Genomic DNA, 108,359 nt, shown 5'->3' with positions numbered 1-108,359 from the left:
AATGCGAGTCAGTCATTCACAGCTGCTGTGCAGACATACCCAAAGAGGCAGGTTCTTAGTGTGACACTCAGTCCTAATACATATAGGCAGAAAGGGATTTCATTCAAAAGTGTGAATTGTTGGCTTATATTTTTAAAGCTACACATTTTCAAACATGTCCATCAGGAATGGAAGTCAGTGGAAGAAAACAGCAAGATCTTCTTTTAAAATGAACTTTATGTCACTTCAGCAAGTAGATTTTGTCGCCATCCTCACTTACAGAAAAGTGACTGGTTTAACAAAGTAACAAAAACAAAAGGGAAAGTTCAATAGATTTTAATTTCAACAAAGCAGGCATTATGTAGTCCCATAGCTACATCAACTGAATTAGTTACTAAAATGCTCTGTGAAAATTTCGTTTCTGACCTCCGTTTTTGAATCTGTTATTTTTGTTAAAGCCACCGCCTCCTTGCCTCCCGTTCCTGAAGTTAGAGAAACCTCGGCCTGCTTCACGCGGAGTTTCTTCTAGCTCAGGTAACTCCGTTGCTATGGACAGCTGCCAGCGTCTTGAATCTTGCCATTGCTCCTGATCAAACAAGTTGAATGCATTTAAAGAAATCATGAAAACGTAAGAACTGAATTTGCATGCCTGCATATTCATAGAAGTTATTTCAAAACCAACCTAATCCTCACCAAACTAGTTCATCAGATCCATCTTATGGACAAGGGTCAACATTCGTCTTTAAAACCCTTACAATTCACAGTCATGGGACGAAGGAGAGAACCACCCCAGGGGAAGTTGGTTACTATTAATGCCCTCAGTTAGCGGAGCGGGCAGCAGCCAAAAGGCCAAGACACTATGTAGACAACAATGCAGGATTTTGTAAAGAGGAGGAAGGGAATGGACAGACAAGCAAAAAGTCAGAAGCAGCAAAATAAGTTTAGTTAATGAGAGCAGCAGGAAAGAGTATATTTTGTAATGAATGTGCAACCCTCTTTATGCACAAAAGTTTCAGACTCTCTGCAAAAAACTGCAAGCCTTATACTACCATAGTATAAGCATATAACTAGCAGCTACAGTATTTGGCTTAAATGTCCTCAAAAGGATTCTAAAGGCCCTCCAGCAAGAAGAACATACCTGTATTTGACTTTGCTCAGCTGTACGGACATCGAAGCACACACCCTAAACACAACAGAGATAATATTCATTTACTCTCCAAGCTGGCATCCAAAGAGAGAGACATTGGAACACTAACTTCCGATAACAGACTACAACTATAGCAGAGTGCCTGCTCTATTTTGAGAGTGCCTTTTTATATTCTAAAATTTTTATTTCCGACAGATTTGCCAAGAAATGAGGAATCAAATGCTTGGTACTGACAGCAGCCCCACTTCCTGAAAGTAATGTATCTGTTCAAAGGTAGGACATGAACTTCCTGCAATGCAACTTCTTTGTCAATGCTCTTCACAAAGGAGTAAAGTGACCCAACTGAGCCAAATCGCTGAGTGGCTGATTTCAAAGTATGTACAGACCAGTGTAGGCATTGAGAAGAACAACTTGTCTATTTTATTGATGAAAGAGAAGCAATTTCAACCCATTAGTGTAACACGATGGGTTCCCATCTGAAGTGAATTTCCTAACTTCTCTGTCATTGGATCACAACAGAGGCAAAATGTAGAAAAATCCACCCTCCTCTCATAGACACAACTTTGAGTGGTCATGGTAGAAGCCAACACCTGCATTAAAAGGAGAAGATGCCCTTAAATTCCCAAAATAAACCAAGCATACAAAACAATTGGATAAACCATCTCACCATCTTTCCCTTGAGAAAACGCATTCTGGTAATTTTATTGTCTATTTCATCACCAAGCTGTTCTTTTAGTCCTCGCCAGGCATAGCCAATGCTGTGCATCTCTACCGAACATTGTAACGTCATCGTCACATAGCCCTTTAAAAACAAACAAACAGTGAAATGTGTTTACAATGAAGGAGTAAACCAGATTGTGGCAGACAGCGTCCAATCTGTCGAATATGAATTCCAATATAAATCTTTGTGGCTACTGTAATATTTAAGGCTCTACTGTTCTGCTAACAAGTAGGCTGTTTGGAATAAAGGCACCCTCCATTTGCATGCTAATGAAAGCCTTCAAGAGAAAATGAAGTCGAGCTAGAAATACACATTGGTATCAGTCTTTAGACTGAATATATTTGTTGGAAGTGGGGGAACAGTTATTAGGTGCACATCAATATCCATTTATAAAATTACAAAAGGAAGAGACATGAGAACTTAGTACAGGCCAATATAAGGAAAGGAAATCCAGATGGCTATGTAATAAGATGAAATCTACTGTACTGACTTCAAAACAGTTACCCTACAAAGATGAACTGGAGTTGGGTAGCCCCTGCCCACGTCAAAGAAAGACAGAGCTTTTCTACAGGGTCTTCCCTGTAACAATATACTCCCAGAGACTACCTGCTGGACTCTTTTTCCTTGAAATATGGTGGGACTTGAAACATTTTCCAGAAAGACAGACTAAGCCAGCAGCAAAAACCATCCTATTGGCTCAAGAAACTTTACTAAAGTTTTCCATGATAATATCACACTTTTCTGTAATTGAGATCGGAGACAATTTATGCATCCTTTTCTTAGTGCTGGTTAAAGGAAAATATACTCACTAGTTTCAAGTTCCTCTGTTTTCTGAACTATGCCACTACGATTTGATTTTAGTTAAGAAAACTGGAATTTGATGTAAGGTCGACAATAGCTGCAGCTCAGGCACCTAGTTGGGAAAGCAACCAAGGAAGCTCTGTTTGGACTGGGCTAACAACCTGAGAGTACCTCGTTAAAGGAGAATGGAGGCAGCAATCTCTATAACTAAACAGTGCCAGAAAGTGATGGTGAGGGCCAGTTTCAGACACAGGGAGCTAAAGGGTATCAGGTCTTGTTACACTTACTCAGTACATTTGCTGACAACACTGCTTACCATTCAATACACAATCTCTCTCTCTAAAATGGATAGAATATTTACCCCTCTCACAGAGGTGTTAGGAGGATTAGTTCATACAGTGCTTTGAGCACAGTAGTGACATGCAACATTATTATTTACCGCATCTGAGTTGAGCAAGGAACGCTGTTCAATGGAAGTAGCCCCAGAAATATGGGCTAATGCTGCAGCCAGAGCTTCCACTGCCCCCTTTTCCTCTATCAGCCGCTGAGCTGACTGTTTGAAATAGTCGATGGCAGAAGGAGGAACGGAATCCAAAAACCTACGTATTTACAACAAAGATTTGATAGGTCAATATACAGAAAGCCAACATTACAAAATTCAATTGTGTGTGAGAAATTTTATTAACTTGTTAAGACTAATGCAAAGGTTAAGGCCAAGAATTTCAGAAGTGACTAGTTATTGTTGGTGCTTCAATTTTTGTGCACCTGTCTTGGGTACTGTCAAAGGGGCCTGATACTCTGGAAGTGGCAAGTCCTCATCTTCTGACAATCTAGCCTCTTTAAGGCGTCTCCCAGTTTGGCACCCAGTCACTTGGAAAATCTTGAGCTAACCACCCAAGAGAAGGCTGTAACACATGCAGAGAGTGCCCTTTGCCCCAAGAATACTCTGTATCACCAGTGAAGCCGATTCCTGATTTATGCTCCACACAGAAGGTCCTGTAGTGATCATCCTTTCATCAAGAGCAATAAACAGATCTCTGTTTAGCATCTACCAATGCCCTTCTGTAGCACGCCATAGTGTCACTGATGAGCTGAGCAAAGCGCTTTCTACTCTCAGAGCAGGCTGCTTCAACACACTGACACTTACCACTGACACAGGGAGCAAAGCTGGGGGAGGCAAGGTGCGGGGGTTAAACCTGCCATCTCCAACACGGCAGTGCATACCAATAGCTCACTAGACAACTGGTTCTCAACCTCTTCCATGCTGGAACTCCCAGTCCCATTTAGCAACATGAGAAGAGCAGGGTGGTCACAACCCCAGATCCACCCCCTCAAGTTATATTATTAAACCTCTGCCAATCTCAGATTGAACAAATATTTCTAAACCATACTATACTGGCAAAGTTTATTCTTGATATACAGCAAATACGAACTATTAGATTGTAGTCAAGGAAATTCTTAGAAATATAAAATGTTATACCTATTCATCTTAATTAAGAATCATAGATATTACATTTAGAAAGGGCCTATTTGGCTGGCTAGTTGATCCTACCGCTGCAGTTATTGATGGATACAGGAGACCCTACATAGGTGCAGCAATCACTGACTTCAGTGGCTGTTGTAGATGCACAACTGAAGGCTGATTTGGGTCCAAACTTACAAGTATCAGATATGTATGTTCAAGTAAGTCAAATTTGACACTGACTAGTAAACCACCTTTCTCTTGTATGAAAATGACATATGGAAAGCATCAATACATCACTCACAATATGAAGGGGAAAAAGCTTTCAAGACAGCGAAGCAGGGGTGTGAATGAGGGGGGATAGGGGGGGATGACAACAAGCACAGGCACGGACCCCACTAATCATTATCTGGCTTTGGAAAACTCCTCTGGCCCCAGGGGAAGAGAAAGTTCCTCCAGCCCCCAGGGCTGTCAGGAGCTGACAGCTCCTCTGGCCCTGGGGCAGGGGCACCATTTACGGAGGGTATCTTCCCCCGCGTTTCGTACCATATGTCTGCTCGCAGTGCACACCCAAGCAGAGCTCTCAGCTGCAGCCCTGAGCCAGATTCCCTCCTCCAGGAACCCGTGTTCTCCAGAGCTCATCCACCCGATCCTCTTCTCTGCCTCCCCCAGTCAGCAGCTGAGATGATATGGTGCGACAATCCTCCAGGACAGGAACGGGCCAGTCGAGGGGGGAGCACAGCGTCCCCGGTGGTGGGAGCACAGGATATCCTGTGGTGGGGGTGGGTAGGAGAGGGGAGCACAGGGTCCCCAGAGCAACAGCAAGTGCCTCTGGTCCTGGCAGGAGCACAGAATGTGTCCTCCCAAAAGGGGTCAAATTTTTACTCTTGTGCAAGTCCCTGCAGGGAAGCATGAGGAAAATGCCACCTGGAAGCAATTTCCACCAACTAGGTGTTAGATGTGTACAAAGCTAGGACTCACACTGAACAGACTAAAAACAGCAACACTAATAATGAATCTGATATAGAATGCAGGGTGTGAGTTGCAACAAATACATTAACTAAAAGGGTATTCTAGTTATACTAAATATAGTAACAATTCTTAAAAATCAACAACAACTGATAGGAATAAGTCAGTTTCCCTATATGTAAGCAATTTTTTGTTCTATTACTTGCAGTTAGGTTTGGTAGGTTATAATTTAAAGTTACTTTTAACCACATATATTTTTAAACAGGACATTTTGCTGTGTGAGGGGCTGAAATACACAGGGGCATACTGCTAATATCTTACTAAAATCAGCCAGCGTGCACATGTAAGGCAACTGATTTTATGAGAGAGAGAGATGTATGACTGTATATGTAACAGAATTGAGTCCAACATCTCCATATATTTTTCTTCTACAAGTTCAAGACATCTCGTAACTGTGGACAGATAATGAACATACCTGATAGCATCTTTACTAGAAGCTTTAATTATATCTGTGGCTGTAGGCACACCCACATGCTTAAATGTAATGCCCTGAAATTGAGAAAAGAAAATGAATTAGAGCTCAAGGTCTTTTCCCTACAATACGCAACAGAACCAAACTCTCGTCAAGTCCTGTTTCCAAGGCCACCATTCCCTTACTAGTCCTAAGCAGCAAATCCTTTGTTCAATCTTTATTTAACCATGACAATTTAAAAACTATAAAAAGCCTCTCTTGTATAAAATAGAACACATTAAAATTATTCCTATTTTTGTTAATGTGTGAGTACCTGTGTCTTGATCACATATTTGAATCAAAGACGTTAGAAATGGAAAAGACTCATTAGATCAGAGTCCAACCCCACAACACAAGACATATCAGATTTAGACATAAGAATGATCTTAGCCAAAAGCCAGTATAATAGTTTGTGCAATGTCAATGGATTGACACTGAAAACAATTTAATCATACAGTGCAAATGTATTTAATCCTCAAAGGAAACTGAAAGCATGAGGGACAGAATTAGGCCAGAGAACTGAGACAATACTTGGTTCAAGGCTCTGCTTTTACTATATAATTTTTACCTCTTTCCATTAAACACTCCTAAAGTAAGTCAAGTTCTTAGATGAATGTTTAATACATGCCAAAAAGAAAGAACCTAGGATTCAAAATTCTCTGTTTAGCTTTCAGCAGCTAATGACACCCTGAAACAGAACAGGAAATGCAAAAAGTGGGATTTCTACCTCTAATCTTTGTAGGGATTATACAACTCTAAATGCAAGCCTCGGCAAATAAGTGAAATAGGAGAGGATTTTCAAGAATTTCATTTTAATTTGTAAATTTAAAAGCCTGCACGTTACTGATTCAGTACCTTCAATGCTTTGACATTGTTTTCAGAACAGCCTTTCAAGTTCTCCTTTAAAAATAGATTTTTGTAGTACACAGAAAGAACATGTAATCGTTCCACAATCTATCAGACACCAACTACTAGTTTTAAAAGTATATACACAAAGTTTCACATGAACAAGCCTTGGCAAAGTTATATTTGGAGAATAGGAAAACCTGCAGAAGACAACACAGCACAGTACGTAAAAACTTTTCAAAGACTAGTATTACCATTTTAGGCCCTGCCTATTGCTGGGTTGGAACTGTGTGGCCTTACACAGCACTTGACTATGAGGTTCCCCAAGAATATATGCGCACAGTGAATTTTTAGATATTCAATGACTGATTAAACAAAAACAAACCCCAAAGAAAGCTAGACGGTTACCGCTTTTTGTTCTACGTGTCTTAATTGATCTTCTTCCTTTCGCTGATAAAAACAGATACAAATTCCAGTCCGTCCAGCTCTTCCTGTGCGTCCAGACCGATGGATATATGAATCCACATCCTTTAAAAATAAAAAATTAACATGAACACATTTAAGTTTTTTAAAATTAAAAGGCCTAGAAGGTTTCACAAAACATCTAGAAATTTTAAAAGCATTCTAGAGTTTTTTTTTTAATAAAACCCAGGGCTCCCTTATTCCTGCTGTATAAGGAGATTTTGTAGGAGGGTTAATGATAACAGGTTTAACTATCCAAAAAGATAGTAAACATTAAAAAGAGAAAGCAAGGTTCAAATAAAGAGGGAAGTGTCTAGCCAAAAAAGGAACAACAAAACCCAAAGCAACTAATCTTGCAAAATCGGAAAACAAATCTGATTCGCGCAATGCAGCAGTCTGTGTGAAATAAAAGGTTTCCAAGAGGGATGCTATACTGTGCTCTTGGAAATCTGTTTGGAAATGAAGTGACCCTCCTGACCTTGGAGGGAAAGAGTAACACCAGATTCAGGTAAAAGACTGGAAGTATCATAAACTTAAATGACTAAAGGCTTTATACAATCTGAAATTTCAGTGGAAAAATAGATGGAATTCAAAATAGATTTAGAAATATTGAAAAAGGGCTTCAGAAGATATATTAAAAAAAAAAAGAGGGCAAACACCTACATTTAATTTAATCAAAAAATAAATGCTCAACAGGAAAATTTTACACCTGCAGTTAAAGAAAAAAAAAACTCACTGCAGCACTAATCTTAAATTCATACCATCAGTAAATCAACATTTTTTAAAAAATTTGATGCAGATAAAGTAATCATCTGCTGTTGTTGTTTTGTCATATAAAAAATGGCTGACTCATTTTTTCTAAAAAAAAAAAAAAAGGGCATACCCATTTCTTACCTTTGGGGGTGAACTCTGTATGACCAGGTCAACTTCAGGGATATCTAAACCACGGGCAGCTACGTTGGTTGCAACCAGAACTTCAAATGTTCCATTTCTGAAACCCTTTAATGTGATCTCTCTCTGTTTCTGTGGAATGTCACCATGCAATGACTGGGCATCCTGTCAAAAGAACAGATCATTAAGACTTCATCCAACAGAGGTATCTAGGCAGCAGCAACCCACTGACAATAGTGGCACAATTTGCTGTTCCTTACCACCCCAAAACACTGTTCACAGCAGTAGATAGCATCAACCGTGGCGCTACATGCTTTACAGGCCGATATGAAGACAAGAGACCTGATCCTAATTCACTTTAACTGGTGTAACTCAGGAATAACTCAGTTGAAAACACAAAAACTTGAAATATAAAACTACTATGAGATGAGAATCAAGACCAAGGTCCCTGCCCTGAAGAGCTCCCCACAGGCAAGAGAGAACATGGCACAAAATTTTCAGCGACATGGCCAAGCCCAACTGACCAGTCTGAACTGCCTCTGGTATTTGCAAGAAAAGAGGTGGTGCCTAAATTTGTCTAATGGGGAAGAGATCAGGATCCAGAAGTGGGAATTCTCAATGCAATATGGAAAAGCAGAATTTATTAAATACAACACAACTTCACACTCACCTAGCCTCAAAGGGTTAATATTAGCATAAAAATCTCAAGTGTTTGTGTGTGTCACTCTACAACCTTGTTGAAGTTATTAGCATATTTAGCTGGTTTACTGTGAATGAACTACACAGAATTTCTACATGCACAAGTAGGAGAGAAAAAAGCAAGCCCACAGAACTAAGCATGTCTAGCCTGTACAGTAAACCCCATTTAACTAAATACTAAATATATCTGCACTTCCCCATTCCCTCTTTTCCTTGATTTTAACATTCAACATCAAAACAATATCTGCTCTGTAAGAATCCAGGATTATTATTCATTATGGGTAAAATTCATCTACGTGCAGAAGGCCTGCTCAATATACTCTACAAGGCCTGAATTAATGGTTCAAGAGGATTTTTTAGAGGGTGAGTAGGCCTTTCAGTCTTAGGATAAATGCCATACTGTGTTTATAGGACACCCTGTATCCCAAATACCCATTATTCAGATGACGCATGGTTGTAAGAACCAGGAATCCAAACAGCATGTTAATATAAGCTGTGATGTCTATTCCTTTATTATTTCTTATTATATAGCGTCAGCAATGTGTTTTGCACCATACAGTAGACACAAAATAAAATTCCTGTCTCCAAGGATCTTGCAGCCAAAAAGAAGTTATCATTGTTATGGTTGAGGAGAAACTTGCAGCTTTCTGAAATGTCAAAAAAACCCGGCCTTGTTGACAAAACATGAAGCCTACAACAATAAATTCTATTTGTATGGCTGAGCTCCCATCTTCATTTCAGGAATTTCTAGCCTTGATATTTACAACCATGACTACCTCTTCAGACATCAATACCTGTTTAATAGAAGCATTCAGGGCCAGTTCACTTGCATCCTTTTTAGTCTCACAAAATATGATGGTCCGTCCATGACTGCCACTGTAAACCTGAATGACATCCCCAATAACTGCTGCTCTCTGAGACCAGTGACACTCTATAGCCAAATGCTGTTAGGGAAAGAAAATATGCCAATGTTATATCTGCTGTCATTCAGCAGGATATCAGCTAAACTTCTTTACACAAAGACAACATTTTGATTAAAAAATCCTCTAAAATATTTAGGATTTTATTTAAAATAAATGAAAAAACCAAGAAAACAAAAATTTTGTTTTCCCACATAAAATTATTTACAAAAAGCTTTATGTTAATTTTAATCACTGCCAAAAGAAAATTAAGCTTTAGTTACTGTAATATCATAGCTTTTGAAGATCAGAACCATAACCCATATTATTCATCCTATGTATCCCTAGCACCTATACCACGCAGTAACAAAACTACTTACCTCTACAGTCATAGCCGTCTTTTGAGTCTTCTTTCCAATAAGGTCAAACTGTTCATATCTAGATTTCATGTATTTTTTAGCTACATCATACACCCAGTGTGGACAAGTTGCAGAAAACAGCAGTGTTTGGGGGTTGTCTTCAGAATCTTTGAAACAACACATCACTATCAATAATCCAAGTAGTATTACAACGTAAGAACTGATGTTTCATTACAGATTCCATGTTATAAGGACTAGTTACAAAGCAAAAAGCATAAATTTCAAAATTTTGAGAAGGCTAATAAATGTATACAGGAGATGGAGAAGTATGTAATTTTAATATTGATCAGCTACAATAATCAAAGTATAATGAAGAGTTACATTATACTTTGTAACTGTGAAGAGTTACAAAGGGGTTTCACAAAACTAGGTGACTGGGCAACAAAATGGCAGATGAAATTCAGTGATGATAAATGCAAAGTAATGCACATTGGAAAACATAATCTCAACTATACATACAAAATGCTGGGGTCTAAATTAGCTGTTACCACTCAAGAAAGATATTGGAGTCATTGTGGATAGTTCCCTGAAAACATCTGCTGAATATGCAGCAGCAGTCAAAAAAATTAACAATGTTGGAAACCATTAGTACAGGCATAGATAACAAGTCAGAAAATATGATGCACTATATCAATCCCTGGTACACCCACACCTCAAATACTGCATGCAATTCTGGTAGCCTCATTTAAAAAATATATATATTAGAAGTGGAACATGTACAGCGAAGTGCAATAAAAACAAGTACAGGTATGGAACAGTTTCCACATGAGGAGGGATTAAAAAGACTGGGACCGTTCAGCTTGAAAAAGAGACGACTAAGGGGGGATACAATGGGGGTCTATAAAATCATGACTGGTGTGGAAAAAGCGAATCAGGAAGTGTTATTTACCCCTTCACATAACACAAGAACCAGGGGTCACTCGAAATTAATAGGGAGCAGGTTCAAAAAAAAAAACAAAGGGAAGCACTTCTTCACACAACACATAGTCAACCTTTGGAACTTGTTGCCAGAGGATATTGTGAAGGCCAAAAGTATAACTGGGCTCAAAAAAGAACTAGATAAGTTCATGGGTCCATCAACGGCTATTAGTCAAGCTGGTTATGGATGCAACCCTGTGCTTAGGGTGTTCCTAGCCTCTGACTGCCAGAGGCTGGAAATGGATGATAGGGGATGGATCTCCCAATAATGGCCTGTTTTATACATGCCCTCCGAACCACCTCGCGTTGGTCACTGTCGGAAGACAGGATACTGTGCTAGACGGGCCTTTGGTTTGATTCAGTGTGGCCACCTGTATGTTCTTATATTTCCTATTGCTTTGACCATGTTAGTTTCAAATGTTTCAATTGATGAGGCTTCCACCATTTCCTTCAAAAAAGTATTCCAGTACATACATACACACACACACACACATATATATATATATCAGAAAAATTTACTTTGCAGACAATGCAATACTCATAAAAATTCAGTATTTACCTTTTTTGTAAGCAAATGCTAGAATTTCCTCCACTTGTTCAGCAAAGCCCATGTCCAACATCTGATCAACTTCATCCAAAACAACATGCTTCACATTGGAAACGTCCAGCTTGCCATTCTGAAGGTGGTCTTTAATTCGTCCTGGAGTCCCAACTAAGATGTCAATGCCGTTTTTAATATGTTCAACTGGAAGAAAGGGCAGCAAAACAGCACATGTGTAAGAATGCTTAAAGATCACAGAATTTCTAGGGCTGGTAAACTACTATCAATTTACAGTAATACTTCTCATTTAAAGACTAGGTTGTTAATGCCCTAAACCTTTCACTTTTGGAGATAGGATTAAATCAGTTTAGGTCACAAGTAAAAGGAGTCTGGCGGTGGTCTGTGGCTTTCTATAAGGACTGCTATCCTAAAACCAAAACTGATAACTTAACGAGAATGCCTTCTGCCAAAATCTTCATTTTCATTCAATTCACATTTAACACCATCAGGACTTCATCATAATTTACAGTCTCTCTACTCCCAACTGAGTTCCCACTTTTTTTCTTTTTTAAATAAAAACGTGACAATCTAGCCAATTGTTTCTTCTGCAGTTCTTGCTGTCATTCTACAGTGCTGACGTCAAGTGGCAAGTTCAAGGCTGAGCTCCTTAACATGCTCTCCAATCACATTTGAGGTATCTGAGCCACAAACTACTGAAGCTGAAAGCAACATTACAATATCCTTCCTTCCTTAGATATTTTTAAGGTTAGGGTTGACAAAGCCCTGGCTGGGATGATTTAGTTGGGGATTGGTCCTGCTTTCAGCAGGGGGTTGGACTAGATGACCTCCTGAGGTCCCTTCCAACTCTGATATTCTATGATAAGATGGCAGGCACAAATGAATAGACAAGAAATGGTTTGATTTGTTCAGTTTCACTACCCTCTAAACTGGAACACCATCACTTGGGGTTTAAAATGAACACTCTGCTTTCCTTGGACAGTCATCTGGCCCCAGCGTTCATCCACTCAGGAACAAGATTATTTCTTTATAAATTTAAAGCAAATGTTATAACTTCTGAAGAAAATAAATTATACATTTGGATAGCGATCCCCTAGGATTCTTTTGGTAGAGATGGACCCAACCTGAACTACCTTTTCTTTTTTAAACAATTTCAGTTTTTTACTGAAGTGAAACCTTAAGGAAAATAGACAGTTTTATTCCCTGAATGATTCTCATGAAACAACAGCAGATATCAAAGCGACTTCTAACATGTACTTACTTTGTCCATTATATGGAGTTCCTCCATAAAAACAAGCCACTGTGAGTTTCTTTGTGACATCCTTAAAGTCCCTGGCTACCTGGATTGCCAGCTCTCTCGTTGGAGCAAGAACTAGCACCTGGACAGAATGACAAAACCATCAGAAATGCAGCCACTTGGTGATTGGTATCAAATTCCCCACCCTATCAGGTAAGCTGTTCTGCAAAGTTGATCTGACGCTGCCCCCTTGAATTTTCTCCTGTTTGTAAACAGCTGTGGTTTTATGCCACGTTCAGCACGATGGTCTCCAAGCTCCTCCTCATCATTCAGATCACACTCTCAACCAGAAGGAGACTGGTACATCATGGCTTTCATAAACAGTACGAACAAGCAGAACTGGCATAGCTTTCTCCAAGCTAGCACTGGTGTTGACTTGGGAGCCACAACGAGCTATCCAGTGCCATGGACCTCAAAGAAAGCTTGGGCCAAAGTTAGCAGAACCCAGATTTATGCACTACTAAAAGCTGGTCTGATCCCTTCCACTAACCTTGGTCACAGTACAAATCAAAGGAGAGCCACCTGCAATTGTATGGGTCACATGTCCCACAGAATGGGTTAGATAAAGTGCCTCACACTTATGTGAACCTTTACCTTTAAATTTACTATTCATTTATTTGCCCATGTTATTAGTTGAATTTTCTTAGTTATCCAGTGTTAATTCTTGCTGTTATAGTTATTTTTCTGTCCATTTTGTTGCTATCACATTTCAAGGACACATAGGTTAGCATAACCAGATTTTAAGCACCAAGAAAACGATTAATAAAAACTGTTACTCTGATATCATTGCTAAATGACAGTGTACAGAAAATATAATTAGAGAGATCTCTCTAGGACAGAGGTGGGCAAACTACAGCCTGTGGGACCGTCCTACCCAGCCCTTGAGCTCCCAGTCGGGGAGGCTAGCCCCTGGCCCCTCCCCTGCTGTTCCCGCTCCGCTGCAGCATCAGCTCACTGAGCCGCCAGCGCTGTGGCCCGCTGCTCCTGCCAGGGAGTGCAGCAGTGTGGCTGTGAGCTCCTGCAGCTCTGAGCAGCATGGTAAGGGGGCAGGGAGGTCGGATAAGGGGCAGGAGGTTCCAGGGGCAGTCAGGGGATGGGGAGCACTGGGGGCTGGATAGAGGGTGCAGTCAGGGGACAAGGTGCAGGGGGTGGTGGATGGGTTGAGGGTTCTGAGGGGGGCAGTCAGGGGGCGGGGGCCAGGGTGTTTGGGGAGGCACAGCCTTCCCTACCCGGCCCTCCAAACAGTTTTGCAACCTCGATGTGGCCCTCAGGCCAAAAAGTTTGCCCACCCTTGCTCTAAGATTTCCAGATTCTTCAGAAGTATGGTGCAGACCATTCTTTTTGCCACACTTTCCTCCCCATCACCAAGGAGGATGAATTAAGGCAGACTAAATGTTTAGCAATAGTTACACCATAATTATGCCTTGAATTATAAAATACACCTAATGAAGCCTTTTAAAAATGTAACTTTCATTGATATTTCTTACATAACAGCAGTGTCTCTGTAATATACTTCACACTTATTTAGCTATTTAGGAGTCTGAAATGCTTTAACACACTAGTAATTAATTCTCAAACATCTCTGAAAGACAGGTAAGTGTCTGACTCATAATACAGATCAAGAAATTGAGGCAAAGAAGTCAAGTGACTTGCCCAAGGCTACACAATAAGTTATCAACAGAAATGGGATTATAAAAATCAGGAATTTCTGACTCCCAATCCTGTATTCATTTGTCTAGATCAGGTTGCCTTGTTGTTCCTGAGTGGCACCCAGATTTAATTGCTGAGGACAGTACAATTAAGATAGTCGTAAAAGAATTGTACACAATAAGATAGCTCTCTAAATCTATAAATTTTCTAAAATTACGATGATGACCAATGCGCAGTTCAGTATTAAAGGACAAAAAGGTGCATAAACCAAAATTTTGGGATAACAAGAGAGCTGCTATTTAATTTATTTTAAATAAAACACTGAAGTTTGAAGCACTCTAGTGAGCGATCACTGTCCCCACCTCCCAAATGAATTGCAATTGTTAGTCCGTAAGAATTAAAAGATAATATCAACCAGTGAATAATATTCTTACAAATCTTTCAGACAATATTTTATAATGTGTACTCTAAAGGCATGGTAGAAGGATGGAAGAGATGTGTTTTTATTCCACAAACCACAACAAAACTGGTTGGACTAACTATAAACAGACCAACCTTGACAATACCCCTTTATAGTGCACTACCAGTTAAATCACGTGCTTAAATAGAAGCATAAAGAACATTTATGCCAGGACTTGAAATCATAACTTAAGCTGTCCCAATGTGGAGGGAAAAAGCAAGTGTCATCCTGTAGTTTATATACAGGGGCAAGAATAATTTGGGATAACACCAGTTTGCCGGTCTGCTTCATTTTTATGAGTAGGAGAGGTATCAAACCATACAAGAAACCTGCTCACTAGGCAGCTAAGAGCAGAATATTTGTATATGCTCATATGAATACAGCAGATATGCCCTCCCTCTTTTCAGCCTATTACACAATGAATTCAACATAATCACAAAGAATCATAAAGCTGTGTATTTTGTCATCATTAGGATACTGTGAAGAAGTATCATTTTGTAAACCCTATTTTGAAGAATGTTTTCCAGGATCAGAAGGAGCATTTAAAAAAGGGAGTAAGTGGGAAGAAAGAAGGGGATATTTTTAATAAGAACCAAAAACTATTATAAAAATCACTTTCAAATATTGCCATAATTTAAGCCATCAGTGAGTCCTTAAGTGGCTAAATTACCTTTGGTATGCGGCCTCTCTTCCTCTCCAGTGTGTCTCCCTGAAGTTTTTCAATCAAAGGAACAGCAAAAGAAAACGTTTTCCCAGTTCCAGTTCGAGCCTGAGCTATCACATCTTTGCCATCATATATGGGCTGAAAGGTCTTCGCTTGCACAGAAAACAGGTACTTTACTCCTCGAGCTACAAGACAGTTCAATATACCTTTATTAAAAGGTGCCGTGAATCCACAATAAGCTGAGATAGACATCTGAAAGCCCTTTTGTATGATAATGAAAAGCAAACCAAATTCATGAGACAGATCATGGCAAGTCCTGCATCTGACAGTGGGTGCAAATAGTAAATACACATTTGTTTTCATTTCTACTATACTTGGCAAAACATTTTTTTAATCTTTTTCTGGGAGCAAGATTTGATATCTGGGGTAAACGACCATTTTTTGCTACATCTGATACAGAACAGCAACAGTACATGCAACTGACTTTGATATCAGTCAAGGTTGTGGGACTTTTTTTTGTTTTTAAACACAGAAGCACATTAAAACTTGCAGAAGTTTGAAAGATGCTGTACAAAGAGGAAAACATTAGGGTGGGTAAAAACTGGCCAGTAGTACATACAAATTATTAATGGTGTGACTTCAGAACAAGGAAAGTTTAAAATGGATTCCTGTGTGTTGCTTTAAACTCTACCAATACTCAACGATCAGAATAATGTGAACTCCGTAGTGATTAAATTCACAGAATATACTAATCTAGGATAGCAGATCAGAGAGAAGAGATCAAAATTGCCAAATGATCTAAAAGTTGAGACAGATGACCAGTTATAAATTAGATTTAATAAAGATAATTTAAAGTACTACCCCTGAAGAAATAATATGCACATATATAGAATGGGATAGTTTTTCAGAAAATAGTACGCAGAAACAGATATAGAAGTTACAATAGACAATATAAGTGACAACCTCACAACATAATGCTAATCAGAGGGAAAAAAAAAAGTAAGGCTGTCAATTAACTCAAAAAATTAACTGCACTGTTAAATAGAATACCGATTGAAATGTATTAAATATTTGTTGATGTTTTTCTACATTTTCAAATACATTGATTTCTATTACAAGACAGAATACAAAATACAGAACAGAAGAATGCTCACTTATTATTTTTATTACAAATATTTGCACTGTAAAAAGGATAAAAGAAATCATATTTTTCAATTCACCTCATACAAGTACTATAGTGCAATCTCTTTATCATGAAACTGTAACTTACAAACGTAGATTGTACTTTTGTTATATAACTGTACTCAAAACCAAAACAATGTAAAACTTTAGAGCCTACAAGTGCACTCAGTCCTACTTCTTGTTCAGCCAATCACTCAGACAAACAAGTTTGTTTACATTTACTGCCTGCTTCTTATTTACGATGTCACCTGAAAGTGAGAACATGCATTCGCATGGCACTTTTGTGGCCGGCGTTGCAAGGTATTTACGTGCCAGATATGCTAAACGTTCATATGCCCCTTCATGCTTCAGCCACCATTCCCGAGGACATGCTTCCATGCTGATGATGCTCGTTAAAAAAAATGTGTTAATTAAATCTGCGACTGAACTCCTTGGGGGAAAATTGTAGGTCTCCTGTTCTGTTTTACCTGCATTCTGCCATATATTTCGTGTTATAGTAGTTTCGGACGATGACACAGAAAATGTTGTTTGTTTTAAGAACACTTCTTTGAGTTTTGTCAAATCTGCTGTGGAAGGTACCAATGTGAGATATCTAAAAATAGGCTCAGCAATGGGCCCCAAGGTTTAAGAATCTGAAGTGCTGTTCAAAATCTGAGAGGCACGAGGTGTGGAGCACGCTTTCAGAAGTCTTAAAAGAGCAACACTCTGATGCGGAAACTACAGAATATCAGGGTTGGAAGGGACCTCAGGAGGTCATCTAGTCCAACCCCCTGCTCAAAGCAGGACCAATCTCCAATTTTTGCCCCAGATCCCAAACGGCCCCCTCAAGGATTGAACTCACAAACCTGGGTTTAGCAGGCCAATGCTCAAACCACTGAGCTATCCCTCCCCCCAAAACAACAAAAAAGAAAATCAACCTTCTGCTGGTGGCATCTGACTCAGATGATGCAAATGAACATGCATCGGTCCACTCTGCTTTAGACTGTTATCGAGCAGAACCCATCATCAGCATGGATGTATGTCCTCTGGAATGGTGGTTGAAGCATGAAGGGACATACGAATCTTTAGCACATCTGGCAAATAAATAACTTCCAACACCAGCTACAACAGTACCATGTGAACACCTGTTCTCACTTTCAGGTGACACTGTAAACAAGAAGCAGGCAGTATTATCTCCTTCAAATTGTAACCAAACTTGTTTGTCTGAGTGATTGGCTGAAGTAAGACTGAGTGGACGTGTAGGCTCTAAAGTTTATCATGAAAGTTGAACTTACAAATGTTGAATTTTTACAAGAAAAAACTGCATTAAAAAATAAATCAATGTAAAAGAGACTGCACTACAGTACTTGTATTTGGTGAACTGAAAAATACTATTTCTTTTGCTTTTTACAGTGCAAATATTTGTAATAAAAAAATATAAAGTGAACATTGTACTCTTTGTATTCTGTGTTATAACTGAAATCAATATCTTTGAAAATGTAAAAAAAATCCAAAAATATTTAAATAAACGGTATTCTATTATTGTTTAGCAGCACAATTAATCTTTTTAATCGCACAATTAATCTTTTTAATCACTTGACAGCCCTAAAAAAAAAGCAACTGTCTTCCCACAGTTTATATCTAGAAGCAACGGTATCACAGAGGAAATGAATCTGCCTTGATGAGACTGCACTTGAAATCGTGTAAATGTGAAACCCCCATTAATGGGAGCAAAGGTGCCTAGTGGTTACAGTGGGATGTGAGAGTCAGGCCTTCTGGTTTCCATCCCTGCTTGTGTCACTAATACAGAATGGCTTTCGGCACATTATTTAAAAAGATACTTGCGATCTATTTGGAACCACCTTTTTGTTAGTAAATTTCTTCTCCACAGAAGTTACCTTTAAGAAGCTCAGCTGTTTCTTTGGAAATAGAGAAATTAGAGAAGGCACCTTCTTTCTCCTCTTCTGTCAATTGCTGTTAAATTAAAATAAAGCGACAGATTAGGCACAAGGAGACAGTCATTTTACTATACTACTGAGTTCCACAATATTTTAACCCAAAAGAAAATAAAAAATAAAAAACTTCTCCAGAACAGTCTCACCCATGATCCCCTGGGTATATGGGGGAAAAGGAGACCCTCAAAGTCATTTTACAACCTTGATAAATGCAGGGCAACCACCATTGGCCCTTGCACCTCAGGCTGCTATTACATTGTGTGTATACACTTGGACTATTTGTGTTCCTCTTGCTAATTAATATTTTTTAACTCACCCCTGGAAAACATTAGAAAATTGTTCTGCCAAATGCAGAAGAAACAAAAACAAACACATATTCACTATTAGCATATATTATCCAGTAAAGAACATTTCTGGATGATGGAACTTTCACAGAGATTTTGCAAATAAATATTTTAATTTAAATTATCCACTAAATGGACTAACTTGAAATTAGCTACCCAACTTCTGGTACAGAAATTGAAAACAAACTACAGGTGATCTACAAAAACACTCTACTATTGACATATACTTCCCTATGTAACATGCAATAAACAGAAGAGCTGCAAGACCCAGCAATATATACAAGAGGTAAACTCAGGGAGCAAGGTCTCTCTGAAACGTCTCAGCAAGACTCTGATCAAACAGGAGAGAGCAACAGAAGGCACTCCATGCTCATTCCCATAAGTGGCATGCTCTCCTTTTGTAATATTCCTTTCTCAGCCTGATACACAAAATCAGATTAATGTCTGATATTTTCTGGCATGAAGGCTATGGACTTGCCTACACAGGAAAATTTACTGTCTTAATTATACCAGTGTAACTCCCTAAGTGCACACTCTTGTTCCAGAATAAGATATAACAACACTGAGTTATACCAGTATAATCATATCAGTAAATTTACCAGTGTAAACAAACCATATATATCCTTCCTTGGCAGGAGATGGATTTACAGATCAATGGTGAGATTTCCCCCTTGCATTTTGACCCCTGTATGCAGGGCAAAGGCTGAACCCAGCATGGGGAGAATTGTTTGAAGAGCAAGAACAGAGGAATACAGCTATAAACAGTTTTATGAGAACCCTTTTGTAAACCCTGGCAGGGATTGGGGGGGTGGGAGTATGTGGACTGTACAGCACTGCAGAGATTCTTGGCAGAGCTGCTGCCCACAGTCAGCTGGGGACAGGCTGTACCATAGGCAGCCCAAATTGTATCAGGGCTGCTCCACCCACCAGACCAGACCAGAAACAAGAGAGGTTAAAGGCTGCTTAAACTTAAAGCTACTTTAGCATCCCCTCCTCCTGGATTGTGAATTCTGTGCTGCACGCACAGAATCTATTATCCTCTGCTAGGACCAGGGATGACAAGCAAGATATTTCCTAGTAGCGCTGAGCACTTCCACCAAGCAAGACCGGTAGATTACATTTTTAAAGCAGGTAAAATTCAGGGTTTCAGTGTGTACCTTTACTGGCTCTTGGTCACTGTCATATTCTGCACTTGATGCTTCACTGGAATTACACTGAGCTTTTGAGTGGACAATGCCATTGTTCATGGACAAGGATTTCACCTTGTCCTCTGGGCTGTTTTCTTCAATCTCTTGATTCACTTTTTCTTTAACTTTTTTCCTCTTTTTAGGTTTAGGAGGCTCAAGGTCATCTTCAGATAGCTCATTTTCCTCTGTTTGGGATTTCAGCTCCTTGGATTTATCACGGAGTTTAGATTTCTTCTCCTTTTTATCCTTCAGAGAGACAACAACATCAAACAGAAAAGGACAAAAAAACAAAGTATATAAAGAAAAGTAAAATGTCTTTAGACTTTTCATCTCTGATGCCTGATCCTCTTCAAGGAGAGCAGGATTCCTTTGTCATCAGAATCTCTCCGGCAGGGCCATACCCCATTTTAATTAAACCACCCCATATTGTAAGAGAATGTTCAGTCACAGTTAGTATTCAGTATCAGTCCTCAAGCAATCGAAGTATTGAATATGAGGAGAACCAGATTCTTCCTGGATGAATTAGTGTCATATGCACCTACCTGTTTACTCGCTCATGATTACCAGATGTAATTATTATTTGCATGACGGGTGCCCCTACAGGCCCCAAATGAGTTTGGAACTCTATTTTACTAGGCCCTGTACAGGCATATCTTTCTTAACCTGAAGCATGTACAATCAAAACAGACACCACAGACAAAGGATGGGAGGGGAAACAGAGGCACCAGGTGATGTGATTTACCCAACCTCATGCAGCAGATTAGTGGCAGCGTCAGGAACAGAACTCTCTACTGAGTCCCAGTCTAATGCCCTATCCTATCCACTGGACCAAGATATTAAACCAAAATCTCAAGCTTCTAGGCACTGACATTTAGAGATCTCCATTTCACAAAAGTCATTTGGGATGGGGTGGGATTAACATGTATAAATGTGCTGACACTATAATCTGAAAGGGTGGGATATTTACACTGCAGCTGAAAGATGTGATTACCGCAGGGGTAGATAGACTCACACTAGCAGTGCTCAAACGAACACTCCGAAAACAGCAGCCTGGAATTGGGGCACAGGTAATGGCTTACACAAGAAGAAAAGGAGGACTTGTGGCACCTTAGAGACTAACCAATTTATTTGAGCATAAACTTTCGTGAGCTACAGCTCACTTCATCGGATGGATACTGTGGAAAGTGTAGAAGATCAAGCTGCCCCAGTCCAAGCCCACCCAACCCCCTGGCTCCGAGCTCAGGTGGCTGGCTAGCCCAAGCCACTGCCCATGCCACAAGGACCACACTGCTATTTATAGAGCCCGACTTAGAGCAGAGCTAGCCCAAGCCCTTCTACTCACGCTGGGAATCACACCTCCCAGTACACATATACCCTAGGGCCAGATACCTTCCGGGGACGGTGACAGGGCGCGCTCGGTGGAGCCCCTCTGGCCAGAGAACACACACGCTCTGTGCCTGACACAGCCCAGGGCTGGCACCTTTCTCGTCCCCGGGGAGACTGACAAGGGGGCAGAAATGCGCCACACCATCGGGATGGCAGGTCGGCGAGCGCCGCTGATTGTTCAGCGGCAAACCAGCGGTGCCGGGCTCTCCGCTCACCCAGCCCAGCGGCGCCCACACCGCGATCCGGACGCGAGGCGCCCACGTGGCGCAGCAATGGAGGCCAAGCGGCGAATAGCACGAGGAGCCTCCGGGCACAGCACGGGTCTGTGCGGGGACCCCCGGGCCCGGTTCTCCCTCCGACCGGCTGCGATCGGGCCCCACCCAGCCGCGCGCGCCCCCACCCCGCCCGGGGGTCCCGGCTCAGGTGGCTTCTCTTCCCCGATGTTTCCGCCTCCATCTCCGGTACCTTGTGCTTCCTCCTCCGGCCCGCCCGGGCAGCGTCGCCTTCCCGGGGGGTCTCGGGCTCGCTGTCGGCTGCAAGGAGGGCGGCTGCGGGCATTTCCTCCGGCTGTTCCCCGCGGAGCTCGGGCAGGGAGCCGCTGCGCTGGTCGGCGGCCGCGGTGAAAGGAACGAGCCCCGCCCCGGGGCCGTCGCACAGGAAGTGAGGCGAGGGGATGAAGGCCGGGGCCCGGGCCCAGGCCCAACCCCAGCGCCGGCCGAGGGAGAAGGGGGCTGCGCCGGGCTGGAGCAGCCGGAGCCCCGCGCGGGGGCCGAGCGGGGGGCGCGCCGAGCCGGGTCCTCGCGCGAGCGGGGCGGGAAGGGCGGGCAGCCCCGCAGCCCCTGCGCCCGGCCGCCCGGCTCCGTACAGCAGCCTGCGGCACGCTGCGCCCATCAAGCGCCCTGGGTGGCCCGGCCGCCGCGCGCACCCGCCCCTTGGCCCAGCGCCCTCCCCCGCCGCCCGCGTCACCCCTCGCGGGGCGCAGCTCAGAAGGAGCCGGCGGCGCCGCCCCGGCCCTGCGCTGTCCCCACACCCCCCGCCGGGGCAGAGCTATGGCTGGTGGATGCTGGGGATGCCCCCCTCCCCGCGAGCCCACACTGGTGGGGGCATTGGACGCCCCCCTGCAGTGTAGATTGTGCCTCAGGCTCTGTGGCTACTCAGCAGCTCGGGTTCTTGGAACTCAAGTCAGCTGACCTGTGTCAGGGAACCCTGGGTTGGAGCGTCTACACTGCATTTTAACCCTAGGTTAAAGCATTTTCTGACTCAGGCTTGAGCCTAGGGATCTGGCAACCACACTGCAGCGCACAGTCCCAAGTCAAAGTCACCCTATCCCGGAGTGCCTGGCACTCCTCCCGCTGCCTATGTCGACACTCTAGCCCTAGACCACGTTGTACTGTGGGAAAACTCGACTGCCCACCATGCTCGTTATAGGAAACGTGAACTGCCCCCCTTCTTCCTCCCCCCACAAGCTGCCTAGCAGTCATTTTGGTCTGTGCACTCCTAGCCATCAGAACCAGCAACATGGAGGAGGCGCCTTTGGATGAACTCCTCCTACTTGCGCTTTCACTTCTGTGTCAGGAAACCGGCAGAGCTTCTGTGAGGCGCTGGTGGACAGTTCAGCGGCGTTTTCTGTGCCACCGAAGGTTCCTGACTAATTTCCTGATGGATCTGCAGGAAGAGGAGGAGGAAGAGGAGGCAGAAGAGGAAGAGTACCCTGTCATCATGGACTCTCAGTGGCAGATGTTGCTCAGTATAATGGCATAACCGCTGATGTCCCCTGTGTAGACCGCCGCTTTTGGTGCAGGGTCACAAGCACAGACTGGTGGGACCACATTGTCATGCAGACTTGGGATGACCAGCACTGGATCCAGTACTTTCACATGAAGAAAGCCACATTTCTGGAGCTTTGTGAGCAGCTTACCTCCATCCTCCAGCGTAAAGAGACACACATGAGGTCACCTTTGCCAGTCCAGAAGCGGGTTGGTATAACTGTGTGGAAGCTGGCTACTCCAGATTGCTACAGGTCTGTTGCCAACCAGTTTGGGATTGGAAAGTCAACTGTGGGTAAAGTGGTGGCAGAGGTAACTGAGGCAATCCGGCGTGTGGTTTACCCCCAGGTGGCGGGCATTAAAGATATTCCTGAGGTAATTGCTGGCTTTGAGAGAATGGGGTTTCCTAACTGCGCCGGGGCCATTGATGGGAGTCATGTACCCATAGCTTGCCCTCCCCAAGGAGCACATGAGTATCTAAATCACAATGGGTACTACTCCATTGTTATGCAGGCACTAGTGGATCACAGAGGCAGATTTATGAATGTCAATGTGGGCTGTACAGGAAAAGTTCACAATGCCAGAGTTTTTCGCCACTCTGGAGTCTATATCCGTGGACAGGCTAGGACACTATTCCCACCCAATGACATTGATATAAATGGTGTTGCAGTCCCCAGTGTTATTCTGGGTGGCCCTGCATATCCTCTTTTGCCTTGGCTAATGAAACCATACCCTGATATCAAAGACCCTGGCAAAAAAAGGTTTAATTACATTCTAAGCAGGTGTAGAATGCTTGTTGAATGCGCTTTTGGCAGATTAAAATCACGTTGGAGGTGTTTACAGACCCGCTTGGATGTCAGTGTCATCAATGCTGTCCGCATTACTGTGGCTTGCTGTGCTCTTCACAACCTTTGTGAAGCCAGAGGCGAGCCATTTTCCCCTGAATGGACCTCTGACAGCAAGGGAACACAGGATCGGTACCCTCAGCCAGAAAGTGCAGCTATCACGGCAGGAGCTGATTGCACCCGGGCAGCAAACGTAAGGGATGCTTTGTGTGCTTACATTATGGACTTGCATGGCCCAATGGAAGAGGGGAAATAGCACCTGCACAAATGTGCTGGGTGGGAAAACTGGCTCATTCTTGCGGGGGGGGGGAATAGTCTTGATAGTCATGCTTGATCAACATGATGAAAAATAAATATGTTGGGGGGGGGCAGCAAATAGAAGAATACTGTTTGTTTTATCATGCTTAATTGCTCCATAACATGTTTTTACCTTCATCTCAAATCCTGATTGTATGATGTGTTGCACTGATAGCAATAAACTTTCTTGAAAACATAAAACATATTCTTTATTTGTTAACAGGTATGTAAACAGTAAACCACTCACACTGTCTTGGGCAAGCCAACTGCCATAACAAAATCAGCCCCGTCCCACGCCCCCCAAAAAGGGCAGGAAATAGTTAATACTCAACACAATCCCCCTATCACTGCATGTCTCCTGGCCCCCAAGTTCTCCTTTCCTTTCCTTACAGTTTTAGCCCTCACTTTGTGGTGGGGGAGAGGGAGGTTTCCACCAGAGAGAAAACTGCACAGGGGTTAGTTGCCTTACCCAGTCCTGAATGCATCCCTCTCCCGCACCGCTGCATGGAGTTGTGCAAACTACTGCTTGGCTAAGTGTATGTTGCTGGGGCATCATGCCATGGTGAGAGGCAGCAGGAGCCAGTGCTCTTGCAGCCATTACAGACAGGAGTTGCGGGAACAGTTCTCTCTGTTGGGCTCTATATTCCTCCCTTATCTTACTGCAGTGCATGTGCCAGCTCCCTCACTGAAACACGCACCTCCAGCTGGGCTTCAGCCTCTCTGCCTGCCTGTGACCATTCTATTTTTCCAGTCTTTCATCCCTCTTCTTCTGGTCCTTGAACAGCTGCTCTGCCCTGCAAGAACATCAGCCATGAGTTCTTCATGGAAACATGTGCTTTTGGAATGGTCTATGAGGGTGTGTTGGCCCAGGGATGGAGTTTCTGAAGAACCCAGGCAGTATAGGTTGAGGGTCCTGAAATAGGACAGGAAACAGAGTTATTGTTTAAAGTAGCTCTGTGGAGGAGCACAGAATTAATAACTGTAGAATGTCAAGTAAATAAAATAGTTCTAAAGTGAACCTGCACATATTCTGAAGGGGATGCTTCAGTCCTCACACTTTCTCTGGTGGACACAGCCTTATTAATAGTAGTTACAGAAGTGCAGAGGCAATGGTAAATTTAAAATTAAAACCTTTACTCTGCTTCATAAAAATATCCTAATTGGCATGTGAGTGGGTAGGGGTTTGTATAGGACCCATGCAGCAAAATGTTTTCTGTCATTTCAGTCCTTTCATATTTTGGAAGACATGACAGGTCTTGTGGTGCCCAAGTAGCCCAGAGAGATGTTATTTCAAGCTGCTGGAGGGAAACTTGCAATGTATGCAGCAGAAGTATTCAAATGAATAGTGACCGAACAGCACATTCGTGAGTGGAGTGAACTAATCAGCTATACATTGGGGGGCCTAGAAAATACACTCTTCTCCACAATGTAACAAACCATCTGGAGTTCCTGCTTCAGGGAAAATTTGCAGCTATCAGCAATCAGGATTGGGTCCTAATCCATGATGGAATAACATGATGCTCTATGAGAGCACACATGGCTTACCCTGATATTGCTGCATGGAAAACTCTCGGAAAGCTGCAGCTTTAATCCACCCCTGCATGGATTACCTCTAACTGAAATGGACTAAATTTGGAAACAGAATACTGTTTCCCAAACACACACTCTTAGTTCACTGTTCTACAGGCAGCTGTATAGACCCAGGAAGAGTGATTGCGGAGTGGCACATTTCCAAATACTCAAAGGAAAACAAGAATGACCATAGCAAACCTCTGTGACTTAACAGTTAAAATAGCCTTTACAGCTGTGTATGGAAGTTTGAAATTCCAGTTCACCATTTTGAACTCCACATGGTGGGAGGCAGGGGAGGGGGTATGCCTGGATGCTGTGATACAATCTGCCATTACTGGCCAACCACTGATAGCTGGGGCTTAGTGTTTTTTTCTTGACTTCTTAAAAGTAGAATTCCCTCCTGTTACTGTAATAATCTGTTAATTTGAATCATACACTTTACTGGGCTCTGGGGCAGCTTCTGTCTCCAGCAGGTTCACAGCAGGCTTTGCAGCAGGTTCTTCCTGGGGGGTGGAAAAATCCAACAGCTTTTCCAAGTTGGAACTGAGATTCTGTTGCTGCTCTGGGACTGGTTTCATTAAGAAAATCACTTCATGATCCTGGTTGGGAGCCTGCTGCTGGCTGCAATCAATCCTCAAGCTGGATTCAGTGGCCAGCAGGACATTATCCTGGCTCACCAGGTCATCATGCAGCACAGATTCACCAATATGTGCTGTGCTCATATGACCAGGAAGCAGCTAATTTTTTAAAAAGCTTTATCAAATCAGTCTCCATTGAAAACCCTACAGGCTCTCTGATATTGTGCTTCCAAATCAGAGTTCAGAAGACAATGAGTTGCCATCAGGAAGTTTAGACTTGAAATTAGATGAAGGTTTCTAACCATCAGAGGAGTGAAGTTCTGGAACAGCCTTCCAAAGGAAGCAGTGGGGGCAAAAGACCTATCTGGCTTCAAGATTAAACTCGGTAAGTTTATGGAGGAGATGGTATGATGGGATAAAGATCAATTAATTGCCAAAATCATGTTAACTATTCATGGTAAATAGGCCCAATGGCCTGTGATAGAATGTTAGATGGGGTGGGATCTGAGTTACTACAGAGAATTCTTTCCTAGGTATCTGGCTGGTGAATCTTGCCCACATGCTCAGGGTTCAGCTGATCGCCATATTTGGGGTTGGGAAAGAATTTTCCTCCAGGGCAGATTGGAAGAGGCCCCAGGGGGTTTTCGCCTTCCTCTGCAGCATGGGGCACGGGTCACTTGCTGGAGGATTCTCTGCACCTTGAAGTCTTTAAACCATGATTTGAGGACTTCAATAGCTCAGACATAGGTGAGAGGTTTATTGCAGGAGTGGGTGGTTGAGATTCAGTGGCCTGCATTGTGCAGGAGGTCAGACTAGATGATCTTCTGACCTTAATATCTATGAGTCTATGAGTCTATGAGTTAATGCAGACCTCAAAAGGGAGGTGTGGCTTCCATCCACAATAGAGTTCATTGCAGATTGTCAACATAGAAGACTAAGAAAGTTGCCCCAAGGAACTGTGGGATACATCCAGAAGACTTCCAGGACCTGTGTCAAGCTGTGGCTGTATGTACGCAGGAAAGCAATAGGGCTTGGACCCTAAGTGCCAGCTTAACATGGGCTGAGACCAGTGGTGAGCTGGAGCCAGTTCGCTAGAACCAGTTGTTAAACTTAGAAGCCCTTTTAGAACCAGTTGTTCCGCGAGGGACAACCGGTTCTAAAAGGGCTTCTAAATTTAACCAGTCCAAAGTGGCGCCTTAGGCGCCGACTCCACGGGTGCTCCAGCCCTGGAGCACCCAAGGGGAAAATTCGGTGGGTGCAGAGCACCCACCGGCAGCTCCCTGCCCCAAGCTCACCTCATCCCCGCTCTGCCTCCTCCCCTGAATGCACCACCCCACTCAGGCCCAGGGAGGCAGAGCGGAGGTGACTGGGGCAGGGGAGCATGAGGAGGGCCGCCCGCGTCACAGCAGGTAACCCAGGCGGGGGGGGGGGGTGCGCAGGGGAACCACTCCACACCCAGCTCACCTCCACCACCCTCGGCCTGAGCTGGAAGCCGCAGCCTGCTTCTCAGCCCTCCCAGGCTTCCCACTGAACAGCTGATTCGCCGGAAGCTGAGGGGGGGCTTGGAGAAGTAGAGCAGGGCGGTGTGTTCAGGGGAGGAGGCGGAGCGGAGGCGAGGTGACCTAGGACCGGGCGTGGCACTGGGTGGGGAGCTGCCGCTGGGTGGTCTGCACCCACCAATTTTCCCTGTGGGTGCTCCAGCCCCGGAGTACCCCAGGAGTTGGCGCCCAAGGTGCCAATTTTGATGTGATCAGTGGGGGAGCAGCCGCTCCCCCCCAACTATGCTCCCCCCCCCCCAGGAGCCAGAGGGAGCTGCCGGATGCTTCCTGGGAGCTGCCACAGGTAAGCACCGCCGGGACTCCCCACCTCACCCCCCGGCAGGTGCCTCTGGCTCTTAGGGGTGGGGTGGGCACCCACTACGGTGGCCCACGAGACCCTCCTGGTTCTGGGGGCAGTCAGGGGACAGGGGAGGATAGGGAAGAGGTCCGGGGGGGGCGGAGTCAAGGAACACGGGGGGGTTGGATGGGGCAGAAGTCCCAGGGGGCAGGGGTGGGCAACGACCCCCTTGTGGGGTGAGGAGGGAACCCGTTGTTAAGATTTTGGCAGCTCATCACTGGCTCAGACCCTGAGTCCAAGCCCTAAATAAGCACAGTTGCAATGAGAACATGGGGCGGGGGTCGGGAGAGTTTGGCTTGAGCCTGGGCTCAGACCTGTGTTTACATTGCTATGTAGATATACCCTTACTGGCCAGAAAAAGGCTTACTCCCCCTCTCTAGTTAGGATCCCACCTCCTTCACACTCTTCAGTGTTGCTCTATGCTAGAATCCAGGGAAGGGTTGAGGGAAGCAGAATGCTACGGTGTGAAGCCTAGATCCACAAAGGCATTAGGGCTCCTTACTTTCATTGATTTCAGTGGTCATTAGGAGCCTAAATACCTTTGTAGCACTGAGCCTTTGTCAAATGCTATGCTAAACAAAACCATCTCTCTTTTCATTATGGTTAGTGCAGCTGCACTCTATCAAGAAAAGTGGAGCTGTACTGTGCTAGGCATGGTGCATGTATGAAATCAATCCCTTTGCCAGACACCAAACTAACACATCTAGTTCTATAAAATTAAATGCTCCAAAACTTCATTAAATTAAGGCTTCCCAGTGGTGCCGGGTGTCATTCTGAAACGCAGAGAGGCACTAAACTAACCTGTTGAGAAACAGGCAATAGTGTTAAGGTACCCTCCCCCACCACCATGACAAACCCTTAACTCTGCCCTCTGAAGAGGACAGTAGCCAGTGGGAGTGGTAAGTCATAATAAGTAGACATGAGTTAGATCTAAGAGAGTGTGCCATTATTTGTGTTTGGTTCCCAACAAGGGTGTGATAATGTCAGATCAGTCAAGAACATTACTCTGGCACCTAAAATCCTTGGTACACCAGCACTTAGCACACAAGGTTGCAACACCACTGAAACTTAGCCCACTTGCCCCACCACAATGCTAGAGAGGCAGCTAGGCTAAATTTCAGTAGCATTGTGACCCTCTGTGCCAGGTCACAACACCAATCAAGTCTGGTCCACTCACCAATACTTGCTTTACACCAAAATGACATGACCACAACCCAGGAACTATGTCACAAGACTGGGACCCAGATCCCACTCTGCCAACTTGGAACCCCTACTGGCACCCACTGCTGCTCCTCTCTGAATCACAGGAAGCCATAAGCCAAGGGCTATGGAGAGGAGCAGTCTGAGGGAGGTATGGGCTCCTGCTGGGAGGGAGCATGGCTAGGCCCTGGTCTGCCTGCCACAACCTGGGGCAGCTCCTCTCAGCACTGGGGACAGGTGGGAAGCCAAATGAGCAAGGGTGAGGAAGGCAGGGACCAGGAATGAGGCTGGCCATTGTGCCATCCTGGAGTGCATAAAGCCAGCTGTGGAGAGGCTGGTCTTTGGCACTGGCAGTAGCATCTAGAGGCTCTGATGCAGAAATGAGCCCTCAGCAGCCTGGCACGGTGCTGTGGCACACTGGGTAGGAAGCCTAAGCCATGGGTGGGGCAGGGGTGCATGGTCCATGCATTCCTGCCCACACCAGGCTGTGATGGCAACTCCCTCCCCTGGACCTAGAGCGTGGGGGTGGGGGAGGAATAGGGCTGGATGTGAGGGACAGAGGAAAGGATGAGAAGTGGTTCAGCTATAGAGTTTCGGTGCTTGATGCCCCCGAGCATTACTCCCTCTTTACTGTATTCCCAAGGCATCAACCTCCATAGCAGGGCTTGATCCAGAGATTAACAATCATTGCTGTAAAGTAGTAGACAAAGTCCCCCCCCCGACTAAAACCCTCTCTCAATGTAAGTATTACTGTAGTACACAAGAAGCACCAATCAGGACTGAGCCATTACTGTCCCAGTTGCTGTACAGATAGTTGGTAAATTCTTCAAGGCTGTCTTATACTCTAAGGCCTTGTCTACACTACAAAATTACTCTGATTTTACAGAAGTCGATTTTTGGGAACAGATTGTATAAAGTCGAGTTCATGTGTCCACACTAAGCACATTAATTTGGCAGTGTGCGTCCACAGTACCGTGGCAAGCGTCAATATCCTGAGCGGTGCACTGTGGGTAGCTATCCCACATTCCTGTAGTCCCTGCTACCCATTGGAATTCTGGGCTGAGCTCCCAATGCCTGATGGGACCAAAAATTTGTCACAGGTGGTTATGGGTAAATGTCATCAGTCAATACTCCCTCCATGAAAGCAACGGCAGACAATCATTTCACGCCCTTTTCCCTGGATTGCCCAAGCAGACGCCATAGCACGGCAAGCATGGAGCCCGTTCAGCTCACTGCAGCAGTTATGACCATTATAAACACCTCACACATTATCGTGCAGTTTATGCAGAACCAGAACCTGAAAAACCAGGCAAGGAGGCGACAGCAGCACAGTGATGAGAGTGATGAGGACATGGACACAGATTTCTCTAAAACAGCAGTCCCCGGCAATTTGGAGATCATGGTATCAATGGGGCAGGCTCATGCCGTGGAATGCTGATTCTGGGCCTGGGGAAACAAGTACAGACTGGTGGGACTGCATAGTGTTGCTGGTCTGGGATGATTCCCAGTAGCTCCAAAACTTTCACATGCATACGGGCACTTTCATGGAACTTTGTGACTCGCTTTCCCCTGCCCTGAAGCGCAAGAATACCAAGATGAGAGCAGCCCTCACAGTTCACAAGCGAGTGACAATAGCTCTGTGGAAGCTTGCAACACCAGACAGCTACTGGTCAGTCGGGAATCAATTTGGAGTGGGCAAATCTACTGTGGGGGTTGCTGTGATGCAAGAAGCCAACGCAATCATTGAGCTGCTGCTATCAAAGGTAGTGACTCTGGGAAATGTGCAGGTCATAGTAGATGGCTTTGCTCTAATGGGATTCCCTAACTGTGGTGGGGCTATAGATGGAACACATATCCCTATCTTGGGACTGGACCACCAGGGCAGCCAGTTCATAAACCCCAAGGGGTACTTTTCAATGGTGCTGCAAGCACTGGTGAATCACAAGGGACGTTTCACCAACATCAATGTGGGATGGCTGGGAAAAGTTCATGACACTCGCGTCTTCAGGAACTCTGGTCACTTTAAACGGCTGCAGGAAGGGATTTACTTCCCAGACCAGAAAATAACTGTTGGGGATGTTGAAATGCCTGTAGTTATCCTTGGAGACCCAGCCTACCTCTTAATGCCCTGACTCATGAAGCCATACACAGGCACCCTGGACAGTAGTAAGAAGCTGTTCAACTATAGGCTGAGCAAGTGCAGAATGGTGGTAGTGCGCATTTGGACGTTTAAAGGGTCGCTGGCGCAGTTTACTGACTAGCTCAGACCTTAGCGAAACCAATATTCCCATTGTTATTGCTGCTTGCTGTGTGTTCCACAATCTCTGTGAGAGTAAGGGGAAGACGTTTATGGTGGAGTGGGAGGTTAAGGCAAATCGCCTGGCTGCTGAATACGCGCAGCCAGACACCAGGGCAATTAGAAGAGCACAGCAGAAAGTGCTGCGCATCAGAGAAGCTTTGAAAACCAGTTTCTTGACTGGCCAGGGTACCGTGTGACACTTCTGTTTGTTTCTCCTTGATGAAAACCCACCCCCTTATTTGACTAATTCCCTGTAAGCCACTCGCCCTCCCCCCTTTGATCACAGCTTGCTTGCAAAGGAAATAAAGTCATTATCGTTTAAAAAACATGTATTCTTTATTATTTGATTATAAAAATAGGGAGATAACTCACAAGGTAGCCCAGGTGGACTGTGGGAGGAAGGAAGGAGAGAAGGAAAAGGCCACTTCAAAACTTCTTGAATGACAGCCTTCTGTTGCTTGGGCTGTCCACTTGGGGTGGAGTGGTTGGGTGCCCGGAGCCTCCCCGCCCGGCATTCTTGGGCATCTGGGGAGGAGGGAGGATGGTTAAACAGGAGCTGCAGCGGCAGTCTGAGATCCTGCTGCCGTTTCTGAACCTCCACCAGACGCCGAAGCATGTCCGTTTAATCCCGCAGTAACCCCAGCGTTGCATCCTGCCTCCTCTGATCTCCCTGCCACCATCTCTCATCTTGATCATCCCTACTGTCCTCATGTTCATTGGCCGCTTTCCTGTACTGTGCTCCTGTGACCCTCCACACATTCTGCTGAGCTCTGTCAGTGCCGGATGACTGCATGAGCTCAGAGAACATTTCATCGTGCGTGCGTTTTTTTCGCTGCCTTATCTGAGATAGCCTTTGGGACGGAGGAGGGAGGCTTGAAACATTTGCAGCTGTGGGAAGGAAAAAAGGGAGTGAAGATACATTTTACAGAACAAATGACTATACTCTTTCACAGTGAACACCACTATTCACATTACATAGCACATGTGATATTGGTACAAGGTGGCATTTTGCATCTTATATATTGAGTGCCTGCAGTTTTGGTGTTAGAGATCACACACGCAGTGCCAGGCAACAGAATTCAGCTTGCAGACAGCCATGGTAAGCCATAGTCTTTCGGCTTCTGCAACCTTCGTAACAGCACCCTCCTTTCCCACACCAAGCAAAGCCTGTTGAGTTGGCCATTTAGTGCTGCGGTTTTCGTGTTAACGTGCAGCAGCAGAAACCAAACTAACCCCCTCCCACCATCGAATTCTCTGGGATGATCGCTTTACTCCTCCCCCCACCGTGTGGCTGGTATCAGGGAAGGTCCCTGCTAGCCAAATGTGAACAGCTCAGCGCCAATGCCCCTCCCTCCCACCACGTGGCTAACTGCGGGGAGGATTTCTTTTCAGGGACAGGCAAATAGCCCAGTAGGAACACCCACCTCTGAATGTCCCCTTAATTAATTCCCCTATTTCAACCAGGTTACCGTGAACGATATCACTCTCCTAAGGATAACAGAGAGATAAAGAATGGATGTTACTTGAATGCCAGGAAACACCGGGACCATACGCTGCCAGGCATAGTCATGCAATGAAATCAGATTACCACGCCATGCTAGTAGCAAGTAAAGTGTCCTACCAGGGAGGACGGAATAAGGCTGCTCTCCCCAGAAACCTTCTGCAAAGGCTTTTAGAGTACCTCCAGGAGAGCTTCATGGAGATGTCCCTGGAGGATTTCCGCTCCATCCCCAGACACGTTAACAGACTTTTCCAGTAGCTGTACTGGCCACGAATGCATCCCAAGTCCTCAGGGCTACTTAATCATTAAAAAACACTTGTTTTTAAAAACATGTATTATATTTAAAAAAGGTACACTCACCAGAGGTCCCTTCTCACGCTTCGTTGGGTTGGGAGGGTATTTCAGTCAGGGTGATGAAAAGATCCTGGCTGTTGGGGAGAATGGTGTGCTGCTGTGTGCTCTCCTCATCTCCCCCATCCACAAAATCCTCAGGCATGGTGGAGAGTGCCCAATCATCGGAGTCCACGGACAGGGGTGGGGTAGTGGTGGCGGCCCCTCCTAGAATTGCATGCAGCTCAGCATAGAAGTGGCATGTCTGGGGCTCTGTCCTGGAGCATCCGTTTGATTCTTTGGTTTTCTGGTGCGCTTGTCTGAGCTCCTTAACTTTCAAGCGGCACTGTGTTGCGTCCCTGCTGTAGCCTCTGTCCCTCATGGCCTTGGAGATCTTTTTGAAAACTTTTGGCATTTTGTCTTTTGGAACATAGTTCTGATAGCACAGACTCCTCTCCTCATACAGTGATCAGATCCAGTACCTCCCGTTCAGTCCATGTTGGAGCTCTTTTTCGATTCTGGGACTGCATGGTTACCTGTGCTGATGAGCTCGCCTGGCCAAACAGGAAATGAGATTCAAAAGTTCCCGTGTCTTTTCCTGTATACCTGGCCAGTGCAAGTTCAGAGTGCTGTCCAGAGCAGTCAAAATGGTGCAATGTGGGATAGATCCCGGAGGCCAATGCCATCAAATTGCGTCCACACTAACGCTAATTTGAAATGGCGATGTCAATTTCAGCACTAATCCCCTTGTCAGGGAGGAGTACAGAAATCAATTTTAAGAGCCCTTTATGTTGACAAAAATGGCTTTGTTGTGTGGACAGGCGCAGGATTAATTTGATTTAATGCTGCTAAATTTGACAAACTAGTAGTGTAGACCAGGCCTCAGATTAGCTACAAATAGCTATAACAAACAATTAGAAGGGACGGAGAGGGAGGAAAACTAACAAGAATGTACATTGATATAAGCCAACTATAGGTGCAGATACCTGGTTCCAAGTTGGTCCATTTACTTTTTTTTATTATAAAAATACACAAAATATAAGGTAGGTAAACATCAGGCAAAACTCATCTACCTAACCATTAGCATTTGGCAGTTTCCCATAAGTATCACCAGAGAACTCGGTCTTGAAGAAGCATTTGAAGAAGAGGGTCTGGGGTTTACTGACAAGTTCAGAAAGGGTGTTCCAAGTAAAAGGAAGTCATTTGGAAGAAGCAGACAAGTAACCATTGGAAAACAGCATTATTGGCAGAGCAGATGGCAAGTAGAAAAGAAGGGCTGGACTGAGTTAGAAAGGGCCTTAAAAGGTACGGACCAGACACTTGTATTTGATGTGACAGAGAAGTGGCAGCTAGTAGAGAGATTTAAGGAAGAGGGTAATATGGTCAGGATGACAGGGCAGAAACTATTCTGTTCAAAACCCTACTCACTAGCTGGGAGGGAAATGAGATGGGGGTCAAGGCGGCTACCACAGAGGAGGCTACCTTAGGGCTCTGACTAGGGATAAAAGTTCTCTACTGTCCATGCACTGGTACATACACACCTACAGTTAACTAGGCATATGCAATAACCCAAAAATTATTCCTTTCTTCATGGGCATTTCTATAGTGCTCATATCATAGTATCAAAGTGCTTCACAAACAATTAATTTGTTCTTCACATATGTGAAAGCAGTTGATGGGTATTTACCACCATTTTACAGATAGGAAACTGAGGTAGAGAATAAAGAAAAGGAGTACTTGTGGCACCTTAGAGACTAACCAATTTATTTGAGCATAAGCTTTCGTGAGCTACAGCTCACTTCATCAGATGCATACTGTGGAAAGTTTAGAAGATCTTATTATATACACACAAAGCATGAAAAAAATACCTCCTCCCACCCCACTCTCCTGCTGGTAATAGCTTATCTAAAGTGACCACTCTCCTTAAAATGTGTATGATAATCACGGTGTGCCATTTCCAGCACAAATCCAGGGTTTAACAAGAACGTCGGGGGGAGGGGGGGAGGAAAAAACAAGGGGAAATAGGCTACCTTGCATAATGACTAAGCCACTCCCAGTCTCTATTCAAGCCTAAATTAATTGTATCCAATTTGCAAATGAATTCCAATTCAGCTGGAGTCTGGATTTGAAGTTTTTTTGTTGACCGTCACCTTCAGCCCCCAACTAAAACCCCTCCAACGCATTATTAAGGATCTATAACCTATCCTGAAGGATGACCCAACACTCTCACAAATCTTGGGAGACAGGCCAGTCCTTGCCTACAGACAGCCCTCCTACTGAAGCAAATACTCACCAGCAACCACATCCCACACAACAGAACCACTAACCCAGGAACCTATCCTTGCAACAAAGCCCGTTGCCAGCTGTGCCCACATATCTATTCAGGGGACACCATCACAGGGCCTAATCACATCAGCCACACTATCAGAGGCTCGTTCGCCTGCACATCCACCAATGTGATATATGCCATCATGTGCCAGCAATGCCCCTCTGCCATGTACATTGGTCAAACTGGACAGTGTCTACGTAAAAGAATAAATGGACACAAATCAGATGTCAAGAATTATAACATTCATAAACCAGTCGGAGAACACTTCAATCTCTCTGGTCACGTGATTACAGACATGAAAGTCGCTATTTTACAACAAAAAAACTTCAAATCCAGACTCCAGCGAGAAACTGCTGAATTGGAATTCATTTGCAAATTGGATACAATTAATTTAGGCTTGAATAGAGACTGGGAGTGGCTTAGTCATTATGCAAGGTAGCCTATTTCCCCTTGATGAAGTGAGCTGTAGCTCACGAAAGCTTATGCTCAAATAAATTGGTTAGTCTCTAAGGTGCCACAAGTACTCCTTTTCTTTTTGCGAATACAGACTAACACGGCTGCTACTCTGAAACCTGAGGTAGAGAATAAGGCCAAAATTATCAAGTGCCCACTAAGTTTGGGTGGCTAACTTAAGATGGCAGGGCCTGATTTTGTCATCGTTCTTAACACTTTTACAACACTAATTGACTTTAGTTACAACTGTGAGCTCTCAGCACTTCTTCAAATCTGGCCCCACACCTCTCATCAAAACCCAGAACACAAGGAACAATTAGTGACCAATTGTGAAAATGTAAATGACCTGCCCATCATAGATGTATTCCATAGCAGAGAGAATAAAATACAGTTAACCGGTGCAGCAGTCAACTGCCTCAATCATCAGACTATCCTCTTTTCCTGCAATCCCTTACTTCATTTACTATGTATATTTTCAAAAAAAGAAAAGGAGTACTTGTGGCACCTTAGAAACTAACCAATTTACAGCTCACGAAAGCTTATGCTCAAATAAATTGGTTAGTCTCTAAGGTGCCACAAGTACTCCTTTTCTTTTTGCGACTACAGACTAACATGGCTGTTACTCTGAAACCTATGTATATTTTGACTTCTGCCATAAATGAGGTAAGAGGCCCACAAACAGCTTCACTCACTACAGAGCCCTGATTCATGTTCAGTGGAGCAATGGATTTGTATACTGAATGAGGCAGGGGCCCTGTGGAAAAAAAACAGTATTTAGTTACATGATTGCATTCTATCATAGTGCAGCGTACAGGAACTGAATCAAGGTTATACCCCACTCACTCTCCAGCTGAAGCAACATACACCATTCATCCAACAATCACTTCACTATGTACAAATGACTATGTAGAAATAGTATTTTAATTATTTTGGAAAATGGACAGGTTTCAGTCACCACTGGAGACCAATTCAAATGGAGATTTTGATATATACTGTGTAGTAAACCCAAGCCAGATTTCTGATTGCAAAAGACACATCCTGGAACAAGGCTCTGTGGAGGAGTTTGATGAATATTCTTTTGACGTAGCTGTGTGGAAGATAAGGCATAATTTTGTATACACTGAACTGTTGTTCTCTGAATTGGTCCTGTATACAGCCATCCCTAGCAATACTGGAAAAACAAATTTTGAATGACAGATTCTGCAAGTGGCACACACATAGAACGAACATGACTTTTTTTAATGTGGATAAAAATATTTTAGTCTCATTTCTGCAAATGTTATTGTTAGAGCTAGCGATCAAATGCTCAGTCAAAACTTCGTTTCTGGCCTCTATTTCTGAATCTGTTTCTATTAAAGCTGCCACCTCGCCTCCCATTCCTGGAGTCGTAGAAGCCTCTGCCTCCTTCTCGCTGGGTTTCTGCTAACTCGGGTAATTGAGTTGCCACAGTCAGATGCCAGTGTTTTGAATCCTGCCATTTTCCCTGGTAAAAACGAAGTTAAATATGTATTTGAACTTTATACATGTAAAAGCCTGACATGCAGACAAAACTTGCAAGAAAGCAAATACAGTACATTTTACAGTTTTATAAAATTGGGCAACTGCAAGAAAAAACTACTTAGTAGCAAATACAACCTAGTATTTAAAAATAACTAAAAAGTTTGGACTGGAATTAAAAATAAAATATGAAGCATAGGAAACATCTGATTCCAGATTTTGTGAAAACAGTTATGAGTTAAACAAATCATGAACCTCTAGGTCTCAATTATAAAAATGAAAGTGTACATAAAGACAGCCACTTAAATGTACACTTGAAATAAATAATACAAGCACATGCCATCAAGGAACCCTTGGGGTCCTGCAAAGCAGAGGTTCCTATTTTGAGGACTCTGGACCACTACTAGTCAGACACCAGAGAAACCAGAGATAGTTCTATTGCTTTGAGTGCAGATCCAGCCAGGAATGGATGCCGCAACATGAAGTGGGAGCTGCCAGTAAGGTATTATAGACCAGCCTCAAAAGTAGAGGTGGCATCTCTTCCCTCTCTCTCCTGAAACAGGAGTGAAGCTAAAAAGGGAGATGGGGGTGTTGGTGGCTCTTCCAAGACCCACCTCTGGACCAGGACCTGCACCCACTTTAGGACTCTAGTCTGAGTCAATGCTGGGGTTGGGAGTAGGAAAGCACTGGGGGCGCAATCCTGAATGAAGGTAGGAAGATTGGGGGACCTCTGCATGGGGCAAGAAATGGCTGGAGTGGGAACCCTGAAAAAATGGAAGACCAGGCCCCCAAAGAAGCAATAATTACAGCAGATTGGATTGTCAGGGATTCGTTTTTGGAGAAGAGCAAGAAAAACTTGAGTTGCAATTCAGAAAAATTGATTAAGAAGCTAATCTGGAAGGACTGAGAGAACTCCATTTTAGTTTGTGAAAAACACTGTGGGGCAATAAGTAGAAGTGGGAAGGAAATTAATATAAGTTGAGGTGATGAGAACCGATTCTGACAAAAGGAAAACTGGATTTAGAAATAATTTGTGGAGGAGATCCATTTTGATTTGGGGCAAAATTAATTTATGACAGGGAATTGCTTTTGATGTAATGGGGAGAACTGGTTCTGGCTATGGAGTTCAGTCTGCCAGCAGTGATGGGGAGGAGAAGGGATCCACAAGATGGTCCACACTATGAAAATGTTGGGAAACCTGTACCATAAATTAAGAATTACTGAAATTAAGAGAATACCTGTATTTGTCTAAGATTCACTGCAGGAATATCAAAACACACCCCCTGAAAAAAAAAAAAAAAGGTTTAAAATGGATTCCAGAAAATCGAGACCTTGTAATCCATAGTTTCGGGTAACACTGAAGTATTTGTTAAAGCACACAACCTTTAGGGAATAGAGACAGTTTAATGAAAGGGATCTGTGAATTTTCACTTTCTGAAGTCAAGTTTAACTTGTTTAATATTTGGGAGCCAAAGCAATTTTACCTTTGGAAAAAGACTGACACGTGGAGCAGCACAATGTTTTACACACCTTTAGTGCCTTTCATCCAAGATATCAAACTATTTCACAGGCACTAAGCAGTTCAGCACACCTGCTTTTTCATCATGTACTTCACCAATTCTTCCCTAGGTATTCTCTTTCCTGCAGAGCCACTTCTTTCCATACATATTTTCTTACTTCTTACCAAAATTATTCTCTTTCCTAAAATGTTGTCCACTGTCTCGTGTGGCTCAAATTGTCAATTCTTTTCGACAAAGAACGTTTGATCTAAGCAGACAGATGTATAAGTTTACTGTGGATTTAAATATTCAAATGTAGAATGTAAACTTCATGAAAATGTTTATTTCAGTCAGGGAAGAAAGGATCCTAATACAGTAGGTCACAAGTTATAGAAGGAAGCTTGTGTATGTTGCCCCACATTGTTGGTCTGTGAATTGACTACAAGTTATGTTATGAACAATGGTATTAAAAGAAAAAGAAAAAATCAGTGAAGGCAACATCACAAAAATTCACACTTTACAAAGACAAAGAACTAGAGCATAGGTCCCCGAATTGTTTATAAAGGTGAAATGGTAAAAATGCCTACTTGCTCTTCAGTGTTGTCAAGCACACAAAGTAAACCTGAAGAGATTAAAAAAAAGTTCCTCTAATCTTTAAATTTTAGGTGTTACTTTTATTAAAAGACTGACAGAAGTGTCTCTTCAATAAAAGCCATCTGTCTGACATTTACTATGAGCACGAAGCACAATGCCAGTGTCCATAGGCACAAACTTCCTCTCTGCCTGGGGGGTTCTCGATCCCACCGTCTGCCCAAGCCCACTCCCACTCCACCCCTTCCCCCAAGCCCCAACCCCTCCCCCCAAGGTCCTGCCCTACCCCACCTCTTCCCCGAGCAGGCCCCATCCCTGCTCCTCCACCTCCCTCCCTGCACCTCCTGCATGCCCTGGAATAGCTACTCCATGGCATACCGAAGGCGCTGGGAGGGAGGCCTTGATCAGCGGGGCCATCAGTGGGCAGGAGGCACTGGGGAGGGAGGGGGAGAGCTTGGCTACTGGTGCATGCTAAGCACCCGCTAATTTTTTTCCATGGGTGCTCCAGCCCTGAAGCACCCATGGACTCGGCACCTGTCCAGTGTCACTACTTTTAGTGGTTTACCTGTTTGGATATTTACATTAAAAATTAAATTAAGCCCCTCCCTCAACATTTCAGTTCAACAGAATATCTTGTGCCATTGTAGTGATCCCACTGATCATAAACTGCTGCACCCTTAGCTCAAAGATTACTATATCCAGCCCCTCCTCAGCCACAAAAAGGGTAACTTGACAAATCAGACCTCGAACTGTAGAAGTGATAATTTTTTCCTGCCTTTTAAGACGACACATCTACAAGCTTAAGAGTATAGTAAGCAAGACTATAAAGATTGATGATTGTATCTTACCATTTTTCCCTTGAGAAAACACATTCTGTTCACTTTCCTATCAATTTCATCACCCAGGTGTTCTCTTAGCCCTCGCCAGGCATAGCTTATGTTGTCTATCTCTTCTGAGCATTGCAATGTCATTGTTACAAATCCCTGAAGGATAAAAGGCAGTACATGCTCACAGTAAAAAGAAATAACATTCCCTGAATACCGATCAGCATACATCTAATGAATGTGCATAGTCAGAATTTATAAAAGGTTATTAGATGGCAAATATGTACATTTTAAGACATTAACAGACAGTGGATAGACATGACATTCTGGCTCATCAATACATATGTAACACTTCCAGCTTCACTATCACTTCTGTAAAGTTTGCATTGCCAGAAGCAATGCAGAGAGGATTCTGAATGCAAGGAAAGTGAACAATTATGCATAAAAAACCTACAATAGTAATATCTTTTGTATATTTTATATTAAAATAAAAATAAACCTCAGTGAGCAACTCTCAAAGCACCCCTGACAGAATTAAATACACAGTCCAATTAAAATAGCAGAAGATGATCCACACCTTAACAGAGTCAATACAACCCCACTAAACATCCCCTTCTCACAAAGCCTTAATTTCCCCAAATAATTCCACACTTGAATCAAGCAAGCCTCAAATGTCCACTCAAGTGAGTTTTGCAGCATGTCCCAAGAGATAAAGTAGTGTGTGCTATTTTGGGCCAAAGAGGGATGTGAACTCCCAAGTCAAGGGACAGTCAGCAGCTACCAGCAGCTGACTCAAATGCCAGGATAGCTCAATCAAGTGATGGCAATTGTGGTAGTACTGCATAGAGAGAGAGATGGTTCCCAAGTAGGCAGACAAGCTATTTAGGGCTTTATGGTCACAACCAATATCTGAAATTCCAACTGGAAACTAAGTCAGCCAATGCAGATTCCAGAGCATTAGAACTGTGCTCACAGCAAGCTAGCCACTTAAGTGTGTGGCTGTGTTTTACCCCAGTTTAAGGCTAGGTTTATACTAGCAGCATTTTATTTGACTGCTATACCAATAAAACACTCCTAATGTGGACACAGCTATACTGGCAAACTTGTGTTCTGTACCATAGCTTTTCTGGTAAAAGTCCTGCTTTGCAAGTATAGCTGCATTTACACTAGGGACTTTGGCTGGCACAGCTATGTCAGTCAGGGATCACACCCATTCACACCCCTGACCAACACAGCTATGCCAGCAGAAGTCTGTAGTATAGACAGCCTTAGTTTGAGTTGTTTAAGGTGTAGCCCTACAAAGCATAGTGCTGCAGTCTCATCAGTAGTAAGATGTGCATCCAAGTAAAAGCATCAACCTCCCGATTAGACCCAGATGGTCCCAGCCACTGCTACTGTAGGCTCATGTAATAGCAGCTGGAAGTGTAAGACGACCCTCATAGTGAACTTGTCTTATTTCCCAGTCACTCAGAGGGGGTCAATATAATCTGCACCATAACCCCTGGTTACTTCCCCCAACCTCTGATTACCTCAGTTTTCTCTGTATTGAGATTCACTTTCATCCAGGCCCTAATCACTACTATATTAAAAAAAACCCACTAACTGCACCCCCTGGGTTAGATGACAGCGACAAAGAGCACAGGTGTGCTCAAAACACTTACATCCAGGCCCCCTTCCATGACCCTTTAACTCCAACAAACAGGAAGGTAGTAAGATGGGACCTCTGCAGCAGAAGTTACAGAAAACTATGCTGGGATCTATGAAGAAAGAATGAAGCCACCTCATGGCAGCCCTGTGTCTGCAATCAAGTCTACACCTCAATTAAAATATCTAATAAGCCAGCAGACATCTGATCTTTATCCATGGCTAGGAGGAACACCGCCACTGACATTTCAATGCTATAACCAAGTTCAAAACCAGGACAATGACAATAATCCAGAAGATCTAAGATCTCTAGATTCAGAGTTCTCAAAGTATTTTCCATAATAAAAGATTAGAAAAGGGATTGTGATTGGGTCAGATAGTTACCACATTCAGATATTTGAAATCCAAGATTTCAAAAAAAAATAAACTAAATATTCTTACCACATCGGAGTTGAGCAAGGAACGCTGTTCAATGGAAGTAGCCCCAGAAATATGGGCTAGTGCTGCAGCCAGAGCTTCAACTGCCCCCTTTTCCTCTATTAGCCACTGAGCTGACTCTTTGAAATAGTCAATGGCAGTTTGAGGAACAGAATCCAAACACCTAAGTATTTAAAAGCAAAAACGTTACTTGGCAAAAGGCAAATTTAGACAGTGGAATCTGGGAGCTATGGGATAGACGAGAAACTGCATGAGACTCAAACTTAACCAATGATATCCATGAACAATTTATTTCATGGTCATCGGAGACAAATCTATGGCAAGAGACAATCCAAAGAATTATTATAAATGAGAATGACGTGATGACAAGCTCAAGGGTCACTGAACATACCTGATGGCATCTTTGCTGGAAGCCTTTATTATATCTGTTGCAGTAGGAACACCTACACGCTTAAATGTAATTCCCTGCAGTTAAGAGAAAATGGAAGAGTAGGAAGTTTACAGACTGTTCAGAACTGTATTATATTCAACTAAGGCTGGTATTCAGTTCAATAAGCATTTATCCTTAAATTTCCTTTGCCGAAAGCGGAAAAAACTATATATTGTGCACATTTCCTATAAAGCACTCTGACACAGAGGTTAGCCTGCCCTTAAGTTTTCTATGTGAATTCCTTGGACTAAACATGCTTAGAACCTCATTAAGGGGACACTGTTGGGTTAAAATTCATATTTACAGAGACAGGATGTCCTACTGTACTAGTAACAATTAAGATTGTCAAAATGAGTATTTTAGTGAAAAATATTTCAACAGCTTTTTTCCCCCATTTTACTCAGCTTACCCATGAAAATTGGCTAGTCTATTTCACCTTTTTTCCAGTCAGTTTAATCTATTTCACTCATTTTCAAGGATGCTGCAATGTTTGGTTAACGTGACTATGGGAAATTATGTTTCTTGAAAAGGAGGAAACTATTTCCACTGGAAGCTTTTGAAAATATGTGTTTCTGTTAAATCTAAACCGAGCAGGTACCCTCTCTTGAACATAATTTCATCAAGTGGCATTGATTCAAAAACTCTCAAGTCCATCACTATTAGGGTGATCAAATGTTCTCTTTACTTAAACACGGTTAAAGGAAAAATAACATTCGAGAGCTGGGTTTTTATTTTTAAAAGGGCAAAAAGAATAATTACCACCATATTCTAGCTTTATTTAAAAAAAGTTTCAGTCTTAGCTACATATCACAGGTTCTGTTAGCCGTTTAAGGAAGGTAGTCACCTCACATTGCCAGCAAGCAAGAACTAAAAGCAATGCCAACTGTTTCTTGCACTGGCACACAAATATAAACTTCTTTACCAGTCAATAATGACTGATTTTGATAACAAAAATCATCTATTTCATCTCTAACTACTCGCTTTGTCTATTTTGAAATCCTCATGAAAAGATTCCTCATGAACAGTTCTAAACAAATCAAACTTAAAATTTACTTTAATGAAGTATATGCTATTACACAGCCTTTATGTCAGGAGTTTCACTCTTAACTCAGTTAGATATGTTTGCACTGAAGAAAAAAAAAGTCAGTTCTTAACTTATATAAGCTAACTCAGGTTAGCCAAACCTGGGTTTAAATTTCAGTGAAGACACAACAGGTTGGCATTTAACTTGGGTTGGCAGCTTGTGTTCAACCCCATGCTCTCATATTGTCTTGAGCCCAAGCTGCTACCTCAATTAAAAGCCAAGTTGCTGTGTTTTCACTGCAATTTAAACTCAAGTTAGCTAATTCAGGCCAGATAACCTGAATTAAGAACACAAGTTTTTTGCAATGTAGACAAACTAAGTGCTCAGAGTCTTGTGAAACTTGAAACTAAAGCATAACATTTAAATGTTTATCATCAAAGAGAAAGATACCATGTGGAACAGCATATACCAATTACACATGCAGGGACAAAGCGATTACCCAGTAAGAGGAAAAAAAGGGAAACCAGCTATACTTCAGTTAGAGAGTAGTGCTCCCAGTATGCTTCATAACAATCTGATCATCAAATAGTGCATGGATTGCAGGATTTTATGAGCTATCCTAACACACTACATACATAAAGTGTACAATGACTAAAGAGATACTGTACTGCTTTTTGTTCCACATGTCTTAGCTGACTTTCTTCCTTTCGCTGATAAAAACAGATACACATCCCAGTCCGTCCAGCTCGGCCTGTGCGCCCAGAACGATGAATATATGACTCCACATCCTTCAAGATAAATACCATTATTACTTTTGTAGTTAGTGTATAAACAAAGGTCCATGGAAGCAATTACAATTTATTACAATACATCCCCTAACACTAATGTATCTGAAAAATAAAAATAAAAAATAAATAAATAAATTTTTAAAGTCAAACTAGGTAAAAAAGATCCCCATAAACCTAGGTTAAATATTGCTCAGAGCTTAAGTTACAAGCCTGGGCCAATTACATGCCATTATGCTTCTATCATCATAGGGAATTCAAGCAAAGGTTTCAATTTGCTCTTGCGCACCTCCACATATAGATAAATACCACACTTACCCCAGCGTACAGGATGAGAAGTCAGCATGTCCCCAGCTAAGTTGAATAAACCTAGGTCTTGTCTGTATTCCCCTAACTTCATTCAGAGTTCTCTCTCTGTCCACTGGGCTCTTCTTCCCACCCAATTATGTTGCTCTTTCTAGCCATTCCATTCTACTGCCCCTCCAAATTCTTTTCAAATTTACCGCTATACACTGCTTTGGAGAGCAGGATTTTAGTCAACTTGGCTCGACGATTAATTCATCAAGCAGAGCTAGAGCCTTGCCAGAGCTCATCAGAAGGCATTTTAAAAAGAAACACCCCTAAAGGTGCCACAGACTGTACAACTGATGCATCATAAGTCGTATTCTGATCAGGAGACTACCTCTGGTTACTATAAGCTTCCTTACAACAAAAACAACAACTGTGTGTGTGGTGAATACCACAATTCAATGCTGCTTTATCACATGAAAACAAATGGAGGACTTCTGTACATATTACAAAAGGGACACAACATACCCATCTCATACCTTCGGTGGTGAACTTTGTACAACCAGGTCAACTTCAGGGATATCTAAACCACGGGCAGCTACATTAGTTGCAACCAGAACTTTAAACACACCATTTCTAAAACCTTTCAATGTTATCTCCCTTTGTTTCTGAGGAATGTCACCATGCAGCGACTGGCAATCCTGTAAAACAAGATTATTATGACAGCGTATAAAAGGTACCATGCTATAGAAAGCATACTGAAAAGCTGAAATATTTTAGTTTACATGGCAAAAAATTATGTCGTCAATACTTAGCTTTTCTACAGTGCTTTTTACACTTATAGCCCAAAGTGCTTTACAAAAAGGTAGGAAAGCATTATTCCCATTTTACAGATTAGGAAATGGAAGCAACAAGTATCTTGCCACAGCGTCAATGTCAGAGCTAGATCTATAACCCTGTCCCACCTTCCAGTCCAGTGCCCTATCCAACACTTTGTTGACGTCCCAAAATAAAACACAAAAGCTACCTCTAATGCAGTGCTATTCACACTATTGTGCCACTATATCAATGTCATTTAGCTGCTTTTTGCTAGAAAGATACACAACATATGCTTCCTTCAAAAGAAGGGCAAAAATAATTCTTAAAGGATAAAAATGATTTTAAAAAGTGACTAAAAAAAAGTTTTAAAATAATAAAAATAACTTTTGGACACCCACGCATCTGCCTGAAAGTTTCTTTACCTATTACAAACACCCAAAATTAACATAACCGAAATTTTAGAGAATATTGTTTCTTTATTTTGTACACTTGACAGCATTCTATGTCCAGTCAGGGCTGGTCTACACCAGAAAGTTACACTGATCCAGCTACATCGCTCAGGGGTATGAAAAAATCCACACTGCTGAGCAACAGTCAACTTAACTAAGTCCCCACACAGACAGCACTAGGTCAATGGAAGAATTCTTCCACCAAACTAGCTACCACCTAGTAGCTAGGGGGACAGATTAACTTCACTGACCGAAGGACCCTCTCATCACTGTAGTAACTATCTACACTGAAGCACTACAGTGACACAGCTGTAATGCTGTGCTGCCTCAGTGTTTAAGTATAGACGTAGCTTCAGTTTTCTTTTGGTCTTTCACACAGGAACAGAAAAGGATTATAAATCACTGTCAGGGTTTCCCCCCCACACACACACACTCAGAACTCTGGGTACAGATGTGGGGACCCACATGAAAGACCCCCTAAGCTTATATTCTACCAGTTTAGGTTAAAAACTTCCCCAAGGCACAAATTCCTTTCCTTGTCCTTGGACAGTATTGCTGCCACCACCAAGGGATTTACACAGAAATTCAGGGGAGGGTCACTTGGAATCCCTATCCCCCCGCTAGCCCCTTCACCCCCTTTCCTGGGGAGGCTTGAGAATAATATACCAACTAATTGCCTTAGCAATGCGAGTACAAACTAGACCCTTTATCTTTAGCACACTAAAATCAATCAGGTTCTTAAAAGACAAGCTTTAGTTTAAAGAAAAAAGTAAAAATCATACCTGCAAAATCAGGATGGAAGGTAACTTTACAGGGTAATAAAAAGATTTAACACACAGAGGACTCCCCTCTGGACTCAGCTTCACAGTTACAAAAACAGGAATAAAACTATCTTTGTAGCATAGGAAAATTCACAACAAAAATAAAAGATAACCTAATGCAGGTCCTTGCCTTAGTTACAATTTCTGTAATTTTAGCTGGATCATTCCAGGTATGTTTTCAGGAGATGCTTGTACCTGTTCTTTTCTCCCTCCATCCAGAGAGAGAACAAACAAAGAGAGCCACAAACAAATTCTCTCCCCCGCCCCTCATTTGAAAGTATCTTCTTTCCTCATTAGTCCCTCTGGTCAGGTGCCAAAAAAGAGATTTGAGCTACTTAACCCCTTACAGGTAAAGCGATTCAGTACAGCTGCCAAGGAGGGATTTTATGCTACCCTTTTCTTTATATTTATGAAACCACAAACTGGATAAGGACTCGGGGCAGCTATAGGACCTAAATTCTTTAAAAATTATTACATTTCAGATTGCAATTGCTGCTTTGTAGAGGGTATGGGTATGTATTCCTCCAGCACTCTGATATACTAAGATACTAAAACAAAAACATCTGAAAATAATTTCTCTTCTTACCTGCCAAGATCAGAGTTCTGCATTTCCCATGCAACAGGTGATATCACTAACACCAACAGTAATGCAGGAAAATTCTCCATGCTCAGGTTTAGCTGTTAGTGAGGTCATCTAATAGTGCAGGAGAAAAACACTCCTGAACACAGGTGGCAGGTAAAAGCTTCTCAGTTCCCCCCAAAAAGTATAATGCCATACTACTTTCTAGTCATGTAGTAATGGATCTGATTGAATCAATTATTAAAATCAATCCCATGCAGATTAGAATTGTGCTAAGATGATATTTATGACCAAGGGATTTACTGCAATACCAGCACTCATCACTAATGTCAGGGCAATTAGCTGATGTATCACTATCTCCCACATCTCAAATGCTAGTATCAGCACTAAAATCAACTATCTTTATTTCTCTGCAGACTTAGCAAGTGCCATGGCATGAGTCTCAGAAATAAGAGCTGAAAACCACTATTCTGTGATGCTAGAAAGTCTGAGAACCCCCCTTTTTCACCCCCCAATACAGATTTAAATTAAGTTTATTTCAAATTCCTCATAAAACAGCTAATAAATAATGAATGTAATAAAACAAATTAACCCCTATAATTAATAACTAATGTAACAAAATAGAAGTAACCCCTAGTACAGAGGTGGGCAAACTACGGCCCAGGGGCCACATCAGACCCTCCAGCTCCCACCAGGAAGTAGGGTCTGGGGCTTCCCCCGCTCTGGAACTCCAGCTGGGGAGTGGGGTCGGAGTCTTGCCTCACTCCGCATGGATTCCAGAAGCGGAGGCACATGCCCCCCTCTGGCTCCTACGCATACAAGCAGCCAGGGGACTCCGCACGCCACCCCCACCTCAAGTGCTGCCCCCGCAGCTCCCATTGGCCGGGAACCTCTGATCGCGCCTCCGTATAGAAGCTGGAGGGAGGACATGGCACTGTTTCTGGGACCTGCTCAAGATAAGCGCCGCCTGGAGCCTGACCCCCTCCCATGCCCCAGCCCCCTTGCCCTGATCCCTTTCTGCCCTCCAAACCCCTCAGTTCCAGCCTCCTTCATCCCCAGCGCCACCCCAGAGCCCACCCCGAGCCCTCCCACCCTCCAACCCCCAAGTTCGTGAGTATTCATTGCCCACCATACAATTTCCATACCCAGATGTGGCCTTTGGGCCAAAAAGTTTGCCCACCCCTGCCCTAGTAACTGACATTTCTTACAAGAGATGCATCCCAGAGAGTCACTAGCACAGAATACTGGTTTCAGTGTCATAGTACGTTAACCACACTATGAACTGCCATCTGAGTAACTCCCATGACTACAAAACACCTTCCAAAAGATGCATCAGAACCTTCATTGTTGTCACAGAAGAGGTTACTCATCTTCTCTGAAATGTGCTGCAGATGAATGTATGTGCATGGCCTGTGCACCAGTGTCAGTTTTCCTTACTGGTATGCATAGTGGCAGCCCCACCCACTGCCAGGCTCCTCATACCCTGGCTTCAGAGCATAACCTGCAGGACTACCCTACTCTTCTTTCAGCTTCTTCAGACTGGAAGCCATTGGTAGACTCCAACACAGGGAAGAAGGGTGGGTTGTATAATGGATACATGTGACATCTTGAACAACAGTTACAAGGTAACGTTTTTTAATTCAAGTACTTGCATATGTCCATTACACTGTAGGTGACTCCCAAGTGTTATCCCAGGCAGTGGAGCTTGGAGTCTCATTGGAAAAGCAACTTGACTGCAGGACCACTCTCCCTACAGTTGCATCTTCTCTCAGTGTGGCAGGCAGCACATAACATCTGGTGAATATATGAACAGAAGACCAATTTGCCACCCTACATATGCCTATAATCAGGACATGTGCCACCATTGCTGCCAAGGCCAAAATGTGCTCTGGTTGGGCATGCCATGAATTCATCAGGAGGCTCCCTCTAACAACATAATACTGAGATGCAGCTGGTTAGAGTCTGAATTGTGACTGACTGAACTTTCATACACTGCATAAGAAACTCAAAAGGGCTTTGTCCTATCCAAATGAAAAGCCAGATCTCGATGAACATCCGGGGGGGTGAAGCCTTCACTAATCCTTGTGAGTATGTGGCTTTGGGAAGAAAACTGGAAGCTACCTAGTCTGATTCAGATGGAAATCAGACACTACTTTCAAGAAAAATTTACATGTGGTCCAAGTTGAACCTTGTCCTTGTAGAAGGTAAAAAGAAAAGGAGTACTTGTGGCACCTTAGAGACTAACCAATTTATTTATTTTTTAAAAATAAATTGGTTAGTCTCTAAGGTGCCACAAGTACTCCTTTTCTTTTTGTGAATACAGACTAATACGGCTGTTACTCAAACTTGTAGAAGGTGTGTATGGCAGATCAGTGACGAATGCACGCAGTTATCCCACTCTCCTAATAGAAATGATGGCTACTAAGAAACCTACCTACCAGGTGTAGAAGCGTGCACAATGCTGAAGGCTCAAAAGGAATGTCCAACAGAGCAGACAATGCTAAACTGAAATCTCAAGGAGTTTGTTTCTACCTGCCAGGAACCTATCTATCTAGACCTTTCAGAAATCTGGTTGTAATAGTAAGATTAATTTCACTCACTCTATACGAGGCTGGATTGCTCAAATAGCCACCAGATGCACCCAGTGACTCAAGGACCTCTTGATGCCAGCTGGTAGAGGGTACAGGGACGCATAAGGGTTAGAAGGACCCCTGGGTCTGGTATTTACATTCTAGTTCACCAAGGACTGTCACGTAAGGTTTGTACTGAAAGTCTCACAAATGCTCACAAAATTGGGGTTGGGGTGCAGGCTCTTGGATGGGGCTGGGGATGAGGAGTTTGGGGTGTAGGAGGGTGCTCTGGGCTGGGACCAAAGGGTTTGGAGGGCGGCAGGGGGATCAGGGCTGGGGAAGGGGTGCAGGTTCCGGCTCTGGGGTGGGGCTTAGAGGTTTGGGGTGCAGGAGGGTGCTCCAGGCTGGGATTGAGGGGTTTGGAGAGCAGGAGGGGGATCAGGGCTGGGGCAAGGTGCTGGGGCATGGGGAGAGGCTCAGGGGTGCAGGCTCTGAGCAGCACTCACCTCAAGCGGCTCCCAGAAGCAGTGGCATATCCTTTCTCCAGCTCCTGTGCGGAGATGTGGCCAGGCAGCTCTGCACGCTGCCCTGTCCGCAGACACCACCCCTGCAGCTCCCATTGGAGTGCCGGAGTGGGGCCGAACACCCCGGCTGGAACAGGGCCCAGCTGCTGGTGCAGCCCCCAACCCAGCACCCCGGCTGGAGCACCATAGCAGGGCCGAGCCGTTGGTGCGGCCGCCGAGCCAGCACCCCAGCCAGAACAGGGCCAACCCGCGTGGTGCAGCTCGAGGGCCGGCTTAAAACGGCTCACAGGCTGGCTCTGGCCTGCAGGCCATAGTTTGCCTACCCCTGCTGTAGGCTCTGGGCTGATCTTGGTAGTTATATCAAAATTCTGAAACCACATGATAGTTCAGCTACCTCCAGCCCAAGTTTGCCTTGTCCCCATAGAAAGAATGTTACACTCTTGCAGATTTAGTTAGTATGGGTCTGATGCCAGCCCCATGTTGATAAACAACAGACTATCTTGCAAAATAACTAAGACAGCATACCTGTTTAATAGAAGCATTCAGGGCCAGTTCATTTGCCTCCTTTTTGGTCTCACAAAAGACTATGGTCCGTCCATGACTGCCACTGTAAACCTGAATGACATCTCCAATAACTGCTGCCCTTTGAGACCAGTGACACTCTATAGCCAAATGCTGTTGAAGAAATATTTTACCATTTATAACTGGCATAAAAAACCTTAAATAAAGTCAGGTTTTAAAAATATTTAGTATATATTTGAAAATGTAGACTTCAATAGAAGTACAAAGATGTTATCCTTCGAGGAACGTGTTTGGATTAGACAGAATTAGATTAGACATACTATTAAAATATGTCAAAGCAATCATATGCATGGATCTTTTTTGCCCACCATGATTAACAGAAAAAGGTGTGGTCGTAGGATGAAAAATTAGATATGTTGCAAACAAGTTTCCCCACATAGAGAGAAACTAACAAAGTTCCACAAAGTAGAGTCAGGTATACAGAATTCCTCCCCCCATTTTTAATTTTTTTTTATATAGATATAGATATTTACTAGAGCTTTATGGAACGTTACATGAAAACAATCCATATTTTGAAGATAATGGTTTAATTAAAGTCAATTCTTTTTGACAATGGATTTTGGCATTTTTCAGTCCTACTGAAGCAACCATATGGTGCCCTACTGACCAGTCAAAAATAAGTTTATCCTAAAACTGTTTAAATGGAAGTGTCTACTTCGTCAGGTAAAGAACATTTTAACTAGTTTGTGTTTTTAAATATTTAAGTGTTTATACTGTGTCCAGCACTGTGGTATTGGAATGCATATCAAAGAGTGTCTTCAATATGGTGGCACACCTTGCAGTGTTTGAAGTGGCACTATGAAAGCAGATACTTCCAGCCAGAAGACTAGGTGATTTCTAAATTAATAAAAAGCCTACTGCTTCTAAGGGTGGGGGGCGGGAGTTAAAAGTAAAGGTACATGCTAAGACCAGAAACAGCCAAAGTAACAACAAAGAGAATGGTGTTCAATAACTAACTTTGCTTTAGTCATGAGTAAGATCATCAGCTATTTCAGGAGGAAAAATATAGACATTCCACATTTATAAAAAACAGTTTGAGTAGCTGTAACAACTTCTGTACCAAAAGAGTATTACATTTCAAAACTATCTTTCCAAGATATACCAAGAAAAAGAGATATATTTGTGATGTATTTTCAAATTAATACCACAATAAAATATACACAACATGGAAAAAAGGGAAATAAAAATATGCCACACTAGCCAAGTTACTTACTTCTACAGTCACAGCAGCTTTTTGAGTCCTCTTCCCGATGAGGTCAACCTGTTCGTATCTGGATTTCATGTATTTCTTAGCCACATCATATACCCAATGTGGGCAAGTTGCAGAAAACAACAATGTCTGGGGATTGTCTTCAGAATCTTAAAAACAGAACAATCTGTTTAGGATTTTAGATACCAAGATCATGAAAGTGACATATTGATTCAGGCCAAATTTGCCTGATGTACTCTTGTGATAGCCTCAGCTATATGAAATATGGACATTATATTTGTGTTGTCTTCATGATAAGAGGTACTCTAAGCTATTGTACTCTTTTCCCAAACATTCTGGAAAAGTGCTCAGTTTTGAGTCAACTTCCAGATGAGTAGAGTTAAAATGTACCTCCCTTGGGTGTTAACACTGATCCATGTCAGTAAAGTAGAAGAGGGTCTTTCTTTTGAGCAACTTAAGGTGTTTTTGCCTCCACCCTCATAGTAAGCGTGCAGCTGTCCTGTTCAAGAAGGGAGGTAAAAACTCCATGTATTTATGCAGACTATAGCTTACCAGGCCACCAGACCAATCCATAAATCATTAGCACCACTTTTTCCTTTAAGTTTAAAAAAAAAAAAACACACACCTTTAGCAATATCCAACTACTAGTACCATTCAGAAAGCTGCTCTGCCACTCACACAAGACAAAAGTAATGTTTGTGACACTGGCAGTCTAGGTGCCTGCTCATGCCAAGACCTCACTGAACACTGACAAATGTGTAACTGGAAATCAGTCTGGCTCACCTGTGTGCTACCACTGTTAAAATAGATGTTAAGTTGATAAGAACGTGTTTGGACTTTATGAAATGCTCGTGAGTTGTTGCATGCATTATCTCACTTATATCTGTTATGATTTTATAAGACGCAGTGGCCAAACTTACTGACCCTCCAAGCTGCATATAACAATCTTCAGAAGTTCAAGAGCCAAGGCACACTTGCCACATACTGCTCCTGCTGAAGCCCCAAGCTACAATAGGTGCACCCCATGGGGCTGAAGCCCCAAGACCCTCCTCCCCACTGGGCAGAAACCCCTACCCCACCACCTCACTGCAAGGCAGAGGTCCCGAGCTCCCCGACCCAGTCTGGCAGATGGAGAACCAGGGAAGAGTGGGAGGCTCCGTGAGCCACACTTTATGGTAAAAGAGTCACATGTGGCTCACGAGCCAGTTTGGCCACCCCTGTTATAAAGGTAATATTTAAAGTGTTTGCTTTGTAACTATAAAAGTGTTTGCTATGAAACTAGAAACCCCCAATCTCCGTCAGTCAGAAGAGAAGCATTACCAAGTGTGAAATACTAGTTTACCACAAGAGGTGTCATCTGCCCAAAAAATGCCTACTACGACTTAGACAAACCATTGTGTAACATCAGTGGACAAAAGATTTTGTTGATTGCTCCCCCACACATCCATGAAGAGGGGATGTGCACAAACCCTCTGTGACCCTACGGCCCATATTCTTCATAGAGATATGCTTATGATATGAATATGGCATAACTAAGATATGTTTCAGAGTAGCAGCTGCGTTAGTCTGTATTCGCAAAAAGAAAAAAAAGAGGACTTGTGGCACCTTAGAGACTAACAAATTTATTTGAGCATAAGCTTTCATGAGCTACAGCTCACTTCATCGGATGCATGCAGTGGAAAATACAGTGGGGAGATTTATATACACAGAACATGAAACAGTGGGTGTTACCATACACACTGTAACCAGAGGGATCAGGTAAGGTGAGCTATTACCAGTAGGAGAGCAGGGGAGAAAACCTTTTGTAGTGATAATCAAGGTGGGCCATTTCCAGCAGTTGACAAGAACGTCTGAGGAACAGCCAGGGTGGGAATAAACATGGGGAAAACAGTTTTACTTCGTGTAATGACCCATCCACTCCCAGTCTTTATTCACGCCTAAGTTAATTGTATCCAGTTTGCAAATTAATTCCAATTAATTCAAAAACCAGTCGGAGAACACTTCAATCTCTTTGGTCACTCGATTACAGACCTAAACGTGGCAATTCTTCAACAAAAAAACTTCAAAAACAGACTCCAATGAGAGACTGCTGAATTGGAATTAATTTGCAAACTGGATACAATTAATTTAGGCTTGAATAAAGACTGGGAGTGGATGGGTCATTACACGAAGTAAAACTGTTTTCCCCATGTTTATTCCCACCCCCGCTGTTCCTCAGACGTTCTTGTTAACTGCTGGAAATGGCCCACCTTGATTATCACTACAAAAGGTTTTCCGCCCCGCTCTCCTGCTGGTAATAGCTCACCTTACCTGACCACTCTCGTTACAGTGTGTATGGTAACACCCATTGTTTCGTGTTCTCTGTCTATATAAATCCCCCCACTTATTTTCCACTGAATGCATCCGATGAAGTGAGCTGTAGCTCACGAAAGCTTATGCTCAAATTTGTTAGTCTCTAAGATGCCACAAGTCCTCCTTTTCTTTTTAAGATATGTTTGTGACACTCTGTGCTTCAAGGGAATACCCTGCACCCCCATATTCATCCTTATAATATGATTGTGTGGTATCCAATGCAAAGTTTGTCATGTCGGGTGTCTTCAGAAGGCTCATGATGCACCGAACACTGTTGTTATAGTAACGTTATAGGTTATAATTTCATGTATATAGTTATGAGGCTGAAAATGTATCCTCATGGCTTAAAGCAAGCCCAGACAAAAACTCTCCAAGAGCAGAGAGGCAGTTCACACCTCATCAGGGCAGGTATGGGAGAAACCCAGCCCAGCCTCATAGGAACAAAGGACGCTGGCCTAGGCAGCAAAAAAAGCATCTGTTGGACTGAGTGAGTCACCTCCTTTCCTTTGGTCAGTTTGGGACTGCGATGAGGTAATGCTCACCACTCTGAAGGGGACACAGGGGCAAAGCCAAGGGGGAAGAAAGGACACGATAAAAGGGAGAGATTTGCCATGCTCGCTCTCTCTCTCTTCCACCTACATCGAGAGACACCATACAAAGCGATTGAAGCACTGATCAAGGGGGAGAGCCTGGCTGAAGAGCAACCAACCAGCCTGTGGTGAGAAGCGTCTAAGTTTGTAAGGACACTGAAAGTGTTAAGATCAGCTTAGAATGCATTTTGCTTTTATTTCATTTGACCACATCTGACTTGTTATGCTTTGACTTATAATCACTTAAAGTTTATCTTTGTAGTTAATAAATCTGTTTGTTTATTCTACCTGAAGCAGTGCATTTGGTCTGAAGTGTGTCAGCGGCTCCCCTTGGGATAAGAAGCCTGGTACGTATCAATTCTTTGTTAAACCAACAAACTCTCATAAGCTTGCAGCATCCAGCGGGCAAAATTGGACGCTGCCAAATAGAGGTTCCTAGGGTTGTGCCTGGGACCGGAGATATTGGCTAGTGTCATTCAGTTGCACAATTCAAGGAGCATCTTACAGGCTAGAGGCTGTGCGTGAACAGCCCAGGCCTGGGGATTCTCACAGCAGAGCAGGGTAAGGCTGGCTCCCAGAGTCAAGGATAGCAGATCACCTGTCCAGATAACACCAGATGGGAACGTCACAATGTTTTATGTAAGATGGGTCATATGAGGCATCATTGGAAAGGTTATGATTTACTGAATATGATTATCCTATTTGTATGCATGTATAATTTCTTTATCTGAAGTTAGGAATATTAACTATGTAACAATTACAACTGTGTTTCCACTTGGAGAATGCCCACAGACAGTATGCAATCAGTCCGATGGGCCATTAGGAAGGACAATAGGACTTTGAAGATGTTAATCTCCCTCCTTCCTGAGAAGTCTCCTGGAATGCTGCTTTGACACTGCAAGGTCATGTGATCATATCCCCTGCTACTGGAAACCATTTTGGACTGCTAGTACTTTTTCACTAGGAGGGGGTGGGAGTCAAACTGGGAAACAAAGGAATCCTGCCATATTCAAATCCTATTTAAGGCTGGGGAGTGAGTTAATCTAGGTTCTTCTCCACTGCCTCCCTACCCAAGAAGGAAGACTACTGAAAAAACCTGAAGAAACAAAGGAACTAAGCTGAATGGGGGTGGGGGAGAAACAGGGGCTGAGCCTAGGCGAGAAAGTCTAGCCTGTGAAAGGAATACCTGGAGATTTAAGCTGCAACCAGTGCAGTTTACCTTCAAGAAACTCTGCAACCTGCATAAAACATTTAGGGTCAGAATTTGCTACTATTAACCAGTTAATTTAGCGTATTAAGTTTAGGTTGCGTGTTTTGTTTTATTTGCTCAGTAATCTGCTTTCATTTGTTTACTATCCCTTATAATCACTTAAAATCTTTTGTAGTTAATAAACTTGTTTTTGTTTATTCTAAAACACATTTTGTGCAATTCATAACTGGGAGGCGGAGGGGACGAGGAAAGCTGTGCATATCTTTCTCCACATTGAGGGAGGGAGCGAATTTCATGAGCTTACGCTGTATAGATCTCTGTACAGTGCAAGACAATATAATTTTGGGTTTATTTTCCAGAGGGGTTGTGCACTTGAGTGCTGGGCAATTCCCTACCCGAAAGACTTCCCATGCAGCACTGATTTCAGTATTGGTGTCATTCTGCAGCTGGGGGTGTCCCTACCTCTGTGTGTGTGTGCGCGCACGCACGCACGCACAACAGGACAAGGTGAGGGAGCCCAAGCTGGTGGAACAGGTGGGTCCACTGAAAACCCAGTACAGTCAGATGACACCCTGAAAGGGGGGCGGGTGCAACCCATCACACCCTCTTCCCATCAGTTTGAACTTTGGGGGTATAGAAATAAAAATCCCTGACCAGAAGGAACTGTATAATTATGCTGCTTGGAATTTGGAGAGGGCAATATTTTAAGTATAATCAAGGGATCCACAAGCTACTTAGCTTGGGTTAGCCCTAAAAGGCATGTAGAGGCAGTACATTACAGCAGCTTCTATTACTTTTTGAAACCTAAGGCTTTAATTAATTTGTGTGTATGTTTACCTACTTTAATCATATAAACAACTAAGAAAAAGTAGTAGGAATTAATAAATCTTTAGTTAGTCTATTACAAGATTGGCTACAAGTGTCATCTTTTTTGATATATCCAGGGTAAAATTGATCTAGGGTAAGTGAGTAACTGGTCCTTTAGGACTGGGAGTAACCTGAAAATTGTTGTGATTTTTGGTGTAAGGGACCATCTATTAAAAGGCAGGCTTACCTGGATGGCAAGATACACCAGAGTGCCCAAGGGAACAGTCTGACTCCATGCTAATGCTGTTATATAGCACTCGAAGAGTTCACATTTGACACTAGGGTGGTGAAATCTAATTATAGAACAAAACCAGTTTATGCCCTGGTTTGTAAGTCTGCCTTGACATTGGCACCCATGTTTGTGAGCCACTCCAGATAGCTTGATAATCCTAATCCCAGATCAATTACAGATACAGGGAGAAAAAAAACGATTCAAAAAGAGGAAGAGTTTATCTTCAAGATTAAATACTAGCCTGATGAGAGGTCCAGACCCCATTAACATGCTGAGAAGGGTTAGAGTAGGGAGCTTCCATTGACACTGCTTAGGAGCTCCAACTTTCTATTTCAGCCTATGGATAAGTGCCAGGGAAAGTTATCTACCTGCCATTGGCAGATGGACTTGGACCACGCCTGGAGTGTGGCATCTTATAGGTTCTGAAGATTCTATGAATGATTTCCAGATCTATAGTACACAACCTAGAGACATCCCAAGTAGGTTTCCATAGAACTCATTTGTTTTCACTGCCTCTAATCTTGTCACAAGATAGTTGATTTACAGGTTTTATAACACCATATGCAACCACCTGGGTTTTAGTGATCTAATTAGTAATGATATTCCTTACTATTCACTTAAATTCTGAATTTACCCTTCTTGTACGCAACTCGTAAAATGTCCTCCACTTGTTCAGCAAAGCCCATGTCCAACATCTGGTCAACTTCATCCAGGACAACATGCTTGAGTTTGGAAAGATCCAGCTTGCCATTCTGAAGGTGGTCTTTGATTCGACCTGGGGTCCCAACCAAGATGTCAATGCCACTTCGAATTAGATCAACTGAAAGAAAAATTAGTAAAGATACATGTAAGAGCAGAAGAGTTTAGAAAATGGCAGCAGCTTACAAGTACAGGATCACTTTCACTATTTTGGCAATACTGCATTGATAAATGTTCTAGTTGAACAAAGATCAGAAAATTTATACAGCTGAGAAATACTGAAGTCTTATGTCAGAGTTCATTTCCCAAATAGAAGAGAAGGGGAATGGAAAAAAACTGACAAAAGGACAGACAGGAAACACAATGGTCTCACCATTGTGAAATATTTTTTCTTCACGCTGCTGTCAATGTCACTTAACCCACCCCCTTTCCTGAAATCCTACAGAAAAACAGGATTCCTCCTCCCTCTCTGCCAAACCCAATAGCTATGCCCATGATGCATAATCCATTAACAATGAAGTGTCTTCTTTCCACCCTAGTTATCCATTCACAACCATCCATAAAAAACTAATATTACCATAATATAGAATTTTTCCTCCATCCTCCTGGATGTAAGGATCCTCTCATAAGAGATCCAGCTACTTGCAAAGATGCCATCTCCACTGACAGCTTTAAGACTTAACATCTTGCACTTTGAGATTTACTTTGCTGATGTTTGTAAGACAAAGGTTATTTACAAGAAACAGGACCAACTACGTTTTCATATACACATAGCAGGAAATGTCCTCCTCTCTCTCAAACACCTAAGTCAATGTGGAAAAGGTCCAAGACCCCTGGAATAAGGAAGGCAGCTATGTGTTTTACTAAGGATCCTCTTGTTTTCCTAGCACATATGGACAGAGTAGGCTACTTAGTGTCTTTAAGAGTCTTCAGTTTCTGATTAAAATTATTTATTTGGAGAGAGAACAGTGTTTCAAATGTTACCAATCAATCCCAGATCAATCATTAAACAGAAGCCTTACTTACTTTGTCCATTGTATGCCGTTCCTCCATAAAAACAAGCCACTGAGAGTGTCTTTGTGATGTCCTTGAAGTCTTTGGCTACCTGGTTTGCCAACTCTCTAGTTGGAGTAAGAACTAACACCTACACAGAAGGAAGAAAGAGTTAAAAATAGATGTTCCTTCACTTGGAGTCTGTCAAGAAGCCACAGAGGTTTTCCATTTAGGTCGGTATATTTACACCTCTATTGTAATTGTTGCAGGTTTAAAGAAATGGCATTTAAGCACAGTTCAAGATTCCTATGGCCTCATCAAATCACAAAGGTCATTTTACATGCTTGTAAAGGACACTGCTACCTCACATAGAAAATTACAGCAATGACAACCTGTGTTAAGACCTAAACTTAATACAATCTATTAAAATATTTTAAATTAAAAAATATTCAAGCAGTACATATTTGCTGCTGAATTTCTGAAGAAAGTCAAACCACTGAACTGGTGGAAGTCACTGCTAAGCACCTGGAATTGCAATTTGTTGAAGCGCTAAACCAACTTTTGACAGCAGTAGTCACTTCTGCAGGTGCAAAGAGAATATTTTCTTCATTTCAGTTCATTCACCCAAAATTAAGACACCAAGTGGGAGTTGGTGGGAAAGCTTGTCTTCCTCTCCTTGGAACTCCTATGATTCTTTCTGTGCACCAGAGAGGATGAGCGGTGCCAGGACTCAACCAACATCGGACGTGCACTTCTCACAGAAGCCCAAGCGCTGAACACTCTTTCCAACCAAGAAGGCTCTGACGGTGGTCTCCATCAAAAGAAACTTTAGCCTGACCTCTCTAACTTTCTTGGTCCTCAGTTTGAAATCATTACAAGTCTCACACCAATCACTAATGCGAGACTCAGCCAGACACCTTTGAACAACTAGAATGTGGATAACGCATGGGCATCAGTTTAGATGAAATACAGGGCTTGAAGCCCTGTCACCAAGGCATTCCTCAGTACCGACAAATGGAACCCCGAAATTGGCGACCTGAGAAACTAACTTTAATAAACGAAATGTTATTACTAACCAAGACTAGGAATTTATATACAACTAGATGCTGAAAGAGCCTGCTGAAGCAAGACAAATTCCAACAACTGCCAATGGCAGTAAGAAGGAACTCAGGACGCCAGATGCAGCTTCGCCCTTTATACCTGCACACAGTGGCAGGGGGCAGCGGAGAGTGCTTGAGCTGCGCAGTTGGTTACTACTAAGGGAAACATTCTGACAACAAGAAAAGGAGTACTTGTGGCACAGTGCTCGAGGTAAAAACACACCTCAAGAGTAGAATGCCCATGTGCAATTGCTTGAATAACTGAAGAATGGTTGCAGCCACTCCACCCTTTACCCCCTCCTACTTGAGCATGAGGTGGCATGTGTGGCCCCAACTGACACTGCTGTTCAAGAGACAGGACCTCAGGCACATGCACACCTACAGCAAAATCTACATGGGCACATACTTTAAGAATACTTTTTCACCGACGACTAAAAACCTGAACCACTCTGACAAAAATACAGTAAGTGTGACATCAGAATTTGTTCACTATTGCATCATTTATTTACCTTTGGCGTGCGGCCTCTTTTCCTCGCCTGCATTTCTCCCTGAAGCTTTTCAATCAAGGGAATGGCAAAAGAGAATGTTTTCCCCGTTCCAGTTCGAGCTTGAGCTACAACATCTTTGCCATCATATATGTGCTTGAAGGTCTTTACTTGCACAGGAAACAGGTACGTTACACCTCGAGCTGTGAGACAGTCGAATAAGACTTTGTTAAAAGGTCCAGTGAGCTGATAAGTACATTATGTTTGGTGCTTGAGGTGTATAAACTTGAACATGGCAGATCACCACAAGCAGACTAGACACCATCCCCAGAAAAAGCAGGACTAGCACACTTTCTCTAGTTTACTTAGTCTCAGAATCCAGTTCAGTAAGGCTCTTGGACTCACTTCACCCAATTTGCTAACACTGCCTTCCCAGAGATACTGATTATTCTGTTCCTACCCAGCAACTTTCCCACCAGAGAAGAATTATGCTGCCTTATGTACGCACTACTCTCCACCCATTTCTTCAATCTCTTGAGTACTGCTTGATTTAAACCAGTAGTTTATGAATTACTTGATCTTGTTATAATATTACATACAAATATTGTGTTATAAATTTGTTCATTAGTATTGAAGTAAGAACTTTTAGTTCAATTTCAGTGGAATTAATTCTTATTCTGTAAATGGAATAAAGTAATTTTAAGCCACAGTATCTTGATATTGGGTTTATGTTAGTTAAAGTTCTAGCATAAAGGCTGGGCTGACTGGGACAACATATGTGGATAACATGCCATTTGGGTACCACCAGAAGTGCGACAACAGCGTTTGCATACATAAGGGTAGGGGACATATCATATTTCCTGGTTATTACTACTTTTTCCTCACAATCAACAAACAGAATTAAAGATGCTTCTGTTCTGTCAGTTTTACTATTAAACTATTATGACAAGAAAGTTACCTCGAAGAAGCTCAATAGTTTCTTTGGAAATACAAAAATTGGAGAAAGCACCTTCCTTCTGCTCTGCAGTCAGTTCCTGTTAGGTAAAAATAATACTTTGCACATAAGTCTTGAGCATTTCAGAGGTAAGAAAATTAAGGCAGAAAGGGTTAAATAACTTGTCCCAAGGTCAGCTTTTCAGTAGCAGGCTCAGGACCACAATGCAAGGTCCTGAAATCCAACCTCTTGTTCTAACTACTGAACACCACTGCCTTGTGTGACCTCCATGTAACGGATTTAAAACTTACATTAGGAAGTCACATCTTCTCTATCTAATGCACGTGAAATAGCAAGGTTGGCGCTCATTAGTCCTCTTGTGGAGGGGGACTGAACCTTCACAGAAAAATAGGCTTGTGAAGTTTTACTTGGTGCCCCTCACAGACCCCTGAAGTCCCCATCCTAGCTTTCTTTCCTCCGAATTCTGTGTTGTAACCACTACAAATTCAATGGATGCAAGTTACACGTAACTAGGGCTTCCAGTACTTGTTCAGTTTAATTCAGGGATGTTTATTTTTAAAAACAAAGAGTTACTGGTGGCCCGGTGCTAGTGATTTGTACCGCAATAAGCAAAAGTCAGGTTTGATTCCACGCCATCTCTTACTCCCTGGATTAGCGTACCACTGGTGCAGTGCTAAGGCATTAGTTTCAAACCTTAAGCGCATGAACCACATTTCACTAATATCAATGCCTTCCACAGATTATGATGCCATTTTAATACAGTTTTGATGATGTAGTGGCTACAACACAGAATTCTGAGGAAAGCTAGCACGGGGGACTTCAGGGCTCTGCAAGGGGTACCAAGTAAAACGTCACAAACCTACTTTTCTGTGAGGGTTCAGTCTCTCTCCACAAGAGGACTAATGAGCACTAACTTTATTGCTACTTCACATCAAATGGGGCTCAAGCAAGGAAAAACAAACTATAAAGAAACAACAGAAAAGAACATGGAAGTTACTGCTTCTCTCCACCCTTCCAAAAGAAGGTTTTCAGCAATAAGCACATTACATTTAGAAGCACAAACTCTTGTTATGGTTGGGTAAATTTGTGGAACTAATCTGCAGTAAAGATTTTTCGTTTTTAAAATCAGTCTAGTTCTTCTCATGGGATTTTGGAGGACTAAGTCAAGCACAAACATTTAGAGCAGAGCATATACATATATACAGTAGTTTTCAGCTAGAATCAACTCAAGGTTACTTTATTGTAAACATTAATTATATTCAAGATAGATCAATTAAAATAGACTCCTGGCAACTGCATCCATATCGAATGACTAATACAGAATCTTAAAGTACTACCTGACTGCAATTATTACCCACAGCACTGAACTGCCTCAGTCAGGAAACTGTGTTAGTGTGTCATTAACTTGAAATGAAGTCCTGCTTCCAAGCAGCATATTTAACGTCTTATTACTATGCAATTTTAAACCAATAGATTTCCTGTGACATATGACACTGCAATACAAAACTTAGCATTCAGACATTTCAAGTTTTGCAGCTGCCCGAGTTGTAATTTAAGTAAAAGCTAAATATCCTTTACATTGGTTACACAAAAACAAATGTTGAAAAATAAATCTATGAGAGAGAATTTCTTCCAAACTCAGCCATGTTGTAATACAGGAGCTAAACCTAACTGTAGCAAAACCCAGTGTCTAGCTGCACCTGCTCTGGTTCGCTGTCGCACTCTCCACTTGATGCTTCACTGAAATTACACTGTGTTTTTGTGGGGGTGACTCCATTACTTAGGGAGGAAGATTTCTTCTTGTGCTCTGGGCTTCTTTCCCCAGTATCTCCATTTGCTCTCTCTCTCTCCTTCATCTTTTTGAGTTTGGGAGGTTCAAGGTCATCTTCAGACAGCCCATTTTCCTCTGTTCGGGATTTCCTCTTCTTGGATTTATCATGGTGTTTAGACTCTCTCTCTTTTTTATCTTTCTATTAAGTAACAAAGAAACCACAATTAAAATAAAACTGCAGATTTTCATACCATCCCAAGGCTTTGTGAAATTGTAAAAACATGTAATTGTTCCAAGAATGAAAGGAATTGGTTACTCTCTATCCATCTGTGAAAACTTGTTTTCATATTAGTTAAAATCAAACGCAGCTTTTGCATACGGGTATGTATGAAAACAGACTCATTCAGGTTATGGGGGGGAATCCCATCATGCATTTTTCTGACTTTACTTGCAAAGAATTTACACTTTCCATTCATTTGGAACTCAAACCATAATACACCTGTGATTTTTTTTTACAAAGTAGTTTGCAACCCATTAAAGAACTTCAGAGAGATCAGTATCATGGTTTAATCCTAAAATTTTACCCTCTTTTTTAGATTACTTGTAACAGATACTATAAAATACTTCATCCCTTTTAAAAAGGTGAGCATATACTTTGTTGTGAAGTACAAACATAGGGTTACCATATCAGACTTGACTTTGGTCTACTGTTTCTGGCAGTAAACAGTACCAAAATATGAGAAGTAAGAAACCCTAGGAGAATCTGTCATGAAACAGACTACAGGATTCATACCTCAGCACAGTTTTGTTTTTTTCAGAGGAGAATACAAAATGAAGGGACAAAATGTGATTTTTACCCCAAATCCGGCTCTACTGTCCTAGTGCTTCTAGGCATCGCTGTGCAATGCAAGTCTCGATTCCTGCACAACAATGCCAGCACACGGAAACACTGCCTGGGTGTAACACCAAAAACTAAAGGTGTTAACACAGCAACACTGCTAAGGGAAAATTACGTGGAAAAGAGCAAGAGAAACAAGGAGAAGAGAGTGAGCATGGGAAAAGCAGCCGGGACCAGCGCCGGAGGGGCCCGGGAGGGACCGGCCACCTGGGGCACGGCCACAGGGTAACAGAAACAAGCGGGCTGTGGAGGGAACGCTGCCCCACCGACGCCCCAGCGATCCCCCCGGGCAAGAGGCGCCGCCACCCCGCCAGGCGGGCGCGAGGCTGGGGACGCCGAGCAGGGACAGCACTGGCCGCCCCGCCCCCGCACAACCTGGCCAGGCTGCGCCCCACGAGTCCGGCCCCACGGCAGGCTGGCAGCCCCGGCGAAGCTGGCCCGAGCCGCGCGCCCGAGCCGAGAGCCGCACAGCACGGGCCGGGGCCGCCTGCCCAGAGAGCCGCCGGGACCCTGTCGCACGCAGCCTGACAACGCAAAAGGCGCCGGTACCTTGCGCCTCCTCCTGCGGCTGCTCTCCGGGGCGGTCCCGCTCTCCATGGGGCTCTCGGCCTCGTCCCCGCTGCTGGCTTCGAGCCGGGTGGCTTCGGGCATTTCCCCCGGCTGCTCCGGGAGCCGGGATGGGCGCGAGGAAAGCGAACTCCGCCCCGGAACCCTCCCGCCGGCCGGCAAGCAGGGAGACGCAGGAAGGGGTCGGCTTAACCGTTCACCACCGGCCTGCACGAGGACCGGCCCTCCAGGGGTTCGCGCCACGCCACGCCACGCCACGCCGCGCCGCGCCCCCTACCCTCGCCGCAGCCAGCAGCGTCACATAGCAGAACGCAGGGCCGTAGGGACTCCGAAGCCCGGCATGCACCTGGGCTCACTAAGACTACAAGGCCCAACATGCACCGGGGCTACAGCGTCCATAAGGTTCCAAACGCAGCGCGCGGTGCGCTGCCGCCGTTACTTTCCCAGAGCGAGGTGGATGCGGCTCCCTCGCGAGCTTCCTGCATCTCTGGGCGCTGCCCGCACCCTACGTTGCAAGCAGGCGTGGCCCACGAGGCCTGCGCGACAAGCCACTGAGCCCCTCCCCGGGCCACCTTCTCCTGCCCAGCGGTGCTGCTCGCTGTGCAGGCTGGGCAGAGGTGCTGGGGTGCGGGAGCCCCCTCCCCCCCGCCCGGGGTTTGAAGTGGTTTCCATCATTTACGGGGCTTATCGTTTTGTTGAATGGCTTTCGGCCCCCTGCCCTGGGCCCCGCGCCAGTCAGAGCAGTGCGCTCAGTGGCTGGGCTTTCCCAGCACGTGCCTGTTGGAGACAGCTGTCCTGGGCTAGCTGTGAGGGTCCCCAGGGCACGCGGCCGGCCGCCTGTCCCAGGATAGTCATAAGGGGGCGCAGTCTGTCCAGGGAGGCCCATAAGGGAACTCACCACGCAGGGGCAGCTGCCCAGTTTGATGGCCTCAGGCTTATCGGTGTTGTCCCATTTCTTTGTACCTTAGTGGTGGGAGCCCTACTCAGTGGATAGGGATCAGTGCCATGTAACAGGCATCTCATCCCTTTATATCCCAGCCAACCTCCATGTCCAGGGAGTAGGACCGGGAAGCAAAAAGCAGGCCTATGCCACTCCAACCAGGTGGGCTTGCTTGGTGGGGTCAAGTTTCTGCATCCTCGCATTGGACAGAAAAAATTCTACAGTAGCATAAAGGTCCCTTACCCGTCCTCTAGAAACAGCACTGTGTCCTAAGTGATTAAAAACCTAGTGTTCACTCTCAGCCACTACTGGTGTGGGTTTTTCCAGTTTTATCCCTACCTAAACAGTTTATAATAGGAGCTAGTACAGACCTCTCATTTAAATACCTGAGGATACAGGATTTATTTAATGAAAATTGTTTGATTTTATTTAAGCATAACCTTTTCGATTACCACCCCGTTATCCCCATATTGTTGCTTTATTAAAGAAGCCATCTGACCACAATAAGTGAGTGTCACTTCACTGGGATGCAACAGCCATGAAAATAGACAAGTGTTCACCACTAGAGGTCATCATTACTTCTCCATGTATGCAATCTGAACAGCTTTAGCTTAAAACCTTGATTTAAATAATCAGTTTTAATCTTGTTTTATGCTTGTATTTTTCAGTTATTTTCCTAAAAAAAAGGTGATTCTCATTGGTTGGTAATCTCTAAAATATGTCAAGGCTGAAACTGGTTGCCTATTGGTGGTATCTGCTCCTTACTTAAAGGGTCAAACTATTTAAAAATATATCAGTGTGTTTCAGCTGGATTTCAAAGTTTGAGAAGAATGGCAGCATCTCATTTCTCTTCCAAATACTTCAGAGCCTTGTCAACAAACACAATCTTGGATCCTTATAGCTAGCAGCTTTCCAGGCACTGGGTTCGGCAAGTTGATTTTACAATATTACACATTTGTGCAGCTATATGATTAAAAATGTGGACATGTAGCTAAAGTAAGTGTCCACTGATGTCAAGAAGTTTTTCTTGTATGCTTGTACACTATTGAAAAATGGGAAAGCAAAGCATGAATGTAGTAAAATGATTAACAGGCTCAGCAAGATTTTTCAGTACAGCACATTTAACCACAGTGCAGGGACTTAATAAGAGAGGTAACACAACCTGTATGGAAACAACAGATATCCTTCACTGAAGACATTCTTGGATTTGACCAGAAAATGGTGACTGAAAATAAACAAAGAGCAATTTGCAGAAATCATCTTTTATTAAACTGATTCCACCACACACATCTGGGAAAAGATGATCTAGAGAATGTAAATTCTCCTCCAGATGTATAATAGTACTGAACTGTGGGAAGTCCTGTTCGAGTATGTCTCACTAGTACTATTATGGAGTGGCATTATGCTACAAGCAATAAAATGGCCATTAACCAGGGACAATATTACCATTGTTGAAAACTTGTTCAGAATTGTGAAAAATGACAAACTCCACTGCAGAGCTTCAGAGTTTGTGGAAATTATGAACTTCACAATTAAAGCTAAACTGTGGGGCAACTGCAGTAAGCATTTTGCATGTCAGTAACAGGAGTCTAAGAATATAGTAGCTAACAAGGTTGTGGATTTAGATATTCCAGAGCCTCTCACTCAAGGTAAGACTTGCAATAAAAATCCACATTCAACACCCAAGAAGCAAGGCAAATATTTTTCAGGATCCTCAAGAGCAGCTCCAAAAACCCAAACCATACTTTCTTTATCTTACTTCCCTTGTGTAACAAGGAAAAGAACGTCACTAACAACAAATGTATTTATTTCTAACACAATTAAAATTTGATAAAGCCTTTTTTCTGTTCAAAAGTTGTCGAAGAACAAGCAAGCATTGTTATAGGCTTCCTAATTTCTAGCTGTCCATACAATTTGTGAAAACATTACAGATGGATTTACAAATATTGCTTTGTGTTGATTTTTACATGCCTTTTGCATGTTTACTAACTGAAATAGACAATATTGAAGAAGAGGTACAATATCGGTTAGCACTCAAAAAAGCCACACCCAAAATTACATGTCGCAGCTCCTTCAGATTTGTCGAATGGTGGCAGATGCTTTTTGTCACAAACAGCCAGATAAAACCAAGTTCCTTATTCAAGCAACATTTACAGTATGGAAGTGGGATAGGGGTATGAGACATGACAGTACATTGCTCAAGAATAAAGCTTCAGGTTGAAGAGTAGCATATCCCAGCACCTTCAATGCAGTCTGATGATTGCAGACGTGTCACCTCGGAGGGACGGGCCGACTCATGACTTATTTTGTCATCATCTACAGTCAGTTAAAACACAACTCCTTATTCAAGTCCTCTGCAGGATATGGAAGAGGGGTAGGAATGTGACCTTTTGTAGCATATTGTTCAGGAGCAAAGCTTGGGGCCGATGAGTGGCATGTGCTAGGTCCTTCAGAACACTGTCAGATGCAGGGACATGTCACTTCAGGTGACCCAAAACACAGTTTGGCATGTAGAGTCAGTCAAATTGCAACTCTCTATTCAAGCCCTAAGTATAATACAGAAGAGGGGTGGGGATGTAACGTGGCAACATGCTGTTCAAGTACGAAGCTTCGGGTTAGGGAGTGGCATGTCCCAGCTCCTTCAAGAGAGTGGAACTGTTATAGAGACATGTCACTTGGGCTCACTTGAGACACATTTTGTCATGTACAGTCTGACAAACCCCAGCACCTTATTCAAACACTATTCACAAAATGGAAGTGGGATGGGAGCATGACACATGACAGCACACTTCCTAGGAATGAAGCTTTGGGGCAGCGAGTGCCATGTCCCAGCTCCTTCAGAACAGTCCCACAGTTGTGGGGACATGCCACTCGGGGACCTGAGGCACATTTTGTCATGTATAGCCAGTCAAAACCCATTGATTATTTAATGTTTAGTAATGTAAATTTTAATCACAATCATATTAATTTGATGAAATTTCTAAACAATGACTCTTACATTGATGTACTTTAAAATAATTCTGGCCTTTGAATAAGGATCAGGGAACCACGAATTAAAACCTGGTGCTGAGAATAAAGATCTGGGAATAAAGAACCAATTTTAGCCTTGCAAAACATGTTGATTTTCAACTAAATATAGCCTTTACACTAAGTTCCATAGTTTTTGCTAATGAGGGGGATATAATGTATCTATATGCATTTATTTAAACACATTATACCCCTTAACATACATTTATTCAGATTCTTAATTTTTCTGACAGAATATAAAAATGTAAAATGGTGAATGATTTATTTCTTATTTAGTGGATTAATTTTTACTTCTGATTTGTATCAAGCTGCATTTGGATGAAAATTAGAATTAAATTAAAAAGTTTAAAAAACCCAATGTTTTAAAATGGTATTTTTATTAGTTAAATAAAACTACCTTAAATGTATTGGACACATAACGGGGTGGGGTGGAGGGAAGAAGAAGCAGAGGCGGGAGGAAGTATCAAAACATGTTTTGCAGTACTGGATTTATTAAACAAAGGAAGTAGTATCTGTAGTTAGTGTATCAAACTGATTGTTTCTTGTCACCATATCCAAGTTTTTAAGAACTAGTCTCTCATCCTCTCACCTCATTTTTATACACAGTGGAAGAAGAAACAAAACTTTCTTACTTTTACAACTCTGAATCAATTTCTCAACTTTGAATAAACTTGTAATTGAACTGACCTAGCTGAATAAACTGAAAAGAAAATATTCTCTCTGCACCTGCAGAAGAGGCTATGGCTGTCAAAAGCTGGCTTAGCACTTCAAGAGACTATGGTTCCAGGGTCTTAGCTAGTGACGTCCACCAGATCAGTGGTCTGAATTCCTTTAAAACTTTGGCAGCAAATATGTACTGCTTGGATTTTTTTATATAAAATTTAGATAATAGATTGTAGTGGCCTTAATATAGGTTGTCAATTTCAAATTTAATTTTAAATAGATTTATTTTACATAAATATGTATTTAAATTTAAAAATCCAATTTTTTAAAAAGTCATTGATTTTTATTCACTTTAGAATTAGGAGATTAAGTCACCACCATTCTAGCACTTAAAGAGAAAAAAGGTCCTCTTCTTTCAGAGAGTCTAATTTGACATTCAATAAGGTGTGGCCTAAGTGAAACTTTTTAGTTAGTAGAACTAATATAGTCTATTTTCTCCTGTGCATCCTGTATCAGTAAAATATTCTCTTCACTTATATTTAGAAACACTAACTCCTGTTTGTCTTATACGAGTAGGTCCACTGGCTTTAATCAGCAGAGTATTATTAGTGTTCTATCTCAAGTGGCTTTTTCAGGGTGAGGCAGGATGTTAAATCTTTTTTCCTACTTAACTCTTTTGTGTATGCTGGTATCTAGTGGGTTCTGTTGGCCCAGTGGTGCACACAGGAAGTACCTTTAGTCACTGCAATTTGTGTCAACTGATTGTAGTTGCATGGTTCCTATTGGAGCTCCACCTACAATCATGTCAGGCTAGTAATTTGACCTGAATGAAGTACACTCTTAGTCCATACTTTTTCTTTACACATTTTTATTACAAACATGGTCACATAGCTATAACAAAAGTAACTAACTGTCTTATTAAAATGTTAATTAAAAGTTAAGAATCGAAAATGAAATGTTCAAACTATGGCTGTCGATTAATCGCAGTTAGCTCACATGATTAACTCAAAAAAATGAATCGCGATTAATTGCATTGTTAAACAAACTACCAATTGAAGTTTATTAAATATTTTTGGATGTTTTTCTACATTTTCAAATATATTGATTTCTATTACAACACAGAATACAAAGTGTACAGTGCTCACTGTATATTTTTTTATTACAAATATTTGCACTGTAAAAATGAAAAAATAGTATTTTTCAATTCACCTCATACAAGTACTATAGTACATTCTCTATCATGAAAGTGTAACTTACAAATGTAGAATTTTTTTGTTTCATAACTGCACTCGAAAACAAAACAAAGTAAAACTTTAGAGCAGACAAGTCCACTTGGTCCTACTTTAGCCAGTCGCTCAGACAAACAAGTTTGGTTATAATTCGCAGGAGATAATGCTGCCCACTTCTTGTTTACAATGTCACCTGAAAGTGAGAACAGGTGTTTGAATGGCACTTTTGTAGCTGACTTCACAAGATATTTACATGCCAGATGTGCTAATGATTCATATATCCCTTCATCTTCAACCACCATTCCATAGGACATGCATCCATGCTGATGATGGGTTCTGCTTGATAACTATCCAAAGCAGAGTGAACTGATGCATGTTCTTTTTCATCATCTTTTTTGGTGGTTCGGGTTCTGTAGTTTCTGCATCACAGCGTTGCTCTTTTAAGACTGCTGAAAGCATGCTCCACACCTCATCCCTCTCAGTTTTTGGGCAACACTTCAGATTCTTAAACCTTGGGTCGAGTGTTTAACTATTTTTAGAAATGTCACAATGGTACCTTCTTCTTTGTGTTTTGTCAAATCTGCAGTGAAAGTGTTCTTAAAATGAACATGTGCTGGGTCATCATCCGAGACAGCTATAACATGAAATACATGGTAGAATATAGGTAAAACAGAACAGGAGACATACAATTCTCCCCCAAGGAGTTCAGTCACAAATCTAATTAACGCATTTTTTTTTTTTTAAATGAGCATCATCAGCATGGAAGCATGAAGGGGCATACAAATGTTTAGTATATCTGGCACATAAATACCTTGCAATGCCGGCTACAAAAGTGCCATGTAAACACCTGTTCTCACTTTCAGGTGACATTGTAAATAAGAAGCAGGCAGCATTATCTCCCGGAAATGTAACCAAACTTGTTTGTCTGAGCAACTGGCTAAAGTAGGACTGAGTGGACTTGTAGGCTCTAAAGTTTTACATTGTTTTATTTTTGAATGCAGGGTTTTTTTGTACATAATTCTCCATTTGTAAGTTCAACTTTCATGATAAAGAGATTGAACTACCGCACTTGTCTGAGATGAACTGAAAAAAAAAACTATTTGTTTTTTACATGGCAAATATTTGTAATCAAAAATAAATATAAAGTGAGAACTGTACACTTTGTATTCTATGTTGTAATTGAGATATATTTGAAAATCTAAAAAAACCCCAAAAATATTTAATTAAATTAATCAAGATTAAATTTTTTAATCGCTTGACAGCCCTAGTTCATACAAGTTGAAAGAACAGACATGGATTTAGATGCATCTTTATGTATTTGATTACTGTAAATTTTTTAAACAATGCTATTTACATTATACAAAGGAAAGAATTCACAAAGCTCTGTAAGAAAAGAAACTTAAACATTCATGACTGGAGTTAACTGCAACAATGTATTTTGTGTAAGCATCCTTCCGCTCCTTGCACTGTTATTTTTGCCTTCAAAGTTCTGTAGGAAACTTCGTCTTCTTTTCAATCCATCCAAAATGGCTGAATTATTAGATGTAAGACTTTGTGTTCTAAAAATAAAACAGTTTATTTAGTTTTTAGTGCCACATAGATATTTCTGGGTTATCAGAGTACCCACTAAGAATTGAAACTATCAATACTCAGCTAATAAGCCAAAAATGTGCCAAAAGAACACAGGGCCAAATGCTATAGTCCCTACTCAGGCAAAAACACATGCTGATTTCATTAGGAAGTTTGCCTAAAGAAGAACTGCAGGATTTGGTCCTTAGTGCATACTAGCTTTTCAAAATGATAGTGGATATGAAGAAGAAGTAGTCTTCTCTACATTCAGTGCCATCATGTCAAGAGTCATGAATCATATGACACCTTGATGTTACTTATAGAGTGGGGCTGAATTTCTCTCTCAAAAATTTAAATGTAGTGTTTTGCCAATTAATTAGTTTCCTCCAATTTCAAACTTCCAAAAATTTCAAATTTTTATTAACATTTGGAAGCCTGATCGTTTTTCACAGGCAAGCATGTGAAACTCAAGCTTGTTTCACACAAGACCTTTTATGGTGAATTTGCAAAAAACTATGAAAAGTGAGGATAGCCTCTTAAAGGTTACAGATGCCTCAATAAAGGAACGAGCACAGGGCCAAGAGCCCAGAACACTTAAAATCCATCTGCAACTCCGACTGGCCTGAATAACATTTTCCAGATTTAATTAGACCTCAAAACACCTATTTTAAGTAACTATTATCCCTAGTTTTCAGCTGGAGTAACTGTGGCACACACAGATTAAGCGACATACCAAACATCACACAGCAAGGTCTATGTCAAAACCCAAGCCTCCAAATTACCAGGCCCGTGTTTAACCACAAAGCCAGTGTCTCCTACCTAAGTGGTTAATCTCTCTGCGTCTTGATTCCCCAATCTGTAAAACAGAATGAATCATATTTTTCTGCCTCAGAGAAACAAAATTGTTAAATACAATATTAGTTAGTGTAGTTTATACCAGAGACGCTTTAGCACTATCTTGTTGGAAGTATTTCTGTAGTGCATTTTAGCAATGGAGTTCTTCATGACAATACAATTGTTATCTATTCCAGCAATTCTTCCTAAATCTGATGATGATTATTATTATAATAGAAGAACATCACTGACATTTGTGTTCTTACCTTGGAGAATCAATTCCGCTGTCTCCTGTAATGCTCTGGTTTTCTGTTCCTTCTAAGTTACTTGGTTCTTTTTGGACATTCAGCCCTGAAACAGTAGTATGTGTACTATTAAAAAGCTGTTGCTTTTTTCCAATTTTTTTTCTCATTTCCATGGTCTGCAGCCCCAGTGTCGAGCACGCTGATTTCTCTCTCATTTCATTGGGAGTGTTTGGCAAAGTTTCAGCATCTGAGTCACCGTCGTTTGCTTTGCAGAAATCAAATATATTGACACCAATATCTGAAGCCTGAACATGTTCAGCAAGTTCAACTTCCTCGTCATGATGTTTGTAAACAAACTGAGATAGCTGATCATGGAAACAATTTTCTCCTGCAAGATCAATTTTCTGGCACTCTTGTGAGCTATCCATTGACCCACTAAGACTATGACATTCATTTCCTTCATGCCCACAAGAATCTAATTGATTTACATTAGTATTGCACTCAGCTGGATGACTATTAAGACCGCAGTTTCTGAGAGACAGTTCAGTGCTTATTTGTTGTATTCCCTTACTGCATTCTCCTGTTTCTGAAATAGTGTGGCTGAGTTGCTGTTGATATGATTCAGGGTAATCCTCCTCCTCAAGATATAACGAGCTGCAAACATCATAATCATCTACTTTTTGATACAAAGTCTGATCATCAATAAATCCTTTTTTTTCTGGGTTAACAGACTCAGGCCATTTAGTAGTAGTATTGCTAAACATTAGTTCATTCTTTTTGTCAGTCCTTAGTCTTTGAGTGGCACCATCTTCAGATTGTTTAAACTGGTTAGCATCAGCAGGATCATTAGAAAGACTGAAATTCTGAAAACGATTTGATGTTTGATCTAGTAGCTCACATATAATGGCAGGTTTGTCACACTGATGGGTATCTTTTGAACTTAGGGGATACTTTATTTCTTCCTTAAACTCAAACATATCTTCAATGTAAGAGAAATGAGTTTTTGGAATATCTCCAATAAGTTTTTTGTTTGCCCCTCTATAGACATAGTCAGAAAGGCTACTCTCTCTGGAGTAATGACATTTATCATCTATTCGTAAAGTACTGCATTGTGGATAATTACAGCATTCACTGAAATGGCCTTTGATGGCTTGGAGGGAAGAATTGTTAACGTGGGATGATTTGTTTTGCTTGGCTTTGTCACTGCATTTTTCAGCATTTGATTGTATGGCTTCATGGTCAAAGGTTCTTGAGGAATCCAAAGACCTTGACCTTTGAAAATTCCTTTCTTGCTTTTGAATCCTGGACTTAAATTGACTGTTTTTCTGACCTTTGTGCCCTTTTGTAGAAAGTTTCTCTCTACATGGTAGACCTTGAAAAGGATTCTTAATTTGCTTTTTATATATAAAATGGGATTTAACAACTGTTCCATCCTCATGTAGCTGTTCATGAGCTACAACTTCATTTGTAACATGTGATGACAGACGCTCTGCATATTTTTCCTGTTTGTCATTTTCTGACGTTACCTGATTGATTTGAGATTTTCTCTGGGTTTTTCTTATTTGCTTTTCTTTACTGGATTGAATTTTCCTGTGATACTTTGCTGTTTTACTTTGCTTTTTAACAACAGACCCTTTTGAAATATGCTTTTGCTGAATTGTCAACATTTCGGTTGAGGTGCCTTTGCTAATATATTTTTTCTGTTCCTCAAATTTCTTCATTAGTACTGTGTGTTTAACTAAGTTATCTACTGTCAGCACAGGGTTAATACGCTTGATGATTTCATGTTCAATGTCACGTGGAATGTTATCTAAATTATCTTCATCCCTGACTGGCCATTCTTCAGGAGGAAATTGGGCAGAAAAAGAAGAATACTTTTTTTTAGGTTTTTCTTTTTTAGATGTGCTACTACGCCAGAAAAGACTAAGGCCAAACTTTTTACATTTTTCTTTTTCTTTCATTGAAGTTAAGGACTTGGTTGTGTCACATGAATGAGTCTCAAGTAATGTAGAGAGAGGCTGATTCTGAACTGAGGGCTTCAACTCACCAGAGCCTTTTTGACCTCTTCCATTAGGTTCATGGTTAATTAATTGCTGATATCTTTGTTCCCTGAATGTAGCCTGAGCAGGGAAACAATGGCAGGATCTGCAATGAGACACCATAGGAACATTTTCTTTTGTTAGATCTGCAGAGCTCTCCATGCTTACAAGGTAAGAAGCGGATGGCAGTAGAGGGCAATTATCCTCTAACAGGAACTTCTTATGGTCTTTCATGACATTATCTGTGATAAAGTAGGTGTGAGGGGTCACTATGAAGTAGCCTTCTCCAGTGTGATATATCTTCCTTTCTCTAATTAGAGTTCCAAGCACACTATATAGAATTTCTTGTGAGGGAGTTGTTATACCTATAATAAAGATACAGTATATAAGTATTTCAATCAGAAATAATTTAATACATAAAATCATGAAAAGTTAGAAGTGAACGGTAATTTACTGAAATGTAACAAATTTGGACGTCACTGAGACGTACAAGGAGCATACTGATTAAGTATGAAGGGTTTACAAAAGAGTCTAAGACCACTCACATACTAAGAATTTGAGTAGTACCAAATCAATCTTAACAATAAAAACTCCCGCAGTTTCGATCATGTGATGCCATTCTTAACTGAATGGTTTAAAGACACATCACTGTGTTCAACTTTAAGAGCCAGAATAAAAAAAAAGTAACAGTTGTCCAACAGCAAAAAATACACTAAACAAAACCCTACAGCAGCATACAGGACAGAGATGTCACAACTGTGAGCTAAACTTCACAGATGCAGAATTATGAATAGAACTCAGTACCTGGTGCTTCATAAATCCAGAGTTTATGCACAGAACTAACGGAAATTCTCTTGCAGCTGTGAAGGACATGAAGGGCTCTTCTAGAGGTAGGACCCTTCACTTTCAGTTTTTATATTATTTATTTTCTCCCATAAATTTATCAGTATTTATTACCACAACTACAAAATCAGTTGAATATCAGTGCAAAAAACTATTAATTTTTCTGGGTAAATATTGGGGTTTATTTTGGTGGATGGAAAGATGGGAGGGAAAGTATTCCGTAGATTAATGCTTTGAATTCCATTCATCAATGTAGTTTGCTGCAGAACTAAAACAGAACTCCAAACACAATGCCACCTCTGAGTTTAAGAACACAATATATCTCTACTCCCCAAATAAAACTTTTCATTTGAATAAACAATTTACTGTTGTAGACTTATAAATATTTATAGGGCTAATAGTTCTATTTAATAATTTGGCCACAACGTTTGCAGCACATATACTCAACTTCATCCTGTTTTTGTTTTTTTCAAACTTTCAAGTACTTCCTTGTGTTCTGAAATGTATTTTGATACAGATTTTCATTTTCTTCCCATTTTAGTGTGTGAAATCTTTAAACCGTTATCTGCTAGCAGCTTGAAATATGTATGTGGTGGGCATGAGATTCATCAGTATGTTCAGATGCTCATATACTTCAGAGCTTGCATGCGTGCCTATTTGTTTATTGTCTGTATCTTGTAGACGAATACGTAGCCTTACTTCAACAGGCAGCTTTGCATGTACACACATACTAATGTATTATCGTAATACATATATCTCATGCAATGTATTGTAGTTCCCTAATAAAACAAGTTATTTTTTATATATTTGAATGATACAAAAGTAGGGTGAAAATCAGACAAAAATAAATAATACTTCTTGTAAAACCTGGGAATTTTTTTGGTAAAAACTGGTTTAAACTGAAAATGAAGGGGCTTATATATAGGCCATCCAGTAAATGACAGCAATTATGAATTCTCTCCAATAGAGGGCAGTGAAAAAGATACACTAGCCAATCTTTCAAATTCACCAACAACAAATGCAAGGGGCAGACAACAGTTCATCTTCATCAACCCCAACTCCTGAGTAGTGAGATAAGCCAACTTTTGAAAAGGAGGCAGGAAAGGGGCAGCCACACCTCGGTTGGATTTGTTCCAGTATTTAGTAGGAACCATGGGGGGGGGGGGGATGATGATATGGAACTTTTGAAGTGTTAGGAACAGCAACATTTGTCCCCTCAAGCTATGGTCATGGAAATCAGTATTGTATTGGGATTCTAGTTCCTACCTACATAATTTAGCACATTTTGTTGTTGTTTTTAAAAGGATTAAACATTTGTATAGGTAACTGAGGATATTCTCATTACATTAAATAGGATAAAATATTTATAAGAGATACAAACTGTGCAGCCACCCCATAACTGACAGCAATTACAAAGAATTCCCTATGGACACGTTATTACACAATGGTCCTTTATAGGACCGTTTCATCTTCCTCTGACGAATGTAGTACTGGCTATTGTTGGAGATAGGATGCCCAACTAAATCCGGTATAGCAATTCTCTTCTTCAATTCATCAAATACGAATAAACCCAAGTTTTCAACTGCCACTAGGATTTACCGATTACCATTTCTATCAATGTTTTTCAATGATGGGTCACAGTCCCTGACAATCTACTGAAAACTGGGGGGCCATCCTAGGTTTTTCATAAATTCCATGCCCCTGCAGTCCTGCTTAGTAAGAATGAAAGCTTCCAGTAAAACGGTACCATCTATGGCAGTCTGCAGAGTGAGATATCCCTTCATTTATTACAAGTATGTAGAGTGTTATTTCCATCTGAGCTAAGATCATATCTGGGACTGTTGTGATGCAATTTAAAATTATTTCAAGTTCTTGGCAGGACTCTAGCCCAATCTATGGTGACACACTAAAAGCCTATCGTTAGAAACCTCTAATTTTTGCATTACAAGCAAACAAGCAAGATGGATTATCAGAGTAGCCTGTACACTAAGTAGGACTAGAGGAGCACTAAGGGTCAGGAGAGATGACAAGTATCAGACCAAGGAACTTTCATGGAGTACCAGATGTAGGCCCTGCTGGACACATGTAATTAAACATGGGGGAGGCCTCCTTTCTTGGGGCTTGTCTACACTTACCAGGGGATCGATGAGCGGCGATTGATACATTGGCGGTCGATTTGGCGCACGGGTTCTCAAATTGGGGGTCGGGACCCCTCAGGGGGTCGCAAAGTTATTACATGAGGGGTCGTGAGCTGTCAAACTCCACCCCAAACCCCGCTTTGCCTCCAGCATTTATAATGGTGTTAAATATATAAAATAGTGTTTTTAATTTATGGGGGGGGGGTGTCGCACTCAGAGGCTTGCTATATGAAAGGGGTCACCAGTACAAAAGTTTGAAAGCCACTGATTTAGCGGGTCTAGTGAAGACCCGCTAAATCGACAACAGATCACTCTCCCGTCGACTCTGTACCCCACCGGATCAAGAAGAGTAGGGGGAGTCAATGGGAGAGCATCTCCCGTCGACATCATGTAGCATGGACCCCATGGTAAGCAGGTCTAAGCTACGTCGATTTGAGTTATGCTATTGAATATACGCTATTTCCCCTGTAGTGTAGACAAGGCCTTGGAAGACAGGATTAGGAAAGTAACTAGATCAGCAGGCTGAAAATGGAATATTTAGGCTAAGTAAACGATAAGATTTAGTAAATAAGATAAAAGACAAAATGTCTGAACTAGCTAATATAAAGGGGGGGGAACATGCAGGGAACCATTTACTGAGAACATGATAACCATGAACAGCAAAAGTCAGGAGTGTAAGGATAAGGTAAAGAATAAAGTCAAACGTGGACAGCAGGTGAACAGAACATGCTGTACAGCGATTAGTTCCCACAAAGTGACTAAGACAATCCCCAAATGGATGATGCAGTGTATAATAAATGCAATGTAATGTGTAAATGTATATAGAGGAAGAGGTTTTCTGTGTAACTTTGTATGTGTGATACACCCTATACCCACTTCCTATGCTTGAGTCTGATCAACTCAGCATAGCTTTGCTGTATGCCAAATTAAGGAATCTGAGTGACAAGACTGGAATCAGACTGAACTCTTGGGGAACTGAGTGGAAAAGGTCTCAGGAGAACCCCAACACCAGAATGGGGCTTTAAAAAAAAAAATTGTAATTAGGTGCTCCTGATCCTGGGAGCTCAGGGGAAATTGCTGCTCTCCTGTCAGACATGCAGGATTAAAGAGTAATGCTCATTTAGAATGAGTGATGAATTTAGAATTTCCTTTTTGGGGCAAAGAAATGTTTGGCCACCAAACCTGAAATTGAGGCCAATCTTATTTGTGGCCACAGACCCTTTACATGGATTCCTCTTAGCCAATCCCACACCCCCTAGGTAAGTCAAATATCACGTTTCCATCCATTAAAGAGGGTGATTAAAAGCTTTAGGATCTCCAGTTAGGAAAACCATACTTTCACACACCTCTACCTTTTGGCCTCTTTTAGTACCTCTTTCAATTTTCATGTGCTCTCCCTCCTTAGCATACAGCCACTGATATATTTTCTTTCTATTTCTCAATATAAAGTGATACTTAGTCGGAAGAATTCTATACAAAAATAAAATACATTTTACCAAACTGTACATAGAGTTACAGAGATAGTGCGGGTGGGTGTATAAATTAATTTGTGATTATCTGTTCATTTATATTCTTCCATTTTGCCAGCTTCAGGCAGATTGTTAATGAATGTTTGCACGCACTGTCAGCAATATAAGAATTACAATTTATTAGCTTCTGAAGGGAAAAAGTAACATATTACCTGGATAATATTTCACCAACTGATCCATTAATGTTTCCTGGGTAACAATAACATGAGCTGCATTCATATCAGATATAGCACAGCAAAGAATTTCTGCCAAAGGAACAAACTGGGATTGAGAAATAGGATTCATGTGAATTGGAGATACATCACCTAAAATGTAAAAAAAGAGAAAGCAAGCTGCTTATTTGGGATATTGTTTAGTTTACTATTATTCATGCTATAGCCACTTAAACATGAACTTAAGCTGCCACTACCTCCCTTTTATACTTCTGCCCCCTTACCCTCCACTCTCCCCTGCTCTTTTAGTAACTAATTATGAAGAATATTTTTCAGGAACAAAAATATGACTCCTGGCAAGCTGATGGTAATGCACTGATATTTGCAACAAGAGAAAAAAAGGTTTTTAAGTAAAATGAGATTACCTTAGGTGTTTTTAATTCAATGTAAAATTGCGTATAAACTGAGTTAAGAAGGGACTTAAAAACAGAAAAAGGATGTTTGACTACTTCTGGTTTGCCTGAATGACAGCTTACATACACTAAAATGTGGAATCTATGTTTCTCTGAAGAGCTACACAAAAAGCAAAACACCCAGCAACTTTTCTGAATAGGTGAGTTGTATATCAAAGTTTTCAAAAAATTGGGATGGAAGAGAAAAGAGACATACCAAAAGATTGTCTACATCGTTGCTCACACAAATTTTAAGACCAGTTCATCTGAACCACTGCTAGAACTGGTAGAAAAATTATTGGTAAATTTCCCATGTGTAGAGAAAGCCTAAGAAACAGGATTATCTAGTTGACTGAGCAAAAAGCAGGGAGCCAGAAAATTTCTCAGCCCTGTTATCATCTCTGCCACTGTTGCAACAATAATTTTGTACTTATACAGCACTGTATAATTTACGCTATTCCTCAAAACACCCCCTATAGTGTAGGTAAATATTATCCCCATTTTACGAACAGAAAACAGAGACTCAGGGAGGTGAAGTAACATATCCAAGGTCATACAGCAAGTCTGGGTCAAGACCCAGGTATCCAGACTCTCAGGCCCATCCTGATCAAGTGGATCACAGTTCCTGTTCAGAAAAGGCACTTAACCTTTCTGTTTTTATTTCTCTCTTTATATATTGTTTATCATCAGCACGACACATATATAAAGCATCATCAAATTACTCAGCCCTCTACAAGATATTCCATGACCCAAAGAGCTTTACAGTCATTATTCCACCTGAAAAGCTTCTGGGCTCTCAAAATTCTGGAAATAAGTCAGAGCATATTACAGCATTCAGTAAAATGGCATTAAAAGCCACAAAAGGGATTTTCTTTTGCCATTTTGTACAGCCCGGCTAAGCACCTACATGGAGTGTAGTACTGCAAATACTTATGTACATGCTTCACACATGAGTAGTCCCAGTTAAACAAACTGCTTTAGGGTTGAATTAAATGGCACTACTTATATGTGCATCAAGCATGTGCATCAGTATTTACAGGATTGCTGCCCAAGGAACGATGATCTTGTAGGCAAGACCTTGGGCTGTGAACCAGGAGATTTGGGTCCTATTCATGGTTCTACATTGGTCAAGTCAAACTAGTTAGCCTCAGTTTCCCCGTCGGTAAACTGGGGATGATAATCCTTTCCCCTTTCCCTGACAGGGATAAGGTAAATACATTAACATTTGCCTGGAGTTCTGATACTATAGTGATAAGTGGGATATAAAAACTTATAAACAACTACCACCACCACAATCAATCCCTAAACAAACAGACTATCCTATACTTACATCACTGTGATAAGTAAAAACAAGACTATACAGCGGGGGTTTGCACACATGGTAAGATTAACAGCATATTATTTCCCTGAATAAAACTATGTTTTTGATTAGATAAATTATTCTCTTTTGTCATCTGTTGGTATTACTGTATATTGCACATACAGCCCATAGTACCATTAACTACCAAGGCATGCATAATGTAACAGCAAATCCCCATTGGGTACTTTATGAGGTAGAGAAATGATTCCAGAGCCAAAGAGGTTGATCTTCTTTTAAAGAGGAAGAAGTGTGACTTTACATGCTAAGTTTGTGTAGATCAGGTTAAGCAATAATTCAGGCTTAATTTAACTAAACCGGACAGATAGTTGGATGACTATGTAATCTGATCCTTATCATACTGTAGCCAGAAAAACACTCAACACCGAATATATCTCTTACATAAATGGAATAAGGAGCAGCACTTCGAAGAACTTTTATTAAATTGCTCTGGACCTTTGTTTTACAATTTATGATTATGTTCAACAAAAAGTGTTTAGAAAAAGCTGAGCATTATTTCCCCAGTGATGTTGCTAAGATACAACTTGCAGGTGCATAAATCATTGCAAGCTTTCTTTGTGCAGGAAAGGAAAATAAACCTTCAATAATAGCCTTTTAGAATAGCTGGCCATTTCAGTTCTTTAGTATAGGTAAGCCCTCTGGTTACAAGACTCTTTTTGCAACTTATTTCTATGTTGGAGTTTTCTGTTTCGCTTTTGTCTTTTTTACAAGAATCAGGTTGCCATGCAAGAGTCAGGCAACACAGCAAAACACATGTAATGTAGTGACTGCCTTCTGATAACTATTTTCATGTGCATTACTGCCTCAGTCTACATACGCCCGTGAGAGAACACACCACTCTATAACTGATGTAAATTTACATATTCACACTGCGTGAAAGAGCAGCAGAATTTTTAGCACATTTATAATGCAATTCACAGATTGATACTACCAGAAAACACACAAATTTTAATTCAGTGTAGATCACAGTGCTCCTCCACTACTGAAATAAAACAAATATTTAAAATATGCAGAAAAACTAAATACTTTTAAAGCAAGCATGGAGGAGATTATGGATAACAATACAAAAATACTGATCTACTTCTCATTAAACTGTTGGATTTATTATTTTTATTATTAAAATGCATTTTAAATAAAGAATCCTCATTTTACAGAAACATGCAAAAAAAAATTAGATTTGTGTGGGAAAATACTCCTTTCATAGTTTGTGTGCTTTGTGTTCTCTGGGTCTGATCCTGCACTGCTGAAGCCAATGGGAGTTTTGACATTCACTTCAATGGAAGCAAGATGAATCCCTTTATGCTTCAGAACTTGTAATATATTTGCTCCTTTTACACATCAGAAAAGGCACACTTTACAAATTCTGCACAACACAAAGCACCACTTCCTTTCCCAAACATTTCTCTTGGTAAGACTAATTGTCTCCATTTCCTTGTAGTAGATACAAAAAGACTTGCCTTGACTCAAAATTAAGAACCTGTCACCGATCAGGTAAAATACATACCAATCCTACTGATTGCTTAAATACAACATAATGTCCATGTTGCAAAGAAACAATGAGGAGTCCTTGTGGCACCTTAGAGACTAACATTTATTTGGACATAAGCTTTTGTGGGCTAAAACCCACTTCCTCAGATGCATGGAGTGAAAAATACAGTAAGCAGTATATATTTATTTATTTATTTTACAGACTCATTAGCACTGACCCCTTGGTAAGGCAACTCCCATCTTTTCATGTGCTGTAATATATACATTGCTTACTGTATTTTTCACTCCATGCATCTGATGAAGTGGGTTTTAGCCCACAAAAGCTTATGCCCAAATAAATTTGTTAGTCTCGAAGGCGTCACAAGGACTCCTTGTTGTTTTTGCTAATACAGACTAACACTGCTACCACTCTGAAACATGTTGCTCAGATTAACTTTTACAAAAGCATGTTTACTGACCCCGAAGTAGGCAGTTTGCCAGTCATGTATTGACCTTCAAGTGGTTTTACCAGTGTACTCAAACTCAGCTAATTACCTGGATACATGAAACCTGAGAGTATCTTTTTGGAGTATGTACTGGCTCACAATGTGGGAAAGTCATCTGTAATACAAGCCATAGATAACAGTACTCAGTGAACAGAAAAGCCTCCAGATACTCTTGATCAACATAAAAGGATTTTTTGTTCCATGTCTGTAACTTGGGAGGTTTACTGGGTTTTAATAGTACATAACAGATGGTAGCTTTTCTGCCTGTTTAGGCATTAAAAATAAATACTTATGTCCACTTTTAGTTCTGGTGTAAACCAGCATAATTCCAGTGAAGTTAATGAAGTTGCATCTACTTACACCAGAGCTCAATTTAGCCCTTAGATTTCAAAACCCTGGTGTATTAACGAGTAAATCATTCTGAACAGAAACAAAAAACACAACTAAGTTATCCACATTTCCTGATATACTGATATCTGTTATACGACACAGAATGGATGTTATAAACCAAGTGAAATGCAAGATCAACATTTCAATTATCCTTAGTCAAAAGTAACCATGCAGAGTTAAACAAACTGAGCATGCTAAACATTCCATGAATCCCATAAACATTTGCATGATAACGCTGCTTTTATTGATGTTTTCTGTTTGCTGCATCTTTATATAAAGGACTAAGTTTAGCCCTAGCATAAACAGGCACAACTCCATTAACATGCAAGTTTTGTGCCTTTCTGTAGACATGTGGTCCTCAATCTATTTACCCTTGTGGGCCATATATGCTGCTCTCTGTGTGTTATGTGGTCCGCATCCACATATATAGATATAGATAGATATATATACACACACACACACACACACACACACACACACACACTCAACCTGTATGGTCCTGAGGATTCACATGGGCCACTGCTCTATGGTGACTGGGCCGCAAGCAGCCTGCAGGCCAAGAAACACTGCTGTATACTGTAATGTAACAAGTCAGCAAAGAGACATGTCTTTATGCACAATCAAGGAGTAATGATATTTACAGGTAAAAGTATTAAGAAATTTTTTAAGAGGAAAAGTGTTGGTGAAGAATGAACACGGAGAGTTGTGCAAAATGTAAAAAAAACCCACTGATTTATATTTAAATGCATCTTTTAAAAATCTTTCAAAAGTTCTATCTATTTCAGAGACAGGATGGGCATCGCATGAAAGTGGTTGTAATGATAAATTTAATTATTCAATTAATGTGCTTAAGTACATTAGTCATATAAAAGAAATACCATATGTGCCACGCCTGGTTTGAGAAATGTCCAAGTTTTTATTGATATAAACAGTAATAGTTTAGTCTTGTATAAGAAGTTCCTTTATGTACTGCTGCATTAAAGAATTTGTATTCCTGATGGGCTGGGGGCGGGGGAATCCTACTTGCATACAAAGAGCTTTGAGCAAACAAGCTTTGAGAACAAAAGATACAAATAAATTTCAGCATTTTAGCACTGAAATTACATTTGTGTATAATACTTAAAAGTTTAAAAACTTCTTGTTGAAGTGGCAACTCAGCACATCTGACTGACTTCTGGGGCCATACTTATTAATCTGTGCTAAAACAGAAGATGCATATTAAATATAAACATTATATTTCAACTACTGATTATTACAAGAATAAACTGTGACACAATATGAAAAAAACAATAGCCCCTTTTAGGTTAATCTGTTATGTAAAGATTTTAAAACCAGTGATCTAGTGCTATACTTTTAGGGCCACATTTTTCAGAAGTTCTCAGCATCAGCAGTTCCTGAAAGTCTGGTCCCAACTGCAGGTGCTGAGAACTTTTGAAAATCTAGTCCTTAGAGTTACCTTCTAACACATAAAGAAAAGGAGTACTTGTGGCACCTTAGAGACTAACCAATTTATTTGAGCATGAGCTGCTCAAATAAATTGGTTAGTCTCTAAGGTGCCACAAGTACTCCTTTTCTTTTTGCGAATACAGACTAACACGGCTGTTCCTCTGAAACCTGTCTTCTAACACATGTAGCCAGTTACCATGGAATTCTTAGTTAGCACATAATAGCAACCTCAGCCTGCTTAGTTTCATTACAAACATCTGGAATACACACACACATATGGTGAAAATGAAGCCAGATATCAATACAGCATCTAAAGGGCATGATCACGGAAATCAGCTGGAGTCTTTCCAGCTGGCTTGGATCAGGCTCCAAAAAAGGAACACAAGTGATGTGAGAAATACAAATGGATTTGTATGGCATGGCTGTCAAAGTGCAAAAAGAGGAGAAGAACTAGGTCATGCTGAAACACATTTCTGGCTTTCAGAACATGAGTGTGTTAAATATGTTCTAAGGACCACATATGGCAATGGGCAACAATTAAATACTTTAAAAATGATCACAAAGCTGGTTTCAAGCACCTAAATCATTCACAGAACACTTGACTAGATTTCCAAATACAGATAAGGACGTTATAAAAGAAAATTAAGCTTTTGTTTTGTTTGCATGTTTACCTACTAAGACAGAGGCTCAAGGTCCTGTGTCCCACCTACAATAGCTGACAACATAAGGAGCCTCCCAAATAGCATAAAGAATTCTGCTTCTAATTCCACAAGCTCTGCATACCTCAGCAGAGGAGCTAGACCCCACACCTTTTTGACAATCACAATGGTAAAGACCTAATTTGGGTCACATCTGTTTTTTCTCATTTACAGAAAATTTTTATTTCTATATAAAAGCATGTGTCAAGGTTCCTCCCCCACTCTGAACTCTAGGGTACAGACGCGGGGACCTGCATGAAAAACCTCCTAAGCTTATCTTTACCAGCTTAGGTCAAAACTTCCCCAAGGTACAAAATATTCCCCCCGTTATCCTTGGACTGGCCGCTACCACCACCAAACTAATACTGGTTACTGGGGAAGAGCTGTTTGGACGCGTCCTTCCCCCCAAAATACTTCCCAAAACCTTGCACCCCACTTCCTGGACAAGGTTTGGTAAAAAGCCTCACCAATTTGCCTAGGTGACTACAGACCCAGACCCTTGGATCTTAAGAACAATGAACAATCCTCCCAACACTTGCACCCCCCCCTTTCCTGGGAAATGTTGGATAAAAAGCCTCACCAATTTGCATAGGTGACCACAGACCCAAACCCTTGGATCTGAGAACAATGAAAAAGCATTCAGTGTTTTACAAGAAGACTTTTAATAAAAAATAGAAGTAAATAGAAATAAAGAAATCCCCCCTGTAAAATCAGGATGGTAGATATCTTACAGGGTAATTAGATTCAAAAACATAGAGAACCCCTCTAGGCAAAACCTTAAGTTACAAAAAAGATACACAGACAGAAATAGTTATTCTATTCAGCACAATTCTTTTCTCAGCCATTTAAAGAAATCATAATCTAACACATACCTAGCTAGATTACTTACTACAAGTTCTAAGACTCCATTCCTGTTCTGTCCCTGGCCAAGACGACTAGACAGACAGACACAGACCCTTTGTTTCTCTCCCTCCTCCCAGCTTTTGAAAGTATCTTGTCTCCTCATTGGTCATTTTGGTCAGGTGCCAGCGAGGTTACCTTTAGCTTCTTAACCCTTTACAGGTGAGAGGAGCTTTCCCCTGGCCAGGAGGGATTTCAAAGGGGTTTACCCTTCCCTTTATATTTATGACAGCATGTGACAGTGAGGGTGTAATGTGCTTAATAGAAAGCATCAGGAAGAGCGTATAGAGGATTCAGATGGAGGAAAAGAGAAGGGACAATGCTGTCACTTTCAAAATGAGAAGATTTATCTTTCCCAGTAAACTGACTACCAACGGTGTTTAGTGCCTATAGAGAACCTAGGTTCTAGCTCCTTTAATATATCTAATATACAGTACAGAATCTAAGAGTTAGAAGTATTTCCAACTATTTCACTTTTTTTTTTTGGATGTAGATAAATATCACCCTTCTTTCACTGGGCATATTACTATTTCCACCAATACATCACCTTCACACCATTAAACTGGGAGTAATTATAGAATTGGCATTTGTGCTGCAAAGTTCATGGGATAATTTTTCCAATAAGCTGGCTTTCTCTTTGTGGATGACAAGTGAGCCACAATCAAATGCAGATGTAGATTTGAGTTCTTAAAGTGTTAAACTTTCATCTCATCCACACTGTTTCAACAACTGAGCCTTCACCAGCTTTGGCTGAAGGGGGCTTTGGCCCTGCAGTGACATAATGGACTCATGTACCACCTCTCATATTGGCTACTCTGTCCAACAAAACCTGCCAGGCTTTGCTGGCAGTATACACCTTTTCCCAGATGTAACTGGTTCATTTCCCTCTCCAATCTCAGCTTGGCTAGGGGTTGACAGCTCCCCTTTTTGGGCCCAGGAAGCACAGTCTACCTAGTAAAAACCCCACCAGGAAGGGAACAGTTCTAAGTTAGCATCTTACCACTGGTCAGGAACATACAGAAATGACCTCTTCATTTACCTGTTGCTGAACCTGGCAATGGGTCCACATCTGAATACAAAGATACTCAAGTGGTTTAGACTTCTAAACACTAAGGTGGTTTATAAACTGCATAATCTAGAGTGGTTTTAAAGTACAATTAGTCAAAGTGGACGGAATCAAACGGTTTAAAAAAGGATAATTAAAATAAACCTGGGTGTTTAAAAACATATCAGGTCACGCGGTGTAAGACCCAGCATACATGGGGCCTCTGAGGACCGAGTAGTCTGTTTTTGAAACTCAAAGTTCTAGTCTTTGGCTAGAAAGAACTGTTGAAAGACCACGGCATGAATGACAAGCAGCATCATAACCACCACACAAAAGGTCATTGAGGAATTATTTTGACATCACAACCTACAGCCTTAGAACCCCTAGTTTAGACTGTAAAATCCTCGGTGAGATTTTCTTGTCTCTTCTTCCTTGGCATCAGCACCTATTAGTCTCCTATTCCACAGCTGTACACAGTGTAGTTGTAGCCATGTTGATCCCAGGATATTAGAGAGATAAGGTGGGTGAGGTCATATCATTCACTGGACCAACTTCAGCTGGTGAGAGACAAGCTGTCGAGCCACACAGAGCTCTTCTTCAAGTCTGAAGAAAGCTTGTCTCCCTCACCAACAGATATCAGTCCCATAAAAGGTATGACCTCACCCACCTTATCTCTCCTATTCCACAGGGCAGTTTCAGTTTACTTATTTTAGCCAGAAGGACATAACATTTCCTGCTGTTTGGTTGGTGGGTGATGGGAGTGTAAAATGGAAAAGTAAGTCTGAGAAAGATTAGAATTATTAGAATACAAATGCTGCAGATCAAGACCAGATATGCAAAAGAAATACAACTTTGCAAAGCAAAACTAGCAACATGGTTTTATTTGGTATTGTAATGATTTTAAAATGGGGTGAACTTGTTGAATTACAACAATTTCTATTTCATATGCCTTTTTCCCTAACTTTCTGCTCCAGAGTCCGATACATGTCCTGATGCTTACAGCTAACTACATACTCTATATGCACTGTACTCTAGACTCCAAGTAATAGATCAATATACGAGAAGCCAAATTAGAATAAAATAAATTCTGTTTTATTCATCATTACCTACTCCAAAACATTTCGACAGACTCATCACTGCTGAATAATTTTATGAATCTTGGCTGTTGTTAACCTTTCCTCTTGCATTAGTAATACTCTAAATCTAAGAAAGCATTGCATCACCTACATTAAATAACTGCACACAGTATTCAGACAGTTTCCCCATGACAAGTTCTATGAAAATTATTGAGGGTTTGGTGCAAGTCATCCCTAAGTGTGCTCTGTCTTGATCATACAGATGGCAAACATTCTTCTAACAGGACTGTTCTTGAAAAAAAGATATAGAAAAATCTCTCTTTAAAAAACGTCTGACATATTTATCCAGATTAAGGTACTGTCTTCCAGCTTCTTCATAGTTGTCACAGTTAGTCTCCTCTGTAAATTTTTAGCTGGTGGATTATATAACCCACTTAACCACAACAGCTCCCTCAGACCAAAATAGCTGGCAAAATTATTTTAATAAGGCCACTCACTCACCAGCAGTCTGACATATTTCCTATTTTTACCTTGAGCTTTATTTAGTGGTTTTGCAAGGTTAAATATTTCCAAATGAACCATCACATACAATGTAGTAAGGGAGTGTCAGAGTAAAAATGTGAACGGAGCAAAGAGGCCTACATTATGAACTCACATTTGACTTCTGGTCTGAGAAGTATCTTCTCTTTAATTGTAAGTACTTATACATACTGTAGAGTCTGAGCAGCTGTTACACCAATGATGGTGAAACTCCAGTTCTGTGCCAGATCATTCGAACAAATTAAATAAATCAAATCCCACAGCCTGATGACAGCACAATCAGTTTGGCTGGTCTGCATGTACCATTTCTCTATTCTAGTCTATACTGAAGAAGAAAAGTGAAGCTTCTCCAACATCTCCAGTTACAATATTAGTGGCAAAAACTGATAAAAAGATGCACATTTACACAATTAATTCTACCCTTTTACATCCAAGGTATTATACTCAGTCACTTTATTTCAATAGATTAGAATGGCTGTCTCCTGTTTTAAAGGAAAGCCTGTCAAAAGGAGCAAATAAATCAGTATCATCCATTAACATCAGTATAGGATTAACACAGGATTTAAAGAAGCAGATAATGACTAAAGCCAGTTCCATTTTAAAGTTAATTCCCCACTCTTTGTTGGGGATTCAACTTCATTCTGAAATGGGTTTAAATCTCTTGGCAATTCATATTCTGCAGCCCAATACCTATTAAAAATAATCTGATTTAACTCAAAACTGATCATCAGATGGGCTTGAGAGAACATGTTCTATAAAAACATTTATCTTAAGTATAAATTTTTCTTGTATTATGTTCAAGGGCCAAGTAATAGCTGTTAATTACTTTAACATGGGCACGCGGATTATAATTTAATTTTGCACATTAAGGACCCAATCCATTAATTGGATTACATGTGAGCAAAAGCTTAATTTAAACATCACATTGCATTAAAAAAAGGATATGTTTGCATTTAGTTTCTCTTTGTAAAAAAAATTCTAATCTCAGATGTGGAATTTCATGCACTGAGAGAGGCACAGCTTCCCAACTTTGCTGCTCCTGTTGGTTAATAATTGTAGATAATTTTCCGTTGCACTCCATTAATCAGGCAGCAGCACATCTGTCATAAATATAAATAAACCACCTTTCTGAATACAGTGCTATAAAATCCTTCCTGGCCAGAGGCAAAACCCTTCCACCTGTAAAGGGTTAAGAAGCTAAGGTAACCTCGCTGGGACCTGACCCAAAATCACCAATGAGGGGACAATACACTTTCAAATCTGGGGGGGAACCAAAGCGTTGTCTGTCTGTGTGATACTTTTGCTGGAAAGAAATCAGAAATGCAAGCCTTCCAACTCCTCTTAAGTTGGAAAGTAATCTAGCTAGAGAATGCGTTATATTTTCTTTTGTTTAATGGCTGGTAAAATACGCTGTGCTGGAGGGAATGTATATTCCTGTTTTTGTGTCTTTTTGTAATTTAAGGTTTTGCCTAGAGGGATTCTCTATGTTTTGAATCTGATTAGCCTGTAAGGTATTTACCATCCTGATTTTACAGAGGTGATTCTTTTACCTTTTCTTTAATTAAAATTCTTCTTTTAAGAACCTGATTACTTTTTCATTGTTCTTAAGATCCAAGGGTTTGGGTCTGTGTTCACCTGTACCAATTGGTGAGGATTATTATCCTTATTATTATTGGTGGGGAGGGATAGCTCAGTGGTTTGAGCATTGGCCTGCTAAACCCAGAGTTGTGAGTTCAATCCTTGAGGGGGCCATTTAGGGTTCTGGGGCAAACATTGGGGACTAGTCCTGCTTTGAGCAGGGGGTTGGACTAGACGACCTCCTGAGGTCCCTTCCAACTCTGATATTCTATGATTATCAAGCCTTCCCCAAGAAAGGGGGTGTAGGGCTTCAGGGGGATATTTTGGGGGAAGACATCTCCACGTGGGCTCTTTCCCTGTTCTTTGTTTAAGACGCTTGGTGGTGGCAGCATACGGTTTAAGGACAAGGCAAAGTTTGTACCTTGGGGAAGTTTTTAACCTAACCTGGTAAGAATGAGCTTAGGGAGTCTTTCATGCAGGTCCCTACATCTGTACCCTAGAGTTCAGAGTGGGGAAGGAACCTTGACAACATCTGTTAACATTCCCAACAAACAAACAAAACAAACAAACAAAAAGAATATTTTTCTTTTATAAATGAAAGATAAAAATTTGAGGAGGCTCTCTTCAAAAAGAAAAAAAAATTACAAAGAAGTTTTGTGCCTACAATCTTCTTCTGTTCCTGATATAAATGTCATTTCAAGGAGAATTTTGTTGTATATCTGTATCAGTCTCCAAAACTGTAAGCCGTCCCAACAGTGGTCCCCGTTCCCGCCTGAACCCACCTGATCAAACCAAGTGGAGAACATCCGTGTTGTGATGTCAAAGGGAGCATGGCTTCATTTGGTTCTGGTAAAAATTTCAGGGGTTCACTGAACATGCTCAAGAGGAGTAGTTCTATTTTTTTAACTCCCTCTTCTCTCTTTCCAGAAAGGTGGTTTTTCTGGAAATATTACAACCTGAGTGAATTTACCTAATCAACCCCCTGCTAATCTCCTCTTTACCCTTCCCATGAAAATACATACAATTCCACAACACATACACAATTGCATTTTTAACACAATGTACCCCAAAGGTATTAATCCTAATTCAAGAAGGTTTAACTTAATTCAGTAAAGTTAATTCCATATGTTTTGTTCAGGATACTGTCAATGTGTCACATCCACTACAATAAAATAAAACAAGTTTAAAAAAAAAAACAGGGTTAACAAAAAAGCGTGCCTGTCTGTGTAGATGACACTGCTTTAGGAACGCTGGTTTTGCTTGTGTCTTCATAAACCAAATCTGTTAGAAATATAGTACACCAACCTTAATGTTAGTTTCTGAAGTGTCTAAGATTGCCTGTTGATCTTGTTAGATATCATTACACATCAAGGCAATGCAGGCAATCGCATTTCTCGCTATGACTACCCTGCTTTGCACAACTCCAACCATTACCACCACCTTTGACCTATGTTAACTGTGAAGTTCCCTTGGATTACACCAATTTAAAAAAGAAAGGGTATGGTTACATTTACACCATGTTGTTAATGAGGCCATGCAAAACAACAGCCATCTGGAAAAGCTATTGGATTCCCATGGGCCTTCAACAAACATTCACAATTTTCACAACTGAAATGCATCTGTTCATATTGGTCATGAAAGTCAGCATCCTCCAGTAAAACGAGAGATAGACATGTTAAGACTAGCAAAATAAATGTTGAAATGAGATTTAGGAATTTGTTGATAGTTGATGATTGCATTAACTAGTGTTACTTTAAACTTTGCTTCCTTATTTACACAAGATAATGTAAATATGTGCTTTTAAAGAATCAGTATTCTGCAACCCACATACTATAGTCTTATTTTCATGCCAGGAAATGAAACAAACCTGTACAATATAAAAAAGATTGAGTACAAACTGTAGCTTTTATTCTGAGTTGGGGGTTAATACTGCTGAAGTCTGAATCAGGAACTTCTGAATAGCAATGTAAAAGAACTCAAAGACCAAGAACAAAATTCAAGCAATATTTCATTTTCTTTTTAAAAGAAATCAGAAGAATCTTTAAACAAATGAAACATTTTCTAGGGGCTAGATGTTTCCAGCAACAGAGAGACTGTCCATGCACTTTAATTTTTCCATCCCCAATCATTTTTGTAGAACTGTTTGTTTTAATTTCAAGACAAATTAAATTGAACCACTATACTACATATCAAGCAGAAGTGATATGAACAGGAACAATTACTTATTGGTTAGACAATCTTTGCTATGGGCCATCTATTGCATATGGTAATATTTCTATTGGTTTGGATTTTTTTAAATAAAGAGCCGGATTTTCAAATGTGCTGAGGACTGGAGCTGCCACTGACTTCAAATGGAATTGTGAATGCTCCTGAGTCTTTGGAATCAAAAACAGGCTCTCATAGTCATGGTATTAGGAGCATCAGATGAGTAAGTAACTAACAACAGATAAGTTTTCAAAGCCATCTTGCTTCAAGATAAGTCATCTTTCAAAGAACACAAGACATTCTTCCTGAGATTTAGCAGCATAGGATTTACAGAAATGACTGTAATAATCAGAGATCAAATACTAAATAGAACACACTAGTTCACAGTTTCAGACTCAGGGTACTGGAAATAGCCCTAGAGCAATAAATTTGGGCATAACAGTTTAAAAATTTGAGATTAATTAGAAAATATTCTTTATATTCTGATTACCTATATACAGTTATAAAAAATACAACATGTACAACATGTTTCTTAGGCCACCAAAACTTTTCAAGTCAGCACATAGAAAAAAAAACACACTAACTTATTTGGTTACAAAACTAATCAACCTTGATTTTTAAACCTGTGACCTTGTTTACCAGAACAGATCAAAGTCTGGAACAGACATGAAAGAAGTGCACAGTAAGGAAATCCAAGAAAAAGGAATCCAAGAAGCACATAAACAATCTCCTGCTGAGTTGCTATCCTCATTAAGTTTGTGTTCCCCCATGTGTAACGTTACAGAACAACTCAGCAAATGGAAGGTCTCAAGAATCATGAGATTTCCTAAAAGTCTCAAAATATTAGTGAGCACTGCTCAAAAAACAATTTCACCTAGGCTTTCCATAATAATATGTTGTGAGATTATGATGCTAACATTGATATTAATTACTGTATACATAGTTTACATGTTATTTAGGAGCCCTCTCTTCAGTTTATTTGTGATGCTTTAAAAAATATATAATTTGTTCTCAACAATTTAAAAGTGTAAAATGTAAATGAGTTTTAAAAGAATATCAAAGTTTACTCTGAGTAGAAATTTGCAGAGTTACACAAGTTTAATTTCAATATTAATAATACAAATATAAGCCACTGGTACCGAAACGTTAGGTAGTCAAACACCCATGTAACTGGGTTGCTAGTATTTGTAGAACTGTTTGTTAACACTATCGTGCATGAGTTGCCAAATAAACTATACAATGTACAGCCAATATAACAATGCCAATTCCCAAATATCAGCACTTCTGTTTAGGCCAGCTCTACACTACAGATTTTTGCCAGAACAGCTGTCAGTCAGGGTATGAAGACCAACACAGCTGTGACAGCAAAAGCCCTTAGTGTAGATACAGCTATACAGGCAAAACTGTGCTTTGACCCGCATGGCTCACTTAAGGAGACGAGAGCCAGGGCTTTACTATACCAGTACAAACCACAGCTTTGTCAGTATAAGCTGCATCCACACCAGGAGTGCTTTGCTGGTATAGTATACCGGTGTTCCTATGACTGTAAAGTGAACTTGTGTAGACATATTAAATAATTACATTCATCCTATGGGATACAGTTCAGGTGGGATGAACTTCTTACATTCAAGCTGGTGTTCCAACCAGGCCTCAGGTCAAATCAAGGCCCCAATTCTGCAAGTGGATGGACCCATGCGCCTACGTGGTGTCCCACTGGCTTCAGTAAGGGTCCACTTGTGTGAATCTGATCACAGGATCAGGGTCTAAATGAAGCGTGCAGGGCATTTTTACTAGATGTTCTAAATGGGCTGCTTGCAAAGAATTTCAACATTGCAGGTCCACTGCTGTATAGTTAGCAGGTTCTCTAATTCAAGTATTCAAATACTCCTAACCTCCACCCTCTAGTAAAAAAAGGCTATATTTTCTCTCAAATTTGAAGGAAATGCTTTCTCACCATGTACCTGACATACCAGGTGAGAATTTTGCTGGTATCAAATTGATAGTACAAAAGAAGCATAAAAAGTGTTCATTCTCCTTGTTTTCCACATTACTGAATCCCTTTCTGAAGGAACTTTCAAATAACCCATCTTATTCTCTTTAGAAAGTGATATCCTGTGTTGACAAAATATATTGTTTTTTAAAAATGCTGCATTAAAAAAAAATACAGACAAACTAATATTGGTCTTTAAAAAGGCTACTTTTTAGAACTTGTTTTGTCTGCAGCTTTCCAACTTCACTTCCTTTCTGACAGAAAGTTGCTGCTGTCATTGGAAGGACTGCTTGTAGTTCCCTGGATCTGCCATTGCAGATGGCAAGGAACAAGCAAGAGGGGTTGACAAGGCTTTCCATCATCCTCTTCCATCTGAGATTAGCAATCAAGAGGAGGCTGACTTTTGGCATCGAGAAGACACTTTCAACAAACTATATTTGGATAGGATGATTAGAGGAAAGACAGCAGGCTGGGATGCTGTGGAAGCAACCTCTAATTAATAGCCAGAGAAGACAGACGATGGGCTACCAAAATAATCACTCGAGCAGAACAGCAGCATTGGCAACCTATTTCAATGAGTGGGCCATCCAGAAGAGATCTATGCAATTTCAAATAAGAGCTAGCAAGAACCACTGAATTTTCTCCCCTTCATTTATTAAATTACTCTCAATATAGTTGCAGCTTTGTTTCTTCAAGAGGGACTGAATGTCTACTTTTACTTTTGTGTCCTTCACCAAAATGCTTTCCCTATCTCTCCAATTCACAGTTGCCATGCAGTGCTAAAATGAACATATAATTAATTCAACTCTTCCCTTGGGGACTAATTTTCCTCATCTCTCTCAATGGAAGCATGACACAGTTACAAAATTGCAACCAACTCCCTCTGTCATCAAAAAATGCCACTGGCGACATTTCAATTATTTTTCCAACTTTATTTTGAAATGAGAAAAAATAGTCAACACCGATCCTTTCCTATGGACAGTTTCAGTTTTGATCAATGGGCATTTTCTGATAAAAAACAGTTTGTCACAAAAATTTGCAACTGGCTCTACTATTTCATAAACCCTACAGAGAGTTGCAGTTGAAAAATTAGGTTGCCTCAACCGAAGTATAAAATCTATTTTTAAACATTAAACACATGATAAAATCAGATCTTTTTTGGTTGTGCAAGTCAACGTATAAGAACTATGTAACATTCAATATTTCTTTTCGTATATCATCACTGTGCTGGAAAGATGTACTGCAGAAAAACAGATTTTAAGTGAAACCACTTCAATCAAATCATACTGAACATATGGAATAAATTGCAAATTAAGGACAAAGAAGCAAAATGAAATAAATAGGGCCCTACCAAATTCACCTCCATTTTGGTCAATTTCACAGTCATGGGATTTTAAAAATCAAAAATTTAATGATTTCAGCTATTTAAATCTGAAATATCACTGTGTTGTAACTGTAGGGGTCCTGACCCAAAAAGGAGCCTTGGGAGGGGGGTCGTAAGGTTATTGTAGGGGAGATTCGGGTACTGCTACACTTTCTTCTGTGTTATTGCTGGCGGTGGCACTGCCTTCAGAGCTGGGCAGATGGAGAGAGGTGGCTGCTAGCCAGGATCCCAGCTCTGAAGGCAGAGCCACTGCCAACAGTAGCGGAGAAGTAAGCATGGCATAGTATGGTACTGCCAACTTCTGCACTGTTGCCAGCAAAGCTGGGCCCTCAGTCAGCAGCCACCACGCTCTGAAGGCAGCAGCTCAGAAGTAAGGGTGGCATGGGATAGTATTGCCACCCTTACTTCTGCGCTGCCATTGGCGGGGCGCTGCCTTTAGAGCTGGGCGCCCGGCCAACAGCTGCCACTCTCCGGCTGCCCAGCTCTGAAGACAGCACAGAAGTAAGGGTGGCAATACCGCAACCTCCCTAAAATAACCTTGCCACTCCCCTGCAACTCCCTTTTGGGTCAGGACCCCCCAGTTTGAGAAATGCTGGTCTCCCCTGTGAAAACTGTATAGTATAGGGTAAAAGCACTCAAAAGACCAGATTTCATGGGGGGAGACCAGATTTGAAGGTGCATGATGCATTTTTCATGGCCGTGAATTTGGTAGGGCCCTAGATATAAATGACAGGAAACTAGACATTTCTATGGAGCAAGAGAGAATTGAAAAAGTCGGGAGGTAGAGTAACATCTAATAATAGATTTAAAGAGAGAGAATATGCTTATTGGGCCAAATGGCTTTTTCCTCTGTAGCACTTTTATATGCTCTTACCATCAAGCTTGTGCATCTCCAGTCCAGCATATTTACAAAGAAAGGTCCAAGTTAAAAGTGCAGCTTCTTCACAACAGAGCCCAGATTGAACTGGGGCCATTAGGTGATACCGCAATACAAATTAATACTAATAGTCTTCAATCATCAAAAAGCTATCACATCATTCCCCTTTTTGAATATTCCCCTTCTACTATGCATCAAACTCAAGCATGTTTCCTTCTTCAAGGTTCTAGACCAGGGGTTCTCAAACTTTTTCTTTCTGAGGTCGTCCCCAACATGCTATAAAAATTCCACGGCCCTCCTGTGTCACAATAATGGGTTTTCTGCATGTAAAATCCAAGGCCAGTGTTAGGGGTCTAGCAACAGTGCAATTGCCTGTGGCCTCATGCCACAGGAGCCCCCACAAAGCTACATTGCTAAGGCTTTGGCTTCAGCCTCGGGTGGCGGGGCTCAGGGTTCAACCCCATACGACAGGGCTTCGGCTTTCTGCCCTGGGCCCCAATAAGTCTAATGCTGACCCTGCTTGCCAGCCCCCCTGAAACCTTTTTGCAGCCCCTCAGGGGGCCTCGGACCGGTTTGAGAACCACTGTTCTAGACAACTCTGCCCCTTCCGACCTAATCAACTGTGTCACTTTGCATCAACCCCTCCCCTCTGCTCTGACAATGGTTCCCATCCTTGACTTCTTTTCACAAACAGCTCTGTGCTTTCTTTCATGCTGCTTCCCTGTGCAATTTAAATGATGACAGTCTATGTGGATGAGTTCAAAAAGGTATGCCTTTCCCTTTAAAAACCTACCTCTGCCACAATGTCAATAGCAAACCAAATTTACATGCATAATCTTCACAAACAGCTCCATGCTTTCTCCCATGCTGCCCTCAGGCTTGGGAGGAACTCTCCATAAATATCCCTCTTCTCTCAACATAGCTGAATCTATACCGGGGCTTTTGTCTGCACAGTAAGTCAGACATAGCTATGCCAACCTATTTTTTTTTAAGTACAAACCAAGCCTTACTTTACTCCCTGAAGTAAGGTTTTACTACTAAAAAAGACAAGGAGTACTTGTGGCACTTTAGAGATTACCAAATTTATTTGAGCATAAGCTTTCGTGAGCTACAGCTCACTTCATCAGACTCATTCAGCACTGAATTGGTTAGTCTCGAAGGTGCCACAAGTACTCCTTTTCTTTTTGCGAATACAGACTAACACAGCTGCTACTCTGAAACCGGTTTTATTACTGTTGACATGCAGTACTAACACAGCTCTGGGACAATGAATTGGATTTTATTCTGGTTCAATAATCAACTGCCAAAGTTCCCCTGGCTCCAAACTGGGTACCTGATCCATTGGGTTTATAGGAGTCAAAGGCGGTCAGATGTGATACTGGCCTCATTGATCCTTTGTGTACTATCAACACACCTGATATTTAAAAGAAGCCAGCTGAATTTTCAGGGCTGATTATATAACAATTTTACTCATAAGAACACATTTAATCTGAGATCAGAAAAATTTCAAACACCCATCTCACAATGCAATTTTTATAGTCACTTTCAAGTAGAACTTCACTTTAAATACGTATGCTAATGATAGAAAGCCAGGGATATTAGCAAGAGCAAAAAAGTTTAACTTACAGAAACCAGTCTACCTGCAGAGAGTAACCCACTTGATGAATGATTCCCTCAATAACAAAATAAGAACCTCATTTCTAAGAACATAAAGTACCTTTTTCTATCAATGCTAATGAAATCACATGTTTAACTGAATAAAGGTCCTAGTTATACTGGTCAGGGAATCTGTTAAGAGATCTCTAGCCAACTTTGGTTACACACAAAGTCCCTGTGAGAAAGGTGCCAAACTGATTATCTTGGTAAATGCAGACTTAAGAAAATTATTCCCCACCTCCCCTCAATGTGTGTTAAACTGATAATAGGACAGCTAAGGGAAGCAGGACAGAGGATAGTTTACCAAAGTGAAAAGCCAAACAAATTTACTAGGTCCTTAAAAGGAAAAAAAAAAAAAACACCCAGGATTTTAAACTAGGAATTAGCATGTTGAGCTCATTTTTCTGTTAATAACATGTGTTTTATATAGACACATAAAATTCAGACATTAGGTTAAATGCAAATAACTCAGATTAAAAGAACAAGCAAGCAAACACGTAGATTTTTGACACAGAGCAAGGACTACACTTAAGTATCTCACTTATCACATATTTGGATATTTATATATTCATTTTGCAAATTTAGTGCTGTCTATAAGCACACACACAGAGCCAAAAATTATCCTAATTAACCATTTCAAAAATGACCCAAAGAACTCCACAACCTACCTAAAAAAAAATAAAATAAAAAAAAAGCAGCAGCCTTGATATCCTTTTCCCCCCAACTGAGGAAAAGCCTAATAGATAGGCCTTGTAACATGTTCTGCAGGTGAAAAACTTTAGGTTCTATTTGGTGCAAGGGCTAAGCAAATTCTAGAACTGAGGGCACCCCGGTGAGGATGTCCTGCCTTCAGACTATACATATACAAATGTAGGGATTAGCACCTCCATCTCCCAGTTTCTCTCTATTGTCAGGTTAAAGCACAAAGAACTTTTTGAAATACACAGGATGCAAACCATAAAGGGCTTCACGGATGAAAACAAACGCCTTGAATTCAACCTGAAAAACCATGAGCCAGTGCAGTCTCTGGAGCATAAGTGTAATACGCTCCATGTGTGAACCACAACTAAACAAGTGGGCTGCCATATTCTGCATTTGCTCATATTTCTGAGTGGTCTTCAATGAAAAAGAGCACTCCCATAATCAGGGTACAATACTTTTATGCATAATAATCACGATTGCAATCTGACCTCATTAGACCAGATGGGCCACTAGTTTAATTAACTGGATATCAACTAATTGCATAAGCCAAATGGTATTGAGGTCTACATGCTGCTCTTTATAATGCAATCTGATTAGAATATTCAACAGTTTCTGTCCATTTTTTTAAAACAACTGGGTGCTCCAGTCATGGACCAGGAGGACTCCATTGTGCAAGATGCTGTACAAATACAGAATAAAAGACAGTCCTTGTCCACAGAGTTTATGATCTAAGTAGATGTTTACTACTATCCAATAATGAAAACAAGTTCATTCTCAATTTGCTGAGTTCACCTCCCCCATTGGACTACCACTCTCTCCCAAAACACACTAGAAACAAGTACTCCTTTTCTTTTTTTAGAAACAAACAGCTCCTCCAGAATCCTCCTTCACCCACACGAAAATAAAAAGTCGTGTGTCCATTTGATGGCCTTTAAGTCTTCACTAAATCTTGGCAATCTTTGTTTAAATTGTAATTAATAGTGTCCACAATGTTTTAGTTAAAGTCAAACCAGTGCTGCATACAATAGACATATCACCTTTGATGTACATGTAGTTCCCGTAGTTTATACAGATGGGATGAAATCCTGGCTTCACTGAAGTCAGTGGCAAAGTTCCCATTGATTTCATGCTGGACACTATATTCTTTCCTTGCTCATTTATATCCACTCTAGCAGTATCAGTACTAGGTCCCACAAGTCAGAAATTCTAATCACAAACTATAAAATGATTTAACTGAGCATACGAGAAAGGGCTGGGGTGAGAGAGGATCAGAATTTGTGATTTAACTTGTTGATGCTCTTCACAGCATTTTACCATGTTCTTTTGAAAAAGCCACTGGCTTCATTAAATAGAGAGAACATGTCACTTTTCAATTAATTTAGTTATTCCTTTAAAAATATAGCAAATATATGCAACAAAATAAAAGTGAAAGCAAATAAATCCACCAGGAAAAAACAAAAAAAAAACCCAACCTATTTAAACTAAGAGGACTACACCACTGGAAAAAAAGTAGGGTAGCTTTCAATTATTTAAACATATATTTTCAGGTCAATTTCATTGGTATGAAGATAGGCCTACTCTCAGATCTCCAAGTCATTTTCTTTTTGATGGCTTCCGACCACATTGGCAGACTAACACGGCTGTTACTCTGAAACCTGTCAGATTGCTCAGGGTATCTTTAAATAATATTCCCACCAACTAACACTTCAATAGTTAACTTCAATGGGGCTCTGCACAGGTGCAGGAGTCTACCCATATGGATCCAAGTGAAGGATCAGGACGACACTATTTTCATTTAAAACTTATAGTAAATATTGGTACTTAAAAGAAACGTTTACAGTACTAATGTTAAACCTAGTTGTATCCATTAGTATCATACATGGAACTAAAAGTACTACACAAAGTCACACCTTTTCCAAGGTAAGACTAAACAAACAATAAATAACCAGATTTCAGAGTAGCAGCCGTGTTAGGCTGTATCCGCAAAAAGAAAAGGAGGACTTGTGGCACCTTAGAGACTAACAAATTTATCTGAGCATAAGCTTTCATGAGCTACACCACACTTCATCGGATGCATGCAGTGGAAAATACAGTGGGGAGATTTTAAATACACAGAGAACATGAAACAACAGGTGTTACTGTACACACTGTAACAAGAGTGATCAGGTAAGGTGAGCTATTACCAGCAGGAGAGCGGGGGGGGGGGGGGGGGGAGGGGGAAATATTTTGTAGTGATACTCAAGGTGGGCCATTTCCAGCAGTTGACAAGAATGTGTGAGGAACAGTGGGGGAGGGGAGAGGAGAATAGTTTTACTTTGTGTAATCACCCATCCACTCCCAGTCTCTATTCAAGCCTAAGTTAATTGTATCCAGTTTGCAAATTAATTCCAATTCAGCAGTCTCTCGTTGGAGTCTGTTTTTGACTTTTTTTGTTGAAGAATTGCAACTTTTAGGTCTCTAATTGAGTGACCAAAGAGATTAAAAGTGTTCTCTAACTGGTTTTTGAATGTTATAATTCTTGACGTCTGATTTGTGTCCATTTATTCTTTTACGTTGAGATTGTCCAGTTTGGCCAATGTACATAGCAGAGGGGCATTGCTGGCACATAATGGCATATATCACATTGGTAGATGTGCAGGTGAACGAGCCTCTGATAGCGTGGCTGATGTGATTAGGCCCTATGATGGTGTCCCCTGAATAGATATGTAGACACAGTTGGCAATGGGCTTTGTTGCAAGGATAGGTTCCTGGGTTAGTGGTTCTGTTGTGTGGTTGCTCGTGAGTATTTGCTTCAGGTTGGGGGGGCTCCCTGTAAGCAAGGACTGGCCTGTCTCCCAAGATCTGTGAGAGTGATGGGTCATCCTTCAGGATAGATTGTAGATCCTTGATGATGCTTTGGAGAGGTTTTAGTTGGGAGCTGAAGGCAATGGCTAGTGGCGTTCCGTTATTTTCTTTGTTGGGCCTGTCCTGTAGTAGGTAACTTCTGGGTACTCTTCTGGCTCTGTCAATCTGTTTCTTCACTTCAGCAGGTGGGTATTGTAGTTGTAAGAATGCTTGATAGAGAGCTTGTAGGTGTTTGTCTCTGTCTGATGGGTTGGACCAAATGCGGTTATATTGTAGAGCTTGGCTGGAGACAATGGATCATGTGGTGTGGTCTGGATGAAAGCTGGAGGAATGTAGGTAGGCATAGCGGTCAGTGGGTTTCCATGAAAGGGTGGTGTTTATGTGACCATCGCTTATTAGCACTGTAGTGTCCAGGAAGTGGATCTCTTGTGTGGACTGGTCCAGGCCGAGGTTGGTGGTGGGATGGAAAGTGTTGAAATCACGGTGGAATTGCTCAAGGGCTTCTTTTCCATGGGTCCAGATGATGAAGATGTCATCAATGTAGCGCAAGTAGAGTAGGAGCTTTAGGGGACGAGAGCTGAGGAAGCGCTAAGTCAGCCATAAAAATGTTGGCATTCTGTGGGGCCATGCGGGTACCCATAGCAGTGCAGCTGATTATCACTACAAAAGGTTCCTCCCCCGCTCTCCTTCTGGTAATAGCTCACCTTACCTGATCACTCTTGTTACAGTGTGTATGGTAACACCCAGTGTTTCATGTACTCTGTGTATATAAGTCTCCCTACTGTATTTTCCACTGAATGCACCCGATGAAGTGAGCTGTAGCTCACGAAAGCTTATGCTCAAATAAATTTGTTAGTCTCTAAGGTGCTACAGGTCCTCCTTTTTTAAAAAATAGCCAGTTTCCTTCATTCATAGAAATTAATGTCCATACGTACTGGTTTGTACAGGCATCACAGAATCTGTAGAAACCCCTGATCCTGCAAACTCCTATGCTGATGAATAACAGTGACTCCCACTTTGGGGCTACACACATGCATATTAGCCGGACCAAGAGTCCACATTGGAAAGTACTTAAGTAAAGGAAACTTTTAAGGGGAGTTTTACTGAATCTACAAACAGATCACTAGCCCAGAAAAGGTCAGTCCACCAGTGTCACATACATGTAAATTATTTTAAACAACTGCACATTATTTTCCAGGTGCCTGAGAACATTTTGCTGCTCCCTGTGAAGTGCCTCTCTCTCTCAAGCAGAGCCAACTTCTTTTCAATAAAAATGCACCAGCATCCTTCAGACCTCTTTGATACCTGGCTGCTTTTTTCCAGCAACACAGGCACGTCATGCCTCACACCAGACATCATCTACCTAGGGAGGTTGATTCATTTTAACTTGTAATATTTTGGTTTGTGTCGCAATTACGAATTTAGCAGGAGACTGTGCTGCCAGGCCAGCGGTCTCTGGCCACAGAGAATGGGGAGCAGAAAGCCAACGGAAGGCTCCCTAGCCCCAGAAAGAGAGGACAAGGGAGGGAGAAATATCCCCCCTCCAGTGGGATTATGCCACAGGGCAGGCACCCTCCTCCCAGTTTAGCTGCTTTCTCTCCAGGTGCCCCCTTATGGGGTTTGCTTCGTGATCAGCCACACTCACCCCTCGGGTTTCAGAGTAACAGCCGCGTTAGTCCGTATTCGCAAAAAGAAAAGGCGTACTTGGGGCACCTTCTAAGGTGCCCCAAGTACTCCTTTTCTTTTCACTCACCCCTCAGCGTGCGATGGGGACAGCGCCCTCCCTGCCCCTTTGGGGGCACCTCCTAACAGAGCAGCCCAGCCTGGGGACACGCCTCCCCTCTGGGGCGCCCAGCGCTCCCCGCAGACTCACCCACGGCCCGGATGAGAAACCCCTGCGGCGGCCGCAGCGCCCTGCGGAGCCAGGCGTCCCGCAGCCGCTGCAGAGGGGCGGCGGGGCCCTGCAGGAGCAGCACGCCGCCCCGCAGCCAGCCCTGCAGCGAGACGCGGGAGACGGCGCGCGCCAGCCCGGCGTTCCAGTGGCACCTGGCGTTGGCCCGGCGGAAGGCCCGGAACAGCGCCGCCCCGCTCGCCTCCCCGGCCGCCTCCCGCCGCCGGCGCAGCACCAGGGCCAGCGAGCCGGGCGCCAGCTGCACCGCGCGGCGCGGCCGCGGCATGCTCAGGCGGGCTCCGGCTACGCATTGTCCGGCTGCCCCTGAGCTGCCGAGGAGGGAGCCCGGCTGCGGGCAGGGGGCGGGGACAGGGCCAGCCGGGAAGGCACCTGCGCGAGCCCCGGCCTGGCCCCGCGCCTGAAGCTGGCTCTGCTCCGGCGGGGGGGGGCGGGTCTGTGCCCTATGAGTGGCGGGTGTCCAGGACCCAGAGCCGCCGGGGGGCCAGCACCTCGCCTGTCCCATGGGAGAAGGGAGGTTTTTTCCCATGAAAGCTTATGCTCAAATAAATCTGTTAGGCTTTAAGGTGCCACTGGACTCCTTGTTGTTTTTGTGGATACAGACTAACGTGGCTACCCCATGATACTTAGGAGGCCCCCCAAATCTTTCCCTGAGGCAAGGTCCCACTGGGCCTGTGGGAGAAGAGGTGGCTCCCACCCACCCTGCTGATAGCGCTTTGCAGGGGGAGAGCGGGCTTCACTTGCCCGTCTAGCCTCAGGTTTAGACCACTCCCTGAGCACTACGGTGACCAGATAATCTGAGATTTGGGTCCTTGTCTTATATATGCAACTATAGCCTCAAACCCCCCCTCTCCCCCAAAAAGTGTCCCAATTCACACTTGCGAGCTGATCACCCTACAGACCGGTCCTGGCATGAAATCCAGGGAAACTTGCAGTGGGGACTAACAGGCTTCTTTCTTGGGCAGGCATGTTGGTATCTGTCCACCGCCCCTGTCCCTCCTAGAAAGTTTGTTCATTAAAGAATCTGCTTAACTCCAGCCCCACCAGCCGGTCCTTGATAAAGACAGTAGTAGGGAGGTTTGCAACACACAGCCTGAATCAAAGCTTTGCTTGCAAATGCTCTTAGCTTTTGTGAAAGGAATCACTTGTGAAGTTGGAATCTCCCACACTGTGTCTCTGTCCCAAAGCAAATATTTTGGAAAGTCTGAGCAGCAAATCATTCAGCCATTTTTGAAACTGGTACAGTATTCTAGCTGCACTTTTAAAAGCACTGCTTGAATGGTCCAACTGGACATCCACCTAGCACTCATTGAAGAGCAGTGCATAGGAAACTGGTTGGGGTCAGGGCTGAATCTAATCCTTAAATGACTTTGGAAGAATTTGGCTTGATGTGTTGAATCTAAAGTGTAATAAATTGGGTTAAGCATGAAGGGGCCAAGAAATGGTGAAGAGCAACCTCCCTGACTGAGTTTACTATTCTGGGGGAGATGGTCCTTTGTGGTATTCGGAGGTTCCTTTTATTTATGAAGAAATGGAAGAAAATGCAGTTTTGGGAGAGAAGAGTACTTGTGGCTATGGGTAGGACTGAGTGCTGAGCTGAATCAGGGGCTTAGTGTTGTTAGACCTAGCCAAACTATGAGCTAACAACATTGTCCCAGCCTTAACCATACATTTCATGGCTGTTGGTGGTTTAAGGAAGCTCTTAAAATTTGTTTGAACATTTTGAAGTAAATTCAGATCCTGTTCACACAGTGTATCTTACTAGCAGTTTGTTATTGTAGGAAGTGATAATGACACTTTTCATTTTAGAAAGTAGTGTTAGGGTTGTTTGGTGTTTTAAATTCTGAGTAAAGTGTACTGAGAGGAGTGGGGGTTGTACATTAAGTTGTAGCTTCCATTAAATTAATTCGCTCTCCACAAAGCTGCCCTTATTGTGTACAGGATCTAAATTTACTCTGAAGTGGATTCACTAAGAAAAAGATTAACTGACTCCATTTATGTCAAGTAAATGCAAGGATACATTTATTGCACAGAATAAAAACATTGCCACCTCTCATTACCCCTCCTCCCCCGCACCCATACCTTGCAACGCGACGGGTCATACTACACACTACAAGGCAACTTCTGTTTTTGTCAGTGGATCATAATTACATAACATGTACTTTTATTAGGCTATGTAAGTGCCCTTTTGTGCTATCCATCACCAAGGAAGAAGAAAAAAAGTGAATGGTATGCTGCTTGCAGACATAAAATTGAATACAGTCGAGAATCAGAGAAGGTAGCTACAACCACCCTATCCCAGCAACTTTATCAGCCCTTTTTCTGTCTGACAGGAATCTTTTATTTTTCCTCAGTACAGAA

The 108,359-nt window shown here is 41.7% G+C and overlaps 3 protein-coding genes and 1 long non-coding RNA gene across 8 annotated transcripts; all 4 read right to left on the bottom strand.

Moving 5' to 3' along the window:
* Positions 1 to 300: 300 nt before the first annotated feature.
* On the bottom strand, positions 301 to 22,293 carry LOC140914808 (nucleolar RNA helicase 2). Of its 2 annotated transcripts, none has more exons than XM_073353501.2 (15): positions 21,853 to 22,293; positions 19,972 to 20,247; positions 18,414 to 18,489; positions 15,361 to 15,539; positions 12,545 to 12,662; positions 11,284 to 11,469; positions 9,768 to 9,931; positions 9,283 to 9,432; positions 7,793 to 7,954; positions 6,845 to 6,964; positions 5,555 to 5,628; positions 3,088 to 3,247; positions 1,794 to 1,928; positions 1,118 to 1,162; positions 301 to 565 (listed from the first exon to the last, which is right to left on the bottom strand). In XM_073353501.2, exons 1-15 carry the CDS (start codon positions 22,276 to 22,278, stop codon positions 374 to 376), a joined length of 2,463 nt encoding a protein of 820 aa, XP_073209602.2. In that variant the 5' UTR covers positions 22,279 to 22,293; the 3' UTR covers positions 301 to 373. The 2 variants fall into 2 exon arrangements, with proteins under 2 accessions (XP_073209602.2, XP_073209603.2); XM_073353502.2 differs by having other exon boundaries at positions 9,768 to 9,913.
* A 5,425-nt stretch (positions 22,294 to 27,718) lies between these two features.
* On the bottom strand, positions 27,719 to 35,427 carry LOC140914809 (uncharacterized). The gene is made up of 3 exons (XR_012159996.2): positions 33,702 to 35,427; positions 33,265 to 33,328; positions 27,719 to 32,728 (listed from the first exon to the last, which is right to left on the bottom strand). It is a non-coding gene; the product is annotated as an uncharacterized LOC140914809 (long non-coding RNA).
* A 1,114-nt stretch (positions 35,428 to 36,541) lies between these two features.
* LOC140914807 (nucleolar RNA helicase 2) lies at positions 36,542 to 66,081 on the bottom strand. Of its 2 annotated transcripts, none has more exons than XM_073353499.2 (15): positions 65,730 to 66,081; positions 64,212 to 64,481; positions 62,515 to 62,590; positions 61,581 to 61,759; positions 60,005 to 60,122; positions 58,914 to 59,099; positions 53,032 to 53,177; positions 51,762 to 51,911; positions 46,013 to 46,174; positions 45,069 to 45,188; positions 43,338 to 43,411; positions 42,950 to 43,109; positions 40,889 to 41,023; positions 39,189 to 39,233; positions 36,542 to 37,936 (listed from the first exon to the last, which is right to left on the bottom strand). In XM_073353499.2, the coding sequence occupies exons 1-15, from the start codon at positions 65,829 to 65,831 to the stop codon at positions 37,760 to 37,762; spliced, it is 2,100 nt and encodes a 699-aa protein (XP_073209600.1). In that variant the 5' UTR covers positions 65,832 to 66,081; the 3' UTR covers positions 36,542 to 37,759. The 2 variants fall into 2 exon arrangements, with proteins under 2 accessions (XP_073209600.1, XP_073209601.1); XM_073353500.1 differs by lacking the exon at positions 65,730 to 66,081 and adding an exon at positions 65,140 to 65,704.
* A 6,485-nt stretch (positions 66,082 to 72,566) lies between these two features.
* STOX1 (storkhead box 1) lies at positions 72,567 to 106,328 on the bottom strand. 3 transcript variants are annotated; one of them, XM_073353495.2, is made up of 5 exons: positions 105,963 to 106,328; positions 80,956 to 81,108; positions 74,276 to 76,658; positions 73,995 to 74,031; positions 73,076 to 73,165 (listed from the first exon to the last, which is right to left on the bottom strand). In XM_073353495.2, the coding sequence occupies exons 1-4, from the start codon at positions 106,264 to 106,266 to the stop codon at positions 73,995 to 73,997; spliced, it is 2,877 nt and encodes a 958-aa protein (XP_073209596.2). In that variant the 5' UTR covers positions 106,267 to 106,328; the 3' UTR covers positions 73,076 to 73,165. The 3 variants fall into 3 exon arrangements, with proteins under 3 accessions (XP_073209595.2, XP_073209596.2, XP_073209597.2); XM_073353494.2 differs by lacking the exon at positions 73,995 to 74,031 and having other exon boundaries at positions 72,567 to 73,165; positions 105,963 to 106,321; XM_073353496.2 differs by lacking the exon at positions 73,995 to 74,031 and having other exon boundaries at positions 74,262 to 76,658; positions 105,963 to 106,327.
* Positions 106,329 to 108,359: the final 2,031 nt, after the last annotated feature.

This window comes from Lepidochelys kempii, chromosome 7 (genome assembly GCF_965140285.1).
Source record: "Lepidochelys kempii isolate rLepKem1 chromosome 7, rLepKem1.hap1, whole genome shotgun sequence".
In the NCBI taxonomy this organism is placed as follows: Eukaryota; Metazoa; Chordata; order Testudines; family Cheloniidae; genus Lepidochelys; species Lepidochelys kempii.
This window is presented reverse-complemented; position numbering and strand designations above follow the sequence as displayed.

Coding starts and splice junctions, on each gene's coding strand:
- LOC140914808 (XM_073353501.2), bottom strand. CDS start 22,278: ATGGGCGCAGCGTGCCGCAGGCTGCTGTACGGAGCCGGGCGGCCGGGC. Junction 7,955..9,282: donor TGAATGCTTCTATTAAACAG/GTATTGATGTCT, acceptor TTCTTTTGACAG/GATGCCCAGTCATTGCATGG. Junction 6,965..7,792: donor TACAGAGTTCACCCCCAAAG/GTAAGAAATGGG, acceptor TTATTTTTAAAG/GATGTGGATTCATATATCCA.
- STOX1 (XM_073353494.2), bottom strand. CDS start 106,266: ATGCCGCGGCCGCGCCGCGCGGTGCAGCTGGCGCCCGGCTCGCTGGCC. Junction 81,109..105,962: donor GTTTCTCATCCGGGCCGTGG/GTGAGTCTGCGG, acceptor TTTACATTTTAG/GTGATGTATCTCCAATTCAC. Junction 76,659..80,955: donor GTTGGTGAAATATTATCCAG/GTAATATGTTAC, acceptor TCTTTATTATAG/GTATAACAACTCCCTCACAA.
- LOC140914807 (XM_073353499.2), bottom strand. CDS start 65,831: ATGCCCGAAGCCACCCGGCTCGAAGCCAGCAGCGGGGACGAGGCCGAG. Junction 61,760..62,514: donor AACTATTGAGCTTCTTCGAG/GTAACTTTCTTG, acceptor ACTGTCTCACAG/CTCGAGGTGTAACGTACCTG. Junction 46,175..51,761: donor TGAATGCTTCTATTAAACAG/GTATGCTGTCTT, acceptor CTTGTTTTACAG/GATTGCCAGTCGCTGCATGG.